The sequence below is a fragment of the Schistocerca piceifrons genome, chromosome 6 (assembly GCF_021461385.2).
Source record: "Schistocerca piceifrons isolate TAMUIC-IGC-003096 chromosome 6, iqSchPice1.1, whole genome shotgun sequence".
In the NCBI taxonomy this organism is placed as follows: domain Eukaryota; kingdom Metazoa; phylum Arthropoda; class Insecta; order Orthoptera; family Acrididae; genus Schistocerca; species Schistocerca piceifrons.
In genome coordinates this window covers 64,198,196-64,342,374 of record NC_060143.1, presented here as the reverse complement: position 1 = coordinate 64,342,374, position 144,179 = coordinate 64,198,196, and the positions used below count along the sequence as shown (strand labels likewise).

At 38.2% G+C, this 144,179-nt stretch overlaps 1 protein-coding gene across 6 annotated transcripts; it reads right to left on the bottom strand.

The window, feature by feature from the left end:
• Window positions 1-64,036: 64,036 nt before the first annotated feature.
• On the bottom strand, window positions 64,037-139,636 carry LOC124802437 (far upstream element-binding protein 1). Of its 6 annotated transcripts, none has more exons than XM_047263216.1 (17): window positions 139,497-139,636; window positions 129,462-129,534; window positions 128,796-129,038; window positions 126,072-126,201; window positions 123,608-123,713; window positions 123,155-123,325; window positions 122,837-122,884; window positions 122,589-122,702; window positions 121,600-121,809; window positions 119,835-120,051; window positions 110,451-110,608; window positions 105,844-105,923; window positions 105,649-105,749; window positions 90,018-90,355; window positions 71,405-71,567; window positions 65,481-65,596; window positions 64,037-65,116 (listed from the first exon to the last, which is right to left on the bottom strand). In XM_047263216.1, exons 1-16 carry the CDS (start codon window positions 139,578-139,580, stop codon window positions 65,493-65,495), a joined length of 2,340 nt encoding a protein of 779 aa, XP_047119172.1. In that variant the 5' UTR covers window positions 139,581-139,636; the 3' UTR covers window positions 64,037-65,116; window positions 65,481-65,492. The 6 variants fall into 6 exon arrangements, with proteins under 6 accessions (XP_047119172.1, XP_047119173.1, XP_047119174.1 ...); XM_047263217.1 differs by having other exon boundaries at window positions 105,649-105,734; window positions 139,497-139,595; XM_047263218.1 differs by having other exon boundaries at window positions 105,844-105,905; window positions 139,497-139,595.
• Between the last annotated feature and the right edge of the window lie 4,543 nt (window positions 139,637-144,179).

Below are 144,179 nucleotides of genomic sequence, written 5' to 3'. Positions count from 1 at the left end.
TAGGCTCTAAACCAGCTATCTTTTAGATTACATTTTAGTTCATTATTTTATATTTCGATTTTGTAATTATTTTAGGTTTTATATTAAGATTCTTGATTTTATTTGTAATGATGATAGAATTAGTTCATGTATCTGAATAAAAGTTTTATGTGGTGAACTTATTGTAAGGAGCTAGGCAAAATTGTTTTCTGCCTGTTTATCAAAAACATGTCCTCTTGAAATTATTTTGAGGTCTGGCCTGCACAATGAGCGAATTTTGAAAGAGCCGCAGTATTTTGACCATGCAAAGGTAGCATTATCATTAGCCTTTTAATTAGTGGCTGGAATGAATGGCTTGACGAGAAATCAACTGTCTCTTAATAATTTTTTTAATTTAACTTTTGAGTCAAAATCCTGAAATTTATCTTTAGGGTGAGAAGACCCTATAGAGCTTAAAAATTTACTTTAAAAAAATTTTTTTTGATCTTTCTATATTTGCTGATAATGTTCTGTTGGGGTGAAATGAAGAATAAATAAACACTTCGTTACTATATCAATGATTTGTTTGTTTCGATCTATAATTTATGATCATAAGATTAAGTTACCTTAGGGATAACAGCATAATTGTTCTCGAGGGCTCATATCGACAAAGCAGATTGCGACCTCAATATTGGATTAAGAAAAATTTCGAGTGCAGGAGCCCAATGATTAGGTCTGTTCGACCTTTAAATTCTTACATGAACTGAGTTCAGACAAGCGTGACCCAGGTCAGTGTCTATCCTAAGACTATTAACCCATATTAGCATGTAAGGACCATAAGGTTACAATATTTTTTATTATACTGTTTAAATATTAATTAATTTACTATTTTGAGATTAATGTATTCAATTTAGAATTCATTTATAAATTTTCTTTTGTTGTTGATTTGTGATTTAATTAGATTCGCTTTTTTAACTTTGTTGGGCAAAAGGTTTTAGGTTATGTTCAGACTCGTTAAGGTCCAAATAAAATAGGATTTGTAGGGATTCTGCAGCCTTTTAGTGATGCTATTAAGTTGATTTGTAAGGAGCAGCCCATCCCAATTATATCTAATTATTTACTTTATTATTTTCTGCCATTTTAGTTCAATAATTTCATTGGCCATTTGAGTAATTTTTCCTTAGTTAACTCATGTGTTCTTTCTCCTTTGGTTTTTCGTTTTTTATGTTGTACTACATTAGGTGTTTATACTGTTATAATCTCTGGTTGACCTAATTCAAATTATTCTTTATTAGGTTTCCTGCATTCTGTTGCTCAGACAATTTCGTATGAAGTTAAATTAGCATTAATTTTTTATCTTTATTATTTTAATTGGTAATTTTAACATATTTGATTTTATCACCTACCTGCTTTATAGTTGATTTACCATTATTTCTTTTGCTTTGGCTTGTTTTGCTACTTGTTTGGCTGAGACTAATCTAACTCCTTTTGATGTTTCTGAATGTTAGTCTGAACTGGTTTCAGGGTTTAATATTTAATATAATGCAGGTGATTTTACTTTTTTTGGCTGAATATACTAGAATTGTTTATAATGAGAATGTTGTTGCCTTCAATTTTTTTAGGTGGTGATTTTTATTTATTTATATTTTTCATTAAGCTTTGTATTCTATGTTTTGGGTTTACTTGAATTCGAGGTAGTTTATCATAGTTTCATTATGATAATTTAACACATTTGGCATGAAAGAGCTTTTTACCTTTGTTATTGAAGTTTTTTATTTTCTTTGTTGGTTTACAGATTTTATTTATTTCATTTACTTAGAGAATATTTTTTAGAAAAGTTTAACTTCCAGTTTTACTTTTTCAAAACGTATGCTTTTCCTAATCTAATTAACTAATTTATTTTATTCCTTAACTAGTTCATCTCACACATTTGCAACATCAACATTAATTAAGAAGTATGTAAAGTACATAATTGTTAAGATTCGTCCTGTTATAATATATGGTTCTTCAACTGGTCGATTACCAATTCGTCTTAATAAGCATAGTTACTAACTTAATTTACAATATAATTTGATTAATATGGTAGAATTGAATACCTCAGAATGGTGTTTTGTTGTAAAATTATTAGGATTCTAATTCATAGAAATAATGCAGCAGCACCTCCTAATTTATTAGGAATTGATCGTAGAACTGAGTAAGCAAATAGGAAATATCATTTGGGTTGAATGTCGACTGGTGTTACTAATGGTTTGGCAGGTACAAAATTACCTGGGTCTCCTAGTAGATAAGTATTAATTAGGCATAATATCACTAATAATGATGTTGTTAATACTAATGTGATAGAATCCTTGAAAGTAAAGTATGGGTGGAATGGAATTTTTTCAATATCTCCGTTTAGTCCTAAAGGGTTACTAGACACTGTTTGATGAAGATAGAATAAGCTGATTGCTGCTATAGCTGCAATAATAAATAGTAATACAAAATGAAATGTAAAGAATCAATTGAATGTTGTGTTGTCTGCAACAGCAAACCACCCCCCCCCCCTCATACTTATGTCTGTCCTAAGTATGGAATTGCTGATAATAAATTAGTAGTTACTCATGCACCTCAGAATATTTGACCTCAAGGTAAAACATATCCTATAAATGCAGTTGCTGTAACTAGGAATAGAATTACTGCACCAATTATTCAGGTGTGTATATACATTTAAGATCCATAATAGATTCCTCATCCTACAAGTAAGTAAATGCAGTTAAAGAATATAGATGCTCCATTTGTGTATAAAGTTCGAATGATTCAACTTATTTACACCCAGCAGATGTGTACTACACTACTGAATGCTATTTCAATATTAGATGAATAGTGATTAGCTACAAATAGTCCAGTTACGATTTGAATTACTAAACACACCCCTAATAGTGACCTATAATTTCATCAAAATGAAATCTTTGTTGGTGTAGGTAAATCAACTAAGGAATTGTTAACAATTTTAATTCAAGATTGTCTTAATTGTAAGGGTTTGTTCATTAGTGAAATTATCTTATTTTACAAATAAGTCCCTGGTTAATATTAGTAATATTAGCTACTGCCAATAGTGCTAAAAATGAATTATCTTCATTATTGTAATGATAAATGTTGGTCTATTATACACTCTTTCTAAAGATATTGTTATTTCTTGATAATTTATTCAGTTATCAACATTTTTAGTTTCGGTATTTTTGAAGAAGTTTATGAATATTATCATGCCTAAAATAATTAATGTTCATATGATAAAGGCCCATATTTATAGCACTTTATTTAGGTAGAAATTTTTCATTTGATGCAATTCTTGTGATCGAAATAAATAGGACTAATATGCCACCCAGAAATTTTAAGAATGAAATATGACAATCAATAGCCTTCCATTATTGCTCCTGTTGTTAATCTAACAAGGACAGTTTGAAAAAGAATGAAGGGTATTAATGATATTGGGTGTCTTAGTGTAATAAAATTAATATTCATTACATTTGATAGTGATACAATTATTATTTCACTCATTACAGGGTTTAGTTTATTTTTAAAATATCAGTTTTGGGGACCAATGATGGAAGATTTTTGAACCTCTATAGATTTAAAAGTGGGGGCGAGACTTATTTCTGGTTTACAAGACTTGTCTCTTTTTTTTAAAAAAATATTAAAACTAATGTTTATATTCTGTTTTTGCTTCGTAATTGGTATATTTTGCTGGTGTTTGTTTTTTCTTCTAAATGTAAGCTTTTATTAATTGCTCTTTTGAGATTGGAATACATTGTTCTTTCCTTTATATTATTGTTTTTATTATTGAATTTGATGATTATTCCTGATATTTTTTAGTTTTTTCTGTTTGTAAAGGGGCTTTATGTCTATTTTGGTTTCAATAATTCGATCTCATGGTAATGATTTCTTTAATGCTTTTGATTTGTCTTTCTGTTAAAGATTTTATTTATAACTTTTTTATCCCTCTGTTAAATAATTGTTGATGGTTGGTTCAGTCTATAATGTCCGTGTCAAGTTTTGTTTTTATAATTTGTGTATATTTATATATTGATTTCAATGTAATTAGATATTTTTTGATATTGACTATTTTTCAATTAGTTTAATTTTGCTGAGTTTTTGGATTTGTTCATTAATAATTACTGCTGTTTATGTAAGTTCTTATTCTAATTTATTTTGTTTTAATGGTTTTGATTTTAATAATTAAACTACATTGTTCATTTTCTTGACTGAGCCTTAATATATATACAGGGTGCCGCACCTAACTCTGCCAACTCAAATATCTCTTGAACAATAGATATTCGAAAACAGTTTTCACCAGCATTAACGTACATCAGGGGCTTAGGAAACCAAATACTATGCGAAATTTTTTAAACGTAAAGACATACTGTTTTCAACACAAACTTGTAATTTTTAAATGGACACCTATTATTTCGTATATCATGACAAATCACAAAAATAATGGCGTTGGTTGCACACAATACATCAATTATATCCTGAGAAATTGTGAAGCAAAGTTAACACTCGAAAGAAATGTTTTATTGATGTGTGTTTCATTTGGTCTGAATTTGTCATCCTATACCAGTACAATCATACGACCTGAAACTTCACTTGTCAAAGTAACTTATCCATGCGGGTGTTCCTTTTTTTCTGGCATTGTCCTACAGTTATTGTTGCTACAACTCCCTCATGATCACAGATTCATTGAAATCCTCAGAGGTCAGATCTACTTGTTGCCATTAAATGTAATGGATTTCCATAATGGAATGGCTTTTAAGGTACTTGTTCCACGTAATTCTCCAAGAAAACACTTTGTCTTTGGATCGTAGACACACTAGCACTACTCAACAATGGTTCACACTACCCTCCTATATGCAATCGCAACAGACGAACCACACTTCCCAAAATTCCATTTGCCTTCTCTACCAGTCCTCACTTACTTGTCCCAGTTCATATTGCTTTGGAACTTTACACCTACATACTGAATGTGTGACTGTGTCAAGCAGCACATTACTACTACTTTACATTTCTTTACATTTAGAACCATCTGCCATTCATCAAACCAACTAGAAATTTTACCTATGCCATCTCGTATCCTCCCTACATACACTCAAAGACAGTATCTTTCCATAAACCACAGCATTAGCAGCAAATCACCACTGATTGCTGCTTACCCTACCCACCAGATTATTTATTTAAATCGAAAATTACAGCAGTCATAATCACTCTGTCCTTGGCCACTCCTGAAGACATCTTTATCCATGATGAACATTTGCCATCGAGGACAACATAAGGCGTTCTGTTACTTAAGACTTTTCAGTCCACTCACTCAGCTGGGAACCCACACTGGGGTGATGAAGTCATGGTATAAAAGGGCAGTCCATTGCCAAGACTGTCTTTTGTACTCAGCTGATTCATGTGAAATAATGTCCAAAGTAATTACGGCAACATGATAAGAATTAAGTTATTCAACAAAGAACGATAGTCGGAGCTAGACACATGGGACATTCCACTTGGGAAATCATTAGGTAATTCAATATTTTGATGTCAAATGTGCCAAGTGTGTTCCAAGAACATCAAATTTCAGGCATTATACTCACCATGTGCATCGCAGTGGACGAAGATCTTCGCTTAACAACCGAGAGGAGCAACATTTGTGTAGAGGTGACAACACCAAAAGATTAATCAAACGGAGAAAAAGAAACAGGACTCATCTGCAATATAGTGCTATGAAAACCCATTCCCATATAACAAGTAAGTCTGCAAGGTGTAGAGGTGATGTTTTTGTAGCAAACCACAATTAAGTCCACGTACTGTACAGAAACCTCATGTTCTCAGCAATCAATGTAACATTTTACTTCGCTATCAACCAAAACAAATAGAAACACCTTTCGTATCAAACACAAACAGATCTTCCTCTGAAGATACATCACATTACATTATGGATGTGTAATTTGTGCAGCAGTACAAACAGAATCCAGGTTTGTTTGAACGCGTTATGCACATCTACATACATACTCTGCAATCCACCATACGGTGCGTGGCGGAGGGTACCTCGTACAACTAGCATCTTCTCCCCCTGTTCCACTCCCAAACAGAACGAGAGAAAAATGACTGCCTACATGCCTCCGTACGAGCCCTAATCTCTTTTATCTTTGTGGTCTTTCACGAAATATAAGCTAGCGGCAGTGAAACTGTACTGCAGTCAGTCTTAAATGCTGGTTCTCTAATCTCCAGCAGTAACGATTCACGAAAAGAACGGCTCCTTTCCTCCAGACTCCCACCCGAGTTTCTGAAGCATTTCCGTAACACTCGCGTGATGATCAAACCTACCCGTAACAAATCTAGCAGCCCGCCCCTGAATTGCTTCTATGTCCTCCCTCAATCCGATCTGATAGGGATCCCAAACGCTCGAGCAGTACTCAAGAATAGGTCTTATTAGTGTTTTATAAGCGGTCTCCTTTACAGATGAACCCCATCTTCCCAAAATTCTACCAATGAACCGAAGACGACTATCCGCCTTCCGCACAACTGCCATTACATGCTTGTCCCACCTCATATCGCTCTGCAATGTTATGCCAAAATATTTAATCTACGTGACTGTGTCAAGCACTATACTACTAATGGAGTATTCAAACATTACGGGATTTTTTTGCTATTCATCTGCATTAATTTACATTTATCTATATTTAGAGTTAGCTGCCATTCTTTACACCAATCACAAATCCTGTCCACGTCATCTTGTATCCCCCTACAGTCACTCAACGATAACACCTTCCCGTACACCACAGCATCATCAGCAAACAGCCGCACATTGCTATCCACTCTATCCAAAAGATCATTTATGTAGATAGAAAACAACAGCGGACCTACCACACTTCCCTGGGGCACTCAAGATGATACCCTCACCTCCGATGAACACTCACCATCGAGGACAACGTACTGGGTTCTATTACTTTAGAATTCTTCGAGTCACTCATTTGGGAACCAATCCCTTATGCTCGTACCTTAGTTAGGAGTCTGCAGTGGGGCACCGAGTATACGCTTTCCAGAAGTCTAGGAATATGGTATCCGTCTGATACCCTTCATCCACGGTTCGCAAGATATGTGAAAAAGGGCGAGTTGCGTTTCACAGAAGCGATGCTTTCTAGAGCCGTGCTGATGCATAGACATCAACTTCCCTGTCTCAAAGAAATTCATTATATTCGAACTGAGAATATCTTCGAGAATCTTGCAACAAACCGATGTTAAGGATATTGGTCTTTAATTTTGAGGATCCGTCCTTCTACCCTTCTTATATACAGGCATCACCTGCGCATTTTTCCAGTCGCTTGGGACTTTACATTGGACAAGAGATTCGCGATAAATGCAAGCTAAGTAAGAAGCCAATACAGTAGAGTACTCTTTGTAAAACCGAATTGGAATCCCATCAGGACCTGGCGATTTATTTATTTTCAACCCATTCAGCTGCTTCACAACCCCAGGGATGTCTATCACTATATCCTCCATACGGGAATCTGTACGAGACTCGAACGGCGGTATGTTTGCACGATCGTGAAAGATTTCTCAAATGCTAAATTTAAAACTTCAGGTTTCGTTTTGCTGTATTCCGTTTCCAGGCCAGACTGATCAGTAAGTGACTGGCTGGCTGGAAGCCTTCAACCCGCTTACCGATTTTACGTAAGACCAGAATTTCCTTGGGTTTTCAGCAAGATCTTTTGCGAAGGTATGATGGTGGTAGTGGTTGTATGCTTCGCGCATCGCTCTTTTTACAGCAGCAGGAATCTCTACTAACTTTTGCCTGTCCTCATTCTCCCGATCTTTCTTGTACCGCGAGTGCAACTGTCTTTGGTTCCTGAGCATTCTCCAAATTGCGCTGTTAAACCAAGATGGGTCTTTTCCGTCCGTAACCCAATTTTTCGGCACATACTTGTCCAATGCGTGATTTACAATGTGTTTAAAATTTGCCCATAATTCTTCCACGTCCATCACACCGGAAGTAAATGAAGTCGATTCATTTACTAAGTGGGATGCTAACAACTGCTTATCTGCTCTTTCTAGCAAGAATACTCTCCTAGCCTTCTTGACCGACTTTTTAACTTTCGTAACCATAGTCGTAATGACATCATCATGATCACTAATCCGTCTCAACTCTGACACCATCGATGAGGTCTGGTCTGTTCGTGGCTACCAGATCTGAAATATTTCCATTACGCGTTGGCTGTCGATTTAGCTGCTCAAGACAGTTTTCAGATAATGTGTTCAAAAGTAATTCACACGACGGCTTCTCCGTACCACCTGTAATGAATCCACAGACATCCCAGTCTATACTAGGTAGGTTGAAGTCGCCTCCGACTAATATAGCATGATCGGGGTACTTCTGCAATACAGAGTGTATACTCCCTTTGAATGATTCTTGAACTGTCATGGTGGAACCTGGTGGCTCGTAATAACACCCAACAATTAACCTTGTATATCCTAGCCCTGTTAAACGTGTCCAGATAACTTCACAATCAAACTCTACTTCGACCTCAGTAGACAATATTTTTGTCAACTGCAATGAAGACACTACCTCCTACTGTGTCTAATCTGTCTTTCCGATATACGTTCCAACCCTCACTAAATAATTCAGAACTCCCTATCTCAGGGTTCAGCCAGGTCTCAGTCCCGAGAATAATTTGCGCGTCACACGCTTCCTGGAGGGCAGTAAATTCAAGAACTTTATTCCGAACACACTGAAAATTTACTGCTAATATCTTGACAGCTTAAGCGTCTTTACACTGAGAGCGTCCTGATTTCCCTGCTTGCACGTCGACTGGTCACGTGTATCGTGTATCCGTACGCTTGCCCATTTCTGCACATCACTTCCTCATTAACTTGATTCTTCCCTTCAGTTGCGTCCCGCTTTTGCACAACGTGACTCTTTACAATATTTATTACGCACACTTTTTGTAACGTCCATTGATGGAAGTACTCCCTTTATTGTTAGTGTTCTATAATCACACGATGTCATTTTATGCCCTGAATATTCATTATATAGGTAATGTGAATTGAACATTAGCATGTCAGCTACATGGAAGAATGGTTTCTTTGGCCAGCGATAGTCTTTCGTTCACACAGATAATACATCATCTGGTGCTGCCTATCGGTTCCAGACATACAATTATTATATTTAATAATTCGCAGTGGTTTGGACACTATTTGCTGGCGTGCATTCGGCACATGTCCCATTGCATTAGGTATTCTGTGGAAATACAGGAGACAACCCGTCTAGCCTTCAATTTGCCTATCATTAGACCGTCCAATTATCAGCAATAGTGTCTCCTTTCCCCGGTTCTTCGCATACCACGTCTTCAGGGGTATTTCTCGTATTTACCCTCTGCTTCCCGGTGCAATGTGTTTTGCATTCAACAGCCTTTTAGCTAAAGCAAAGCTTTAGTAAAAATTGTCCATGTAAACGTGATGGTCAACGTTCAGCTTCTCTTCCAATAAATCTAATACTATCTTTTCAGCATCCCCCCCCCACCCACCCCTCACCACCACCACCACCACCACCGATCCCCAGGTGCACAACGCATTTATTTCGTTTGTTCTTCACAGACTGTCTACATTACAATCGTTCCCTCCAAAGGATCAATGATTCATCTGAAGATAGTTCCCTACGTGGGTAATACAGCTGATACATTCTGTTAAAATAATTCAATATAGGGCGTACCTTATACAGTCGATCACCTGGTTTCGGGTCCCCTCGCCAGATTTTTTGCAAAATGCAGTGAGCGTAAGATGAGCAAATATCTGTCTGCCTATACTCATCGCTATTCCTCTATTTTCGAACAGCGAGCCTTTCTTCCAGTAGTCTTGTAATCGGGCATATTTGACATTATCCATATGTAATGAAATACCCAGGAAGACTAGTATTTCTCCTATTGCTAATACTAGAGCCCTCTTATGCATTTTCGCTTGCAAATATATTGCACGCGTTACCTTTCGTTTTATCAACTACGAGCTGCAGTATGTCACCTGTAACCAGTAGCCTGAAGAAACCCATTGACATATTGCCCACAGGATTTATCTGCGAACAATCTGCTTCCGTAAACAGATGATCCTGCTTTCCATGTGGGTTCTTCATGCCAAGTCACACCTGGTTTGTTTACTTCTGCGATAGCGGGTTCTTTATCGTCGGCGGTTTCATCATCATCGTCAGATTCCGAACTGTCGCGAAACACATTCGACAGTTCTACTTCCACACTCATCACTATGGTATGTTTCTACAGTGTGCAAATTCCAGCCACCACCCTCTGGTGCGTCCCTTCTGAACTCATGATCATCTAACACACTCAGTAACTCATGGTCAGTATATTATTCACTCTTCCTACTCTTTACGGGTTAGAAGGCACTGGTGTCGATTGATTCTACACCACTGCAAACAAAGCACAACACAGACGACGAGAGACGAACACACACAACTGCGGACAAGAAAACGTTACGCTTATACCAACACGAGTGCACAGCCGAACAAACTAAACTGAGTACTCAGCTAACGAACGCGCCGCTTATAACCGTTAAGCCGACGGCACACGGGCCGTGCATCCGAACGTTGAGCGTGCCGAGTTTCTGACGTCATAGCAAGGAACAGCACGTCCGGGAGTCTTTCCGAAAGTGCAGAACATCTGGCATGTCAGATATTCTGAGAATGCGTCAGAGTGTTGACCAATGAGATGGCACGCCACCTACGTCACACGCACGCAGTCTCCCTTCATTGCACAGTTGTGGTGCGCCATACTGCCATTCATTTCAAGCCTATATGTACAGGGCTATTACAAATGATTGAAGCGATTTCATAAATTCACTGTAGCTCCATTCATTGACATATGGTCACGACACACTACAGATACGTAGAAAAACTCAAAGTTTTGTTCGGTTGAAGCCGCACTTCAGGTTTCTGCCGCCAGAGCGCAGTGAGACAAAATGGCGACAGGAGCTGAGAAAGCGTATGTCGTGCTTGAAATGCACTCACATCAGTCAGTCATAACAGTGCAACGACACTTCGGGACGAAGTTCAACAAAGATCCACCAACTGCTAACTCCATTCGGCGATGGTATGCTCAGTTTAAAGCTTCTGGATGCCTCTGTAAGGGGAAATCAACGGGTCGGCCTACAGTGAGCGAAGAAACGGTTGAACGCGTGCGGGCAAGTTTCACGCGTAGCCCGCGGAAGTCGACGAATAAAGCAAGCAGGGAGCTAAGCGTACCACAGCCAACGATTTGGAAAATCTTACGGAAAAGGCTAAAGCAGAAGCCTTACCGTTTACAATTGCTACAAGCCCTGACACCCGATGACAAAGTCAAACGCTTTGAATTTTCGGCGCGGTTGCAACAGGTCATGGAAGAGGATGCGTTCAGTGCGAAACCTGTTTTCAGTGATGAAGCAACATTTTTTCTTAATGGTGAAGTGAACAGACACAATGTGCGAATCTGGGCGGTAGAGAATCCTCACGCATTCGTGCAGCAAATTCGCAATTCACCAAAAGTTAACGTGTTTTGTGCAATCTCACGGTTTAAAGTTTACGGCCCCTTTTTCTTCTGCGAAAAAAACGTTACAGGACACGTGTATCTGGACATGCTGGAAAATTGGCTCATGCCACAATTGGAGACCGACAGCGCCGATTTCATCTTTCAACAGAATGGTGCTCCACTTCACTTCCATCATGATGTTCGACATTTCTTAAGCAGGAGATTGGAAAACCGATGGATCGTTCGTGGTGGAGATCATGATCAGCAATTCATGTCATGGCCTCCACGCTCTCCCGACTTAACCCCATGCGATTTCTTTCTGTGGGGTTATGTGAAAGATTGTTTAAACCTCCTCTACCAAGAAACGTGCCAGAACTGCGAGCTCGCATCAACGATGCTTTCGAACTCACTGATGGGGACATGCTGCGCCGAGTGTGGGAGGAACTTGATTATCGGCTTGATGTCTGCCGAGTCACTATTGGGGCACATATCGAACATTTGTGAATGCCTAAAAAAACTGAGTTTTTGTATGTGTGTGCAAAGCATTGTGAAAATATCTCAAATAATAAAGTTATTGTAGAGCTGTGAAATCGCTTCAATCATTTGTAATAACCCTTGTAGAGCTGTGAAATCGCTTCAATCATTTGTAATAACCCTGTATGTATGCCTTTTCTGAGCACCAGCAAATTGAGAATCACTGGAAAACCCGTTGTTACCTGTTAGTAATGAGAAAGATCACATTCGTGGCAAAAGAATTATTGTAACTGACGTATTATGAGAATATGCTATTTGAAGGCAGCGACACACTGAAGATCGACCAAAACGCATTGTTCTTGGTACAATTTGTTATAATCAAGTTCTAATTAGTAACACAATTATCTACGATTAACGTTTTTAGCATGGGGTAGTACAATATGGCTAAAAACATGGAGAGTGTTGTTGGTTTAGCGTAATGAGTAGCGTCTCTGTCCAGTTATGAGTTTTAGTTGGGGCGGTGGTTCGCGTCTTAACACATCGAAATTTTTTTTTCTGACATTCGCGTTTTTATTAAATTCTGATACTGTATTAGTTTAATATAAGTATATGTTATAACTGACATCTTAGAGTAGGTTCCTTGAAATGGCAGTGGGCTGGCCACGTTGCAAGAAGAAAAGACAACAGATGGACGAAGCTAGTACTGGAGTGGAGTCCGAGAGAGCACCGGAGGCCTAGAGGAAGACCACCAGACAGATGGGACAAAGACATCAAGAAGATCGCTGGTAACACCCTTTTTCTTTTACGCTTCGTAATTCACATGTTGCAAAGATTCTTCTACTGGGTAGGAACCGTGATGGAAGTAAGACTAACCTTGTGGTTTTACTAAAATGTGGAAATGATGAAATAATGTTTATCTTATGCGGAGTATTCCAAATTTGTACCGCACTGTTTGTAATGGAACTTTTATAAGCCTGTGTCCTTATTGACTGGACATGGTACTTTCCTTTTCGTGGGCGATGAAGGAAATGTGCATTTTTAATAGAGCTAACGTGGGAATTTTACGCGCGCCAGTTGAGTAAAGTGTGATTTACGAACTAGAAACATCCCTCAACTGCCGCTGGAGTGAGTTGCGATCGCGTATACCAGGTTGGGGCCCACGTACCGTAAGCACAAGTCGCATCGTTCCTGAGCGTTAGCAGCACGTTGAACTGGGCACGCTCAACGTTTACGTTCGACAGCACGGTCCGTGTGCCGACGGCTTTACCCGCACTGGTGTGTTGATCGCGGAAACGCTTATAAGCGTCAGCCGCAGCGAACGTGTTAACCGACAGTTCTCTCTCTAGTGCATTTACGAATGACTGAGCGAAGGTTTCCACAGCATAGCTGCGCGATTTGTCAGCCTTGCATGACTGGTGACAAGTCGACGTGTTTGGACCCGCATTTAGAACGAGGCTTCACTGTGGCCGCAGCCGTCCAGTTCTGTAGCTGCACACGAATGTCCATGGAATATCAGTTGCACAAGTACTTTCTATTAAAGAACTCAAGCTGGGTTCTGGGTTTGATGCTGCACTGCACCTAACATACACGCCTTTTTTAACAATCTATTTTTAGTCTACTGAACATGAAGCTATCATTAGAGTCAGTAGGGCATTATATCAACGTTCCTGTGGCTAGCTTATAAATTTGAAATAAAATTAGTTTTTTCCAGTTTTCAGGAATTGGGTGGTTACAAGACGGTTGCCTGTAGATGGATTTCCTTACTGAACATTGAGAAAGGAATACTGCCGTCACCCCTCATCCCGTATGGCGATTTTCTACATTCACAGGATTTCTATGTAGAAAATCTTCAGATAGGAGAGCAAGCAGTTTGTATGTTTGAACACTGACTGTGGTACATTAATGTCTACAAAGATGAATACCCGGAGTCTTAAATTTGTTATTTCATGCACTTGCTTATTAAACAAATTTGATTACTCTCAATGTGTTCGTTCACACACCTGACTGCAATGTACACTAGGGATGTAGTATTGCGTTCTGGTGCGGTAGGAATCATATAAAATTTTAATACAGACACATTTCTTCCTGTTGCAACTACACTTACCGCTTCACAAACATGCTGCCGATGCACACAGCGTTGTGTTACGCCGACCGAAAAGTGCAGCAGTATCGCTTTGCCTGTTACTATGGTTAAGAGAATGAAGTATGTTTTAAACACACGGGCACACTTATTGTTGTATTGGATGTAAAAGGACTGGGAATTTGACTCGCTCTTAAGTCTCTAACGAAACTGGAGAAATGATCTATAATTTCATAAAGCATCTTAAAATATAAATGTGCCGACCCCTCTTTATCAAGTATGGAAATCAACTTACTGTTTGAGGTTGTAGCTCTTCTGTCCCTGCTTGCTTACAGATTTGTTTTTGGAGAAGGCCCACCTTGAGCAAAATACAATTTTTTATTTACGTTATTGTTACCCCGACATGTTTCGCTTAAGTTTCAGCATCATCAGTGGTTTTATGACATTCTATAAAACAGGAAAAATGCTTTTCGCTACTGGTAAACATACAAACTTAAGGTTTTTTAGACATTTATACACCTGAAAAAAAAAAAAAAAGACAAAATTTTGTATATAATAGAGGGAAACATTCCACGTGGGAAGTATTATCATACGCCCTGGATTTCCTCAATTTTGTGTAATTTACTGCAGTTCTTTTGTTTCACAGTGTCATATGCTGCAAACATATAGCACTTAATGTAGAACAGTTATTTTATTCGTAAATTTACAACTGGTCACAGTGTTATGGCTACCATTAATTTGTATTTGCGTATTATTTATTTAATTTTTGTTTTACTTTGTGTGTGTAGGTGTGTGTGTGTGACAGCGTTTGGGCTGTTCACAGTCTGGTGTTGTCTGACACTAAACAGAAATCTACGGCAGGTAACTGTATGCACTCGTTTGTTTTTCTTCAATTATGGCTTTTTGTATTTGATAAGTTTTCTCCAATTAGTTTTTGTGGGGGGCTGTTGCTACATTTGAGAATTTTCAGATCAGTATTGATGTTTATTGGGCTGTGTTTCATGTCCATATGGTGTTGAGCAATGCAGAATGACAGCTGTACTTTTTAATGCTCTTCTGCGTATCTGGTATTAAAAGTGTCTGCTTTTCTGCCCTATATAAATTGATTTGCAGCCTTGGCATGTCGATTGCTAAATACCGAGTATGTTGCTTGTGTCTGTGCTGGTGTAAGTTGCTCTGACATTTCTCTGTATTGACTTGTCTGTCCTATAGGCTATTTTTAGTCCTTGTTTTTTTGAATATGTTGCCTATTATTCTATGGCCTGTTTTGTTGCAAGTGAGCATGCACCATCCGCTTCTTGTTGTGGGCATTACTTGTGTTTCTAAGTTGGTGACAGGTTGTTTGTTTCTTTCTGCTGAGTATCCCCTTTTTTGCGATTCAGTTTCTCTATAATGTTTGTGTCATGTCCATTTTCTGAAGCTATTTCATTATCACCTGTAATTCATTTTTGTAGTTTTCTTCACTGGAATTTTGTTCAGTCTGTGCAACATATAATGAAAACTGGCTAGTTTGTGTGCAATATGATGATTATGCACATTTATGTCTGCTGTGCTGGTGACTTTCCTGCTTATGAAGAATTGGTGTTGGTGGTTGCCTCTGTCTTGTGAGCTCAAAGATATTTAACATCGTCATTTTCGTTTCTACGGTGAATTTTATTTAAGGGCGAACTATGTGTATATTACTGTGGAGTCGTTAGATGTTTCAGTTGATGAGAAAAATAGCGAGTAGTTTGTTTAATAAATGATCATTTAGTTGGTACATGAGCCTTGCTGATACTCACCACACAGTGGCAACATATCCCACCAAGACAGGCTTGTGCATCAGAGAGCTGTTTACTACGGAAATTCTGACAGTTCTGGGGTAAGTTGTGCAACATATTATTTCTTCCCGTACATCTCACAAAATTACAATGGGAAAATTATAAAAAAATAGTGGGAAAGTTATTTAAAAAAATTACAGCTCTTACAAAGGTTTACCAACAACCAATCCGAATGAGCTAGTGGAGGAAAGATAACTGTACCAGAAGTACAGCTACAACATAACAATGACGTATGCTGAGTATTGCTGCAGATGCGAACCAAACAGTAGTAATGAGTTACAATTTAATGCAAGAAATACTGTCACTGTACATTAAAGTTCAAAAAAGTGCACTGAAGAGTTTGCATAGAACAGACTATTACAAAGGGAGGGGGGGGGGGGGGGGGGTATGCGCCTTCTTCATACACTTATAACGAGTTCCTACTTTCACGAGACAGAAGTATACAGCTGCTATCACAATGTGCCACCTAACAATTTACATTAGTTTTCCTTTACCTTTAACTTCTTATACTATGAAATAACTCACAGTGCCCTTTTCAATAAAACAGTGACATCAAAAAAACAGAAAGCGACTCTACAGGAAATAGTTATTTTTTTATATTCTGTCTACTACTCAGCATCAACTGATATTATTCAAGAGCAAATCACCTGTGACAAGCTAAAACAGTGACAGACTTGCAACACAGACTGTAGTTCAGTCAGCTCCACAGCATCACGTTTACACACCAAATCAATCCACAGTTTCCTCAAGGTATTAACACACAATGCATGAGCCATGGGTCTAGATAATTCTAAGGAGTCTGCCAATGATGAGTACAATCAACTTAAGAATTCAAACTCAGTAACAATAAATGGAACTAAAAAAAGTCTAAAATACAGAACACTGTGGAGGAGGAAAAAAATTGTGCAGCTAACTGAATGTGAATTCCCCATGTGGTGTCATTGATAACGCATATCTCATTACTAGAAACAATTTCTCAAGCCTTTGAGAGCTGCACCATCGACACTCTGGGCAGAAGGGGGAGGTTATCAGCTGAATGATCATTAGCTAAACATTGTTATCAACATGACTACCATATAACATTAACAGCTCTATACTTCCATTCACCTAACTAAGGAGATTATGAATGAAATCTTTGTAGATGTGATAAACAATATGTACTCAATCTTAGTCTCTTGTGCAAAAGGGAAGTGGGGCATGAGAGTCCGTAGTGTTTTACATTTTAACTTATTATATGAATGACACATGAAAACAACTTCTAAAAATAGCAAAGGATGAAGCATTATGTACACGGAAAAGACGGAACATTATGAACACCTGTGTAACAGCATTTTGGGTTGATTTTTGGAACAACACAGCAGCAATTCTGTAGGACATACAGTCATCAAGTCCTTGCTACGAGACACACTGTATATTTCAAACAGCCACTAACCTGGATGACAGCGTACCTCATATTGAACATCAACATGGCAAAACAAAAAATGATTTACCCGACCAGATGATATTTCCATGTATCTATGTCCCAAGCTCAAGGATGCCGGGGCCAATGCAATTGTAAATGACACATGACACAGTACCAACGAAGTTACGCAGGGGTATTCCACTGCAGAGCACAATGTTCAACAATGTGCACTGAACAGTTGCTCAGAAACTCAACCCTGCACCAGCAGTGCACTCGATCATTACCATCTGCAGAAGATCGCCACCTATCCTGCTTTCCAAAGCGGGCAAGCCTTTGACCACAACATTCACTGATTAGGTGCTTACATCCAACATATGACTAGTTCTGGTTTCACCGTCCTTGAACTACTTTCCACATATGCCACGACAACAGCATGCTTCAATTTCGAAGACACTCATTCCCAAGCAATGAGTCCTAACAATATGCCCTCTAGCCAAATTGCTGATGATGGTAGATTCCCCATTGTCACCTGTATTGCCACTAGGAAGATCCCCCACTCATCCCCATTCAGATGACATATTTGCTTTATCATGTCACATTCCCACAACTCTATCAGGCTGCATTCAGTCTAGGGGTAGACAATGTTTTGATTCATGTGCACAAGAGAAGAAACAGTCCGAACGGACTGAATTTTATAAGTCCCTGTTTCAATTTTTTTTAACTTGCATCCTCACTAAAGCTGTTTCAGATTACTGTCTTCGAAATATATAGGCAAGTACTACAGGTATTTTATTACGACTGCAAACCTGCACTGCTAATGCTGTTAACAAAATACACGCAGTATTGAAATATTCATATTATAATTAGGAATGCCTTGTAATCAAAGGAAAGGCAATTGTGTCCAAATATCAACGCATACACAGGAATGCGTTACAACAGCAGTGCTAGTGTCTATGAGCATCAGTAACCTGGCCTAAGAACAAATTTATCTAAAATTAATCACACGGACGTGTGAGGACTACTTATGTTTTAATGTGATTTTTATTTAATAACTCACCAGAGTATCGGTGCAACTAACCCACAAGGTCAACCCATAGTATGTGCAGGCTTTGGTGATGTCCAAGCCATTCACGGAGGTCCAGAAGATAATTACATTTATAGCTTCACAAGATAAAAACTACAATTTTAATATTCAGCAAATGATCAAGATCTTGAGAGGCCTTTCTGTTTAAGGAAGGTATTTATGGTACCTATTTTTGATTAAACTTCTGAATTCTATGAACCCGCTTAACTTGTCAAATACTGTGAAGAGCTAAATACAGACTTCTACAGAAATGGTACAGCAAAACTATTGACTCTTCAACCATGTTAACACTGAATTTATATGAACTTTAGTTTATTTTCAGGGTGTCATCAACATTGCTTGATTTGCGGGCATTGCGGAGAGAAGTGAACTAAATATTAACACTCATTAATTTTGCTTTCAAATTTGAATTAAGGATCTGTATACCATGCATCTTAACTGACTTCAGATTGGATACAAATAGTAAATTTACATTATTCTAACAATCACTGCAATTCACAATGCTGGCAATTTTGAATGTACTTTCAATTCTGCCGGATTCTTAAGAAATTTCAAAGAGGTATGTCTTTAAATATCTTTTCATAAACCACATAACAGATACAGTATTTAAAAGCTCCACAGTACATTCTTGTATTCTGTTATATGATCAGAGGTAACGCTTTTTCCTTCCATATTAGCACATGAAAATAAACAGTGTCACCAATTCGACAGACTTTCAACGATCTATATTTTCTATGGCTTTATGCAGACTTACTTATTAAGAATAATGCAAATTTGGTCATCCTCAAATGAATGATACCAGTAAATAAAGAGATATGACTATTTACTCCATGATTCAATATTCAAATCAGTAAGAAAATCTATCATGATGCCACCACATCTTTCATAATAACTGATATTCAGCAACTAACCCAAACCATAGTCAAAAAAACTGCAAATCTTTACAAGTAACATTTATTGGATTACCTGCTTTTAAATGAGGTTATTAACCTGATACACACCTTGCAAAAAAAAAAAGCTGCTGATCATCTGAATAATTAGTGCACCATGATCCCCTACTTTCATATTCTGTCGCCTGAACTGTTGTCTTGAAATAAACTAGTAAACACAGTACTGTCAATATATTGTGGCTTGTCATACGTTGAAGTTTGAAAACCATTAAATACAGATTAGTTTCTTATGCCACCCTTTCTATCAAAGTGAACACAACCAAATGCACAGCAAATGAGAATTCTCTCTGGTGTACACACAATATACATGAAGCTCAGTCATGCACATGTCTCATTTGCAGACGCTTATTTATGATTCACTAGTTGTCAGGGTTTGAGAGAACCATCATAAGTAGTTTGCATCCTCTTAGCTTCAGCACTAACTCCTATGTGAAGAAGAGCACTCGATTTGCCTCGGTATGCAGTTTTTCACACACAGAGCTTACTGAAAGTGATTTTTATGCTGATGGAGTGGATGGATGATAGCATACTTATTTTGATAGAGTATAGATCTCCAAAGGCCAGCCACTGTGGCCGAGTGGATCTAGGCGCTTCAGTCTAGAACTGCGCTGCTGCTAAGGTCGCAGGTTCGAATCCTGCCTCGGGCATGGATGTGTGTGATGTCCTTGGGTTAGTTAGGTTTAAGTGGTTCTAAGTCTAAGGGACTTATGACCTCCGATGTTAAGGCCCATAGTGCTTAGAGCCATTTGAACCATTTTGATCCCACAGGTGCTTGTGGCACCCTGGATATCTACAGCATAAAAAATATAAATAAATAATTTGCTTCGCAGGAAACTGACAAAGTGCAAAAAATGCCAATAGAAGACATAACCATCTTCTTTTAGGCAAGAACAGTGCAAAGAACCTACAACCTTGGGAATGGGTGCAATGTGATGGCAAAATTTCAAGTTGTTTGATTTCAAATTGCTGTCACTACCACTTGATAAATACGAAGTGAGGAAAAACAGATGTTCAGAGCTTAGTAAAGTCAGAAGCATGAAGTAATAGCTATTTGCAATTATTTAGTTTGAAGAGAGCTGTACTAAGTAAATACTCAGCTTAACAATATTTTCTCTGCCATTCGCCCCCTGCCCATTATACAATTTAAAATACTGTGCGAATTTATTTTTATTTCTGTAGGAAACAATCGTCAGGCATATAAAAGCAGTTTCAACTGCTCTTCTCAGGATGTCCTGTCTAGTGACAATACACACCTTTCTCATCAACACATCTGCATGAACTACACAACTGACGGATGTGGTTCACAATCAATATGGTTTCATTACCTCCTCATCCCCCCCCCCCTTTTTCCTTCTGATTTCCAGAATTAAATTTTCACTCTTCAATGGAGTGTGTACTGGTACTGAACTACCTGGCAGATTGAAACTGTACTAGACTGCGACTAGAAATCGGGACCTCTGCCTTTCGCGGGCAAGTGCTCTACCGTCTGAGCTACCCAAGCACAGTTCACGACCCGTCCTCACAGCTTTAATTTCACCAGTAACTTGTCTCCAGGAGGCATCTGCAAGAGAGCTTCTGCGAAGTTTCAAAGGTAGGAGATGAGATACTGGCTGAATTAAAGCTGTGAGGACGGGTTGCGAGTCATGCTTGGGTTTCTCACACAATAGATCACTTGTTCGCAAAGGTAAAGATTTTGAAATCTAGTCTCCGTCCAGCACACAGTCTGCCACAAAGTTTCGTACTTTTGATTTGTTTCATGTGATCACTATCAGAAAAATAAATATTATCAAAACAGATAACTTACATTAATGTAAAATAATAATATATGAAAGGCTCGTGCCATACATTCAAGGTATCCGAGTTACTGTCACAGTTTTGCCATTATTTTAGAAATTTAATTACAGAAACAGAACAAGTGAAAATAGTTTCGCTATAATAATAATGTGTCTTATTCAATAAAGAGTGAAGTACAAGATATGAAATAGTCTATACAGCTGATCTGTCATATTTTTACATTACATTGCTTATTTTTATTGATAGTTATTGCACCACATTTACTTCCTAATGACCAACAGTGTGCTTGTCATATTAAATAAACCAGGTTGTATGTTTCTGTTCTCCATCAAATTGTATGGAATATAAGTCGAGAAGCCAAAAAAAGCCCATATTGTACGCCTCCTCTTCTGCTCATTCAATTTAAATTCTTATTTATAGGTACATGTCAATGATGGTGTGCTCACGCAAATGCCTACATATTGCTTGCATTTGCTTTGGTGTACAGGAGGCTTTATACATTAGCATCTGAGTGTAATTCACGCAGGTATCATCCAACAACCATAAGAACACAATGTCCTTGCCAACAAGTGTGAAAGAAGCAGCACACTTGGATAAACTGGCATCAAATAAAATTTCTGCACTGAAGTACCTAATATCACACCTTTCTCAGTGAATCGTTTAAATCCATTACCACCCAGAAAAACTGGAAGCCATAATACAAACAACTTTGGATACTTTGAACCCAGAGTCATGCACATGATGATGTCACTGATAATTACAATCACAGACAATTGCTTCATCCACTGTGCAAGAGAAAAAAGAGTAACGAAGACACGAAAATAATTTTGTTAAAATGGAGAAGCAACATGCTAACACATACAAAGTCTACAGAGATACATACAAAAAGGAAACATCATTCACAATCCCTTACACAAGACTTGCAAAGTATGTGGCCTTGCAACAGTATGAAATTAGTAACTCTTTTGCAAGAATATCCACACGTATTCCCCCCACTAGAGTTGAGAGTCAGCACCAACTGCGTGTTCAGCAGTCAATACATGGGCATTTATTCAACTTCTACACAACTTCTGTCCAACTTGGTATCTCCAAATGACATTGCACAACTAGTTTATTTATATAAATATACTAGTTTAAATATTTAGACACATCCATAAACAAGTTGGTCAAACTAATTGACGTGTAAAAATGATCCCTTACAATTCATTGTAAAGACTATTTTTTATTTATTCAGGGACCTCTTATGGAACAGTCAGGCATGTCTGAATTTTCCATTCAACAAACCATCAATGTATGGAATATTGTAAAATCTCTACCCTGTCCAACTGGCAATCACATGTAAGTTTGATAGAGGTACATCCAAGTCATGTGTTTGATGGAGAGAGCTCTGTAGTCCAGTTATTTTTTACACACACACACACACACACACACACACACACACACACACACACACACACACACACACTGTTTGTGAACTTGAGTGTGGTTTTGTACCACCAGAGTGTCTGATGGAGCATGTTAAGAGGCAGTGCTATAAATTTCTTTAGGACACTGCAAAGAATTGTGTATCACTTCTGAGTGAGACACACACACCAGTCGCCCCATGTCTTCGAAAACGATTTACACTGTCATTCTCTGTGGATGGCACTGTTTTGCATTACTACTACTTTGCAAGCAAGATCCCAGTTCAGTCAACTTTCTAGTTCATTTAAATCTAAGGAAACGAATTCATCACATTTGCTAATTACATCCCTGCAACAAGTAGTTGGCTACACTTTCAGTGTCTGAATTCTGGTTGATCAGCTTCTGCTGGACCTAGCATGCCAGCTTCTTTGTATGGCCCAATTTATCAGGATCAATGATAATCACTGTCTCTAATTACATAAATCTTGTGATACACTTCATCAACAGTAACAATGTCAGCATAAACTATTCCACCACAGTACTGGATTCTAAGTAGTTACTGCGGCAATGGCAGGTCAGCAATTCCACTTTCCATCAGCAAACATCATTCACCCTCTAGTCACTTACTGAAGAAATTTGCACCTTTAACAATCAAGCATACTCTCACAGATCTTTGTACGTATGATGATATTAATTCCCATGTTAAAGACAATGAAAAAATAGAAACGTCTTGCTGCCATTTTATGCAACACACTGGTTTTTGTTAAGAGTAGTTAATACACATGTAACCAAATAAAATTTATTTCTTTATTACAATATTTTAGGAGATAAATTAAACAGCTCCTCGCAAATATTAGATACAGAGAAAACTGAACATATTGATGGCTCCAGAAGACACTCTTTTGGACATAAGTAGCTCAATAAACAGGCATATGAATTATGAATTTTGTCTAATGAGGCATGTGGTCAAAACGAATTTTCAATACTACTAATGAAAGTTTCACATGAATTGCTGACCAGTTCTTGGTGAAAACAGCATTGCTACTGTAACAGGAGCAGTTTCCTATATACAATGTGTCTTCCTACTAAATCACACAAATCTTCAGACATTGATGAAAGTCTGGGGACCACAACAGATCCCACATCCTAGTTATAGTACATCATTCTAACAAAACATACATCATTTGGTTCTACTGCTCTCACAGTGGCCACTTTAGCAGCCGACCATGTAACAACCATCGCTCATCGAAAGAGTCATTCCTCAAGACTGTTGTAATGTCTATTTGCTGTAGGCTTTCGGAACATATACTGCATTCAAACATTATGAATTACCTCGAAGAAAGAAAATTTGTTGACAGTCAGCGCAGATTCAGAAAATATCACTCTGGTGAAATGCAACTAGCTCCTTGCTCTTATGAAGTGAGAAGTACTAGCAACAGGAAACACTAAATTGATTCCATATTTTTAGATTTTCACTTTTGACACCATGCCTTGACTTCTAATCAAATTGTGTGCCTATGGAGCATCATCTCAATTGTGCAGCTCGATTCCTGGGTTCCTCTCAGAAAGGTCGAAAGTAATTGGGTAAAACATTAAGTACTTATGCCCTTTTCTGTTCTCCCCTCCCCTAGGCACCCTGTGTCAAACCTCCCAACTGCACCTTGCTGCCCTACACGCCCCCCCCCCTCCGGTGACCCTCCTGCGAACAGCACTTGACCATCCTCCACCCATACCTTGCTCCGCCTTCCCCACCCTCTCCTTGCTCCAGGCTGCCTCCTCACCACCACCGCGATTGATTCTCCTATCATGCTTAGTTGCTCGCAGTCTGACCGCAACAGCCAGAGACAGTGGTCTAATGCTGTGTGTGTGTGTGTGTGTGTGTGTGTGTGTGTGTGTGTGTGTGTGTGTGTGTACATTGTCTATTTCGGAAGACAGCCTTCTGGTCAAAAGCTTACGCATTTAGTTGTCTTGTCTGCAACTCAATGTCTCCATTATATGGTGAGCAGCAATCTATCCTTTTCATAATATTATCATTATTCCATCCTGAATTTTACACTGTTGGAAGTAATGTAAGGTGTTCCCCGAGTAAGTGTTTAGGCCCTCTGCTGTTCCTAATTATCATAAATGGCACAGGAGACAACATGAGCAGCCCCCTTAGCTTGTTTTCAGATGTTACTGTAATTTACTTCCTTGTAAAGTCATCAGATGATAAAAAATTACAATGATTTAAACAAGATACCTGCACATGCAAAAAGTGGCAACTGATCTTATAAATAACGAAAAGTGTGAAGTCCTCCACATGAGTACTCAAAGGAATCTGCTAAATTTCAGTTACAAGACGAATAGCTGAAGTGTAAAGGATGTATATTCAAATAAATACTTAGCGATTACAATTACTATTACTTTAAACTGGGATCTTTGCACAGATGTTGCGAGGAAAACAAACCGAAGACTGCAATTTACTGGCAGAACACAAAGTGTAACAGGGCAACTAAGGAGACTGCTTACACCATACTTTTCTACCCTTTCCTATAGAACCTGCACGGTGAGAGATCTGCTTCAGATGGGACGGACAGAGGACATCAAGAAAGTTCAAAGAAGGGCAGTTCATTCTGTCAACGTTCTCCTCCAACTGCGGAAAATATTCTGTTGGCACCCACCTGCATAGTGAAAAATGACCATGACAAAATATAAGAAATTAGAGTCTATGTAAGTGCTCGCTGTTCGAGAGTGGAACAGTAAAGAACTATCTTGAAAATGGTTTCATGAACACACTGCCAGGCATTTAATTGTGAATTGTAGAGTAATGATGTATGTGTAGATAAAGTGAATCAATCATCAATGGCACCAGCATGTGGGGAACAGAAGTGTTTTGTACTCTTTTGCTATATCAGCAGTTAACCACAATACTGGGTTGTCAACACAACTGACAATTATTTGAACCTGGAGGGAGAGATGCTGTCTTGCTTTCAGACATTCATATGGGTCAGTTCGTAAAATTATTTTCTTAGCTTATTTTTAATTCTCTGGCTAATACCCACTCGCCTAAATTGTGTCAGTATCCCAGCTGATGCGATTGCAGTTTGGGTTCCAATATTGGCAGCATACTGCTCTGCAAAGAAAATCCAGGTAGGCAAGAGTTGTTGCAACTGCAAGGCAAGATATTTCATTATTTTTAATTATATTGTTTCAATAAACAATGATATTAATGTTTTCTTATCAAAAGAGGTGTAACAACTACAACTGTACACCATTATTTGTATTTTATTTCTTTTCAAACCATGGTGGATATTGTAGACCAAATAACCACCACCACTATCATGGCTAGTATTTTGTTTAGATTTTATCATTCACCCACACAATCTAACAGTTATTAATTCTGAGCTAATACATATTAATTAATTAGAATTCATTTCATATTAAAAAGTATTTATTGTAATGGGATAGTACTGGTTTTGCTTTTACGATGCAAACTTGTCAATGCATTTCGTCCAAAAGTGAAATACTTTGTATTTTGAACGAAATGTTAGACGTCAGTAATTTGTCTCTAAGATGACAAAGCCAACGTTGATTGTTCACTACAATTGCCCAAGAGTGATGTAAAAGAAACCATATGAAGAAAGCAGTGGTGAAGAAAGTTGTCTTGCTGCATGTTCATGACATCAAGAACACCACTGCAGACCCACAAAATGGCTTCGCAGCCTTCTAAAATTGAGGATTACAGTGGAGTAGGTGGTTATAGGCAGAAGAATTTTGTAGAGAAGCGTTTTCTACTTTCTTGCGCTTCCAATACAGAGGTGAAGTACATGTTATTTTATTCTATGAATTATTTTAAATATTTTAGTGAATGTCATGCAGGAAATAAAATTTTTCTTTCAAATTCTAGTAATACTGAAAAGCACCTTGTAGTAGTGGTCTCAGTATTTCTCTTAAGACTTCTTTACCTCAGCATAAGAATTCACAAATATGTATTCAGTAGCAGAAAGTCTTAAATCACTGCTTGCATTTCATGTGAGATTAAACATTTCTTTGGTTCCAATTTAGTAATTAGCAAGATCCGAGAATCAGTACAGCTTGTTGATAATGGCAATGATGACAATATAGTTTTAGTACAATGGAAAGAAAGCAATCCGGTTGTAATAGCATCTACATATTCTGGAAATCACCCAGAATAGCTGGTGTAGTGTGGCTAAAATATATATAGACCTGGATGGGTGACCGACCGGTCTGTCGAGTGCTGTTGTCAAGCAGGTGTACTCAGCTCTTGTGAGGCCAAGGGCTACTTGATTGTGAAGTACCACTTCTGATAACAAAAACTTAACAGCTGGGATAGTGTTGTATTGACCATATGCCCCTCCATATCTGCATCCAGTGATGTTGAGGATGAAATAGTGGTTGGTCAGTACTGTTGGGCCTTCAAGGCCTGTTTTGATGGAGTATAACACCCCCCCCCCCCCCTCCACACACACATACACACACACACACACACACACACACACACACACACACACACAACAACAACAACAAGTCATATCTTACTGATCTGTTGAAAAATGCAAGTATGTCAAGCTTATCCTTATGCGGTGGTCCAGGGGCGGTTGTGTCCTGACATGTCCATGGTATCACTGTGAGTGCAGCTACTGGCTCAAGCATAATGCTGTTCATATTGATTGCTTGTTTTTCCTACTTTCCTAAGTTTACTATCACCAGCCTCTAGCTATCTCATCAAACACAATTACAAAATTATGATTATGTATCTACCTTAAAATAATTCTACGAAGCCCTTAAATCTTTCCTGTTGTTTCTCACATGCACTTTCTTTTCATGAACAGCCACCTCAAATTCTTCCAGCAGGTCGAATTTCCTCCCCCCTCTTTTCCATGTGTAATATTTCCCAGTATTCTCTGAAGGAGGTGGCCTGTTTCATATACATGACTTGCAACAGCTGATTTGTCAGTTACTTAATCTGAATGCAACTTAGTTTCTTTTTAACCCATGAGTTAAGTTTCACAAACTGATGATGAGAGCCTTGTCTCTCTAAACATGTTAAGTTGTACTGAGGACAGAGAGATGGTTGGATGCTACCAATTACTGTGTGCCTTGACACACATTGTTTCAAGCAGTTTCACAGATCGAGGTAACATGCTCTTAAGTCATGATTTTTCAATGACTGTTTCCCAATTACTTCAATGATTGTTTTCCATTACTTCAATTATTTATTTAAACTTAAATATTCTAGTTTACACATGAATTAATGAAAGTATTTTCTGCAGTTTCACACAAACAAGTAACACGTAAGTGTGCTACATTTCACTAATGATTTTTCAACGATTGTTAAGCTATGAATTACGTATTCACGTTTATATCCTAGGAGACACGTAAATAAAAAGTATGTAATTATAAATGGACAACATACAAATACACAGATCTTATGTCAACCACAATCTTATGTACTCGAGAAGCGTACAACATATAATTTTGAAATAAACCCTAATGTGCACCATCATGTACGTCTTTTTATTAAGGTACTGAAAAACAGTGTTTTTCTTACCTAACTGTAGACTATAACTAAAATGAACACTAGAAGTTAATAAAACTGAAACGGAAAAAAAGAGGGCTGAAAGGGATTTGCAATGATTGCCAGACTTGACACTAACTAGCTGCATGCCCGAGAATAAAATTCAGCATAACTTCACTTAGTCACTAGCAACAATATTCATTTGCTTGCTTTCTTCAGAGGGCATGGCATGGCATGGCATGCTCTCATTATCTTTGGTCTACATTAAAGCAGATCACTTTACCACGCTTAATTTCAGACAGCTTGTGGGTGTACTGCATCTTATTTCTGTTTACAGGTGTCACCAGAGATGTTTCGTATTGTCAACTTTTCATATGGACAGTGAGAAAGAGCTAAAATCATCTCCATCTTTTTGACATATCAAAGTTTTCTTCTAGTACTTACCGCTGACTATGTCAGTTGTCGAAACCAGTATTTCAACACACATGGACTATGTCACACTGACTGGTCATCATCTACCTAATGGCTCAATTTAAGGTAGTCTAACACTTTGAAATTGAAACAATTGAAACTTGTAAAAACACAGGTTTCCTTGTAACAAGTCAGAAACCAAGACCTTTACATCCCTCTATGACAAGGCCACTAAAGATTCCCTCAACAAGAGTCGAAGATACTTAATTGCTTGCATTAGTGTCTTCATTGGACGCACATAATTTCAAAAAATCGTATTTATGAGTGGATTCTAACAATCTGCAAATAATCAGCTGACAAATGCAAATGTTTAAGAATACTCTAGGTCAGAAGGAAAAAACTGATTTATTTTCTAACATATGAAAGCCAGAAACCATTTCTCTCTAAACCAATGGAAATAATACTACCGAGTGAACATGAATACATGAAAAACTGTATCATATGTGCAATATATACCTGAAGGACAATTGCCAAAATAGGCCTATCAATGTATGAATATGAATAACAATGAGTACAGATGAAAAGCATAGTGACATAATTAACAACAGGATCAGTTAAGTCCAAATAAATCATGCAACAGCTACAAGATCGAAAAGTTTTATTTCGAATAGCAATGCTATACATTTTCAACAGCCAAAAATTCAATACATCAAAAGACCGCAAACATTATAAATAAATTCGCTCCCCACAATCTTTGTGTATGACAAGCAGAACAGAAATGGTTAACATTTCCCCCCCCCCCCCCCCCCCCCACTGTGATCCTAACCCCAAGGAAAATGTAGCACTTTTATCTACGACACATTATAACTAAGAAGGTACCCCTTAGTTACAAATAAATACCAGAACTGTGGGATTATTTAAAAATATGACTTACGTGGTCACCGAAATGGTTGCTGATGAACATCTGATGGGTTGTGTCAGAAGAAACTGTTCATTTGGGTGCACAATGCTCCATTCAGTTCTTCATATTATGGAAAACCGATATTATTGGATACAGATAATGGTACTGTTCCTATCACATTCACTGAATTTCACACACTTTCACAAAACAATACTGAGTAACTGTAATTATTAAGTCCTGCCCATATGCAATTGATTATCTTGGCCAAGACACTGAAGTGCCTAACAGCCCATGTGTATTACTCCAATAAAAACCAGCCATGCACAGGCTTACAGGAACTGGTGGCAGCAAAAATTCCTCTGGAAACCTTTTACAATCAAAAATATAAAAGGATGTGAAAAAGCAATAACTCACCAACAGAAAATGAAAACAGTAAAATGGCGACAACAATAGTCAATTACTAAAAACTGAAAACAATGTTTAACAGAAAGAGAACTGTCATAGTTGACACTGCAACTGTCATAGTTGACACTGCAACTGTCATAGTTGACACTGCAACTGTCATTCACGGAACACTAAGATAAAAAATTTTAAATAAAAATTTTTAAAGCCCAACGAAACCATTGTTTTTCTACAGATAATTAACATTAGCAATGACAATTGCTTTCAGACTGAACAAAGAGCAATCTGTATCATATTACTGGTGCATCAAAAAGAATAGTGTGACAATTACCCCCAAATCCTAAAAATGTTTGTGGGCAACAAAATTATGAACTTTAAAGAATATTATACCAAGCAGTATAACACTTCACACTCCAGTGTCCCAAGATCATTAATGACAACTATATGGAAGTTTCATGCAACATCTGTGAACTGTATCGAATAGCCTGCTTTACTGCTGGCACTGTCAGCATTAGAACTTAATTCTGAGATATCCATGTATTTTTTTTTATTTTTTTGGAGATTATCTGGTCACAAATATGTATATCACAGTCATAATTTATGGTAACATTCACACATGGAACCTCCCCTCCCCACGCACGCACGCACGCACGCACGCACGCACACACGCACACGAAAACTTTCTGTACACAGAACTGCATTCTATTAGTACATTCACCTATTTCATACATGTACAACGAACTATGCTAGTTGCAACTACTTACTATTAACAGGCCATTTCAATCATTTATTTTCACTGACTTCCATCACTGAGTCTATCTTTTTTGTCCCCTGGAGATCCTAATGCAAACGTGACATCTTTTTCTGGCATTTAACTGTTACCTGTCATTTCTAGGTTAAAAAACACAAGAATAAGAAAGGACATGACAGCATGTATGCAAATAGTCATTTGTTGATTAATACGACTGGTAGCAGATGCATAGTTTCTTTCATTTCCATTACTTAGTGACAGGGAAGGGAAAGTCTTATGCCTTAAGTGTGTCTTCATTGTAACCATACTTTATCAGTTCCTACAGCTTGAACATAATACATACACAAACATACAGCAAGAAAGTGAGAAGGCTGTCAGCATCAAGAGATGAAGAATTTGTTAGACATCAGTGAGCATAGACATAAATTGAAATTCATTAATAGACAAATGCTCTACAAATTCTGTTAGCTGTTCTCTATAACCATAATATTGGAAAGGAAGCTAGAAAGTAATAACTAAATGCCAAAACAACAGAAGCATTTGACACAAATACTGGAAACAAATTTGTGCACAAAGTTTCTACATCTTAACTGCACATCACAGATTAAAAAGATTTTTCATAAAGTAGTCAAGAACAGCACTAATAAACAAAATTAAACCCATTAAAAAGCTGGTAACTAGTTAAAGATCACACAGAATCAAGTAACTATTAACTTATGTGTTTTCCAACCCAGCTAAGTAAAATGACTAAATTAGTAAGTCACAAATGTTGCAGAGATTCCTTAGTACCTAAACAATACAAGACATTGACATAACAAGAAAATTGACAGTTGTTTATGCATGCACTTTACTTTCTTTAGAAACTGTTAAATAAAAGCATCAGAAAATCATAGCCTCCCAAAGACTATTTCAATTACCCCAATGTACAGATTGTCAACAATAGCAGATAGCAAGACAATTATTTTTCTGCAACAAAAAGCTATGTTACACGAGACATCTATGGTGTAGTAAACGTAGCCTCCCTGACAAGGGTCAGTTTTTTCTGGCAACTGATGGCAACCCTGAAAGTATCTGTTGCTCCAAAGTGTCTTTTTTTAATTAATAATTGGTTATCAATATTGCTATCATTGTGTATCAACCTAAAGCAGGTCGAGAGCCAACCTTTTTTTATTTACCTAGGGCCCACTTTTGTATCTCTGTTAGCAGTAAATTTTCCAACAGCCAATTTGTTAAACAGCAAAATAAGGGAAGTAAATTTACTTTAACAATTTTATAAAGGAGAGTTACAACAAGTTAAACCATATAATAATTACTAACCAAATACTGTCAAACTTTCATGAGAACCCAATGAAAATGTTTTTGAAACCCCATCGCCCAATATGAAAGCTAGAATGCCCATTAGTGGGCATTAGGGGTCAGACTGACCACCACTGACAGTATTGTCAGAAAGCAGTACTCACAATGACAGTGTAGTACTCAGGTAGGATTAAACCTAGAAATTGTGTGCACAAGGAGAGAAAAGGAGGTGAGGGGTGGCAGCAGGATTATTTACCTGAGAATTTTACACACACACACACACACACACACACACACACACACACACACACACACACACACACAGAGAGAGAGAGAGAGAGAGAGAGAGAGAGAGAGAGAGAGAGAGAGAGAGACTGACTTCCAGCTACAACCAAAATCTTGTAGGGATTTACATTATATTAACTTTTAGATTTGGATGTTTGATGTTTAAGCTTAAGTATATCGTAATAAAATGAAGTGAAACTGTTACACTCAAGTGAACTCAAACTTCGCTAATGAACCATAAAACATTACTCCAAGAACAATCAGTTTTAGCTGGAAGTGCACTCACTTTGGGAGTTATGCACTCTTTTTCCCAGTTAAACAATTACTCCATCAAGACAAAAATGGTAAGCATTCCACAGCAAAATTTAAAACCTACCTTCTTCAAAGAAGTGAATATTTCTCCATGCTGTGGAAAGATAAAACACCACTACACCTTGTGCGCATAATTAAATGACCAGCCCTCTTAAATGATACAATTAAATTCCACATAGCTGGCAGCTCAAAGTGATCAAAACTTAAGGAAACATTGCATCAGAAAGCTTTTCTTGTCAATACTGCAGGACTAATAACAATTTTGCAATGGACACAACTGCCCAGAAAAATACTTACGGACAGACTATGTTTTCTGGGATAACTGGACACTGAACGTAAATACAGTGTGTGTAAAAAGTGTCAGAAGATTTAGGAATTCATTCTCAATAACAATCACTACAAAACGTTAATATGAATTTGGATTAGAAAATAATTCAATATGGAGTTATGAAAGAATTCCCTGTAATGGCTCTTGGTTGTGTAATTTACTTTAGATGTGCATTTTCACTCACTTTCTTCTTTATAGTGACCATGCCATTTTTTATTCTGTCTGATTGTAGTTTGTTCTGTTTTAGAGTAACTTCCATCATAACACATTACAAAAATGTACTAAACATCTGGTATGACGGAGATGCAGTACATGTGTGGACTATCTGATGGGAAAACAGATGCATCAAGTCAACTCTATACTGAAAGTTACCTTATGCAAGAATGTTGGTACAACTCGACCAACACTTGCAACAGACAACCTCATTTCAGAAGAAAATTGTAGATGGTGGGAATCCATGTGATGTATGAACACCTGAGCTTGAGGAAAGGGTTTTTCATACTTTGGATAATACAGGGAGTATTGCGAAAAGGGAAGACATTAATCACTCGACAGTCTCTAACATTCTGCACAAAAATCTAAAATCTTCAGCATTTTCATCGCCTTCAATGTGTTCAAGGATTAAGTGAGTGAGACATTTGTCTATCCATGTTAGGGTAGAGTCATGCCATGACTAACTATAAACAAGAAAGTGAGTAAAAATGCACATTTGACGTAGCTTATTCAACCAGGAGTCACTAAAGGTCTCTTTGTAACTCACTAGCGAAGGAGTTTTGAACCCACCCTCAAGCGAACTATTCACAAGTTTTGGCGTCGAGAATAAATCCCTACGGTTTCGTAAATGCTCTTATAAAGTGGTCAAAATTAAATTAAGGTCAGATTATCTACTATAAGCGTATGATAAAGCTCTACAAATTAGGCAAGAAAGAATTAAAAACTCAATTTTGTTAAGATTGCCAACAAGACACCTCTTTTATGCAATGTCTACACCTACAGGGGCTTCACACTTGCCCTTCAAAAGTCAAACACAAACAATATAGTATAGAATAGTGAGTATCATGTAGCGTAATATGGCCAATGTAGAAGCTAAATTAGGAGGTAGTATAAAACTTAGGCATTGTTAATGAAACACTGTACAACTGCAGAGCAATAAAGTAGTTTAAAAATCACTCATTTAACACAGAGAACCAATTACAAATACAAGCTATTTAGCACATTTATGGCCAGTGAATTTCAACTGTTTCATGTTGTACCTCCTTGCAGAACAGGTAATGACATATGCACAGGCAAACTTTCTGTATACAGTTACTAGCAAGCAGTGTCATGAAAGCAACAACATATGGAACCTAAACTACTATTACAAAATCTGTAGCCAAAGATGATAACTACTGATACTACAAAACAAAAACGACTTTGTGCACAAACAAGTGCATTAGAGAAAGCAGGAATTTAGAAATGTCTAAGAGTTACACACTGGGCAAAACTGGGTTGGTGGAATGTTATTAGACAGGAGGACAATAAGTGGAGAGTAGATCCAACTCGTACCGATTAAAAAAAATCAACTATAACAGACTGCATGGGTAAGTATCATTGACTCACAAAAGCTCATATGAATGCACTAAAGTTAGTTTGCACACCAACCCGTGTAGATTTGGAATAGCAAACATCTACCTACCTTTGACATAGCTTCATTTAACATATGTGTAATAATATGGGAAAGTCTTGAATATGCGTCACAACACGTCCAAACAAACTAAATACTTCAAAAGCAGAGCAACGCATTTAAAAATATCCGATTCTTATGAGGCAAGAATTTAACTCAGTTAAAACTCACAGAACTAAAATGTAGTAATGTTCAGAATTACTAACAGAACTGCATGACAAGGACACACAAAAAAGGGGGAGGGGGAAGAAGTAGATGAAGTAACACGTGATATTATATATTTAATGTAATAAATCTCAACTTAAGAGAAGTTCCTCTCTGCAAGTTTAGACTGGAGCACGAGTTTCTCGTATGTTGATTATCCCATCAGAGTTAAATAGCAATGCACTGCTTACAAAGTGGAAGAAGATCACAAAATCACAAAGCTACAAACCACATCTCTACATCTAAGACTACATCAATGCATGCAGGACAAAAAATATAAAAATAATGGAAGCACAAAAAGTATAACTTTTTGTATTATCTACAAAGGCTCATTTTTCCACTTCCAACTTAATTTATCAAACTTCAAGATTTATCTGACTCTTATATTTTGTAATGAGACCACCAACAAATTAAACTATAAACTAAAACATTTACTACAACTCTGGTAATATTTTTAAACCTTCTGAATTACAAAACATCAAGGTGGATATTAATTTAAGAGAGAATCTATACTTTCAAAATACAAATGGTTTATACTGAAGGAACAAACCATTTTGGGGCAAAATATAAGAAAGTGGTGATTTACGTTGTTTCAGAAATATACACAGTTATGAAACGAGTAACAGCAGTTTCAGTTTCAAAATAAAATATTCAAATTCAGACTGAAGAACACGATATACTATGAAACTTTACATGTAATAGGAAGAAATACTAACAATTTAAGGTTCCACTGAGATTACTAGACTGCAAGGACACTGCTCTTACTGACATGCGTAACCCTTCACAACATATTTTAACAATAGAATAATTTATCAAAATACGACTCAGAAATTTTTATCATTACAATGCTTGGAATAAAGCACTGTAACTATGCATTTGCACAAACTGAGGCACATATCCATTTTTATCTTAATTTTACTGAAGTTATAGTTCTGGTATGCAAAAGAGCTAATTTTGAAGCAAATAAACATATGTAACTACTTTTACAAGTCGAGCAACGAATATAATGGCTTGTGTACTGAATTATTTAAGTTAGTGATGATCTTCAGCCAATATTTATCAGAACTGTCATTATGCTGCAACACAAAAAGCACCAACGTAGAACCCTATTATCTGGTCAGTAAAAACGTATGTGACTGCCTATCAAATTAAATTGAAGTAAAGCATGCACTTCAAGCTCTGTCAGCATGAGAACACACACACACACACACACACACACACACACACACACAAAGTGAAGCACCAGGAACGGAAGGAGGGTACGAAATTACTGTTCGAACTGGTCCTTGACACTCTGGATACTGACACTGGGATGTATTTGACATCTGAGCTGGTCCCACACGTTGTATACGGGATAGATCGGGGAACTTGCTGCTCATGGAGTACCTCATATCACACGAGCTGTGTATGAAACAACATTATGCTGTTGGAAAATGGTACCACTTACTGCAGCAAGAGAGGTAACACATGAAGATGCAAAATGCTTGAAGTACCTTTGTGTCATCAGAGTTCTCTCAAGGACTACCTGCTGTAACCTTAAGACATGTCTGATGATTCCCAGACCATGAAGCTATGAGTAACACCGCTGTGCCTCTCCGAAACATTGGAAGAATGGGATATCTCTCACTATGCTGCCACCATACTCCACCAATGATGGTCATCTGGGGCATTGAAGAACTGCCATTCTTCACTGAATGCAATTCGATCCACGCTTCCCATTCGCAGCATCACTCCAAACAGCCGTTTCTGTTGGTGTGTTATCAGAAGCCTACACATGGAAAGTTACTTTGCTAGTTCAGCTGTTGTTAGTCTCCAACCAATAGAGTGAGTTGAAACTGAATGTTGCATGAATCTAGTACTTGTTCTTAGGCTGCAGGTACCCATATGACAGGGTTACCGTCTGCCTACTGTCGAACAACAGGCCGCTGTCATACCCCCGAATGCCCACAAACCTGGGTATATACAATTCAACTTGTCAGTCAAATGGCAACCCAGAATGAGGCCGCTTTCAAACTCTAAGGTGCTGATAATACTTTCTCATGTGAGTACACAGCACCTCCTGTGTCGTTCACAGTGACACCTTGTGCTCTTCACATCCCTTACATACCCAGGTCTGACAGCACTAAACACGAACAACATTGACATACTCTGGTAGCTGTTCTACCAGTCACAGAGAGCTGAAACTGTAATAATTTACATGCCTGTCGATGGCACATACGTTTATGAAGTTACGTCGACATCCGACCGCATCTTCTGAGCACTTCACTTTTTTGTCGGACTGTGTGTGTGTGTGTGTGTGTGTGTGTGTGTGTGTGTGTGTGTGTGTGTGTGTGTGTGTGTGTGTGTTTCTGCTGACATCCTAAACACAAGCAACGCAACAATTTAGCTGTAAAGTGTATCATTATAAATACATTTACTGAATAAATGCTTCTTCAGAATGCTACCTCACTGTGTGAGTATTTTTTTATATTTTTCGGCACGTACAATATTTCTCATTTTATTACAACCTTTTGTAAAATATTTATATTTGGTATTCTTAATTCTATAATAGAGAGTTAAATCACTACACGTATCACTAACAACTTGTACAAATGTTTTATGAGTTCAGTTACTGTCACTGGCTGCAACGGGTAACACTTTTCACATACAATCTTCATGGGCAACATCAGATACACCGTGATTTAACTTTTAGCTTTAGTATCTGAAGTTAAGGCACTATACTGTTGCCACCTGTTTTCCACCACTGTAGCATCTCTCTCTCTCTCTCTCTCTCTCTCTCTCTCTCTCTCTCTCTCTCTCTCTCTCTCTCTCTGTAACATGTTTAGACAGGGTATGAGTGGCCGCTCTCTTGCGCACTATTGGGTTTACTAACGCTTTTCCCACTTCACATAAAAACATTCTTTGGGAAATTCTCTCATTGTTTTACTTGCATATATGATGAAGGTGTTAATGATGTCAATCATTTGGAGAAACAGGCAAGTGGTTAGCATCTGGTTTTCCTTGACGTTGAATACATAGAGCACATTTCATCTGTTGTGTCTACTCATTTTCTGGTCTTATTGTGCCATGTTATAATTTCTGGTTTCTCCTCATCCATAGTATTAGTTTTCAATGACAATATCACAATGAAAGGTGGATAATTTTCTTCCCCTTTCTTCAGCACATACGAAACATGGTACTATCCTTTCTGGACCAAAAAATTCTACTTCTTAATTCACGACCTCTCATGTGAAGAAACTCGAGAAGTAGCTCCCTCTCAATTCTTTCTAGGAGCTTCTGCACGAGTTTATTTACTGTCTCTTTAGACGAGTTTAACAATGCGAAGTGATCCTTTTTTTCCCTCCAAAATAAGATTTCCATGGCCGAAGTATATAATGTACTCTTCAATTCCTATTTTGCAGACTTGCTTAGTACATACTGATGGAAACAGCACTTGCCTTGATGAGAGAGAATTTCACAACAGTCCATTTCCCCTCCATCAGAAAATTCGTCAAATGCCTCTTGCAGAAGCTTCCACACTCTTTCTTGTTCTACTTCATATGGATCCATTGCTGAATTAACTACACAAAGTGACAACAGACAAGCAGCTGATATGGGATACAACTGTAAGGTTTCTTAGTGCACAATGATGGGAAAGTGCCATGCAGAGTGTTGGCACCACCCCAAAGAATACTGCTGCATGTTTTCTTTGAACTCCGGTTTCCATTATAGATCCTATTTCTACTCAAGGCTCACACATTACTTCCTAGAAACAGTATCGAAGATCATGAAGACACATACCTATCCATTATGTAATAAACACACCAACAAGAATGACTAGTTTGTTCCGAACACCCCTTAAAGGTTTAATCCACAACTTGTGTCCCTATATACAACGAAAGAGATCAGAAGTCCTGAAAATTACAGGCCAGTATCACCTATTCCCACGATATCAATGCTGTATGAAAGAGCAACTATGCAACTACTGTGAGGACAATAAGTTGACCACTTCTTCACTGTGTGGCTTTAAGGTTGGCCTACCCACAACCAAAGCTGTTAGACCTCTCATTTCAGATGTTCTGCAATATTTTGAAAGCCATTCTTTTACCTGTGCTAGGCTCAATAATCTGAGAAAAGCATTTGACTCTCCATAATATGATATTCCAGTATAAAAATTTGTGAAGTGTGGTATCAAGGATAAATCTTTATCTGTTAGATAGGAGGCAAGTTGTCACCATAAGAAATCGCAGATCAAATGCCCCACCTGTTACTACAGCAGTGCCACAAGGTTTCGTGCTGGATCCCTTCTCTTTTTCTAAAATAGATGGAAGAACAATATAGTACTTTGCCCGAAAAGTCAACTATATATGCAGATGATGCAACCTTTGTAATGAGCAATTCCAATATAGACAAAGTGAAAAGAAAAACACTGACATTGACTGAAATTTCTGCACAGTGGCTACACAAAAATTAATAGTAAATAAAAGCTGCATTGAAACTTTTCCCCATAAACTAAATTACTGGTTAACAGTGATCTGTCACATTACTGGATACTCATTGGAGCCAAAATGGGATGCACACATATAGCGGCTATGCATTTAAGTATTACAAGTGATCTACTTACTACATAAATTAAAAACCTGTGTCAGTAAGGAACAGCTTCGATCTTCCTATTACACTTTCTTTAATTCTCACTTACACAAACATTCTATTTGCTGCAACAACTGTATTTATTTAGCAAGAAAGCAGTGAGAACAATTACAGGCATTTCAAGTGAAATGTCACATCTGTTACATCTCAAAGAATGAAAATTAACTGCATCTTTCCTCTTACTAAAGCTTGTTTCTTCTCAATGAAAGATCAGCCTGTGACTAACTTGCAGAAGATTACTTCTCTTTCATTCCAAACTGTAAAGCAGTTTTTTTACACCCTTGTTCAGCTTTAATGCCTTTCAAGATTGTTAAATGCACAAATGGATCCACTTTTCCTTTCGTTCATTTATGACAAACTGTAATTACCTGATTCCTTCCCACAAACAGCAATATATGCTCTGCATAGCATGAAAGATTAGGAAACTTGCATTTACATTAAACAATGAGCTAAAAATGATCTACACACTGTCAGTCTACCAATTGATGGATACCTTCCTCACCCATCTATCACTAAAAGCAAAATAACTATTTGATCACAAATTAGCCATCATATCAACTCTGCCACACATTAATAGTTATTTTGCAGAAGAGCAACACACATTTACACAAAATGAACATTGTTCAAGACTACCGTGTGATAATTTCAAGAGAGCACGAGACTAAACCAATCATGGCTCAAAGAAAAGTAAATTAGAAGAAAGCATGTTCTGTAATGTGGACAGATAAGGGAGATTATATACTTTGGGGGGAGGGGGGGTATGTGTGGATGCTATCCTCTCTTCCACTCACACTTATGCAGGGTGCCCGCAATGTCACTGGATTATCCATGTGCAGAAATTATATTCATTTAGAGAATTTAAATTTTGGGGAGCGGAGGGCGGCAAACGTCAATAAATCAACACTGATGCTAGTAACTTGTGATGGCCCATTTTTGAGACCTATAACATGACAGACACTGTGGGCTTGGGATGCTGATGGTTATAAATTAAAATCAATGCCATTTATTTGATGCTTCCTGTCGGGAGTGGAGTAGCTCTGTGGCTACCTCCACATATTTCTCACAAATACACAGATAGCATGACAGGTAACAAGTTTCATCTTTCATTTGCACTCGTTTCCATTATTTATACAGCACAGGTACTCATGAAACCTAAACACCTGAAGAAGAGAGGCTGTCTACATGAACACACTTCTCCTTACACGAATGAAGCACATTACTCGTTAATTTATTAAGATCTATATGTGAAACTGTCACAATAAAAGCCCCCCCCCCCCCCCCCAGGATGTAATTCAAAATGAAAGAACTGCTGCCACATCATGTATTTGCACAGGAAAATATGGTCATGGACTCCAAACTGGACACCCACACACTGCATCCTTCCCAGGAATTTTGTGCCCCACTGTAACTTCTTACCATTTTAAAACATTACAAACCAACAAGAAATTTAAATTAAACAGGCATTCTGAACATGTGAACAAAAGGAACTTCATTAAAAACATCACACAAACTTCAATCTCTTTAAATAACGCTCTCTGTACAGATGAGAAGAACAATTTCTTTAATATTAAAAGCATTATTCACCGCCCTTTTTGTTCATCCCACGTATCTAGTGTCAACCAACACAATTCTATCAGGTGACATCGAATTATCAACTAATTGCAGATGTAATAGAAATAAAATTTAAGTAATGCAAATATCAGTAATCACAATCTTCAACATACATTATTTCTTTCGAACTGGAAATTCATGTGTAAGTTTTGTGCCTACCTGCCACGTTAACTATCGCTGCCATACCTCCAGATCTACTAATCTTCTTTAGATACTTCAGTCTCTGAGCAGCTTCACTCAAAGTGAGTAATGTTGTGTTCAGTGCTGTTATCCAAACTGGAATTTAGTACAGACACTGCATTAAAACTGTATGCAAACAAAACCCTTTCTCTGCTTGATAAAAATCAATCTGCACATAAATTCTCACAATAAGGTACACATTACCAACTGAAGTTAACACACAACCTCAGCAAAACATTGTGTTTTGTATCAACTGAATCACAAACTATGTAATGAGAGCCAAAATGCAATACATGTTTCAAACATCTACCTTACAACATATTCAAATTGTCACTCCCACACACTACCTACTTGCACAGTATTGCAAATAATGATTATTTCATTCTGTGTAAGCATTTTTTTTCTGATTACCTTACAGATGATGCATTTGTGTATCTCATCTTAACTGGGAGCAGTTGCCATCTGATGCAGTATGGGAATGTGTGATCTTTGATGAGAAATTTGTCACATGTTGCTGAGGTGACTTCCGTAGAATTCTCAGGACTAACTGAAATTTACACATGAATGGAAAGCCACACACATCACTGTACTGATGACCAACCAATTATTCTAAATTGTCTCCAAGCTGCCTTAATTTTAAGTATTGGGCAACTTCATATATACTTAACATCATATTGCACTCTACTACTGTAACTCTCATACAGCAATAAACTTGTGAGCAATTTTTTGATGGTTTCCAACATTACTATCTCCAATATACTTTTCAATTAATGTTCAAAGTTTCCCATGGGAAAAAATAACTTCTTATATGCTCAATAAATACAGGGACTTAAGACAAAATGTCAAGTATAAAAAAACATGTTTTCTCTGTTCATTGCTGCTAACAGCCACAAATTTTAAGAGCATTTAAATACCAAAGTTTACAGCCATCTTAACAGTTGCTCAGAATTTCCCATGTCATTGGAAAAATGGGTACAAAATCAGAGAATTCACCTCTTTAGTGTGTGTCACATTTAAAGAACACCAAACACAGTGAAAGAGTTCTTGGCAAGAAATCATGTCACTACATACAACATTAGAACACTAGTGGACTCATCTCCAAATTTTTCACAACCCAAAATTACCTATCAACAATGTGAATCATAAAGGAATTATGTTTTATTGAAAGAGATTTTAGGGATACCTCCGAAGATTAAGAGTGGTAGTATATACTCACCATGCGGCGTGAACTGCTGGTGTTGGCAGTTGTGTGCATGAGATGTGCTTGCTTGTGTGTATGAATGGTGTGTGTTTCTCTTTTGCTGGTGAAGGCTGTGGCTGTAAGTTTTATGTTAGTGTTTTAATTGTGGTTGTCTGCAACATAACATGTCTTCCTATAGTAAGTAAGGATCTATCTTTTCTTACATTGTAGAGTGTAGTGTAAGCATCTGCAGTTTCAGAACATAATAAGATCTTCCAAGTACAGCAAGTTATTGATTATCTGGATGTGGATTACGCAGTTTGTGGCTTTTCCATATATAAAAAATTGTGTAATCTTTGAAAAATAAAAAACTAAGCCTTAGCATTTCGTTGCACCTACAACGAATGTTTTATTTAGAAAACCGTATTATTTCGATGACTCACATTTTATCCTGAGGATCCTGTAGGCAGGACAAAATTCATTTTGCTATGCCGAAGTTTTGATTCTCCAAAAAAATGAGAACCGGACAAAAAAGGACAATGAGAAACAGAAAAAAATCGCATAATCATTTCATTTCACCAAAAATGAACTGAAAGCAAAGATACAGAAGAAAGGTGTGTGTGTGTGTGTGTGTGTGTGTGTGTGTGTGTGTGTGTGTGTGTGTGTGTGTGTGTGTGTGTGTGTGTGTTTGGGCGGGCGGGCGCGCCAGTTGACAGTACATCAATACAAGTAATGCAGTGACCTTTTAAATGTAACATGTAGCATACAGAATGAGATTTTCATTCTGCAGTGGAGTGTGCGCTGTTATGAAACTTCCTGGCAGATTAAAACCGTGTGCCAGACCGAGACTCGAACTCGGGACCTTTGCCTTTCACGGGAAAGTGCTCTACCATTTCAGCTACCCAAGCACGGATCATGACCCGTCCTCACAGCTTCAATTTTGCCAGTACCTCGTCTCCTACCTCCCAAACTTCACAGAAGCTCTTCTTGGAAGGTAGGAGACAAGGTACTGGCAGAATTGAAGCTGTGAGGATGGGTCGTGAGTCATGCTTGGGTAGCTCAGATGGTAGAACACATGCCCGCGAAAGGCAAAGGTTCAGAGTTCAAGTCTCGGTCCGGTACACAGTTTTAATCTGCCAGGAAGTTTCTCAATATATAGCATGTCTCGTAATTACAGTAAATGGCAATTTCCAGTAAAAATATGTATTTAGGATTGCAGTTTCACATCCACATTGACAAAGAATCAGGATTCTGCTGTATAATGGTAGCCAATCAATACTGGAAATTAAATACACGTGAAACTAATCCATCTGAAAGGAACGTCTACAGACGTTAAAGTAACCTCTGGCGTGCCACAGGGGAGTGTTATGGGACCATTGCTTTTCACAATATATATAAATGACCTAGTAGATAGTGTCAGAAGTTCCATGCGGCTTTTCGCAGATGATGCTGTAGTATACAGAGAAGTTGCAGCATTAGAAAATTGTAGCGAAATGCAGGAAGATCTGCAGCGGATATGCACTTGGTGCAGGGAGTGGCAACTGACCCTTAACATAGACAAATGTAATGTATTGCGAATACATAGAAAGAAGGATCCTTTATTGTATGATTATATGATAGCGGAACAAACACTGGTAGCAGTTACTTCTGTAAAATATCTGGGAGTATGCGTGCGGAACGATTTGAAGTGGAATGATCATATAAAATTAATTGTTGGTAAGGCGGGTACCAGGTTGAGATTCATTGGGAGAGTCCTTAGAAAATGTAGTCCATCAACGAAGGAGGTGGCTTACAAAACACTTGTTCGACCTATACTTGAGTATTGCTCATCAGTGTGGGATCCGTACCAGATCGGGTTGACGGAGGAGATAGAGAAGATCCAAAGAAGAGCGGCGCGTTTCGTCACAGGGTTATTTGGTAACCGTGATAGCGTTACAGAGATGTTTAGCAAACTCAAGTGGCAGACTCTGCAAGAGAGGCACTTTGCATCACAGTGTAGCTTGCTCGCCAGGTTTCGAGAGGGTGCGTTTCTGGATGAGGTATTGAATATATTGCTTCCCCCTACTTATACCTCCCAAAGAGATCACGAATGTAAAATTAGAGAGATTCGAGCGCGTACAGAGGCTTTCAGACAGTCGTTCTTCCCGCAAACCATACGCGACTGGAACAGAAAAGGGAGGTAATGACCGTGGCACGTAAAGTGCCCTCCGCCACACACCATTGGGTGGCTTGAGAAGTATAAATGTAGATGTAGAACTAATCCAGCAAATCTTCCTTTGTTAAGGGAACTAAGGAGATCTTATTGAACATTCACAACCTGCCTATCTGTAAGTAAAACTGAGAAAACTGCGCCATAACACACTATTTGATCAGAAGTATCCAAACAACTACTAGTGGACACCTTTATGACAGCTTCCAACTCTACTGCAGACACTTTCAGCATAACCTTTCACACTGAGTTCTATTAAGGGGATCACACTGAAACGATGAGAAACACCTCCATGCCATAACACATCCTCCATACTTCACGAATGGCACTATACATGATGGCAGGTAACTACCTCTAGACATTCACCAAATCCTTTCATCAGATTGTCTCAGTGCATAGTGTGATTCATCACTCAACATAACTTGTTTCCAGGCATTCACTGTCCAATGATTATAATGGACCACCTCAAATGTTGCTTAGCACTTATAACAGAAACGTGTGGTTTATGAGGAACTGCTTGACCATTGTAGCCTATCTTTTAAATTCCTACGCACAATCTATGTGCTGGCTGTACCGATGGCAGCACATTACAGCTCAGGAGTAATTCTTTTCACTGATTTGCTTTTAATTTTTACACCCACCCTCCCCAATACTCTACTGTCACTCGTCAGTACAGATCTCTACCTGATCTTTGTTTAGCTGTGGTGGTTCCTTCGCATTTTCACTTCACAATCACATCAAAAGTTAGCTTTGGCAGCTTTTCAAGCATTGAAATGTACCTCATCACTGTTACGCAGTTGAAATCCAATGAGTCGTCCACATCTGAAGTTACTGAGCTCTCCTCACCAACCCATCATGCTGTTACTGCTTTCTACTGACAACGAAATACTCTTCACCTCCTTTTATACTGTCTAGTCTGCCTCTCAACAGGTAGTCGTAAATTTACCATTACATAGGATTGTCCAGATACTTTTGATCAGAATGTAGTCTGATAGTTCAAAATTGAACACCAATCGCTACACTAAATGACAGCCCTTTTTTTTGCATTTAATATGATCTCGCCTTTTTAACATTTCAATGTGTGAAAAACCAACCTGAATAAATAGGAGGATACATCACACATTATAATCCACAGTACATTAGAACTGGGAGTTCTCGTATGCAAGTGCATAACACCGCCAATAGAATCTTATGTGATGAAGCCTGTAGCACTGAAAACCAATTACATTAATGGCAATTTTGCAGAAAATTTCTGATAGCAAATTTATGAGGAATGGTTGAATGTTCACCTCAATGAGGGGAAAAATGAAGCAGTATTATGGTTAACAGCATCCTGAAAGTTGACATAGGAACTCATTTCTGACAACTTTTGCAATGCAATTACATTAACAGGATTGCTGACGGTCTTCTATAAATTAAGCCATTTTTCCCTTCTGACTTGCGATGTTTATACAGGTAATCTCAGAGTTTCAACAATGAAAGCCACTATCTAGCACTTACTAGAGGCAGGAGTTTTGGTCAGTAAGACAATTTCCATTAAACAATCACTCATGAGCTAATGACAGCCATAGCGAACACACAAGACAGGTGAAGCTGCTACAATTTTTGCTGGATTGCAGAGGGTATAAGAATTTGTCAATGTTTCTCAAATCTGTAGTGTTTTAAACTATCAGAAGTGTGGAAGTATTGTGTAATGAAGCACAGTTTGCAAAGAAATAAAATTTCAGCTAATAAAAAAAGTAATAAACTAGTTATTTAATAGAGAACACACACACACACACACACACACACACACACACACACACACACACAACTTTGAAAATTATTGGAGAAACCTGTACATGGATAACAATATCACTCATGATTATGTTATCAAATCCCACATCTGGAACAAACATTTACTGCAATGCAATGGCTACATATATAACACCACCAAGTCTTAAACTAATGTAACTGTATTCCTGCCTCACATGTTTGCCTATGAAAAGCAAAATAAAGACTATTTTAACAGTTTATTGCACACAAAAAAGAATATCTGCAGGACAACATACTGAAGTGCAGTTGCTTGGGGCAAAAGGCAAGTACTACTTACAATTTGCAGGTAAATTCTCTCTCCAAGTCTCATCATTCTGCAGTAAAAACAATCCCAAAGGAGAGGTGGTACAGATTCATGATCACAAGCATTCATGCAAAACGAGACTGAAGGAAAATTTTACTAACATAATAACAAAGCACACAAAAACGATTTATTAAGTGATTAAACGAGAATCTGTACATGGCCAAATCTGTCATTTGCAGATATATTTTGTTTCAGTTCAAATATGCCTGAACATAAACTACCAAATATTACACGAACAATTGCAACAGAGAAATCAATTATGATTAAAATAGTAAGATAATGAAAAATTACTATAACAGGAAGAAAAATTAACAAAAGCATACAGATCTCATAACACCGAGTGCAAGTAACACTAAAGTTACTTAATCTTGGATTAAGCTTTTCCTTAAAATGATAATACAATGGCATATAAGGAACGAACGAAGGTCAAAACTGAGGTTATACCCATATCATCTATGCTTGTTTCATGACATTAATTCAGTGTTTCTGAGTTATCCATTGTACTGCATTTATACTAACCAACAAGTGCAGTGATAGATCAGGTAATGCACTCAACACTTGGTAGCTGGCAGGCCTATGGATGAGCCCTACAAACTTAGCTCTGCCATAACTTTCAATTCTTGGAAAAAGACGTGTTTTCAAGGAAGCATGAAATATATAACAAAGTATGAGTATACATTAACAAGAATATTTATAAGCATCCCTAAACAGTGTTCCAAAATAACAAAAAGAACCTTAGCACTCTGCAATGTCTCCATACATTTGCACCATTTACATGCTTGCTGCCATGTAGCTGCTCGCAGCCACAGCAAGCCTCATGGCAGTCAGCAACATTTTAAAATAAGACCTAATAGGTAAGCAACTCTTCAAGCACACGTTATTCCCTCACCCTAGGCATATGACACTTGCTTGAAAGAAACTGGCATTTATCTGTTAGTTTCTAACAGAAAAGTACTGAACACTAGTAACACCTAATAAGCACACTTACATATGTAAGTGCCACAGAACATATGTTCTATGTCAGCATCTTTTCTTCCGGTTCCTGAACTATTCATGCAAACTAATGTAGTTAACCCCAGCACCATAAATACGTGACCATCCCAAAATATTTAGTTACGTAAGATGACCAGAAAACATAGATGTCTCAAATGAGAAGTAAAAATTGCCAGAAAGACAGGAGACCTAATTCCTGTAAGGCATGTAACAGAAAAAAGATCATACATTTGGTGAAGAAATGCAAATGCATAACTACAATCATCAACATGGGGTCAACCTTTCTCATTGATGCCTAGCAAACTTGCATGCATAATAATAATAAAATAATAATAAGTTCAAGTCAATGTGTTATGGTAATCTAATCTCATTCTTCCAACATTAGATAGCAAAACTACTTGCCTATTAACACACAAAAAATAATTCACCTACAACTGAAAATTTTATCTCACACACGGGCATAGTCCTTTCCGAGGCCCATTCTATTTACACGGGGAGAAATGGAAGAGACTTTGGGCAAGATGAAGGGAGAGAAGTCACCAGGTCTGGATGAGCTAAGTGTAGAGATGGTGAGAGCAGCAGGAGAGGTGGGGATACAATGGCTATATCGAGTAATGAAAATTGTGCGGAGACAGAAGATGATCCAAAAAGACTGGAAGAAGGGAATAACTGCCCTGAACTTTAAGAAGGGAAACAGAAAAGAGTGCAAGAACTATCAGGGGATGACACTGATGAGTCATTGTGCAAAACTTTAACTGCAGGAACAGCACTATGGAATAGATCTACTAATGACCTTCCCAAAACATTGAAAAAGCATATGATAGTGCACGTAGAAGCAAAGTGTGGAAAGCCCTGGAGAACAGAGGAGATTATTTGGTAGATAAGGGAAATGCACCGTGAGTGTGAGCTGTGTGAAAGTGGGAGGAGACAGATCAGCTTAGATTGAACAGAGGAATAGCTTGAGGCATGGAAGTGCACTTTCACCATTACTCTTCATCGTAGTGACGGATGATATAATGAGTACAGTAGCACAAGCGATTGGCGGAAGGACAATGAAAGTTATGGTGTTTGTAGATCTGATTATCTGGGGGAATAAGGAGGAGGAAGTAAAAGAGCAGTTGGATGTACGAGAATGAACAGTACAAGAATATGGGATGAAATTTAGTATAAGTAAGAGTGAGATGATTATCACAACAAGAAAGGAGAGAGGAACAATGGGAATAACAATTGGCGGGAAACGACTGAGAAGAGTGGAGAGTGAAGTACCTAGGAAGCCTGATAAAGCAAGATGGAAAAATGACAGAGAAATAAATGAGCAGAGGAGAAAAGCAGAAGCATTTCAGAAGAGTGTCAGAAGCCTGAAATGGAGCAATGAAGTACCCCAAAACAGTAAAAAGGTTATATACGTCATACTGTGTTCCGACCCTGACATATGCATCAGAAACCTAGGTTATGAAAGGAAGAGAGAAAAGCAAAGTACAAGCTAGTGAGATGAAATTCTCGAGAAACAGTATTGGAGTGACAAAGATAGACAGGTTAAGCAGTGAGAGGATCAGAGAGTTAATATAGGTGGAAACATTACAGGAGGGGAGAGAGAAATCAAGGCCGATATGGTATGGACACATTAAGAGAATGTAAGAGAAGAGGATACCCAGCAAGATACACGTGATGAAACTGGAAGAAAAGAAACCAAGAGGAAGACCGAGAGACAGATGGCTGAAAGGAGTAGAGAAACATGTCCAGAAGAAAGGAGAAGACTGGACCAAGGTGAATACAGGGAGATAGTGGCAAGACAGAAGACCATGGAGAGGCCTACGTTCCATAGAGACCCGGTCAGAGGCTGGTAACTGTCCAAGAAGAAGAAGAATATGGTGGTGATGATGATGGGCATAGTAAAGCAATCTTCACAATACTTTCACGAGAAGATCTCTTTCACAGCAAAAACTAGCAAACTTTGTCTTCGCAAAACTTCTCTCTGCCAAAAAGAGAAAAACCTCCACAAACTCTGAATTGGAGAAATGCATGGAAAACCAGGCACCTACCTAACATTTAATTTGCAAGTCTGCCAGCAAAATTCAAATCTAGATTCAACGTGCACTCCTCTTTGTATTTAAAATAATACTTCAAAGCCTTGTCTAGTGTTTAAGTAAATGGAGCTGTATTAAATGTGTGTGTATAGCCAACAATACCATGTTTCACTGGAATCACACAGCAATTACATTGAAATGAACTTGTGCCATCACTCAGCTTTCCTGTAGCTTTCTTACACATTATGAACCAAATGTGTTCCTCCTATTTTACTCTTGTCCAGCTGATTTATGGTTCAAATGGCATCAATAGAACAGTCATCATGAGTGCATGATTGTGTGTTATATTTACCACACAATTTTTTACATTTACTACCCTCAATTCAATTGAAAATACTAATGGCAACAATTCCACCATTAAAACTATCATCCAGGTGTACTTTCAATTAAAATCACATCTTGTGCTCTAGAGCACTGCCTTCACATCACTGTGCCTTGATCTGTTACCACTATAGTCAGTATCCACTTTAGCACTGTCCTCCGTTCATATCAAAGTTTTCTCCAGAATTATGTTGTCTGCCACCTACATCTACTTGCTTCAAACATGAATGAAAAATCCATACAGCTAACAGATTCAACATTTCCAGATCTTTCCTTTTATTTCCCTTATGTTACAAGAGTAACAGTGGTTCCTCTCTCCAAACAGTCACTGTAGTAAGTGTTCCTCTGAACTATCGCCTCAAATATTCAGCATACTTGGATGTTTCCTTTTAATACTTTGACCTGTCAATCCTCACTAATCCAGAATTTTTCTCCTTATTACCTGCTAACTTAGTACATTCAAGGGGATGGGCTTACTACTGCCAATTATTCTTCATTCAGACACATCTAAACAGTTTTTCCTCCTGTTTCTGCACTGTACATGACTTACTGCATCACAATTCTGAATGCAATGAGCTGAAGTAGCTGTACCTTCTCAATACTGTAAAACCTAGCAAGCCCTAGACATTTCTCAGGTGTCACCTATACCATAATTTCACACATATTTTTGCTGTCATCTTTCTGTTAGTGTAAAATAATGATGTAATGACTTGTTTGCTGCAATAGTTCCTTGCCAAACAACTTTACTACTGAAAAGCAATTAAGCACTGTCAAGCACAATATGCGATACAATGCATTGCAAAAACAGTCTGACATGACGCCTATCAGTGCTACACTTGTGTTCCCAATGAGATGACAATATGTGATATGATCCATGGTACAACTCGTGATAGAACAATTAACCCGAGTATCTGGATGACATTTCTGATTCAGTTGCAATCATAATCTCTTCTTAACAAGGCACTATTAGGCTATTTAAAGCTAACAAAGAGAAGTACTGGATACACACACACACACACACACACACACACACACACACACACACACACACACACACACACACCTGATCATTATAGTAAGACAAATTACTGGAAGTATATAAATGAAGTTAAAATGTAACCAAGAAAAATTTACTTTTTCATAGGACCACCTTACACCTGTAAATAATAGTTACAAATAGTAATAAAGTATTTCTACAGCTGTTCAATTTCACCAAGCTAGAGGAGAATTCAAAAGAAACATTGCTAGATTTGAAGAGAGATCTGCCACCTTCTATGGTGTAGCAGAGGGTGGCAAACTCTGCATTGGGATGGAGAGTGAGTTTGAAGAAATGAATGGAAGAAGCCTCTGATAAGGAAAACCCTGATTTCTTTTTTGGCATTGTGTCCAGCTCCTCATATAAAGAAACAACAGGAATTTAGCTATCAATTTTTTTTTATGTCTATCACAAAGTTTCCCGAGATCACAGAGCACAAACAAACATCCAGTCAGTATTATCGGCTAAGAACTCAGATTGTATCAGCAGCATATGAAAAAGTGAAACATTAGGTAGCTTCCCACAGCAGGCAGCAATGAAGTAACATGTGAGATGTAGCTGCCAAACTCGACAGTAGAAATAAGTATCACCCTCTTTCCATAGTTAAAACAGTCTCTACATGTTGCTATATTTTGCACACAGCAATGTATGACTAAAATGCACCACACAAACTGGCCAACAACTACCTTCTCCACTGAACACTTTTGACTAAATATGCCCAGTGTGAATTATCACGCTAACTATGGACACCAGTGAAGATTTGAAGGGGGAAAAACCTTTTACCAAACAATCTCTTTAGAATCAAATGAAAGTCTGCATACCACAGAACACATTCAAATCTAAAAACCATGATTTTTGATTTTTAATTTTTATGCAAAAAGTGGAAGCTTTAAAAAGAAACTAAGAGATATTTGTAGTTTCACTTACTTAAAACTACTTTTTGTGAGGTACATCTGATAACTAAATACTATAAGAAAATTGTCAATCTCATTCCCAAACCTTTTGTAACCAACTAGAAAATTTATTTACCATTAAAGCACTTGTAATGATGAGAGTACTTAAGGCACTTGCCTGGTCTAGGAATCTCAAAGTGATTGAAACAATGGAACATCCATGAAGGCCATGGCAGCCGGAGACAGTACTCCTACAGGAGTCACATTTGCGAAAGCTTACTTGTTTAGCAGTCTTTCTGTTCTGCCTGTCTGCAACTCAACATTTCCACTATATGCTGAGTAGCAACCTATACTTTCCATAATATTGTCAATAAGTGAATGACAATTCAACGGCAACAATAGAAACCAGTGCAGAAAATTATCACAATTTCTATTCACATACTGGAAAACAATCATTTGTAATTAAACATACACTACCACAGAAAAAATTGTACATCTGGAAAGAAACCAGTTTTGATCCAATGACAGCATATACCACCTGGCGAACAGTAGATGTACTGATAATGATTTCAATATCATCTGTCAACAGATAGCATACTGGAATTGCACCATCTATCTCTCCACTTTAATAGGGAATGCTCACAGCCAGAAGACTCAATGTGGTGAAAAAGTATGAAGCAAGCAGGCAACTATGCCATGCAGAGAGAGTCTTGCTTCCTACAGCCAAAAGAGTTTCAAAGGGATCAAATTTTAGTCTTCTGTGAGGCAGGATGATCCTTTTGGAGAAATATCACAGAAGTTGGACGTATTGCATCAGTTGTACAGCGATGCTGGTATCAGTGGTCACGTGAATATTCTCACATATGTAGACGAGATTCTGGATGTCCACAAAGACAACTACTACAGCACAGAAGGGGGCTTGTGGCCCAAAGTGTCTTTACCTTTGGTGTTTCTGGAGGGAGCACTAACCTGTGCTCGGTACATGCAGAATGTTGTTAGACCAGTTCTTTTGTCATTCTTACAACCAGAATGTGAGGTGTTGTTGCAACAGGATAATGTTGGTCCGTACATTGACCACGAAACAATGTGCTCTGTAAGGGTTGCAAGAACTCCCCTGGCCAGCACAATCTCCAGACTTGTCTCCAATTGAGCATGTGAGAGATATTATGGGATGAAAAGTGACGTGTCAACCAATAACTCTTACAGAGCCATGTGAACAGGTCAAGCAGGTATGGCTTAACGTGTCACAGGACAGTACTTGCCATCTGTATGATTGACTGGATACCAGTCAGTTCTTGTATTACCGCCAATGGAGGCTACACCATGTATTAATATCGGTGTTTCAGCATGGCACAACAACTAGTACCTCAGAACCACATACACTATTTATCTTTAAATGTAATAATTTTATGTACTCCATATGCACTGTTGCAACAACAGATCTTGAGGGAACTGGAATTAATTTTCTTCCATCAGTAAATAACAGATTTTATCACTGCCAAAGACTGTGTGTGTGTGTGTGTGTGTGTGTGTGTGTGTGTGTGTGTGTGTGTGTGTGTGTGTGTGTGTGCTGAAAAGACTGCTGTGCTGCACCTAGGACCACTTTATCAAGCATGGAAAGTGAGTTTACTATTCCAAGTGGTCACATGTAGACCAGAGAATACATCAGCACTACTTTATCTGCTAGTTGAACACATTAGAATCTTACAGTACACTTTGTTTTAAGAAAAGGATGCCACACTGGTTCAGTATCCCCTTTACCTCAACCCTTCACAAAGAATTATGTTGTTTGAAACAAATGAAAATTCAATGAGAAGAATTCTTTAGGTGTTAAATGGCACCAGCCACCAGTGACACTACTTCTCTTTCCCCATTTGTAACAGTGGTTACAGCTTAAGATGTTTCCCCTCCGCAAGCACCATATTATAAGCTGCTTTCTTTCTTAGCGATCCTTTCATTTGAAAAGTTTTATTGTGGTCGCAGTTATGGGATAACCAATATGTACATTTCCACTTTCAAAAAACTTGTAGGACAGAAAATTTATAAATGTGTCACTGACTGTTAATAATCATACACAATAAAGCCATATAACATGATTCATGTCACAAAATATGCTTCACATTGTGCATAATTATTAAAATTGCGTGTTTTATGTAATAAGAACTACTGAAACTTTTAGCTATAATTTAAAACTTTTACATCTGCTCTCCACTGTTCTTCCATAGAGAAACATTGGTGAAGCAACACTCACAATTCACTGAACTACGAATGAGCCCACAATACTAAAAAAAACATTACCTTCAATAAAATAACTTTAAATTGCTGCCAAACTGGAATATTAATCGCTCAAAGAAATATCCTTACAGCACAGATTCAAATACAGTTACGATCCATAATATACTTGACACCAATCCTTTGAGCTAATGCAAATTACTACATACCAGCATACAATGAATGCATGTATATATGAAAATAACGTACAAGTGACAGTTCAACTAATAATACTGAAATGCTGTACACACAAGCAAATTAACAACCAAATCCAGACTTCGCATTTGAAATAGTGGAGACATGTTCGTATCAGCAAAAACAGTGAATGAAAACCAGCAAAAGTTTACAATATTGCATTAGCAATAGTCAAAAATAGCTATACTAAACAAATTATAAGCATATGTGAAACATGATTATCTACATTAAATCATTTCATTAGAAGTTAACATTTAATGAATACTCACTGAAAGTAAGCTGATCAAGATGTTCCCATTTTTGCTTCATTATTATTTGTTTGAAGACCTGTAGTGGTACAACATTAAGATCCTTGTCATATAAAGAAGAGTTAGTCTGATGTGAATTTGTTGACTACAAAATTTTGTCATACACATCCAATGGCTTTCGAAAACCAAAGAAAACCCAAAAACAATTAGGAGTATAGCATTTCTTTGTTGTACAAGCATGCTTGACAAACTTTTGAGAGAACCTCAGTACCTAACTGCATCATGGGCCGAGATCAGAATGTACTTCATTCCATTACTACAAGGCTCAATGAGAAAGTGTTTCAGATTTACTTGGTTTGTAACAAAATGCTACAGTAGATGTTACTGTGAAATCTAGCACCAGCAAGTAAAACTCAAGAATATTGAAACAATTTAGTTTCACTACCCTAAATGAAACAGACTAAAAAAACCTGGAACAGATGACATTTCACCTGGCCTTTTAGTGTATCAGCTACATTCCTGTTGCAGTTATTGTCATTAGAGACCACCCTGCCAGGGTACACCTTTTGTATAATCAATGCTGGTTCTTGAAATTGCCCACTTAGCATCAAATTGCAGTCAATGATGAATAATGATGTTGAGTTTGATACCAAACTTTGGTTTTTGAAGTGATGAAAAATGGCATTACATTGTCAGACAATATAACCAATACAAGTACTGAATCACATGAATGCAACATTTGTACAATATTTAAGGAAGTTGAGTTCTCAGCATCATGATAAATTCTTTGTACGAGCACTACCAAATGTCCACATCCTTCTGCCATTGATCTCGGGCCCGAGATGTATGTAGGAGTGTCCTCATAGAGGACCATCATAAGATGGGAATAAGTCGGCTTGCTGAAATGGGACACAATCTAATTTATGTTACATAGTTGGTTAACCATGAGCACGAAAACCTAAGCCCATTCAAAGAGCAACAGTTCATTATGTGATTAACTAATAACTGGTAGTGGCATGTGATAGATGCAGCTGCTGTATAACAGCCAGCCCCTCTGAGATTTCTGTTTATGTAAATCCTGCAAGTCATTAACAGAATAACTTGTGGGCAATCGCAAGCACTACTACAATGAGTTTACAGGCGACAACTGACCACTGTCAATTGTAACCGTCCATCCGTGTGTGCGAGGTTTAAGGTTTGTTACCAGTACCTCCATTTGACATAATTCTGTGGCATGAATACTACTTGACAGTTTAATAATACTTGCGTAAGAGTTATTTTCTGCAAGTCATTCAAATGTAAAAAAGCATTGACAATTTGATGATTAAGTATTTCACTGTACGCAGTCAAATAACAAATGGTTATGACACTGGTTGTATCTCTATATTAGAAAATTAATCCTGATCATTGCTGTTTACATTCCTTCAAAGCAATGTGAAGAAGCCAATGTGAAATATATTGAACAGAATCACGAATGATACAATCAATTCTCCAAAAGATTAATATTCAGACAATATAGCCACATATTGCATGCAATTTGATTCAGTATTATTGGTTTCACTCGTCAGATGAAAGCACTATCAGATTATCACTGCTCTGGAGGTAACACAGTAAGGGGTTAAAAGCAACACTTGGTGCCACAGGCAAATACAAATGGTGGTCGCGAGATTGTGTGTCTGCAGCAATAATTATCTGGTGAGCAAAACTGATAGTGAATCCAACTGTGTTAGATCTATGGGTGCTTTATCTGAATACTAATTCTGTGTGTCACTAAGCTTCAACAGGCAATGCTTGTGTTTTCTATGCTTCCAAAAGATTGTCAAGTTTTCCCAGATTTTTTATACTAAAATATTCCTTGCTTACGACAGTTCTGCAAGTGCTCCCGTAAACTTGACTAGCCAAAAATAACAAATGTCTCACATTTTGCAGCAGATAAGCAAAATATAAACAAGTTTATGAATGATTCTCAACCAAAAAAGATAATAAGTACAATATCTACAACCGAAGAATGTATTATTTGAATTCTTGATGTTCATGGCTTAGTAGTTTTAAGATTGGCACGTGAGGCTGATATCAAATAAGCAGAAGAAAGAATGAATCTGCTCTCTGTTTAAAGAAATGTCATGTATGTGTGTGGACAACCAGAAGGAGACATGAATGTTAGTTGCAAGGAACAGAAAAAAGGTGAAGTCATTGCCTTTCAAGAGGGAGAATAAAATTGCAATTAACTAGAAAGGTAAGAGATATTTGCACATCTTTACTACTATCCACAACTACTAACCAAAAGTTCGAGCATAAAATGTTGACATTTTTACATGCAACATACAAATTAGAACAGTACTTAATAGTAGACTTGGTGCCACTGAAAATAGAAATAATTATTAGAAGAATAATATTGTTAAGCATTGTTGAATTTTATCGGTGGAAGACTTAATATAAATGGTTAGAAAAAGGATCTGCTTGAATTCTAAATAGCTACTCGAGAACATTTTGAAGGAACCAAAATGACTGATGTGTGTCAAAACAAACACACCACTTGCCTCCAAATACCAAGCTCAGAGAACTTATCAGTAGAAATCTAGAGACTTGTTCCACCTATTACAGAGACCTGGAGATTAAAGACGAGTTCCAAGATTCATCAACATAGATGGACAAAAACTGTGCCTTAACATTGTTTAGTATACACACTTTCATGCATATTACACCTTCTAACACTTCAACATACCGTTAAATACATCACCTTTCTAATTTAGTAATGACACACATGAAAAGAGGAAATTCTAGGTAATCTTTCTGTTCCCTAAGCACATGTAAATACTAATTTTAGAAAAACTAATTTATAAATTATATCAATATTACCTTAGGTTTAATCATTTTTCATAAAAATATCTTCATTAAACATCTCTGTAACTGATATAATTACTTGTGAAATATAATTTGCAAATATCAAGATACTGCAATAAAATGGTCACCTATGCTGATGACTACGTCATGCTATGCTCCCTATTTTGCCATTAATGAACCAGATGAAGATACGAACACAGTCTCACTGCTGATCTTTTATGCCAAATAAAACCTAACGAAAACATTGAAGTACGCAGAAGGACAAATATCTTTTCCAACAGTACTGACTGTGTTAGGTTTCTAAGAAATTACATTGTACAAACAGAATCCAACCTCATACATTAATCCTACAAAAATAACAGAAGTACTTGCCAAGGGATTTTAAGATCAGCGCAAGCATGTCATTTCTGGTTTGTAGAATTTTAACATCAGTTGATCTAGAAAGAGTTAATTTATTGGAGTAACAAGTTTTGACAGTTTTTTTCCCCTTTTTTTGTTAACTCTGTTCATAACCAGGAATGTCAGATTGGAGAAATTACCTAAAATATGTACTGCTCATATTCCATGATTAATTGTTGACCGTTAATTCCACTTTATTTTACCTTTGCTCAACTACCAGTCTTAAAATGTATGCAGCACAATAGCAATAGGAGTGCTCAAATGGAATATAAAATAGCCAAGAAGAAATGGTTACTACCACTTGTTCACATTTTCTTTAGCTCTTCCAGAGTCTGCAGGTAGTAGAGTGACCTCTGGCCTATCACACGATGGAGACAAAAGCAGTAATTTTCATGTGATCCATCTTATGAACCTAAGGAAAAAGTCGAATCTTTCATTTATTCAGCACACAACAAACAATAAATCAATGTTAACACACCTCTAGTTTGAAGAACGAAGCTCTTCACCATATGGCTGTCTTCAACCTAATTAATTTTAACAAGCTACGTAACAGCAATAAAATACAGGCGCTTGAAAATGTCATTTTACTATAAAATTTCCAACTTTGCACCCTTTGTTCTGGCATATACTACCTCTTATTGATCAGTGTGCCTCATTTTCTTCAGTAAAGCCCCCAACCATGTCCTTTTGTCACACTCACTGATTTTTAACACCACAGTTTCTCCAGTTGACAAATGCAAAAAGTCACATTATTACAACTGTTTCTTCCTTTTAAAAAGATTAATATTTACATTAATTATCTGACCATTTTAATTCGTGGTTTGTGTTACATAATGATAAAGGTCAAAGGAACTTCTGAAATGCAATCTGGCTCTATCTCATTCATACATTATTAAATCTGTCCCGGTGAACTGATATTTTGCTTCAAGATCAGTTTCCTTCACTTCTCCAAATGCAAAACCCCTAAATCTTCAATTTTTTTTCATGTCTTATGAGCAACTGGCTACAGTTTCTTTTCCGCAATGACCCACTTTGCTCTTTTTTTCTTACTGAGAATGTTCTCTAATTGTTTGCCTTACAGTATATTTTATAATCACACTTGTTCCAACTTTGTAAACCCAATGTTTCAAGTTGTATTCTAAAATACTTTTGTATGGTACGTGAATTTTGCACTAGATGGTTCAAGAAAATTTGCCAATTTCTCTGAATTGTTTTTTTTTCCTTTCTTTTTCCAGTGTGAGATGACTATCCTCCCTTTATCCTTAGCTTATTTCAACTACTCCTTTAACTCAGCCCCCTGTGCCCACTAATGCATTTGCTGTCCTGTCCACCAAACTTTGAAACATTACTTTTTTACTAGATCATGTGAGTTTTGTGAAGACAAAGGTGTGCAAATTACTATTAAGCATTCTTACAGTGGTCTAAAAACTGAAGAATTATCAAATTCAAGCTTTATGCTGAAAATTCTCTAATGAAAACATTCAATTTGCTGACAATTCTATTTAAGTGCCACAACAGAAGGTGTCATCAACATGGCATTTATAATGAACAAAAAATGTATTCAAGAGAAACGATATTCGAAACATTCTTTTCTGAACTGATAACAAAAACATTTTCCATTATAGTATAGTGGAACAAAACCAAAGAGACGAGAGATGGAAATTTTATGTAAGATAATGACTAGGGACCTGAAAAATTCACATTTTGCGATAAATGCGAACTCTGCCTCAAATTTGAAAACACGAAATTACTTTAGACTGTTTGACAGTGAACTGTATGCAGATAAACCATTTTATTACAGATAGTTTCAAACAGTATTATTTTCTGCATATAAATATTTTTGGTCACTGGTATTGTACATATGGTGAAGCCCAATTTCAGAAGTAAGATGCTTAAGAATATGCCCAAATTAAAAAATGCAAGAACACATCATTGCACTCGATGCTCTAGTGTCATTACGAATATGTGTGGTTTGCTGGTCTGTATACGATATATGCCACATAATCCAACATAGTACTCAGCTGAGGGACCTAGCATCTTAGAACCTTTAGGGAAGTGTACATCTGTTTGTTAGATGCAATTCAGAAATTGGTATGATGCACACGCATGACAGTTTTAGATGGCAGGTATTTAGAACTGTGGTTGCATCAAATACCACTCCACACTGGGCCCAAGCTATTTTGTTAACAACAGTCTGTGAATGTCAAAAAGCAATTATGAGGTAGCCATTCCTAAATGCTTTGTACTGTGTGTTGATCGTTTTCCTGTTCCGAAATGAGGAAAGAGACTAATCACAGATTTCCATTACGATCTTCAACACCAAAACGGATCAGCAATCCCTCCAACAATGTGTCAAGTCTATCACAGAACATGGGTGCAGGCTGCTGCACTGTGAGAGGGAGGCAAGGCCTTTCCTCCCCTCCCCCCCCCCCCCCAGTGCTCCTCTACCCTCTGGTCATCAAGATACCACTTTCTTTATGCCCACAACCATCTGCAAGTATATGGTGTTCCCACTCTGCACTGTAATGACTGCAAAACAAAACCAGTCACATATTTCAACTGTGCCAAAATTCTGCCCCTAACGTTTCAATAGTAATTTCCAGAAAAAAAAAGAGGCTGAAAATAATATTTTGTAGATTGTGAAGTCATTGAATTGAGAGATAAAAGAAAAATGTGGAGAAACACCTTAAATCAGACACACGTTAAGCTCACTGGCTACAAATGATTATGTTTCTCAAACAGATGAATCATTTGCTGAAAAGTTTACATACAGCTGAAAGAAGAAAACAGAATTTCGGAAAAACTGCCGAAGTTTATGTGAAAACAAACATTCGATTCAAGAAGTTCACCAATATGCACTTCTCTGTGTCACTTTTTCAAGACACTAAGACTGTCTTCACCACTCATGACAACCTTTTAGATTTGTGCAGCTAATCTCCTCCCCCCCCCCCCCCCCCCCCCCAATAACCCACCACACACAGTGCATAGCAGTGTGTAACATTGCCTTATTGTGAGCCAACTCATTCACTCAGCACTGTTACTTTAATGCTAACTGTTGTACTTTGCACCAAGCAACTACTAGTTTAAAATTTGCCGACAGATGTCACAAGTACTTTAAATGATTATGTATGTATACATTGCTGCAATATGTTTGTTGGCTATCAACATAATAAATGGAAAATATTGAGTACCATCCTGATAAATATGCCAACATAAAAATGAAATGTTCATTACATTCAATTACCATAGTTGAGAAATTCCACAGTCAGCAATATTGTCATAAGTGGAAAGAGTTAATAATTTTGTAAACTGCAGCTCTGGCAAGATTTGTGTAACCACTACAGCCTTCAGGCAGAACATTTTCACAAATAAGATTGACTAGTCCAGATATAGAAACCAAGTGCCTGCTTTCCCAATATGTTTCAGATCCACAATGAAATGTAACCACTCAGTATATGAGGTACACTTTAACAACATTTTTGACTGGAGACCACATTAGTGTGTTTAAACGCACTTGTCAAAACCTTTTATGTCTAATCTTTCTAGGTCTCATGCTAATTGGAGGAAAGGAAAGAACTACTTTTTCTAGAACTATCCAAAAAGTACAATAGTTCACTGAAAATGATGTGTAACAATGGTTATCTGTTTCCCTGTTTCAACGCAGGTGTTTCATGAAGACAAAAAAAGGCATTTTAAGTTAATTTTGTATCAGAAAGCAACTACTTAGAGGGATCATCAGAGTAATGTGTTTTGAAGCTGAAAACGTACTTCTTACTGGGAGTTCATACACATTCTTGCACAATGTTCTTAAGCTCTTCATAGATGATAGTTTTCAGTACCCCCCAAGGCAGTTTACTCTATCAACTGCCTAATTACAACACTCCATTAACCAATCTTACACTGTATGCTTATCTATTTTCTTGTGCCCTTTTATGAAATGTGTGGAAGTAAGTTCGCAAACTTCTTGGAATGTATGCTCCATCAACATTAATAATAAACCTCTTCATGATGCACAGCACTTCTTGTACTGTATGCCACGTAAGCATTTAACTTTTCCATAATGACCTCACACTTGCGAAACCACTGTCTGTATACATGCCACTTTTTAGTTGGGTCTGCTGGACCTACAATTAAAGATGCTAAGAGTCCCAGACAGATGAGCAATAAGTCACCCCGATGGAATGTGCATTTCTTAAGGCACTTCTTTGTTTCTTTAAGACTCTCATTCCATTTTAAGTTTCTCAGAGCAGTTCCTCCTAAGTACATTACAACTCTTACCGTTTCCACCAATTTATAGCCAACCACATATACAAATTAATGGTTTTCTTCGTCTGTATCCAATATATTACTGGGAAAAGCAGTTTTTACTCAATGAAGCATTTGACTACCACTGATGTCTGCTCTGTGGTTGGTTATATTTGGGCGGACCAGCAACTGTCAACTCATTTCACTCAACACTGAAAATTGTTTCTTCAACAGGCTGGCAAAATCCAAACTACATATACTGCCTGAAGAATCCAGACTATTACTGCAAGTTCAGAGCTAAAGAAAAAGTGAACAAATCTTACTTCACACCAGAAGTGAAAAATGGGACTCAAGAAAAGGTACCATGCACATAGGAGACACCAACAATCCTTCGAAACTAGTAATATAAACATCTGAACTGAAATTGGTTTAGTGCAATATTTGTGAAAGTACCTAATTTCTGGCAGGAAATGAGAAAGCTCTATTCTACTTACAAGTATGAAGATCAGTATTTCCAACATGAAGTAGGGCAAGAGCAACAATTCAATAGCAAATTCTTTATTGTAATTCCGTCACAGCTGCGACTAGTTTCTAACTAACAAGTTCATTTTCGAGCCAGGTCTAGCTCGAAAATGAACGTGGTAGTTTGAAACTATTCACCAGTTTAATAAATCATAACTGTGACAGAATTGTAATAAGAAAGTATAAACTTATTTCAAGCTAGACTTTAATCAAAAAATGGAGCTGGACTTCCTGCACCAAACCCTCAGCTAAATAAAAAAAAAGGTTATGATCTCAAAATGTTATTCCAATATCAACCTGCACATGAACATTATAGAAGATTCTGGAAGTAAGCTGCACCAATCCACCCTCTCACAGCAGGAAAAAGAATGTTCATTGAGTCACTCGTCCGCCCTTCAGTAAAAACCTATCCAAACCTATCCCCGAGTAATGCGACATGTTCAAAAATCAACAGAGTCAACATGACGTACAAAAATATTTTCCGAAAATCCTTTCTAAACTGTCCTCTACTCCTGCATTACCACACCTAATGCACAAAAAACTCTGATCAAATCCTTGTATTAAAATCTTAATGATACATGAGAGTAAAACCATCTTATTGGGATAGCTGCTTGAGTGAAGTGCTTAAAAATGTACATGCACATTTGAGACAACACTGCAATAAAACCAAAAAATTCATGGTGCATCATGCCTGCAAACACTATGTTACACAATTTTCAAATTTTATAGCACATCACAATTTTCTCCTCTTGTTAGAAATTACATGTTGCAGACATTCATTTCCACAAAATCTCTGCATATATGATTCTTTATATTTAACGACGATTTCGTTGTACGGTACAAACCATCACTTATAAAGAGCCGCCTTAATACCAACCTTTTACAGATTTGTGTATCTTTACCTCCACTCGTAGTATACATCACTGGTCACTGGGTATCCTTTCTCAGAGACTGAAGCAGTTTTATACTATGTTCTTTGATTAAATACCTGGAGATCACCGGAGATTGTATAATTTCTGAAATCCCAACATTTTATATATGTCAAGCAAACAAGAATCAGGTAAGAAGAGCTACCAGAGGTACATCTGGATCACTTTAGTGAAGACATTCTGCTCTGTAACGACAGACTCTCAGCAAACCACGAAAATTGGTCAATTTTATTTATTATTTTCTTTTACGTATGAAGCTCCTTATGTGACTGGATATTTTGTAGTTCTACATGTATTTTTTCTCTAAATACAGTGATAATCATCTTGTTAAAAGCTGCATTTCTTTAAATACATCATTATCAGGACAAATACAGATGGATGGGATCTATACCACCAACAGCTTTCTGCACATGATGGAAGGATTAAAACACACATTCAATTCAACCCTTTTTTGAATACAGAAACATTCTTATTTTCTACACTTTCATTTACACATTTTGTACTTGTAAACATTTGCATCATGACAGGAAAAAGTAAGTCAAAGAAAACATCACATGCACATATACTCATCAAGTGACAAATGTTTAATTTTCTCTTTTATATAAAATGTTAACAAGTTACACTAAACAGAAATTGGAAAGAGTAATGTCAACAATTTTTTAAGGATGAACATCACTTCAGAAGATGTCTGTTAAGAGTTACAATTCATTGCTAGTACGTACCAGCTTCTTGTCGAATTCCCATCTACAAACAGCACATCTTTAGCAGTTTATCAGCTTTGGAACAAGATTTACTCAAACAATAAAAATATTGACAATATGCAGGCTTATACTGGCAGTATAAACCAAAGTGCACTTACATATAAATTCAACAGAAAGTGATACTTCGTAAGAAATAATTTATGTAATGTTAAATGAAGAAGCTGGCACATGTGTGCTTATACTACACTATTATCTATTTTACCTTCTAACTATCTGTTGACAATATTATTCGATCCATTTGTCATTGAAGATAGGTCACTAAAATGGAATACTGTGGCTAAAGATTCTCTTGACAGCCACATATGTGAACAGCCATACAGTGCAGGAGGGCTCTCCAGATTCTGTGCCATGGTCACCTTTCATCCGCAGGAGACTGCTGAAGTGCCTCTTGAAGATCTTGGCATACCCCAAAATAAAAGCAGAAAGTCCCCCCCTCCCACAAATGCCTCCTCAACGAATCACACAAAAGCAAATACACATTAAGCAAGTGTGATAAGTAAGGTACTCTATCAATGGGTATCTGAGTAACAAATGTCAAAATCAACACACTTTCAGTACAAAAATTATAATCAACTCAAACATGTCGCAGGAGCTAGGGAATAATTTCAATCTTACACTATGCACAAACATAAAATGCTGAGAACTATCAGACAAAATGGCATAATTTTTCACAGTTACATCAATGCTTATGCTAAAATATAGGGAACCGGACTTAAAATTCGATAGCCATCAAACTGATCTTGCCATCTGAGAAACAGGACACAAGGCGAAATGGAAACTCAGAAACCCTTGCACAATACCAAACACTTAAAAAATTCACGAATCCAAAGTTTTTGCCAATTTTCTCGGATTATTTTTCTATGAACCACATCGAAGAATAATCTGAAAGGAAACGTAAAACACACAACATATATATCCAATATTCACAAGAAGTTCAGGTACCTGGAAAGAAAATTCGATTATGCTTACTTAACAACTCTTCCACTAGACACTATCCTTTGGTGACAATGTTTGACACCAAAGAAATTACTTCCAACTTCAGTGATTACACCAAAATTTACTGGCAGACAATTATGAACATTATTTATCAATATTGCCACTGGGCAAGAATTAAGAACTGATAAGTATCTGCTGCCATGACTACATATGGCAATATATCTGTACTAACACATGAATTCCTTATGATTAAAGCCAAACAAAAAATGGAACACACGTCAAAAGACATGAAATGCAAACATTTACTTACAGTCCCAATCCATTACTGGCTCTCAGGTGCACCAGGCTGTGCACCATAACCTCCGTAGTTAGGGTAAGTATATGGAGGTTGTCCTGGACCAGGTTGCTGAGCAGGTTGTGGTGCAACTGCAAAATATCTTAAGTAAATATCACAGGAATATCTTCAACAAAAATAATTGCAACAGTGTAGATGAATGGAGGGAAAATTTAACGTAAAATTGCAAATGTGAAATTTCCTTAGGTTCAATCTTAATCCACATGGATTTTGAAAGCCTTTGTAAGATTCAGGAATTAGGTATGTGTGTACCCATACACACAAATTCATAAAAGCACAAATTTCACATACATGGCCACTACCACTTCCTTGCACTACAGCCTAACTCAAGCCTTAGCATTCAGATAAAACAAGTGGGCAGTTGCAGGTTTCACTTTGTGAATATTTGAGTTTTTCACATCTGATGAAGGGCTTAGCCCAAAACCTGGATATATGCTGCATCCTTTTTCCCTGTGTCTAGTAATCAATATTTAATCTGAAGGCACATTCACACAAGCCACAGAAATTTTTTGTTACCAAAAGTGGACTGGTAAGGTAATGAATGAGTTCTGCACAGAATTGGAGAGGAAAGGAATATGTGAAAACACTGGCAATTAGAAGGGACAGGATGCAAGGACATGAGGAAATGACTTCAGAGAAAGAAGAGGTTGGAATATATGCAGCAAATAATTGAGGATGTAGATTTCAAATGCTACTCTGACACACATCAAACTAGGCAGAAGACTTATGATCCCTCCCAAATAATAATAATAATAATAATAATAATAATAATAATAATAATAATAATAATAATAATAATAATAATAATTTACAGGCAGTATATCACGACAATGTTTGGCAGCATTGCAGCCCCATGTACGGCGCCATTACCAGCCACTGTTGCCCAACACTGTTTGCAGCAATGCAATTTCTGGGTCAGAAGTGTTTACACAAGGCCACACTATTGCCATAAGATGGACAAACCCACACTAGTGGATGCGAGTGTGGTACACACGCCATTGCATTACAATAGGAATAACATTAGAAAGAACAAGAGATTGGAATTTATGGGTGTATTCTTTATTAACCAACAGCATGTTTTAGAAATTATAATTTGTTAACTAATGCTGGATATGCACTTCTCCTACTATTTTACCAGTATCTCAAAACATGATTTCAAATATCTTAGAAGCAACTGATTAAAGAGCCACTAAAACCAATACAAATATGAGAGAGGGTATAGCAGTTACAACTCTAATGGGTATCATCTTTCCCTTTTTAAATACTGGTGATTTGTAGGGAAACTTAATGTACCTCTTTAAAGTGCTTTATACAATAATAAGCCTCTTTGAACCATAAGTATGTAATGTTTTGGTAAGACTGAAGACTCACTGTATCACTATATACTGAAAAAGAACACCGTATACCACTCAACAATTGTCTCCTTTCAATTTGTAAATTAAATAATATCCTAATAAACCCAACCAAGTCCCTATATTTTCAGCAACAGTTTATACGTAGTTCACATTAATACCTACAAAAGGTTCTATCATAGCTCTTGTTTATGGATGCCAAGTTTCCATTCATTCATTCATTCATTCAGACAGCCCAATAACACTTCCTTCACAAACTGGCAACATTCTACACAATATAATTGTCATGGTGCCAGTGTTAAAGGCGACAAGATCTACACGGACCAAATGCTTCTACCAATTCAGAACAGGGCTCAAGAAACATTTTGTTAATTACACATCCCCTCCCCCACCTGTGAATGCTGTTTCATTACATGGAGAGGGTGGAAAATTTTGTAATTATGTTAGTAACATTGTGAACATGAGAAATTTGAATGGGCAGATAAAAAGAATGGAAACAGCTACATAAACTGTTACCACAGTTACTCCATAATTACAATACCCTAAGAATGTATCCCATACAGAATCTGCAAGTTTAATGGAGAAAACACTTTACCACACACCATGTGATGACTAAGACAATGTAAAACTACAGCAACCACTACAAACTTCTTTAAGATAAGTGGACTGCAGGGAAAAATGGAAATAATACCAACAAATAAAATGAAAAAGTAAAACCTACGGAATGGCAAAATCTGTAACACAGAATGAATAAAGTTCAGAATGAATAAAGTTCAGAATGAATAAAGTTCAGAATGAATAAAGTTCAGAATGAATAAAGTTCAGAATGAATAAAGTTCAGAATGAATAAAGTTCAGAATGAATAAAGTTCAGAATGAATAAAGTTCAGAATGAATAAAGTTCAGAATGAATAAAGTTCAGAATGAATAAAGTTCAGAATGAATAAAGTTCAGAATGAATAAAGTTCAGAATGAATAAAGTTCAGAATGAATAAAGTTCAGAATGAATAAAGTTCAGAATGAATAAAGTTCAGAATGAATAAAGTTCAGAATGAATAAAGTTCAGAATGAATAAAGTTCAGAATGAATAAAGTTCAGAATGAATAAAGTTCAGAATGAATAAAGTTCAGAATGAATAAAGTTCAGAATGAATAAAGTTCAGAATGAATAAAGTTCAGAATGAATAAAGTTCAGAATGAATAAAGTTCAGAATGAATAAAGTTCAGAATGAATAAAGTTCAGAATGAATAAAGTTCAGTTACTACTGCAACAACAGTAGTATTATCACTTAACCTAACGACACATTTAACAAATCTGCCGGCATATTTATGACTACAGTCCTATCCCACAATCACACTACTTCAACAACACAGTAAAAATTGTATCTATATCTATGCACAAGCAAACAAATCCAGCATTTCTTTGTCTTCAACTCACTTTGTGAACACACGATCATACCTGCACGGCTTGTGAAAGTAAGCACAGGAATTTCAAAACCCAAAGTGCATTTAATCTACAGTCAAAACAAAAAGCTAATGCAAATGTAATTTCTTGTGTGGTGATTAGAGTGCATGTAATACTGTCAGCCAAATGTTACCCAGCTTTTGTACACAATGTCATCATCTGTGGGGGAAAAACACTTCAATGTGAGCAAATTGTAATGCCCTCCAATAAAGTTGGTACCATTCATGGTCTTCAGTCCTGAGACGGGTTTGATGCAGCTCTCCATGCTACTCTATCCTGTGCAAGCTTCTTTATCTCCCAGTACTTACTGCAACCTACATCCTATTGAATCTGCTTAGTGTATTCATCTCTTGGTCTCCCTCTACGATTTTTACACTCCGCACTGCCCTCCAATGCTAAATTTGTGATCCCTTGATGAGTCAGAACACGTCCTACTAACTGGTCCTTTCTTCTTGTCAAGTTGTGCCACAAACTCTTCTTTCCCCAATTCTATTCAATACCTCCTCATTAGTTATGTGCTCTACCCATCTAATCTTCAACATTCTTCTGTAGCACCACATTTCGAAAGCTTCTATTTTCTTCTTGTCTAAACTATTTATCGTCCACGTTTCACTTCCATACATTGCCACACTCCATACAAATACTTCCAGAAACGACTTCCTGACACCTAAATCTATACTCCATGTTAACAAATTTCTCTTCTTCAGAAACGCTTTCCTTGCCATTGCCAGTCTACATTTTAAATCCTCCCTACTTCGACCATCATCAGTTATTTTGTTCCCCAAATAGCAAAACTCCTTTACTACTTAAAGTGTCTCATTTCCTAATCTAATTCCCTCAGCATCACCCGATTTAATTTGACTACATTCCATTATCCTCATTTTGCTTTTGTTCATGTTCATCTTATACCCTCCTTTCAAGACACTGTCCATTCCGTTCAACTGCTCTTCCAAGTCCTTTGCTGTCTCTGACAGAATTACAATGTCATTGGCGAACCTCAAAGTTTTTATTTCTTCTCCATGGATTTTAATACCTACTCCGAATTTTTCTTTTGTTTCCGTCACTGCTTGTTCAATACACAGATTGAATAACATCAGGGATAGGCTACAACCCTGTCTCACTCCCTTCCCAACCGCTGCTTCCCTTCCATGCCCCTCGACTCTTGTAACTGCCATCTGGTTTCTGTACAAATTGTAAATAGCCTTTCGCTCCCTGTATTTAACCCCTGCCACCCTCAGAATTTGAAAGAGAGTATTCCAGTCAACATTGTCAAAAGCTGTCTCTAAGTCTACAAATGCTAGAAATGTAGGTTTGTGTTTCCTTAATATAGTTTCTAAGAAATCGTAGGGTCAGTATTGCCTCACGTGTTCTAACATTTCTACGGAATCCCATCTGATCTTCCCCGAGGTCGGCTTCTACCAGTTTTTCCATTCGTCTGTAAAGAATTCGCGTTAGTATTTTGCAGCTGTGACTTATTAAACTGATATTTCGGTAATTTTCACATCTGTCAACACCCGCTTTCTTTGGGATTTGAATTATTATACTCTTCTTGAAGTCTGAGGGTATTTCGCCTGTCTCATACATCTTGTTCACCAGATTGTACAGTTTTGTCAGGACTGGCTCCCCCAAGGCTGTCAGTAGTTCTAATGGAATGTTGTCGACTCCCGGGGCCTTGTTTCGACTCAGGTCTTTCAGTGCTCTGTCAAACTCTTCACGCAATATCGTATCTCCCATTTCATCTTCACCTACATCCTCTTCCATTTCTATAATATTGTCCTCAAGAATATCGCCCTTGTATAGACCCTCTATATACTCCTTCCACCTTTCTGCTTTCCCTTCTTTGCTTAGCACTGGGTTCCCATCTGAGCTCTTGATATTCATGCGTGGTTCTCTTTTCTCCAAAGGTCTCTTTAATTTTCCTGTAGGCAGTATCTATCTTACCCCTAGTGAGATAAGCCTCTACATCCATACATTTGTCCTCTAGCCATCCCTGCTTATACATTTTACACTCCCTGTCGATCTCATTTTTTAGACGTTTGTATTCCTTTTTGCCTCCTCCTTTTACTGCATTTTTATATTTTCTCCTTGCATCAATTAAATTAAATATTACTTCTCTTACCCAAGGATTTCTACTAGCCCTCGTCTTCTATCTACTTGACCCTCTGCTGCCTTCACGACTTCATCCCTCAGAGCTACACATTCTTCTTCTACTGTATTTCTTTCCCTCATTCCTGTCAACTGTAGGTGCCACCACCTTAAAATTCCCACCTTTCTGCCGTTTCATCAGTTTTAATCTACAGTTCATAACCAATAGATTGTGGTCAGAATCCACATCTGCCCCTGGAAATGATACACAATGGACAGGAATATAGCCTTGTTTCTTCCTGATACTTTCAGCATGGGACAGTCATTGCAGTTTTCTACATGTGTGGAGAAAGTATATAGTAAAGCTTGATTATAGAGGTACTTAAGTACCACTTCGTTTGACTACTGAGGAGATCGAAACCACCTGACAATAATCAAAATCAGCGTTTTTTGAAGACCTGAAACTGATGATTTAAAAGGAAGGAGCTAAGACTCATGAGCAACATCACGCTTTTTCAGTCAAGAAATGAGACATCCTCCATATTTTAATAAGCTTTCACACAGTATACATTAGTGTAACAAGTACACCACCAAAGGCCCAATCAAGCTAATCTACAGATGTAAACGGCAAAAATCAAACAAAGGGGGGGGGGGGGGGGGGCTCTCACAGTTTGAGCAGATTTTTAAAGTAATATTTCATAAGTTATAAGTATTTATGTTCAGCTTCTCTACCAGAGGGAAAACTGCTGACCTTTTCATACAATCAATTTTATAGTTTACCTGAAGTTTTACTATGTAATTCGTACTTATTACACCGTAAAGACCAATAATTTTATGAGATTCTATAGGACAAATATCCTGATCTTTTGAATTGTGAAGGCTGACTGACATCATGAAGTCTGTAAGTTATCTATCTATAAGGGCAGACTCTTATCGTTATCTGAATACTGAGTGGAGGGAGGTATACAAGGACACCTACCTGGCGCTCCTCCGTAGTATCCAGCAGCCTGATACGCATATGGCTGGCCGTATGGTGGCTGTGGTTGGGCAGGCTGGGTCGGCTGTGGTGCTGCACCAGGTTGCTGTGGAGCCTGTGGCTGAGGTTGACCTGGCTGTGGTCCTCCAGGACCAGCTTGCCCAACCTAAAGTGAATACAGAAAACAATTAGCACATCCATACACACTTATCCTACATTAAAATATCGTGACAGTTCAAAATATGGTCATTTCCAAAGGGTGTTCAACAAAGGCTCTTAGACGGTAAGGTTTAAAAAATGTAAAAGCTATTAACAGCTTTAGTTCATTTCTCACTGCAGTTTCTGAAATGAAGTATTAATTACATCAGGCTTAATGGAATTGTATTTAAATGCACGCAAAACATGCAAATTGTGAACTTAATTCTTCTCATAGTGGCAAAATTGCATCTTTAGGTTGTGTGTGTGTGTGTGTGTGTGTGTGTGTGTGTGTGTGTGTGTGTGTGTGTGTGTGTGTGCGTGTGTTTTTTTAAAAATCACGAACGGAGAATGAAATGTAAGCCAACACAATTATGCATTATTAGTTTTTTTTTTAAATATTTTCTTCAGAATGCTTCACAGAAAAGGATTAGCCTGGTGGCAACTGTTTGATCAAAAAAATTTCACAATAATTTAGAGGTTGAGATTCATACAATTTTTGCTGTAGAAAAGAGCAGGTTTTCTAGGGGCCAACTTTTTTGGTTTGCAATGTCCTGTATTGTTACTGTTTAACTGGCACCAAAATCAAGATTTACACAAAACTAATTTTCAATTGTTATAGAAATACTACTAATCTTAAGGTTTTTGCAACAGTTCCTATAGTTAAATTTTAAATAGAAATTCCATCAACACAGTCATCTGTGAGACAACCAGGCATGTAAGAGGAGGAGGAGGAGGAGATTAGTGTTTAACGTCCCGTTGACAACGAGGTCATTAGAGATGGAGCATAAGCTCGAACTAGGGAAGGAAATTGGCCATACCCCTTCAAAGGTACCATCCCAGCATTTGCCTGAAACAATTTAGGGAAATCATGGAAAACATAAATCAGGATGGCCAGACACTGGTTTGAACAGAGGTCCTCCCGAATGAGAGTCCAGTGTGTTAAGCAATGCACCACCTTGCTCCAGTAGATGTGTAAGAAATCCTCAAGTGAGCATGCTTCAACCTGATGTCAATGGAGCATGGCATCAAACATCAATACCAACACACATTACAAGCAGAAGAACTTTAGCGAAGTATTACTTCAAACTATCTGACTGATTAAACGCCTTTGGGTAATATTGTGAAAATAATAACTATGTAATAATGCCCTGTGTTTTGAATTGTACTGCTGACATTGGTAGAATAAGAGTATCTTGCTCTTTCATAGGTCCCAAAAACAATCACAAACAATGAGTGATGCAACATAATTCATCGAACTGTACTACCATCATACTTCAATTTAATATTAACCAAAATGTATTTCTACTAATGTTCAAGCTTTCATGTGTTCACAGTTACAGAAACAAGTTAATATGTTCATTCATAATGATAGCAGGAGAAAATACGAGGGCCGTTCAGAAAGTAACCTCCGGTTGATTTAAAGAAATACACCAAGTTAAATAAAAATATTTTAATATACACATCTTACAACTACATCTTTGCACTATTTTTCTACATAGTCTCCATAGCGATTGAGGCACTTATCGTATCTCTTCACAAGCTTTGAAATTCCTTCTGCATAAAAATCACCCGCTTGTGCCTGGAGCCAGCCTGTGACCGCATCTTTGAGCTCTTCGTCGTCATCAAACCGCGCTGTGACCCGAGCCATTTCTTCAAATGCATGAAGAGGTGATAATCACTTGGCACCAGGTCTGGGCTGTAAGGTGGATGGTTGATAACGTCCCACTTGAAGGACTCAAGAAGGGCCGTAGTTCTGCGAGCAGAGTGAGAACGGGCGTTATCGTGCAAAAAAACGATACCGGAAGTCAGCATACCACGGCGTTTGTTCTGTATAGCCCGTCGTAACTTTTTTATTGTTTCACAGTACACGTCTTGATTAATGGTCGTACCACGTTCCATGAATTCAACCAAGAACACCCCTTTGGCATCCCAAAACACCGTTGTCATCAGTTTTCTGGCACAAAAATCTTGCGAGGCTTTTCTTGGTTTGGTAGGCGAATTTGAATGTGCCCACATCTTTGATTGTTCTTTTGTCTCAGGGTTCACGTACTTAATCCAGGTTTCGTCACCGGTCACGATTCTGTTTAACAATGGTTCTCCCTCGTCCTCATAACGTGACAGAAAGTCTAATGCAGAGGCCATTCTTTGAGTTTTGTGGTGGTCGGTAAGAATTTTGGGCACCCATCGTGCACAGAACTTACGGTAACCCAATCTTGCTGTCACTATCTCGTACAAGAGAGTCTTAGAAATCTGTGGAAAACCAGTAGACAACTCCGACATTGAGAAACGTCGATTTTCACGAACTTTTGCATCAACTGTCTGAACGAGTTCGTCAGTCACCAATGATGGTCTACCACTCCTCTCTTCATCATGAACGTTTTCTCGTCCACTTTTAAATAAACGTACCCATTCACGGACAACTCCTTCACTCATAACTCTTGGTCCGTACACGGCACAAAGCTCACGATGAATAGCTGCTGCAGAATATCCTTTGGCTGTAAAAAACCTTATGACAGCACGCACTTCACATTTGGCGGGGTTTTCTATTGCAGCACACATTTCAAACTGCCACAAAAACTAAACTAGCGCAGGTACGACGTTCATTCGACCACAGCTTGATGCCGACTGACCTGTTGAGTGCGTGAACGCACAGATGGCGTCGCTACTCCCCCCACAACCCGCACTGTGACCAATCGGAGGTTACTTTCTGAACCGCCCTCGTATAAACAAATCTAATTTTCTGATAATCACACCAAATAAGTAAGTTCTGCCCACATCACAAAATTCTATTTTTAATTTCATCTCTCAATATATGGTACAAATTCTCTATTAACTCGTTTTGCAGAAGTAAAGAAAAAAGTAATTGAATTGTTGAACTGAACAACTCATTTCACTACCAATACATAAAAATTACAGTGACCTTTGTATTAAAAAACATGTACCTGCAAATTAGTATTTTGCCACCCAAACTGTCAACTGAATGTAAAACTTTGCATTACAATTAAAAGCATTTGTAACAATTAACCCACTGTAGTGTTTACAACGAACAGCGGCAGATTTTTGTAGCCAGCAGGCCAGTCTTCTGTCAGATTCTGAGATGGAATATGTTCGTGATCAAACCTAACAATGTGATAATAAAGAGTATTATTTAAAATGGTCCATCTGTAAACTTTATTATTATACATATCACACATGAAAGTCTGTAGATCAGAAGAATTTCAGGTTATCGATGAGAATCAACTGTTGCAGCAAAGAAAAACAGTATTTTTACTTCATTTAATTACCCCCCCCCCCCCCCAATCTGATAAACTATTCCCAATATTAGCAGTTGTTACAAATAGAAACAAATTCCTTTACATTTCAGCAGGTTTTGAAACAGCGTAACTACAGTATTCGCATATTTTAAAAAAATAAAAATGAGCAACTCAGCTTGAAAGATTCACAGTTATGTGACAAATTTTGAAATGTTATGCTCCCTGCACATTCGTATTTCCTTATGCAAATTCCGAACAAATTGTTTCCATTGTAAGACCTCACAGTAGTCTGCAAGAGAATGACTTCACACATTTCTTTGTGTTGGAAGTAAGTTTATCTTATTGTTGGTATTTCCCTGTCTTTTTATGTAAATTTTATTTCCCTGTTAATTCCTCATTTCCAGGCAAGTCACCATGCTGGTTAGAACTTTTGGATAATACATCTGATTAAATGCACAATCTGCTGCTCACAAGGGAACCTCCCCATCGCACCCCCCTCAGATTTAGTTATAAGTTAGCACAGTGGATAGGCCTTGAAAAACTGAACACAGATCAATCGAGAAAACAGGTAGTAGTTGTGTGGAACTATCAAAAAAATAAGTAAAATATACAAACTGAGTAGTCCATGCGCAACATATCCATCATCATGGATAATGCGATATCAGGAGCGTCGTGGCCCCGTGGTTAGCATGAGCAGCTGCCGAACTAGAGGTCCTTGGTTCAAGTCTTCCCTCGAGTGAAAAGATTAATTTATTATTTTCGAAAAGTTACGATCTGCCCGTTCGTTCATTGATGTCTCTGTTCACTGAAATAAGTTTAGTGTCTGTGTTTTGCGACCGCACCGCAAAACCGTGCGATTAGTAGATGAAAGGACGTGCCTCTCCAATGGGAACCGAAAACATTTAATCGCAAGGTCTTACGATTCCTCCACAGGAAAACAAGTCTGATATATCCTATACGACACTGGTGACGGCATGTGCGTCACATGACAGGAATATGTTATCGACCCACCTAACTTGTACACTTGGCGAATGGGTAAAAAGGTTCTTCTACCTTGCCCAATTTCACTCCCAAAAAAGTGATGAAAACATAAGTGTTTGTCACATAAACTGCAACAAATGAATGCAACAGTTTCACAGTCACACAGTTTTCACTGTGCTCTGTCACAACATATGTTTTTAACGTTTTCAAATTTTTCCGTGTGTAGACCGTCAAATCCTGCATATGTCCAAGCAAATCTGAACATGTCCTGGAATTTTGGAAAGCGAAGTTGATTATGTGTAAGTGCCTGAACTTTCATAATTGTCTGAAAATAAAAAATTAAAATTTTCACTCAAGGGAAGACTTGAACCAAGGATCTCTCAATCCACAGCTGCTCACGCTAACCACGCTAACCACGGGACCACTGCGCTCTTCAGCTCACGTTATCCTTGATGTTGGATATCCTACACATGGATTACTCAGTTTGTATATTTTGCTTATTTTTTTCATAGTTCCACAGAACTTCTTCCTGTTTTCTCGATTGATCTGTGTTCAGTGTTTTAAGGCCTATCCAATGTGCCAACTTCTAACTAAATCTGAGGGGGGTGCGATGGGGAGGTTCCCTTGTTAGTACTTTCTTTTTTCATGTAATTGCTCTTCTGGAAGCTTTTACTGAGATGACTTGGCCTTAGTTTTAATATCATATCCCTACATCCTTACTTCATAGGCGCACATGTTCAATTTGAATGGTTTTAGACATAATGAACATACGTTAGCTATTTCTGTGCAAATTCGTTTGATACAGTTTTATATACAACAATCAATTTGGGAACAAATTTTGCTGCCATAGGCTTCATTCCTGAAATGTTCCAGTCACAAACCCCCTCAGATTGACTCAGCAATTAGCGATAATTTTCTTGCTTTTTTTTTCGTTTGTACTGGGACATACCTCCATGAACCTTTCAGAGGTAGGTGGCTTGCACAGGTAGGTACCATATGCCCAGATCAGAATAACAAACTGATTGACATCTAGCCGTTTGCGTGGCTGCTACCATAGCAACAGCCAATCAGAGAATGCCCTTGGCTGCACCACCTGTTCCATTTACTGTTGTCAATCTCTCTGCTACAGCAGCGAGCAGCTACTTTACTGTAGCCAGTTGCAGACGACACTCATGGCCAGTAACTTAAACAGTTGTCCGTTTCATTATATGCTTTGTTTCTCCGTGTGGTGAATTTATTTTGTGCTACAAAATGTCTGAAGCTTGTAGTGGAAGTGGGCAATGAAGTAAGGATGCAAAACAAAGTTGAGCAATCTGCTCACGTTTTGCACAGTCAGACACGAGTTTGTGTGCCTGGTGCAGGAATCTTATGGGAAAGAGACAGGCAATGGTGCAACTCTATTGCCTCTAATGAAGATGGTTGAGAGAACTGCAGACGCTTCAAAGATATATCAAAATACTGTGATCAACCATTGTAAGGAAAAATACTGTGCAGATGGGGAAGAGCCTGGATCATCCAAACTGTGGACATCCAGTAAAAATAATACAAAAACACTAGTAACAAACTTGCACTCTCTTCAACAAGATGCTGTTTGTTGTCACAGATATAGATATTACAAGGGAAAAGAACACCACGACCACAGACGCAGACATCTCACCAACCACTGACGGAGGGGCGCAGACCGCGGAAAGAATGCTTCGCACAGGGAGGGGATTTAAGATAGCCACCCACCCCCAGTAGCTCAGTTTGTCAGTGCACCTGACAATGGCGACATGTCTGATCGCCGAAATATTGTGCCTGTTGGACACTATGGACCAGCAGTACACCCATGGACTGTTCCAAGCATTACAAAACTAAACTCTTTTAGTTATATACAACAATAAATAATATTTTTAGATACGTTAAAAATTATGAACTTGGTTTTTAAACTTTTTAAAGATTGCAATATGTTTTTCACCAAGAAGCTACTGAACATAATGACCTGATTTTGCTTCCTTCTGTTGATATATGTAATTGCATACACCCCAAATAATTTAAAAGCTTCATGTTATTTACTTTTTGAGTTATGAGGGAAAAGAACCAACTGAGATGAAGTGCAGGAAATGAGTGAAACATTGCTAACGTGTTTATCAGAACTTTTTGGTTGTTTTAATGTAAATCAAAAGCCGCCAACACAGTAGATCGTCCCATCAAATGATGACTGATTATCCATCTTTAGTCTGAGCTTTCTCCTTCTGCTTCTTCTTGTTTCTCGATTTCTTTTCTCTGCTGATTATTCACACTGTATCCACTGGGTCCAATTTAATTTCACAGAAAGTTCCATACTTAATTACTTTTGTTGAATTACTTTTGTTTATCTTTCATGCCTTCATTGAATGTAATTACAGCATCATTAGTTGTAATTTTAATAATAATAATTTCCCCACAAAATCCTGTTTCCAAATTTTGCTGTTCAGTGACTCATTAACATATTTTGTATTAGCTCCAACATCTTTTTACGAGCTCTCTGGCAAATAAATTTAGCACAGGCTTAATAGCTTCCATCACTGCAGGTGGTGAAGTATTTTTGTGCCTAATGCTGTGAACAGTTCCTTCATACACTGTACATCGATACAGACACCATGCCTCTTTGCCCTTGGGACAAACATAATGCATTTGGTTGGAATTAGAAGAGCATTTGCAGTATCATACAGCACACAAAGGCTTTCATGTTAAAAATGGAATCATAATTATCTCTCATTGCAATCCCACAAAAATGAGGTTATCGTATTTATTGCAGCATCTGTCAGTCTACATCTACATGACTACTCTGCAACTCGCACATAAGTGCCTGGCAGACAGTTCTTCAAACCACCTTCAGGGGGCCGACAGTTCCTCAAACCACCTTCAGACTATTTCCCTGCCATTCCACACTCTTAATAGTGTGCAGGGAAAATGAATACTTAAATCCTTCTGCATGGACTATTTTATCACAATGATCATTTCTCCCTATGTAGGCTGGAGACAACAAAATATTTTCACATTCAGAGGAGAAAGTTGGCGATTGATATTTCACGAAAGATCTCACTCTCAACAAAAAAACTATTTTAATGATGGCCATCCCCACTCTCCCACACTTCGTGACAATACAAAATGAGCTTCTGCTCTTTGAATTTTTCTGGTCCTCTGTCTATCCTATCTGGTACAAATCCCAAGCAACATTATCAGAGGATAAATAAGTGTAGTATAGGTAGTCTTTAGTACATCTGCTTCATCTTCAAAGTGTACTGTCAGTAAAACAGTATTTGGATTGCCTTCCCCACAAAAGTATCTAGGTGGCCATTGTAAAAGCTACTCCTAACTGCAATTCTAAATTTACTGGATTTTTTCGTTACTCATGTGGATGTCCTCTCTTTTCTTTATTCAGAGACTGTCACTTTTCGTACCAATCAAGTACTGCATCTAAGTCATTTTGCAATTGTTTTGATCTTCCAATGACTTCATTAGACAGTAAGTGACAGCATCATCTGCAAACAATCTAAAAGGACTGCTGGTGTAATCTCCTCAATAATTTATGTAGATGAAGAACAGAAGAGGACCTCCTTACCACATGCATATTTTCTATCGGAAATCTTTTTACCCTTATATTTTAACTGTATTTTTTGCAACTCCGCAATCATCCTCTTTTGGACAACATATTCCAGTTTAGTGATAAGGTTACTAGGCCCATTAAGACTAATTCTGAATGTCTTGACGGACTTGGTATCATCATTATCTATTGTAATTAATATACTGTGCATCACATTTGATCTCTGATTGAAGAAAAAATTTCTCGATTCCCTTCAGTTACGTAGCACATGCTATACCCGTATGGATAACTGAACAATTCCACATAAGCCATAGTATTTTTACCATCTTTCCAACCTTTGCGACCCTTGCAAGAAGTAGTGACCACTTTGGCATTCATAACTTTTCCAGATTTACTTCCTATTATAGACCATACTCCTCAATGTAATGATGTCCCCTTGTACACCATTCACTATCACACAAAACTTGTAACTTGTTTTGTGCTCTTTTTTAGTCTAATTTCTTCTGTTGCAACGTTACTGACACATAACTACTTCATACCCTGAATCAATATTAATTTTACTGTTGATGAAGGTGTTTTATACAACAAAATATTGAGACTTGTTGGACCCTGTCCTGAACGTATCCTTCCATACACTGGTCTTCAATTAATAGTGTAGACTTTCTTTTTCTCTGACTAGGGTAGTTATGAAATGAGCCTACCATTGCATAGTTAACGTGTTATGGCAACTTTTGCAATTGAACACTGATATATCGTTTATATTAAAATTTATATTTCCAACACATATGTAGCAGAGCCATATTAAATTCAGCAAACAGTACATTTATGTCCACAATAACACAGCCTGTAGCATCAGTAATGCCTGAAGCATGTTTGTTTTCAATAGTTATCCTGTTTCATAAATTTTTCATTTCTAAGCACATACATTGTTATTTCCACAGATATCTTTGACTTAATGTAAAAATGGAAATTCTAGGTTGGAATATCACCAATATTATATATTAGGAAAGGAACAGATTGCTACTCACCGAAAAGATGACGTGCTGAGTTGCAGAGAGGCACGTTGAAAAGGCTGTTACATATAAGCTCTCTGCCAAAGTCTTCCTTCAGAAAATAAAAGGACGCTCTGGCCAAAAGTTTATACATAACAGTCTTTTCATCATGCCTGTCCGTGTAGCTATCTGCCCTTTTCATAATACTGTTTGGCTGAATATATGTTCTTATACCGATTGCCACAGAAAGACTAATCATCATATAGGATACTTCCTTCTTCCACATGATCAATCATAAAACATTTAAACTAAACACAGGAGCTGTTCAAATATCATATGCAAATGTTTACAATTTACTTCACACAACATGGCTGCAAGTATGAGACATTTAGCTTTCAAACTGATGACTATAAGTAGAAGTTCTAGTTTCGACATTTTATGTGATGACAAATTTCATTAAACACAAAATTAGACTCCAGGAAAATTAAAAGCTGATCTCAGGACATCGGGTGGTGGTGGTGAAGGGGAGCTCTTGAGGCACGTCAGAGAACACTGTTTAAAATAAGCTGTAACGCTGAAATATTAGAAGATACTGCACTTAATATTTTCACCAAAATGTTCCTAGACAGTTGGAGCATAAGGAAAGTAATTTTGGAACTACTTTTTGGCGACCTCAACCCTCAAATGGTACGGTGCGGGTCAGATCCAACCCAGCTGTTCAATTTTCCCCTACACTGTTCTAGCCGCTTAGTGCAGGAAGTGAGTCGACCAAGAGCCCTACTAGCCAGTCGTGCTCTGCTTATTGGACTGACTGCAGTTATCGTGTAAGTAATCTTGGCTCACCATGTGTGTTCCGGGTCGTATCTGACCCGACCTTACCTGTTAAGTTACTAATTTTACTGTGCATCTTTTTCGCAGTTGTTATACGAACATGGCTTGGAAACAACAATTACAGGCACCTGAGGCAGTTCTGAGTATTGTTACGCCCCGCCAGGAGGATCCTTCAGACCAAGAGGTACATATGACAAACAGGTTATAGGTGTTGCCTGTGGCTGACGTTGCCCCTGAGCCAGATATAGCTGGTTGGTTGGTTGTTTGCTTGCTTGGTTTAAAAGAGGAGGAAGGGACCAAACTGTGAGGTCATCAGTCCCTTGTTCCCAGTAAAATAATTACACAATGGAAAAAAGAAAAGAAAGGAGATTTATAGCACAACAGGGGAAAGAAAGAACCAGAAGAACAACAGGGGAAAGGAAGAACCAGAAGAACAGGAGGACAACCAACACCATTACGTACAAAACAGAAAAAGAAAACCACAGAGAGAAGCAAGAAACAGGTAGAAGGGGTAAAAAGATAGAGCAGATGACTGTGGCTGGCCAACCACAAGAATAAAAAGGAAAAGCCAGCCACTCTGCGACACATTAAAACATCCACCCTAAGAGCATTAGAGCGCAGAACACAAAGGGACAAAGGACATGCGCTAGAACTTATATAGAACGATAAAACCCACCGACACAAATAAAAGGTAAAACTAAATTAGTCAATGAGGTGGTGTCAGCTAAAACCTGGTAACTGAAGAGCCCATCGCAGGGCAGCCAAAGGAGGACAGCTCACCAAGATATCGGCCAGTCAGCGGAGCTGGCAAAGAACCACAGGGGTCCCCATGAGAGGCCCACATGCAGGACTGCCACATGTTCATAGTCTCCTAAATGGCACGCTGTTTGTTGTGCATGGCTGAGGTTATGCCATTTCACCACCAAATGCCGCAAAACCTTGCAGCGTAATACCGAATGCAGGTCAGTTGCAGAGAAGCCCATCTCTGTAAGTGTTTTCCACATAGCCTGTCGGCAAGCTTGTTGCCTGGGATTCCGACTTGACTTGGGGTCCATACAAACACCACTGAACTACTGGACCATTCCAGGGCATAGATGGACTCCTGGATGGTCGTTACCAAATGACGACGAGGGTAGCACTGGTCGATAGCTTGCAGGCTGCTCAAGGAGTCAGTACACAGAAGAAACAACTCCCCAGGGCACGAACACAGATGTGCTCAAGAGCATGACATATAGCCACCAGCTCTGCCATGGAAACACTGCAGCCATCGGGCAATGAATACTGTTCAATATGTCCTCCATGGACATACGTTAAGCTGACGTATCAGTCATCGAGCCGTTGGTGTAAACCAACAGCAGAGCTGCGGGGTAGGGGGGGTGGGTCTTTGGGCCGTGTGGAAGGTCCAGGCGAAGCTGTGGCCTAGGCGTACACCACGGAGATGTACGTGAATTGCCCTCAAATATAGGTCGTAAAGGCAAGGACTCCAGTTTGGAAAGAAGGGATTGGACATGAAGTGTAATTGGAAGCCCTAACCTGGGTCGCTGAACTGCCATGGGTGGGAGAAGCAGACGGTGATTCGAATGTGCAGGAGAACTACGAATGTGCGCAATGTAACTGGCCAGCAGTTGTGCACACGTAACCTGCAATGGAGGGAGCCCAGCTTCCATAATGACTGGTCACCGGACTCATCACAAAAGCTCCTGTCACTAGGCGAATGCCACAGGGGTGCACTGGGTCGAGTAAACCCAACTCAGAGCACCGCTAAACCTTAAACCGGACACCCACAGTCAACGAGGGATTGAACAAGAACACTGTAGAGCTGTGAAAGCATAGAGTTATCTGCACCCCAGATGGTGTTGCTCAGGCAGTGGAGGACATTGAGGTGCTGCCAGCAATTCTACTTAAGCTGACGAAGGTAAGGAAGCCAAGTAATCAAGGGTCAAAAACCAGTCCTAAGAATTGATATGTCTCCACTGTGAATGGATCATCATTAAGGTAAAGCTCTGGTCCTGGATGAACGGTATGACACCAACGGAAGTGCATAACACACGACTTTGTAGCCGAAAACTGAAAACTGTGGGCTAGAGCCCATGACTGCCCCTTGTGGATGGCTCCCTGTAGGTGCCACTCAGCAACACCAGTACTGGTGAAGCAGTACGAAATGCAGAAGTTGTCTGCATACACAGAGGGTGAGATGGACAGCCCTACAGCTGCTGCTACACCATTAATGGCCACTAAAAATAGAGAGACACTTAATACACAGCCCTGCGGGACCCCGTTCTCCTGGATATTGGGAAGAGGGGGGGGGGGGAGGGGGGGCACTATGGGAGGCATCAACATGGACAAGGAGAGTAGTACGAACAGACAGGAAAATTTGGATAAAAATTAAGAGCGGGCCTCGGAGACCCTATTCATATAATGTGGTAAGGATATGATGTCGCCAGGGGGTGTCATACGCTTTTCATACATAAAAAAAAAAGACAGCAACCAGGTGTTTGCACCTGGAAAAGGCTGTTCGGATGGCAAACTTTAAGGACACAAGATTATCAGTGGTAGAGCGACCCTGGCAAAAGCTGCCCTGCCATGGAGCCAGTAGGCCACGTGACTCCAGGACCCAACCCACCCACCGACAAGACAAACCATACATTCCAGCAGCTTACAAAGAACGATGGTGAGGCTGATGGACCGATAGCTATCCACATCAATCGAGTTTTTACCGGGTTTGAGCACTGGAATGATGTTCTTTCCCACCACTGCAATGGAAAGATGTCATCGCACCAGATCCAGTTAAAGATGAGGAGATGTTGCTTTTAGTCAGATGAGAGATGTTTAATCATCTGACTGTAGATCCGATCTAGCCCAGGAGCCGTGCTGGGGCAATGTGCAAGGGCACTGAGGAGCTCCTACTCTGTACATGGGGCATTATAGGATGCACTGTGGCGTGTAGTAAACAAGAGGACTTTTCCTTACAGCTGCCGTTTGAGAGTGTGAAAAAGAGGGGGGGGGGGGGGGTAACACACCATTTATGTTAACACTGAGAACACCTGTTTGGGTCTGGTACCCGAAAACAAGTTTGATCTTTGGCCAGACTTGGGAAGGTGATGTATGCCACCCAATGGTCGAGAATTCTCTCTCCCCAACACTCCTGCTCCCGTTGTTTGATAAGTTGGAAAACGTGGGCACAGAGCCCTTTAAAGGCTACGAGGTGCTCCAGGGAAGGGTGCCACTTATGCCGCTGTAAAGCTCACAAACATTCCTTAATTGCTTCAACAACTTGCAGTGATCACCAAAGGACTGCCTTTCGCTGGGGCACCCGAAAGAGTGAGGGATCATGTTTTCTGCCACACAAACTATTATTGTATTCACCTGCTCAACCATCACATCGATGTTACTGTGTGGAGGAGATTCAACAGTTGCAGCAGAGGTGAAAGTTTCCCAGTCCACCTTGTCTAAACCCTGTCTGGTCAGTCGTCCATGGGCCTGACACAGAGGAGTGATAGGAAGATCAAGTGGTCACTACCACACAGGTCGTCATGTGCTCTTCAGTGGATAGATGGGATATGTCCTGGACTGCAAACTGATAAATCAATGGTCGAGTAGCTACCATGAGCCATACCGAAATGTGTGGCAGCTCCAGTCTTTAAGAGGCAGAGGTCGAACTGAGACAGTGAAGTTTCGACATCTCTGCCTCGGCCAGTAAGCACGGTGCCACCCCACAAAGGATCATGGGTGTTTAAATCTCCCAAAAGTAGGAAAGGTTTCGGAAGTTGATCAATCAGTGCAGTTAACACATTCAGGGATATTGCACCATTTGGAGGAAGATACACACTGTTGACAGTTATTTCCTGTGTCGTGCTTATTCTGATAGCCACAGCTTCAGGAGGGGTTTGAAGGGGCACAGTTTCACTACAGACTGATTTTAGGACAAATGCAAACTCCACCTGACACTCCATAATAGTTACTACAGTTCCTGTAGTATCCTTTACAGCTACGGAGAGCAGGAGTCTGCATTGCTGGGAACCATGTTTCCTGGAGGGCAATGCAGAAAGCAGGTGTAAAGCTTAACAGCCGCCATAAGCTCAGCCAGGTGGTGGAAAAACCACCGCAATTCCATTGGAAGATGACATCGTCGTGAGACTGGGAAGGCATGGGACATTCAATGAGGCAATTTATGCCTCAGGGTCACCTACTGCCAGTGACTTTTTGCCTGAGCAGTCTATATCCATTGCGTCTGAGGGTCCAGCGAGATCTAGGTCCTCAGCGGACACCAGAATCTCCACCTCATCCGCAGACGCAGAGCTTGTGGGTAGCAGTGGTGTGGGTACCACCACAATTCCCTTGGTCTTGGGGACCTTCTTTTTGGATTTCTCTCATTGATCCTTGGGTTTCCCTGGCTGGGAGGACTTCACTGATTCAGTCTCCTCAGGGACTGAGGATGAGGGTGAAGCCCTACGGCCAGCTGCTTGTGGGCTGTTCAGCCACTGGCAGGTGTCATCTTTCCCACTAGCAGAAACCTGGGAAGGGAGTCACCCAAGGGACCCCTTCCTAGCGAGAGAAGCCGAAGAAGACTTATGCTTCTCTGGCTCAGAAGTGGGTACTGAAATCTCTGATGGTTGGGGGGGGGGGGGGGGGGGGGGTGTAGTGCCTGAAGAATGTGGTGCGGGAGGAACAGGGAAGGAAGTGTCCCCAACATCAAGTGGGCAGGTGTAGTCTACTGGTTCTGAGAGGTGACAGGAACATGAATTGATGGGGCGACAACTGTTCTCATAGCGGAGGCATAAGACGTGGTCATTGCCACAGGATGTAAGCACTCAACTTTCCTCTTAGCCTCAGTGTAGATTAGTCGGTCCAGTGTCATATTCCATGATTTTCCTCTCTTTCTGTAAAATCCTGCAGTCTGGTGAACAAGGTGAATGATGCTCTCCGAAGTTGACACAGATGGGAAACAGGGCACATGGAGTATTGGGATGTAATGGACGTCCACAATCTCGACACGTGATGCTGGAAGTACAGTGGGAAGACATATGGCCGAACTTCCAGCACTTAAAGCACCACATCAGGGTAGGGATATATGGCTTGACGGCACAGCAGTAGACCATCACCTTGACCTTTTCGGGCAATGTGTCACACTCCAAGGCCAAGATGAAGACACCGATGGCAACCTGATTATCCCTCAGACCTCGTTGGACACTGCACATGTAATGAACACCTCTCTGCTCTAAATTGGCGCGCAGCTCGTCATCAGACTGCAAAAGAAGGTCCCTGTGGAATATAATACCCTGGATGATATTTAAGCTCTTATGGGGCATGATAGTAACAGAAAGATCCCCCAACTTGTCACAACTGAGTAATGCCCATGACTGTGCAGAGGATGCTGTTATTATAAAGACTTTTCCTCCAAACGCTCCACAAAAAACAGACTTCATGAACATATGTAAGATTCCCCATCAACTCTCGTACATATGAGGTACCGTGTTGAATACCCTGGTGTTCCTCCCATGGTGTGGCCAGGGAGGGGAATGATTTGGGGTCGTATTTCTTAGCATTGAAGTTAGACTTCCCCCGTTTAGAGACTGCTGGTGGCGGACCACCAGCAAGACATGACGTACTATCCTTCATGGTGTGTTATCCACCCTGATGTCACCCACTCTGACCAGGGGGCCTCACCACGAACGCCACCCAGCCACAGCAAGGGCCACCTGGAAGGATGGTCATTGCCCAATTGGCTCGCTCTTAAGGAAAATTTTGAAAAATGGAAATCAAACCCAATACCTCGGGCCTATTCTAACCCCCAGGCATGCACAGGGGCCAGACACAGTCACTTGTCCTTTGTCCTTCACCAGTGGAAATCTCTCAGCCTGCAAGATCCGTGCAATCACGGAGTGTGGTTATTGGTAGCTGGAATTTCCAATGTTAGGTGTGGTATGGGGACCATTAGGGACATGGCTGTCATGCAGAGGAAGAAAACCAATGTGCACTCTCAGTGAACACAAGGTGGTGTCATACCAAACGTGGAACGGGGTCCTTCCAGATGCCATGAAAAGCATAGTCCTTTGTCCTTCACCAGTGGAAATCTCTCAGCCTGCAAGATCCGTGCAATCACAGAGTGTGGTTATTGGTAGCTGGAATTTCCAATGTTAGGTGTGGTATGGGGACCATTAGGGACATGGCTGTCATGCAGAGGAAGAAAACCAATGTGCACTCTCAGTAAACACAAGGTGGTGTCATACCAAACGTGGAACGGGGTCCTTCCAGATGCCATGAAGAGCACAGGGTACAGCCAACTGGGGGTGGTGAATGTGTGTGATTTTGGATTGGAAGAGATTGTCACTGGTTTAGAGCACCCATCAGAAGCTTGCAGGAGGAAAACACGAGCTCACCATTTACAGCATAGTTGTTCATCATCATCATCATCATCATCATCATCATCATCATCATGTGTTCTGCCAAAATGCAGGTTCTCACATGGTAGTTCTTCAAGCTGTCCAATCATCTGCCACCCTCTTCAGGTTTGCGTTATTTTCTCTTCCCTTTATGCCGTCTATCATCTTGTACCTCCTTCTTCCTCTCAGAGTGTCTGACAGACATCGAACAAACGCATCTGCCATAATTTCACAAGGAGCCCGCAAAAATTCATTCGCCATGCAGCTCAACATGCCCCCGATGTCCATCTGGCATGTGGTGCATCAACATTTACACATGTTACTAAACAGAATTCAGCTACTGCAAGCTCGTCGTGAAGGTGACAGAAATTGTGTGGAGTTCTATAGTTCAATCCCTGGCAAGTTGGAGGACGACAGTTTTTCCACTCTTAGTGTGTAGTGCTGAGGCAACATCCATTTAAATGGAAAGGTGAACCATCAATGTGAGAATATGGAATACATGAAGTTTTACAACATGAGAGGGCCTGTCCAAAACAATGTGTTTTGTGCAGTTTCACGGGAAAAGGTGTATGACAAGATGGAATGGTCGCACTGGTCCAAATGATTCAGCCTTACATGGTGGAAGCTGTAACTCCAGACATGCTCACTGTATTGTGGCAACAATCTGAATACAGCAATGACATATCGTGCATCTCAAGGGGGGCATATTTAACACCTATGAAAAGGTATGGGAAAAAAGAGAGATTTCATTGATTATTCTTTTTCGTACACCCTCCCTGTCTAATGGGAATCTACTGTTTGAGATGGGCCGGGCAGTACCGACGTTATTATAATTAATTCACAAACCCATTTTCACCCTTAAATCCGGGAAAAAATATGCACACATTTTTCATGTACATACAGTATTTATTCCATGTACCGGCAGCATTTCATAGAGAATCTGAGCAACTTAGATGAAATGCTCATGTGAACCGCACTGCACCATGACTTTGTAGTATGTTCTTATCTACAGCACAATTTCAAACACTGATGAACCAGCACCTCATACCTATGTGCACAGGAAGCCCAGAACAAGTACTCTCTCCGTTCTAACGAAGTGCCACTCTTGTGTAATAGTCATACTGCAAGATGACATGTGCAACAAGTTCCCTTGTAGTAGTCGAGTTTGCTAATCGCGTAGCAAAGTTGAGTTAGGATGGCCAAATAGGATATCAAATGCAGACTTGCAATATGAAAAAACTTTTCTGAGAAAGAAAAATTTGTGAACAAAAATCTGTTTTTAAGTCTTGGGGAGGTATCTGTATGAAAAGCAGAGATTGAAGTGAAATATGGATGAAACCCCTCAGGCAAAACAAGAATGGAAGCTTTTTAAATGTGGTGTTCCAGAAGAATTCTTGAGTGAGATGGTTTGATCAAATTATTAATGAGAGGTAATAAAAAAGTGGGGAAAAGAAATTTATGGCATAGCCCAACAAAAAGAAGGGGTAGTTATTTTGAGACAGAGATCTGTGTTAAGTCGGCCTAGACTAAAGACAATGACAAGTGGGACATCCGAAGCACTTACATCTTCATGGTCTTTTGAAGTGTTAGTTAAATGCTTTTTATTAACATATTTGCCAAAAACAATACATTGATATTCAACATCAACGAAGTGCTGCACTTCATTCCATTCATAATGGTAAACTTATATTCAACATCTTTGTGCCATTTTACTATTGAAGTAACAATACCAGAACACTGTTACTCTTTTTGAAAGTCAATATTAAGTAAGCATTCAATATTGATGCTAAACTAAAAAAATATGGAAAAGGGGAATATTCCTGAAATGGAAAATTGTTAGTATTGGACTACACAACCCGCAACATTAAATTCCATGGAACTTTAGTAATTTTTCAAAATGAATGAAATACAAGCTGGTAGCTAATAGATCATCCTTTTCCACTGTAGTAAAATTAGTAAATCATTCTTGGCAAACACTATCAACCATTGCTTAGGCTACTCGTCTGGTCATATCTTCTTTCCTACTACATATCTGATCATAATTTGAGTTTGATCTGCTGCCTACGTTAAAGTTTTGTGTATCTTTCTTCTTCACAAAAGCTTGAAGCCTAAGTTTAAGTTAAGTTATTGATGTGTCTGCATTTACTACTTTTGACTAATCAATTTCTATTTACTACTTATTACTATTATAAGCTATGTGATATGAAAGTTAAATTTGTAAACTTAGTAGAACTAACTTGTTCTATTGGACAACTCTGAACTACTGTTTTGTATTCCAGGACAAAAATTAGAAAGCTACTGGCATTTAACAAGTGGCATGAACGTCTAAATGATTTAAAACTTCAGTTTTTATTTCAGCAAAACATCTGACAATAACAGCTCTTACGAAGTTTCCCTCTACATACTCACCTTCCCAGCTTTCATCTGCGCCTCAATTGCTTCTGCTTCCTTAATCTTGCCAATGGACCGGTAGTATTCTGCCCACTGCGCACTGTAATCTGGCTGACCATTCTGAGTGGTAGCAGCTTGAGGACCAGGGCCAGCAGGCTGCTGTTGAGGACCAGGCTGTGGCCCAGCACCCTGTTGCTGCTGACCAGGGCCAGCCAGCCCCTTGCTCGCCTTCGCTTGCTGTTCAATCATTTCCGCCTCTCTATGCATACCCAGAGAGCGGTAATACTCAGCCCACTGAATGCTGTAGTCAGGTTGGCCAGTAGCTGGATTAACCTGAACTTGTCCAGCCCCAGCACCTGTAAGGGAACAGTTTCATAATTCTATAATGTTACAAAGAAACTCAAGTACACATACAATAAATTACAACAGCTGTTGTAAAGACACAATCAGCTCTCTTAATGTGTGGCCTTCATCTCTGAATATAGTGAGTACTATAATCAAGCTGCTGTAAGAATGTCTGTGGCAGCTGACTGTGTTACTAATTCTGCTATGCATTTTGTTTATTGTTGCACCAAGTGTCATCCATCGGTAAACCATGCTTGCCCTCGAGTTGTAAAGGTGGAAATATGGGACTATCAATACTGCGACTTTTACCAATTCCAGAACTGTCACCAGTGCGTCCCCTCCACAGAATGTGCTCCATGTGCATGAAATTTAAGTTCTTCCAGCTGCCTGATTTCTACACTCATTCTGTGAGTAGTGACACAAATGTGTAATGTTGTACTAAGTTATAACCATGTTAATAGCACAATGGTTTGATTAAACCTTATATTCAGATAATGTCGAAGAAACACACCCATCCCTTGCAGAATGGGAAACAGCCTTTCACACCACACTACCAATATACCCCCCCCCCCCACTCTCTCTCTCTCTCTCTCTCTCTCTCTCTCTCTGCACGCGCATGCAAGACTAACTTGAAAAGGGATTACTCAAAAAGCAAGTTTTGTTTGCGCCTATTGACAACTCGACATTCCGCTTTTCAGTGATGGCCTATTTCATCCAAAAAGTGTATAATTCCACCCTAACATTCCTACAACAAACACAAGTTTGCATCTTAAAGACCTTAAATTTGATCCAAAGGAAGACAAGATTATTATTCTAATGGATTTTGCTGAAAATTATTATTTTATCCTTTTGGATGCAGTGCAAGGTTTCCACAGGAAAAGCAGAAGCATCAATCTGTCCATTTGTCACTTTTTCCAAAATCAGAAGGTGGGATCAATGAGTTTCTCACATTATCACTGACTGACTGTAACACAGCAGAACAACAATTCATGTTTTCATCAAGGAGCTGATCAAATAGATAAGAAACAGCTTGCTTACATTTTCCACATCCATTATTTCAATGGTGTTCCAGCACACACAGTACAGAACTTTCAAAAACTTGAGAGTTTGGAATTGAAAATATATATTTTTGCTAAAAGTTACAGAAAGTCATCTCATGATGGGATTGAAGGGACAGCGAAGTAATTAGCATGAAGCATGAAGAAGATTGCAAGGCCCTGTTAGTAAGCCAATTCTTCCACCTATAGGTCTGTTTGGTAGTGCACCAGAAGCATTAATGGCATTAAATTTGTTTCCATCAGCAAAAAAGAAACTGAAAATTAAGCACCACAACAAGATAGGTTTAAACATGAGCACCCTTTAACAGGAAGTACCAGAAAGTTTTTTTCCAACTTATGAAAACTCCAGGTCAACAGAAGACATGATGCCTTTTATTTTCTGGCCAAAATAATGAGACTTAAGAAAATTATTAACATCAGACTTTCATCAGCTGCATGAGCAACAGCATCTGGCTGACAGTATTGTTTTCCTCGTGATATCCAACAGCAAATTAATGAAGTACATAAATAATTCATGTAGCTTGGATTAAATGTAAGCTTAAAATCATAAAAGAAACCTCTTTAGCTTTGGCCTACAACTCAAAGAAATGAATTATGAGGCTCGAGAGCCTGTGGGAACAAACCCTTATCAGGCCAGGGATTCTGTCGAGAAGAAACCCACCCATATCTGCTGTTACACAGATTCAGGCCGGTCTCCAAGAGTTGCAGAGATGCTGGTTTTCTCACTTCAAAATAAACAAGCAACAGTTGCTGTACCATGGATTACACAAACACATAAATACAATTTCCATCGCGCAAAATATGCTATACTGTAGACCAGAATTAAGTTAGCACATCAATAGCATCAGAAAATAAATTTGAAATTCCCATTATACACGTTCTTTTCCCAAAAAATGTAAGGCAGATTGCTATGAAGTTCACCAAAATTTACACACAGAACAATGATGCAAAACTTTAAGGCAAAAAACATGCATTTCAGTTCTGCAACACTTCCACTACCATAATTTCCAGCACCCTTGCAACACACGGTTAACTTCTGAAGTTCACAGCTAGTGTTATTCTGTAGTTACCACAGTACAAAAAGTATGTCATGGTGAGTCAATACAAAAATCATTTTTTGTACTTTGAGTTGTAACAACTAGCTCACTTTATTCACGGGGAATTTTGGTATTACCCATTTCATAACACGAGCAGGTCCACGGCACAGCACTTCATACAAATGTAAAGAATGGCTGTCTATGTTACCAAGCTAAATATGTATGAGCAAAAACAGTTTAACTAAATGACAATAAGACAAACTTACAGAACAAGCTAAAGTGCCAATCATTTAAGAAACATATCACTGTTGCCTTGGACAGGAGTTACCCTGCAGTTATGACTCCTCAAAGCATTCTACAATGCAGTTGCATCAGATCCCAGCCAAACACTTATTCAATTACTAATTATCTCATTACAACAGCCTCATCATGGAACAGTGTTCCTACCTCATAACTGTTTAGCACGTATCTTAAATTTCTCGCCTAGCTCACTGTTTATTTTATACTGCTGTTGCTCACTTGCATGTATGACGACACGCCATCACTGTGTTAGTTGAACCAATAATGAAGGAATGGGTATGGGCTCGCAACTGTGAAACAATAGAACAGTGCCAAGAAATTTTATTTGTGGTTGGTGCACTTTATTCATAGGCACACCCACTCTAGGTTTAAACTGTAAAACATGACAAATGTCATATCAATATGGGTGTATTGTCACTGCACCTTCACATCGCCACTTCTGGAGACTTATTTGCTGGCATTGTAAAAACGTATCTTACTTATTACATAGTTTAACATTATTTTTCTAATGAAAATGGTTTTAAAAATTTTGCAGGAAATACTGTTTTGGGAAAGTAGTTTGAAAATACTAGTTTTTGCATTTTTCCAAAAACTGTCAACTTTGCCCTCAATTTATGAACTACTGGAAAACAGTAAGAGAAATTTTAAATTTTTAACATACATTACCTCAAACCACCTATACGAAAATTGGTGTTGAAATATTTTTCCACTCAAGAGAATGCATAAAATTCTAAAATATGGCCTCATTTTGTTTCTTCCAAGAAAATATTGCCAAAGTATTGGTGATCGTGAAACTTTACCAATGTTCATTGGGAACTGTGTACACTAAAAAATTTCATCAAAATACATGGTCATGTGGGAACCTCTAGACCACCTGGCATGGAATGACACTATAGGCAATGTGTCAAACTACTTCAATAGGAATTCATAAAACTGTTTCCAGTTTGAGCTGCATTAAAAGTGCGAAATGTGCACATTTATCCACTCTGCAAGAAATTGCAATCAGAGGGATGAATGTGGATTAGCCTGACTGGAAGGGAAGATGGTAATGTCAAAAAGCTTTCATCATATTTTACAGAAATTTACTTACTAGTGCAGCAGGTCATTTTGTGATCTACATTAGTCATGCTGTAAGACAACATATCTTACTGATATGGTCTTATGCAACTGCAGTTATCAATGTTTCCCTTGTGTCCAAAGATAATGAGATCAAGCACTGATAATCTTTTTTCAGTTGTTCACTTGTCTGTCTGTTAGTCTGGTGTGTACATTTTGTGGGCTGTTGGCTTTGGAATGTTTAAATGGATTATACAGTAACCAGAAACTGACTGAACATATTTGCGTCATCTGCAGTTCACAAGAAATGCGAAAAACTGTACGGGGCCTGGTTTCACAAAGAAGAATTAAAATTTTAAATGCAACTTGTCAAGAGGAAGGTAACAGGTGGATATGTAATTAAGATGATGCGGAGAACCCGATCAACTTTGGGGCGTGTTTCTTCCCCATAGTGTAGTTTTTTGTGAGAATGTTTTATGTCCTTACTGGCGTGTATGAATAAAAAAGAGAACATTTTGCAGAGAAGGTTCTCAGAGGAAAAGAACATTCTCTGAGAAAGTTCTCAAATTCATGTGAATATAAAATTTGAAGTGTAGTCTCAACGACACAGTTTTTTTCTCTGAAGCTCCCATCCTCCTCGAGATGGTTCTTGACGTGTCATCGGCTGTGTCAAGCACAGAACATACGCATAATCTTACATTTTATTCAACTCACTCAAACAGGCAAACTATTCAATGTACAAATATGGAACTGGCATCAATGTATACTGGAAGAATTGCACTATGTTTGTATTTTACTTCTATGTGAGGCAACAAATTATTTAGACAATTACAATTTACAAAAATGTATTTTCTTACAATCTAACTGAATTTTCACACAAGGTAAACTACTTTTGCCACTGAAATTAGCTGAACAAATTATGCACACAAAATTTGAAAAATACAAGACATTTTTATCTACTCTATAATGAGATAATTTTGGTTAAATATAACACATAATTGCTCGTGTGTGTAGCACTTTAGCTGTTGCCCGTGCCGTTTCATTAGGAGAAACAGATCGCTAGGTTTGTAATAAACCATTTAATTTTCCTCATCTGCCAACTTATTTCCAAATCTGTCTGCACACAGACCATGCTTTCGAACGTCAATGGTGATTGTGTAGAGTCCAATGTGCTGCTGAATGTTCAGAAACGATGTAACTTGTGCATACAATACATGTCCCCAACATGGTATTCGTGACTGCAATGCACTCCAATGGCAGTTGTCAGTATTTGGCTCATAAATAACTCTGTTTATGAAATCTATGAGTGTAAAATTTCTATATTAGCTCTATTAAAACAAACATTTCCTAGCTTGCCAATATGCTAGTCAGGTTGTTATGTCTGTAGTATACATAAATAAAGACTTCAATGTCCATGAAAATCTTATAAGGCAAAAAGAAAGTACCATGTCCAGTCAATGAAGACTTCAGTTTAACAGAAACAGTGCAAGAACTTTACAATAGCTCTTCACAAGAGCTAAATATTATTTCATCATTCTCACTTCTTAGTAAAACCATAAGATCGTTCTTACTTTATCACTATTCCTATTCAGCATCAGAATCTTTGCAACGCATGAAATACAAAACTTAAAAGGAGAAAGGGAAAATATGTTACTGCGAGTAGTGCGAGCAGTCCTGTAGATTAAGCCAATCAAATAAACCCACTCCTCAAAAAAAAAAGAGTGCACTTACATTTACGTAACATTGAATCGTGTAGTACAGATAAATATTAAACTAACAAGAAAGTATCAGAACCTATAAAAACATGAAGGTTAGTAAAGAAAAACTGGATATACTGAGGCAAGAACCACCAATACATCACACTTTTGCTTATGGATCTGTGAGGCTACCTATTGCTCTAAAGCAACAACCAAAAGTTTGACAAGTATACCTAGCATGTTACAGCTCCTGAATGCTTTAATCGTAGCTATGTTACTAACTGGAATTTAATTATGGCAAATTAGACCAAAAACAATGCATTTTTGATGGCTCATAATTTGCCGTTGCCTTTAAATGGTATAATCTCATAATACACAAGTTACAATAATTATTTAACCACGAATTTGATGGTTCTCATAATTTTATTTTAAAAAAATCATAATTAACAGCGTGTTTTCAGCTCTGTACTGAGGGGCAACAGCATGGACGTGACAGATTATGTTCTGCAATCTCATTGATCAACATTTCTGACAAGCTAGATACTGCTTCACACAATGGCAAGACTCCCCAACACGCTAGTTCACACTATGCTGCCAGAGAATCGGCATGCTCAACATTCAAATACACAGTCATTTGGTAACAGACTAACAGAACAAAATGTAAGATTTATACTGTGAGAAAACATGATGAATTTCTGAAAATGTCGGTGACGCAGTTGTCTGATGTGTACCCACTAGGTCTTCTGTACATCAGTCTGAAAAGTTGTGTCTGCTAAATAGCACAAAAGTGTTCTCATTTTTGCTTCTTTTGAAAGCTCATCCCCTCCTCTCATGATTTTTGGGAAGGAAGTTCACCAACCAAATAACGTTTATACGGTTTAACTTCTATAGCTTCTCTCTTCGGTATTTCTTGGGGCTACCTTCATCCTTTTTGCTCCCAAGGAACATGAATTCTATCATTTTTACTAAAAAGGAAAGGAAAAATAAATATCAGAACTCAACCTCAACACAACTTACTCAGCACTAAGTACGCTACACAGCTCGCTTCAAGAAACAGGATTTCATATGAAATCTGAGTGTTGTTCTTGTTGACAAAATTCATCTATCCTTTTACTCAAGCTGAGAACGTTCTCGGGTGAAGTATATTCTCAGTCTTACTTTAAGTCGTGCAAACCTGGAATATTTTCCAAAATTAAGAGAATGAAGTACATTTCTGTTTTCCTCATACAACCCATTATTTCATTCCTCATACAACCCACATTTCATTCCTCATACAACCCACATTTCACAACTTAGCTACTTCCTGTCAAACTTGAAATGAGTCAAATGAAAGAAAATTGTCACCATTCATTATATGAAGGGGATTTTTATTTTTTGTACGTTGTGTCCTGCTGCTTGCTATCACAGGACTGAAAAAGTTGGGTTGCAAACATGCACTGACCAAAATAGATTAATCTAAGCTTAGGGGAAGGGTATTAGGCACAGGATACCCAGTTTTTAGGCTAAGAGATTGTGGGACATGATTCATTTGTGGGATGGAATGCAAATTAAGGAAGTGCTGCTAAAACCATCTAATGAAGTATTACCCATGTACCAATGCTTACCTACAACTGCCTTCCGTCACAGGTCTCTCCCTTAAAGACTGTAAGCATCTCAAGCATCTGTGTGAACACTTGTTAAATTTGGAAATTTCAAGGCAGGACATTGTATGCTGCAAAGCACTCTCTCCACTGCACACAAATTCAGTTCCCCCTTATTTGAGTATGTATGGAGGAGGTGGCAATACAGAATGAGTTGTCAGTGCACTGAATTCTTTTTTGGCAATTTACAACATGGCATTATCTCTTCCCACATATTCTTCAAATTCTATTTTGTGTTTTCTTAAATATAAGTTTTATATTATCTTGACAAGTTTCCTTTTAGTTTAGCGTGCTACTTTGGTATTTGTGACCATTATTACTAGGCTTATTCCGTACATTGTAATACATCATGTCAATGAACTGATGTAGCATACCATCATGAAGAGAACTTAGCAATACTTGCCACAATTTGACTTTTGACTGATAACATCTGCTGTGTGACTGATCTCCTGCATAGACCAAGAGCTAGATTACACTGGAAAGTGATTTGGGTTGGCAAAGCAAACAAACGCATCATGATAAACCACTTAGTTCCTTACGTACTGTACTAATTAACTTGTGACTTAACACTGACTCAGTGGTGGGACGTGACACCATTTTTCAGTTATCACCAATGATGTGCATATTTAGCCTCTAACATCATTAACCAGTTATTATCCTGTCAAAACAGTAGTAAGTGCTAGGTAGCCTACATTGTTTCGTATTCCTCTGCTCCCATTGCGAAGTGCTGCGTTTTGTAAAGTGTGTTTAACTGTTCAGTTTTCAGCAGCTGTTGCTGTGAAGTAGCTTTACTGTATTCGCACTGTTCAGTAACAATGTTATCTCTGTGAAGACGACATTTGCCACAAAGTAAGTCACCTAACAACACGTAGCCCAACTTCGAAGTTATAGACAGTTGGAAGGTGAATTCCAGTCTGCAGATAAGATTGCAATTGTTTGTACTCTACAAGGTGAGTACTTTGAACTGGACTGCAATAGTGTGGATCCAATTTTAGACGTTTTAAGGAAAAGATTATTATATTTGGTTTGATTGGCACTCAACTGCATGGTTATCAGTATCCATACAAATTCTCAATCTTTTCACAGTCCAGTGATGATGAAATGACGAGGACAAAACACAAACACCCAGTCCCCAAGTAGAGTAAATCTCCCATCCGGCCAGGAATTGAACCTCGGACCCTGCAATTCAGAGGATGCATCCTATTCGGAAATAATACAAAGATATCCACATGGTTCTTATCAGCACAAGGATTACACTACATTAAAGATAGTTCATTTAAACTGAAAAAGGCAGTGTTGTTTAACAGATGGAAGGTGTTTCTTCAAAATTTTCTTCCAAAGCTTTGTTTCCAACACAAATGATTTTTATCTTTATGATGGAAGTGAGATAGTTGCCTGGAGATGCCAGTTCCCATACACTATGAGGAGCATATTGTTTGACAAAATTTAAGTTAATGCTGCTGAGAAGTCTGGACACATTGCACAGGCAAAGGAGCCGAGAAGCGCACACAGGAAGGTAGCAAGGTAGCAGAACGACTGTCCTTCATGCTGGTTTGTCTCATGGCTTCCTCTGAAACATTCTTTCTATTCCATTCCAAAGAGCAGGATTACACCATGAAGAAATGAACACCACTGTTTTGCTGAATGGTTTTCTAACTTGTTGCTATGAAGTATTCCCCGAAATTCAACAATAGTAGTAATGGACGATACACCATACTACTATGTTATGTTAATGATGCTCCAATAATGCAAAGGAAGAAAACACTCTCCTCTGGCAAAAATTTAACCTCGCATGGGCAAGGCAGAATCAATGGAACTTTTACAGCTGTACTAGTCAAAATATGCACACACCATATCGACAAACAAATACAATAACAAAGCTTCCTCTATGCCATACTCATTTCAGTCTTACTACATTTCCATGACCAGGTGAAAAGTTACTTCACAAGAAACAATAAGAATTTTAACCTCTGTGAGGTGAAATGTTGACAAAAGAAGCCATTAACAGACACTGCCCCACCAGGCTGATCTCCATTTATGAGCCATACCAAGAAGATAGAGAAACAATCAAGGATTACTGGAAGAACAAATCAGAGAGATCATTTCTGTCAGCTCCAACACTAGTTCTGGGTCAAAGAAATAGGGCAGTGTGACTCATTGCTTACATGATTATCACAGATACATACAGAATATTTGTGGACGTTAAGTAATCAGTCCAGTATTGCTATTTGTTTATTAATTACTATAGCTGACTGCCTGTTAAAAATTATGCAGTGGAAGTAGGTATGTCACCATTGGTCTGCACTGCTAACAGTGGTCTTCTCGTCAAAAGTTGCGACTTATTGCCATTGCACCAAAACAGCTCAAAAACTCCTACTGAGAACAGGATTCCTTCCCGTTAGCTTCAACAGCACGAGTCATGTCCATTAAGTATATACCACTTTGGACAAAAACATTTTTCTAGAAAGAGCATTTCTAAAACCTTTTCCCATATGGTTGCCGTCGTCGTTCAGCCATTTGTCACAGCGAGAAACCACCTTTTCTCTGCCCTCTTCTTAGTAGAGTGATGCCACTAGTGAATATGGCCACTACTGAACACCTTTTTGCATAATCACTATTAAAGCACCTTTCCCCAAAAAATCACATTTCTAGTTCAAGAACAAATGGTAAAAAAATGTGTAAGATTGATACTGTACAGAGGTGATCCAACTGCTCCCAACCGAACTGCTGAATGAGGTTTCGAGTGACATCAGCAGAATGGGGACGTGCACTGTCATGAAGCAACACAATGCCTTGAGTAAGCATTGCATACCTTTTGCTTTAAATTGCACACTTTAGTTTTTGAGGGATAGTGAGTGCCTCCACTCCACTGGCTTGTCTCGATTCTAAAGTGACAAGACAAACCAAAGTCATCACCACTCACAATTCTGATTGAGAATTCATCGACCTCATCACTGCATTGGATAAGAAATGTCAAAGCACTGCCAAGTCAATTCATTTTGTGTACATCCAGAAGCATTTTCGGAATCCATCAAGAACATCTTGTAAAAATTTTGGCAATTTGTGATGCATGCAAGACAGTTTTTGAAATTTGTGGAAATTCATCAAGAAGAACTATTTTTGTGAATTGTCTGTTTTTTAAAATTTTCTCATTAACTTTCTCTACTAAGTCATCATTGACAATAGAAGGCCAAACACTCCATGCACCATGAACATTGGCTTGTTGGCCACTGAAATGTCTCACCCCCTCCTCCTCCTTCCAGCAGTCAGACCACCATAAATCTCTACACGTTTACAATTAATCTCGGCTGGCTTAGCATTCTTTGCTTTAAAAAAAAAAAAACCATATAACAGAATGCACTTCACAGTTGACAGACTCAAGAGACTATCAAAGACTGAACAATCACTAACAAATGCAAACAGCACAATCCTGCTGTAATGGCATCAGCTGAAAAGACAACAAACAAAAGAGATGAGGGTGAAGGTGGAGGAGGAGAACTGTGACACTAGTGCTGCAGTTGGCGATAGAACGAAATGGTACTTACTTCCTGGATAGACCTCATACTTTTTGCTTCTATTCATGTACTTTTATTCGTTAAATTGCACATTTCATGAAATTTTGTGACTTTTGTTTCCATTACCATAACAATAACATCCTGGCAACAATCATATGTTTTTTACCGATGGCTCACTGAGACTGCATGCTCAGTCTAAACTATCCCCCCCTGCTGCTCAGTCTAAACTATCTCAGGATTTATATTTTTTACTAGCAAATAAAAGAATTTCATGAAGTATATAAACCACATTTCAGTCTCTTATTCTTTGGACCTGTGTTTTCATCAGAATTTGTAAAATCACTTTCTGTAAGTAACTGCAGAGAAACAGGTCTTCCTGAAGAACCAACAATAATGCTTGTAGTTTTCCCACTATGAAAACCAAATAGACATTAAAAAATTTTTCATGAAATTCTATCACACTTCCATCTGCACTGTACATATGGCATAGTATGTCCAGGCCCACAAAATACTTACTACAGAAGTAAGGGGCAAAAGCTAATTGTCAATGAATAAGTCAACACATACAATTTGTAATATTTATTCTGAGAGACAGGGTGGCCTTACCAAAACATTGATGCAGCAACAATCATTTCTTGGCTGGAGATAAAGAACTGTCAAAGATCAGTGAATTGTAAAAACCTATTGAGCTTGCACTGTGAACTAGCCCAACATGCCCAAGGACACGATTTTCAGAAATGAAGTTCATAGAGAAATATAATGTAATATGGAATAAAGAAACTCTACAAGCTACCCATTCACACTCGCATAAGAATTATTATGTCAAAAATTTCCTCACAGCATGCCAAAATAAACTAGTACTGAAAGGCCAGACAACTTAAAATACTGCATTTTATGAGAAATCTTCTAATTTGGCATGAATGAAAACACATGACACCTGCATCTTCCTCATCAAAAAGCAGGCAAAGCGGTCGGCTATCCACAAGGTACCCCTATTTTAATATGTTGGCCTTGTTAGGCCATAGGAACACAGCCCCTTTTAGGCAGCTTGGTTTGGGAAATTTTTTGAACATCTTTTCATTAAAATACCTACTAATTTATTTTGTTGTTACCACTGAACTGTGCAGATCTGTTAATTTTGAGATAAGGATTTAAATTATCTAGCACACAATTTTTAGTTGCACCATTGGAAACGAAATTAAAAATGACTGATTTACAAAATTGCACTCTGCTGACTTACAGGTATTACAACGGCATGGATTTATTATGATGCACATGCAAATTTTTCCACTGAAATGCAACAAACATCAAATTGTATGCATTTTACACAGTAACTTTCCACCTGCAAGCCTAGAGCTCATAAGAATATCTTTTGGTAAGTGACTCTGGAAAGGTAAACCCTATTGTTTGACAAGGGAGTAGGTGAAAGTGCTTGTTGTTTGGAGCAGTAAAGAAATGTATATGTGTTATGTTTCTGTCTTATTTCACATGAAGATTGTATCTAGACAAATTTGGTAACAATGCAACTGTATCAAAATCATATAAAGTGTCAAACCTTTAAGCACTAACAACCACGTGTGTGCTACTGACTAATCTGAATGGCCAGGATGCAGTATGACCAGCACAAGTGTATATGTGAGCAATATGCTGCCTATTGACTACTTACAAAGCCCAGGGGGCAAAATTTTATGTGCTGGCACTACAGCTGTAAGACACAAGTTAAACAATCATTAGGGAGGAACACTGTATCCCGATACTTATCTTTGAGGAGCAGAAAGTGGCCTCTAACATTATTGTTGAATTTATATAGTCAAATCAAGACCTTCTGAACAACAGATGCAACAAAACATGACAGTCATGGCTGCACAGGGAGCTCCATCAAATTCTCTTGACAGAAATTTTAAATGTATGTGCATTAAATTGAAGTCGACCCTCAATTTTTTTTTTGAACATACAGCAACAGCACGTAAAAAATTTGTGTATCAATAGACTTCGACAAACCATTCTTGAAGCAAATGTTGAAAAATGTTTAAGGCTGAAATTTTAACAACCGAATTCTCAGTTTTTGGCACCCAGTAATCCACCATATATTTAATTCTGTGGGACTTAATAGCTCTTAAAGCAACTATTTACCTATTTCACATTAGTAGATTCTTTTACTTGAAACAAAAGAGTATACACAATGCTTCAAGACATTTCAACATGTTCAACTACCAGTGAGAAACAGTTCTCACAATGTCACTTTTTAGATGTCTTCTAATCACTGTATCACCACTATTGTGCAAGTATGGCAGTATGGCATGCAGAGGAATGGATATGGCAAAAAACGAAACATTGTAATTGAATCAAACATTTTGAATGGAGATTTTGTTGAAAAAATGCAACACTGAATTATATACCTATTGCTGTTCACTGACAGAATTCATCAGCATATCACAACATAGTGGCTTTGAACACACTGCAAGTCCTTTGAACAGACCAGAAATCAACTATTTAGGAAACAGAATTACTTAACAACTACTCAGGAAATGGACAATTTGCCAATACACTTCAGTTTGTAGGGAGGATTCTGACAGACCAACCTCACATTGTGGAAGGAAATCAGTAATGCTTTTCAAAAGAACAACACTGGTATTCATAACCTTAACCAATTTAGATAACACACCGAACAAAATTCTGGATTGTGGGAAAAAGGTTCTAACTGACACTACCCACCCAGTGTGAATGTCCCACCAGTCCACCACACCCCTCCTAAGTGGAAGCCCTCAGACATGGCCAACTGATTCAGCTCACTTGCAGGTTGCTTGTGCACAACCTACATTGTAAGACTCGATATTTTAGCTCAACACCTTCCATTTTTTGCAAAAAGCACCTCTAAAGCTCAGCACACACAACTGAATCAACGTGATCAATAAATAATTGAAATCTGAACATTTATCATAATATACAGGGTCCAAAAACTTCATAGAAATTAAAAAAGAAAATGTTATGACTGCTGCTTATGTATCCATAAGCCCAAGCTGGTGAGCAGAAGGATTGCTAGCATAGTGACCAAGGTATTTGGCCAGGAATGGAAAAAACAATTCGTTTTCAAAATTAATTCTGCCATTTTCTTAACTATATTTCTTCCATATCAAATTTTGTGGGAATAGGATGATTTATATGGCAAGTAAAACAGTAATGAATAATGAGAAAGTATGCAAATAAATTTCTGAAATGACTGGCTGGTAAAGAACTAAAATTTTATCCTGGTGACCTTTACAACTTTTTTCACTCCATGTTCCATATCTCCATTTTCCTTTGAACAACTGCATGGATGTATCTGGCCATGAACACTCAAAGCAAATTTACTCAAGGCATCAAGAACATCTAAAATACAATCTTTGAGCAATTATGCTGTTTCATCTGAAGAACCAACAAGTAACTTTGGTAACGTTTCAAATATTTGTTTTTCGAGAAGTAATTTTGACAATTGCCAGACACATTAACATTGCCTGAAAAATTAGTGCTAACAGTCCAGCATTAATTATGTTATGAGTCTTGACTGCATCCACGTGATTGGCCAATTCCGACTGGGTTTAAGGGCATTGCAATTTTGAAGCCTCAGAATAAAATTCTGCACCACACTTGACTGTAAAGAAGCTCACACAGCTGTGGTGCCTCATTATTAAATTTGCACCAGTCTTACTCGATATGGTTTTCATACCATGAGGCTTCAACATTTAATTCTTTAATAATCAAAGCCGTTAGAGAAATTTACTTGCCTACCTTATTTCTTATTTGTTTGCTTAACTTATGAACCCTACTATTCCTAAAAATAAATGTGCAAAAAGTACAAATGAACTGCATAATTTGTTGTGGAATCTAACACAGGTTTCCTGCTCCCCAGCCTAATGCATCTGTCACTATGCCAACATGCCAGCGATGCTTTCATTACTCTGTGCATGCAAACTGGGGCAGCTGTGTAACAAGTTTCTTTACACTGGTCATAGGAGAATAGAGGACTGCACACCCTATATGTGATGAAAATGCTCAATTTTTAATCATCTATCAACCTCGCCAATTTTGAGGAGATTGTGCATCACGAAATTTGAGGATGGTTTTCTACTTTGCGTCTCATTTTAGGTTGTACACAAGCAAATTACCAAATAGAAGTCAAATCAGTTGAGGTTCTCCCCATATCAGTAAGATGTTAGTTGCATTTAATAACATTAAAATATGTAACTCTACAACACAGAAAAATTTAAAGACAAACCTCCAATGGAAAATCCAGAATGGAATGTCATTATGAAAAGGCTAGATTGCTACTCACCATATAGTGGAGATGCAGAGTCAAAAACATGCGACAAAGACTGTCTCCGCCGAAAGTCCTAAATTACACACACACACACACACACACACACACACACACACACACACACACACACACAGAATGACAAGTGTCTCTGGCTGCTAAACCTTCTAGTGATAACCACCTAACGAATGTGCAGCACATCCCTGGGTTCATACTTAATATTATTTTTTAAAACCAGTGTGTGTATACCATTCAGTATTCAATACAACTAACTTGCATACAATCCAATAAAGTAAACCACTTTTATTCTCTTATTCTATGCACACAAGAATTTTCACTGGTATCATCAACTTAGCCAACTAATTGACCTCAAACCACAGAAATAAATATTACCATGTTAGCGACTGCAAATTTCAGCTTAACTAAATTATTCAACATTTAGACTCGTCATGTAGCTTATGGAAAAGCTGAACCATTTTCATATCATCCTACTTTGCCCAATACATAATGAAATTTTTCTACAAAATTCTATATCCAAGGAAATACAAGTACCAGTCCTGTCCACTGCTCAATTTTATGTCATGAACATAATCTATATATTTTTAAATGTCAAATTCTTCCAAAGCAATATACAAATTAAAATTCAGCCATTTGTCATTTTGCAATGACAAATATGTAATGTAGATTGTAACATACGTTTCACTTACTTGGATCAGTGGGATGTTGCTGATTCTGCCATGGCTGATAGCCTCCGCCCCATCCTTGCGGGGCGAAGTGTTGGGGAGGGCCTTGCCTGGAATAATACATCCTACCAATAGTTCTTTTTAGGCTTAAATCACCACCTTATTAGATTAAAGATATTGTAAGTACATAACTATGCTCTTTATATTTTCATAACTTACCCTCCAGGTGGGCCTTGACCAATGGGGTACTGCGTTGGGGGCGCACCGCCAGGACCAGGTGGCTGAAACAAATAAATCGGCTGTCTCGAAATAGTTTAATGTTGTCGTGCAAGACTTTACAGTATACAAGCAAAATAAAAAAACAAATAACATTATTCATTTTAAATTTCTAACACTACAGCAAAGGTTCTAGAATACACTCAACTGTGTAAGTAATATAAATGAATAGAATGAGGACACTTTATGGTCAGTCCATACCAAACAAAGGTTTTAATCTAACTTCCAAACTGCTGACAATAGGAATCGAATTTGGAAGAAGCTATAGTTAGATATGTAATGTATTAATGCTGCCACATCTGTTTAAATTACCTACAATCTAAATGATTAATAAAAACCTATTGTTAATCTAATACTAAATAACTTGCAAAATATCTGCATAACTTGAAGATATCTACAATATAAACTCTAGCAGAATAATTATTTTAATAACTACCTGCATTTTAGTTTTGGGCAGGCTTTCTGAACAGAAAGGACAAAAACAAAATAAAAAGGCTGCACAACTCTAAGTATGTTATGTGATGATTTGTACGATATAATGATGATCACATCCAAGGTTAATGGGTAGACTTCCTGTACGCTCCTCGCGCTTAACCTTTCCTTGCATAGAATTAACTGTCAGGTCTTGAATTTCAGTAAAAAAACATGTTTACCATGTGCTGTGACCAAATAGTGATATTCTCAATCTTGTGAAAACATGTTATGAGGTTTTTCTGTTTTTATACTGCACAGCAAGGCCATAATTACAGTAATCTATATATGTTACAGAATTTTTCCTTTAATATTGGATCAGCTCTGAAAAACTAATTGCTACTGAAGGCATAATTCAAATGTTTATGAGCATCATCCTCATTGTATCGCATAAAAAAGGCTACAGTGTGACCGCTAGAGGTCCAGTGGGAGGACTGAGAATCTTTAAGCACAAAGAGATGCCGAAGTACCTAAACAAATTAACTCATACGAGAGGTTTAGTTCCTCAGATACTTTAAACTATGGAAGTATGGAGAAACTATCAAACAGAATCAAAGCCACAACAAAAACTCCCAACTTTTAGACTATCCATCTGTTTCTTGCAAAATGATCTAACAAGGGAAGGGTCAAACTCAACACATAAAAAGTCCCGTGGAAAAATACAGCACAAGGAAAGCAGTCAAAATTTTACAACTGTTAAGAAGAACTGCATTAAAAGAGTTCAAAAATGCCAAATGCGAAGACCACCAGGTGAATGGAGAAATGTACAACACTACCATGGCTTACTTTTGAATGCATTACGGGAACAGCAGTGATCAATGTCTTATAAATAATTACTATTAAAAACAGTCTTGATCACGATTTATTTAACAAGGTGACCGGTTTCGACCACTACTGTGGTCATCTTCAGACCATTGAGTAGGAACCTCTTTCTGTTGGAGAATCACTACTGAAAGAGGTTCCTACTCAATGGTCTGAAGATGACCACAGTAGTGGTCGAAACCGGTCACCTTGTTAAATAAATCGTGATCAAGACTGTTTTTAATAGTAATTACTACCATGGCTGTAGCGCACTGTGCGTGTGCAACACAGCAGACACACACAGCCTCGGTCAACAGCACATCGATAAACAGATAACATGACAATCTTAATTTCTAACGGGAATTTAAGTTTTTGTTCATTGTGCCCAAACATCTGTTAGTGAAATTATTTGCCAGAGTTTATATCTCATTTAATGTTGATAATCACTAATAACATCTACCCTTGTGCAGTTTCTGGAGTTTCACTGTAATTTGGAATCCAAATAAGATTCTCAATCTTGCAAAGCTTAATACCAAAAACAAAGTATCCAGGAAACATCGCCTACTTCTGCTGATTAACCGTATAAATTATTTGCTAGTTAATTCCTTGGACATTCATTTGAATGATGACATTTCACCTGACTGTGGAAGAAATAGGAAATAATTCTGATGATTCATGAATTGTGGTTCGATCAAAGGTAGTTGTGCCAATTTGAGCCTGGAAAAAGAACACCCTGCTAGCCTAAACAAAACATTTATTGCAGTAACTTTCAGTGACAAAAAACTGAGCTTTTTGTTGAACAAACATGGGAGAAAATGCTTTGGATTAAGCTGTGTCTTAGTGTGGTTCTGTTCTGTAAAATGTGAACGGGAATTGCATAAATTCAAGGAATTTGTAACATGAAATGCATGTCAAAATGAAACCAATGGTAAAAAGGAAAAAAAGAATTTGAAAGATTTGGAATTGTTCATGAGAGAATGCACCATTACTGATGGATATCTAGGAGACTGGCCCCACCAAATTGCAAGAGAAGAGAATTTCTTATTTCTAGGCTGCTCTAGCCTTGAACAGGTTTAGGCGATCATACAGAACAGTACGTAATAAAATTACAAGTTTACTTCAAGTAAACATGTAAAGGATACACTATAATATGCAATATTATGCACAAAGAAATTCATTTGAAGACAAAGCTCGCTGTTATTCCCACAGCTGCTGTGTGTAATACTAGTAAGTTAGTTTTCCTGGCAGAACTGCATGCAAATTGTGATTTGTCTTTGGGGCAAAAAAAAAAAAAAAAAAAAAAAAAAAAAAAAAAAAAAAAAAAAAAAAAAAAAAAAAAAGTCACTTGTGCAATCAATGAATGCTGTGATGTACATGGTAATGTCAGTGGCATATATGTGTGGATTACTGTTCCTCTATCTTTGTATTTGTCTTCAGCAACTTCAAGGTCAATTAACACCAAAATAAAAAAAACTGCAAAAATCTGGGAAAGAACATAAAAAAAAATCAGGAAAAATAGGAAAGAATTTTCAACATTTCATTCTTAATGTCTTCCCATCTGTTACAGAAAATAATTCATTGTTTTTGTTGAACTCTTGGCCTGGCCATAATGCTGCCTCGTTTTTGTGGACAGTGAAAAGGCTGTTGACAGATTCCATCCAGAATAACTACAGTAATTCCATCCAAACAACTACTGTAATTCAGTTCCCAATTTTTTTTTCAGTCAGTGTAACTTCCAATAGCTCTTGTAATTTCAGGTCAACAGAGCAGTATCCTTAAACTTCTGTTTGTGTGTATCAGTTTACCCTGCCATTTTTTTGAAATTTGGTGCAGTAAACCTGGTATGTAGCACAATATGCTGAACAATGTCCAGGACCATTTTTACTGTCTAAATAAAAGCAGTAATTACTGTGAGGTGCTTCAATGCATTAATGTTTTGTCAGCTGTGACTGGTGTAAGAAATACATTTACTGCATTCAACGTACACTGCATTTTTGTGATAACAATGGAGAATGAACAAGGATCCATTTCACAGTTTGCAAAATGTGCAGTTTTCACCAGTTATAAGAACTGTGTTACAAGAATTTTAATAAAATCACATATGCATAAGAAATCTCACTTCAACAGATTGAAGTCCCAATTGGTGCAAGTCTCTGAAGTTACAAACACTGGCACAATTTTATTTCCTCTGCCAGTCTTCTTTGTAAGAATTACGTCTCCAACAGTTAAGCTGTCTATAAGAACTACAAGCTATTCAAAAAGCTAATGTGAAATTTTTTGTGTGGTTTATGTGCATAAAATTCCCGTGTGTGCACTACAAATCTATGCACTACACTCAACAAATATTGCTTCGTTGTTACCAATCTGCACACTAGGCAGGAAGGGCTGCACGCACAATTAATTTAAATGACGACCTTTTTGGCCAAAAGCTTACTTGTTAGACAGTCTTTGTCGTGCCTGTCTGTGACTTAGTATCTCCACTATATGGTGAGTAGTATTCCATCCTGTTCACAATATTGACGTTCTATTATGCCTTTTCCATTGATTCACAATAATTAGTGCGGTAAGTATCTCACCATCCACATTGGCGTAACTCCTTGCAGTCACATGTATTTCCTAAAGAAAGCTTTTTAAGTAAGAGGACATTTCATTGTTCTACCATGCTGCTGGTGCAGAACATTTCTGATATTCTGAAAATTATAATTTTCTTCTCTGCCAGACACTTGATGCAGCACCAATCACTGCTTTGATTACTGTTTCTAACATTAAAAGAAAGCCACATTTCATTCACTATAGATTGTGGCACAATATCAGAAATTAATTCTTGCATTTTCTCCAAAATAGCTATCATTAAGTACTTCATCCCTGTGTGTCAAAAGCTCGTCACACTTCAAATACGTACTCCAGCACTTTCTCAAAGTTTCCATCAATTGATGCTCATTTTTTCACAAGGGTAATTGTTAAAGTAAATGTATACTGAAGTTAGTCTCATTTGGTAACAGTATCTGCACACATCAAGCAAGCACCATTTCTATTAATTTGTTCGTAAATCTTAATGGCACACTAGTTTTTCTTTATCTGAACAAAACACTCAATTCAATTTGTACCATGTGTACAAAACTAACTATTCCACGTTTCAAGCTGGCAAGCAACTTATTTTACTTCACAGTGTCTAGCAACACAAAAGATCACATTTCCTTAGCCAACACTCAGTGCCTGGATAATAATTCTATATCTTATTTTTATACGAAACTAAATGTTATGAAAGTAGATCTTACCATTCCAATCTTTTCACTAATGATTCTCTTCGCCTGTTCTATTTGGTCTGGCGTCCCACGTATCACAAACACTTTTTCAGCAGGATTAGGGGGCGGTCGCCTGTCCAACTCACAATGTGCCCCCGACTGCTGGTTTATTTGTTTGATTGTCTCACCACCTGAAAAATTCAGCTGTCTGAACAAATCTTAACTTCTGACATAGAGTTCAGTAAATTGATAACTAAACCCAGTGAAAATAAAGGAACTAAATAGGCCTACTTCCAAACAAGTTTATAGACAAAAGCAGCATTTAAATGTACTTGCATTATAACCTAATATTCAAAAACAAGCATTTATTTCTGGCAATAAAGTTATGTTATTTATTTCCAACTCATTATTACCAAAACATTCAAAGAAGCTGACAAAAAATTATAAAGGCTTTCAGATTTAAATGCACTAATTCTGGAAACAACTACTGATCCTGCAATCATTTTAACTACTTGAGACATATTTCTGATGTCCTCTTGTAAAGAATTTGGCGACGTGGATTGTCGAGAAATAAACAATGGAAGAATACACGAGAACTATGCTTGTATATGTCTAAATAAAATTCCTCACTGGAACCAACACTACTAATCTCATTCCTACACGCAATCAATCAGTTAAAAGTCTCCAATTTTCCATGGAGCTCAGTCCTGTCTAATTACTACAGATGTTCAGGTCAATGAGACAAGATGTTACCTTCCCAATACTGACTGCAACTATAATAACTATCATATCAGTGGTTCATCCCTTGTACTTACAAAAGTAACTATCCTGTCAGTAGTAGTTTCAAATATAGTCAATTTAACTTTCAGTTTTCACTTTGGTTAATATACAATTATGCAAACAAGAGTTCAATGCAACTGGAGCACTGGATGGCACTATATTGTCATCAGACAGTTTTACACTCCATTTGACAACTGCAGCTACCACACACCACTAATTACTAAACAATGCTTATTGCATAGTTCAGAACACTAAGTTAAAATTATTAACATAGTTACAACAAAAATCGGAAGTGTGTTTTTGTACATTATCTTTAATTAAACCTTTCCTCTCATTTTTGTTTTCAATTCCTGCTCAAAAGAAAGGGGGTTTAAGATGGAAGTACATCAACTATTTTACTGTGCAGTATTCTCAAGCCATGAAAAATGGCATGTAATACAAAAATTGGAGTTCAAGGTATGCTGGAGGATTGAGCAACAATTCTGAAACACCTGTACATGCCGCAGAATTTCCCACACTAGTTTCTTATACCCAGTTTTTGCTTCATACAAACTACAACATTAATTATCAACTTTCATTGCATTTTGCACCAATCAAATCTGCTGTGTGTGCACACACACACACACACACACACACACACACACACACACACACACACACACACACACACACACACACCACAAAGATGATCAATGGCAAAGTTTGTTTTCCTCTAATTCTTTACACATGCACCTTACGTTCAAGTGTGTCACAACACGACATTTCAGTAACTCATAGTTAAGCTTTACTTTTATTTACAAACATACTACATCCTGACTCAGTTTATCTTCTGACAAATTGGCGACACGAATAGTCACAACTTCTCAAAACTAACAACTTAATACATGTTAGCAACACCAAAGTTTTTACTCACTAAGTATGAAGAATTGTAAGCTTAGCAACACCAAAGTTTTTACTCACTAAGTATGAAGAATTGTAAGCTCGATGTCCAGCAATATATGTTATTGACGAACTCAATCAAATAAGGCAAATCCTGGGTTGTAATTAAATAATCAATAATACAGTCAAATGACTGTTCATTAAAAAAATGTCTAACTACAGGACATCACAGTTCAGTGCATCTAACTTGCCTTCTCTCCAGTTCCAAAAGAAAAAGATTATTGTTTAACACCTTGTCAATGACAAGGGTATTAGAAACAAAACAATGTGGAAGGAAGTTCAGCTAGTCATTTTTCAAACCAATCCTCCCAGAATCCGTTTTAAGTTATTTAGGAAACCATGGTCCTCCGATCAGGATGGTCCGACAGTAATCTGAATTCATCACCCCCGGGTACATGTCCGGCCTTTCCTTGTATCAAAGTCCTTCATAAGCAATGACACAGGCATGTAAGCACAAAGATATTAGGAACTACACAGGGGCTAATTACTGATGACTGATATCCTCAAGGATTCATATGATGTTCCATTTGTCACATGCTAATCACAAGCAGTGAATCACAGAAGTGTTTCCTCCCACAATAATTACTAATTGATTGTAAATATTCAGATTACTAAAATCCTTGCAGCCAAACTAAGTGATCGTTACAACAGAAAAAATAGTTAATACTGACAAGGGAAAATGAAGATTTATGACAAACAGGTGGTGTTACTAGTGTTTGTTCTACATAAATAATTTATGAGTAAAGGTGACCACTCACTCACTGAGTCATCATGAGGTGCGCACACGCACAAGGAAGAAAACTTGCTAACTTATTTTGGCAGGTGGAGTAGAGCTGGGATGGGCAGAGGGGAAAGGGGGAAGGCAGAGGGGTTGGGAATGAATAGCCGGTGGGTTGGAGGAATGTAGCCGGTTTGCTGCCTTGGAATGCAGCAAGGGAGGGGGAATACATCGGTCTGTGAGCAGGTGGGGTGTGGCACACAATGAAGGTGACGTGGAAGCATGAACTGGAAGGAGCTGACAGAACAGAGCAAGGGGAAACTGTTGGGTACAGCTTGTGGGGACAGTGAATTAATGTAGACTGAGGCCAGGAGGGTTATGAGTGAAGGATGTGTTGCAAGGATGACCCACCTGTCTAATTCAGAAAAGCTGATGATGAAGGGGAGGACTGAAAGGTCTAGTGTTAAGCAGCCATTGAACTCCAGCATGTTGTGACAATGGATGGTCAACTTTGCTCTTTACCAGTCTGGCAGTGGCCATTCATTCTGGCTGACAGTTTATTGTCATATCAACATAGAAAGCTGTACAGTGATTGTGGCAGAGTTGGTATGCCGTGGCTCATTTCATAGGTGGCCCTGCCTAATGTAATAGGATACTCCTGTGACAGAATGGAATAGGAAGTGATGGGTGAGTGTGAGGTTTTGTACCTGGGTCTTCCCCTGGTATAAGATACCAGTAGCAAGGGGTTGGGAGTGACACAGAAGATGGACTACAATGTGCAGATCAGGTATGCGACAGAATGCGGGTTGGGAGGTATCTTGGGCAGTATGTACATTGCCAGGCATGATAAAGGATTTATTCTGAAAGCTAGCAAGTTTTCTTTCTCTAATGTGTGGCCAACAACTGAATTATTCTGCTATTCAGGGAATGTCCTTTTTACTGGTATGCCGTTTAGAGAAAACTGAGGTAAAGTACACAGCAAACAGAAAAGCAATTAAAAAAGGAAAAACTATGCAACATTTAGGAGCATGGTAATTTGCTGCTTTTTGGGAACTGTTAAGTTACTGCAAAACAGAATATTAAATCAAATGCAAACGTGAAATCACTGAATATCCCTCTCCAATGGTATCAGCATTTACTCATGTTCCAATTTAATAATACATCATTAGGAGATATGTGCTCAGCAACTCGTTCCCTAACCAGCATCTTATGTCTAATGCACAGGATGAAGTTGTAATTTGTTACTACTAGAGACACACTAATCAATGGCAAAGAGCTTAGTTTCATTTATGTAAGGTCAATGGTTGAGACTCAGTGCACCCATCAAACACTGATGAGAGGCCAATGAACTTATCTGCATACCATTCTTGTACAAATACACGCCACACTTTTTTCCTGGATTTTGGTTTGAAAAATGGTGATGCAGCCTACAATCAAGATTTTCTGCACTCAGGTCAATCGTCACTTTCAAAATTAAATGTACACGTATCTTGTAGGTTGAAAAACCTAAAACAGTAGCTGTCCTTAAAGAGAACTGACTGCTTCGCAAAACTGTGTCAGCTTGTTTGCACCACTTGGTCACTTTCTTAAAAGCCATGGGACGGCACCTAATGCAAGTTGATGTTTCGATATAAATCAAATGGTCTCAGTCTGTACCAACAGCTGTTTCACTGCAGCCAACAGCCAACCATAGGTGGCAGACGGCAGTGTGTTCAATATGTGCTTGTAAACAGAAGCAGACACATAACAAAATTCCATAACAACACACAAGTGTTAAATACATTTGAATTTTTTGTGGTTTAAATCTGATATGTGTTCAACAATTCTACTCTTTCCTACAAAATATGTAGTAGTTACTGTGTAAGTCAAATTTAATATTAAAGGTATTTGGAAGTCTTTTCCTATTTCTAAAGATGTGTATCTTCTACTTCAAGTACTCAATTTTATCAAATTGCAAACATTGTCAGTTGTGGCATTTTTGTCCTATTTCCACTTACATCTGGAGATGTCATACACTTTCTCATTTTTAGCAGTTGCAAATATGTATTTCAACTGCCCACAAGAAGCATGAAGCATTTCCACACATTGTGACTACACCAACTAAGAATTGTAATCAAATCTAATTTACAAAGATTGGAGTCAAAATTCAAGTAACATTGAATAGATTACCAGTAACAAACCTTATTGTTTTTGCCAAAAATATAGAACTACAAGCACATTAAATCAGAAGACATTGAAACATTACATAGTGCATCCAATTTACTGGAGTATAGTGCATCCAGTTTACTCGAGTATCAGTTTTACCCAAATTAAGCACAATCACTTATCAGCACCAAGAGCACCTGAATCTTCACCCTTGCTAGATGATCCAGAATGCTGCTCAGAGTCAATCATAAATAAGGACATCCCCAGCCCCAACAAAATGATTAGAGATTTCGGTTTTTTAGAACTTAACACAAAGTTCTTCCAATACTGACTATCAAGCAGCCAAAATCCAATGGCACACTTCTCAACAAGCACGTTGCAAATAGGCTAAGTCAGTTTCCTTCTTTCAGATTCAGTTTCACTCAATCACCAGTGTGCCCATGAAAATTCTCCAACATAAGCAGGGATTTTGAGCAAAGAAGAGCCTACCCCACTTATTCCAAACAGCTGAAATTCTGCCTAAGACCAGTTCCTTTGCCATCCATCACAAGCTCTTATTGTGATAACAGGTGGGAAGCTTTCTCCCTTGGGGAGGGTGTTCCAATTAAAACCATATGCAGTGGCAATTTTCATCCATCAGCCATAATGTTTAACGTAACTATGCACTGTTGCTTTTCAGCAATGTTCGTATTTGCACACTATGTACCACAGTGCTAGTTGGCATATCAAAATAGACCAGCAATTTGGTCTACATTCCTTATGTGGGAGAGTAAATTATAATTTTCACATCTTAGTCTGATTACGTACCACTGAAAAAATAATAAACTGTTTTCCACACAAAACTTTAAATTCTACAGGCAATGTTTCTACTACGTGCTATTTTGCAGCCTTCAATTTGAATCATTTCAATCATAACAGTTTATCCACATTTCCTACTTTGAAGTAAAAAGTCAAGGAAGTCCTCTGGATATTTGCACTTTTTGCCTCAAAATGCACACCAACCTTTCGAAGTACTTATGAATTTCAGCTCAGCTGCACACCACCGACAAAAGTATTTTTCAACAACATCGTATCTGGGTCCATCTTTCCACTTTCCATATTCCTCTGTATGGCTGATAAATCTGAAATTTTTCCACATAACTAATATGCTCCTTTCCCACTGTCACTTAACTTTTCACTCATCTTCAACTTGCGTAACACTATTTCTTGAATTAGTCATCACCACACCTCCCAATAAATCCAGTAGTATCACAACACACGTGTCGAGTTTAGACAGCCTGCCATCTAGCAGCAGAGCAGATGAAGCTATAATTTAGCATACCTTTCTATTCTGCCAACTTAATAGTTACACTAGTTATGCTAGCATTGAAAAAGGACAACAAGAGAGAATTCAAAAATACTGTCTAATTGAAGTTATTTTTGAATTAAGTAGTGGGGCCTATATTTAAGATTTACTTTTCTACTGTAATATTGTGTCAGAAGTTCAGCTGCATCCACTATTTGCATGTGGCCTATATTTGCACAAAGGCAGTAAATCTATGGGCTGATCTCTCAATCTAAATACCGATAACTTTGAAGTAATGTGTTTAAGCTGTTATTAGAAGAATTCTCCGTTCCTAAGTGTACAGGATGTGCAATATCAGGTCCTCAATAGAAGTATTACAATTACTAATGTACAAACACACTGCTTGAGAGGAAAATCAGAGACTTCATAAAAGGACGTTCTTTGCTCCGTTGTCAAAAACTGATGATCAGCTGATCATGGTTAGCTAGTATACAGCGTAACTGAAGAAAAATGACATCATTCCATAAGAACTTTTACATGCTTGAAAGACTCTCTTCTCACAGTTAAATGCAAAAATAAACAGTATATCTTTGTTAACTGTCATGGTCCAATCAATGATGACATAAGAAAAATCCAAGTAAAGTGGAAGCATTCTGGTAACTTCTAGAAGAAGAAATATCAAAATTTCCAAAATCAAATGATGTTATACTAATAGGGGATTTTAATGCACAAATAGGGAGGGAAAAATCATTTCAAAAAATAGGATATTATCCAGCCCATAAAAGAACAAACAAAAATGGCACAAGACTAATGAGTCTTTGTAGAACATTTCAGTTGAAGGTAATGTCAACCTCCTTCAAAAAATTACAAAAAAGACAAAAACATGGATCTCTCCAAATCCAACACTAGAGAAGTTTCAGTTAGATCACGTGGCTATTTTTAAATGCAATTTTAAAGAAATCATGAATGTAAAAATAGCAAGAAACAAGGAATTTGATTCTGATCATTACCTGACTAAGATTAAACAATCTTTTCTCCAATAAAAACCAAGAGACAGCAAAAATTCAATATAATACAGGCAGGCTCAACATCACCAAATAGGTAATAAATTTTCAGGAAGAAATTAAAGGAGGGAAATGGGAAGAAATATCTAAAGAAATCAAAAGGGCAGCAAAAAATGTATTTGGAACAACAAAATGAAGAAGAAAGTCTGGTGGAATGAAATCTGTGAAGAAGCAGTTACAGAAAGAACAAAGCAGTGGAAGAAATGGAAATGTTCTGGGAAGCCTGAACACCTTGATTCATTTAGAATGCAAAGGAAAGAAACAGCAAGAATAATAAAAAGACTGCTAAAAGATCTTTTGAGCAATTACAACTTCTTGACATACAAAACAATTTTGTAAAAAATAACTTCCAGAATTTCTATAAGATGTTTAAAAGTCATCTAAAGGGCTACCAAGCTCCAAGCATTTGCTTCACAGATGAAAATGGTAAAGTAGGTCTATGCAACAGCCAGAATTGTGAAATACTAAGAAAGTACTTTGAAAAATTATTGTACTGTGAAGAACCAAACTATAAACTAGAATTTTCAGATCCCCGTCTAAATACAGAAGCAGATCCACCACCTACAGCTGAAGAAATGAAAAAAGCAGTAAGTACCCTAAAAAACAAGCAAGCCAGTGGAGAACACTCAATTACAGCTGAACTTATTAAATGGTCTCAACCAAAACTTATAGCTAACCTTCAGCTCATGTTTGAAGAAATATGGGAAACTGAAAAGATACCAGAAGACTGGAAAGTGGCTCTCATCCACCCCTTGCACAAGAAAGGTGATAAGCAAAATGTAAATAACTACAGAGGTATATCTTTGTTGCCAGTGGGTTATAAAATATTTTCAACAATACTACTGAACAAGGTAGAAACACCACTTGATAGCCAATTGGGAGAGTATCAGAGTGGATTTAGAAAGGGCAAATCTTGCTCCGAACAAATTTTCAACCTAAGTCTATAATTCGCCAAAGACTTACAAACTCCAAAGATATAGTTGTAACATCTATAGATTTTAAAAAGCCATTTGAGTCAGTTGATAGGGTAACACTAGATGAAGTGATCAGAGAATTTGGCATCAAATCTAAATTAGCACAAACCTTATTCGTGAAACACTCACAGACACCAAATCAAAAGTGAAGTTACAGGGTGAAATATCGAAGGCATTGAACATAAAAACAGGTGTAAGACAAGGTGATGGCCTGTCTCCACTCCTCTCTAACTGTGCACTACAGAAAATAGTAGAGAATGGAAACAAAAACTAAAAGAAGACAAGCTATCACCAATCAAACTGGGAACTAAAAACAAAGGTATTGAAATTCACTGTTTAGCATCTGCAGATTTTGCCATTCTTTCTGAAAATCTAACAAATGCTGGAATACAAATCAATCTCTTAGAAGAAACAGCCAACAAAGCAGGTTTAAGAATATCTGTAGAAAAAAAAAAAATGACAAATATAAAAAATGCTCCAGAATCCATAGCAACAGATATTGGCCAGATAAAGAGGGTAAACAAATTTAAATATTTGGGAGAAATTATCCAAGAAAATGGCTTAGAAAAATTCACTATAGAAGAAAGAGTATAGAACATGGAGGAAGCTTATGGAATAACTAGGAATGTCTACAACAAAAGGTGTCTGTCTGAAAATTTGAAGATACAGCCCTACAACACAGTAGTAAAACCAGAATATCTTTATGCAAGTGAATGTGTAATTTGTAGTTCAGTACTAAACAATCTTCAAGTCCTAGGAAGAAACATCATTTGAAAAATATTTGGACCAACAAAAACAGCGATTCTCTTCCCAAAGTTACCTAATCTGCATGTGAAAATCATTCCTCTTGCAATAGAAGGAGAAACTGACCTGAGAAAATGTTCATGTTTGTAACAAGACGACTTGCCAGTATCTCCAGCAGGTGAAATTTTAAGTAGACATACATGCAACCACAAAGAACAGTTTTAACTCTCATAATTACTTAAGTAACGAGGAGAGACAGGAAGGGGTTAAGGACACGCAGATCACTCAGACTTAGGGGTGTGAGACAGCAATATAAAGGACTAAGGGACAGAGGTCAGAGGCAGCACTGGTCCAGCTTCAATCTGGAGATGATAGGGCTTACCGACAATTTTTGTCTACGTGTGCACGCATATGTTGTGCGCGCGAGATGGCTGTACTTTGAATCCACCTTCTTAAACCAATTACTGGCAAGTCATTTTGCCTCCTGATAAGCATTCTCTTTGATACTGAAATACGTATCATTGTTCATAAGTGCAAATGTTAACTATTACTGACTAGACGACAACCAAAAAGCTGAATGTCAAGTTCACTGCACACTGTTTTACAGTTTCATTTCCCACATCCTGTTGCTTCCATTCCTTATGCTTAACAAGTTAAACAGTTATTTCTTGTATGACTTGCAAACACAGTCTAGTATTTCAAATTACACCAGTACCCTAAAAAAACTAAAATTTAAGACAAACCAATTTCTTATAGGTATTCACTCACCTCTACCTATCACAATACCACACTTTGCAGCAGGTATACTGAATGTAGCCTCTTGTTTATCCATTTGTCCTTGCTGCATCCCACCAGGTCTTCGATCCCAGCCACCACCACTGTTGAAATCACCCCCCCCTCGCATGCCCATTCTGTCATAAGGTGGTCCGCCCCCACCACCTGGACCACCTCGGCCCCGCCCGCGACCCATCTCATTGTCACGACGCTGTAATCACACATATTTTGTCAATATGATGCTAAAAGTGGATTTGTAAACTCAAAAGAAAAGCTATGGCTCCTGTTGTGGCAGATATACATACCTAAATTAGCATAACCACAGGCATTACGCCAACATTTTAACTGAACTCTTCACAGAGATTTGGATTATCTTATTGAATTTTGCACTTTAAAAACGATATAGCACATGCTGTTTTAACAGTAAGAAATTGCTCTCTAAGATGAGTATACCGACACTGTCATTGCCAAAATAGGCATATATATATATATATATATATAAAAGCATTTAATGAGCTTCCACGTCTGTTCTTACATTAATGCAGACTAATTAGCACCGCACATTATTCCCTATGTTGATGAGAAACTTCTTACATTACCACTTATTTATAGCAATAAACTAACTTTATTATACTAAGAACCGTTTATTAAAAATTAAAACACACAGAAGAAATAAACTGTTTGTGAGCATTGAATGTTATTCGCATCCTACAAGGAAATTATCCAACTATGCCCTGCCAAGGATTAGATCAACAGCACCTCAAATCTATACCACCCTTTTGTATTTGAAATAAGGCTGCCAAAAAAAGCTCCACAACCACAGCTCACAAGTACTGCAATGCAAAGGAACTACCAACTAGAAAAGCATGAAGGAACCAGTAAAGACATGACTGAGGAAGGATATTGGCTGTTTTCGGTATTAAAAGAGCAATTTTAGTTTGTATCTATCTCTCCAAATGTTTACCTGCATCAAGACAGCTAAGTGTTATATTCTGAATAAACCGTCAATTCATTATTTTAAATGTTAAACCTCTATGTCATACATATTCAAGAACTGCGATCTGAAGGGAAAACTACCAAAACCTAATTTTTATCAGATCCAGCTGCATTGCTACTAATCCAAGGACAGACATCACATCAGCTACTTTTCATGGACTTTCCCCACTAAGGTAAATAGAGAAGACAAAACAGAAGCAATAACTAAGAACAGTTATGTCAAGAGAGAGAGAAAGAGAGAGAGAGAGAGAGAGAGAGAGAAACCTCAATTGTCTGAAGCTGTCTGTGCTTTTCATTTTCATCACATGCGCAATTTCAAAAATTCGTTCCATCAACAGAAACTACTGCGTTAAGTAGGAATTTGCCTCTGCCCAATATTAATAGCCCATTAAGAATTTCATGAATTAGTGCATTACAGTAATTTATGTAGAACATTGTGCCAACTGTAATTCATGGAACAGAAGTCCTATGTTACAAAGCTGAAATTTACTTTATCATTTCTCTAAAGAACTAGACGCATGTAGCAGCGATTTAGAGCCCTATATGTTGAAACTGTAGATGGATATCTTATGTATTAATTTAGGTTAAGACAATAAGTAAATCCCAAGAAAATGGGGAAGAGAGCAACATGCAGAGCCAAATATGAATATATGTCCCTAAAGGGTGGCATAGGTGCAGTGGTAGCATAGTGGTAAGCCACAGTACTAATATGCAAATCAGCCTATATTGACAGACACGACAGGAGCGGAAGGAAACTTCTCACCATGACACTCTCAATGAGATCCTCTATCCTTCTACGAGCTTGTTCCACCTGGTGAGGTTTGCCTGTTAATAGGCACTTTCTCTCTCCAGGGTTTTCGTCACGGCCCTGATGCTGAAACTGCACACGAGCCCCCGTTTCATTCTGGATCTTCTTGATCATATCTCCCCCCTTCCCAATAACAACACCTACTGCTGCCTTTGGCACTGCAACCTGAAAATAGACATCAACAAACCTTCAATACAGAACTACTTGAATGCTTTAAATTCACTAATCAAAAGAGTTAGTTCAATCCAACCATGCAGATTTCATTATAAATTCCCAAGTATCCAAGTACATGCAGCAGGTGATTTAATGATTCAGGACTATTTATTCTTCGAAATTAAAGAATATTTGTGTCTGGAAACAACGCAAAAATCACTACCAAGCTGCTCAGTCCTCAAGAAGCATTTCATCAGTTGGTTTGGATAGTCAAAGTAAAGAAAACATCCAGGTCTGATGTAATTCAAGTTACAATAATGTACTGATGCAATGTGTTGCACATGCTGGGGAACTTCAATAAGTAAACTTTTGCACACCATTTAAATGTCACAAAATTTAGCACCGACACAAATACTGACGCTTGGGGATAGCATATTGAATTGTGCTTAAACCAACTGATGCATGCTTCCAAGAGACTGTCTTAATGAGTGTCCTTTAAATATCTCCTGAATCTTATCACCCAAAATTACAATACAATTTTAAAGAATAATGGAAAATTAAGAATTAGGAGGCCTCTTCACATTCAAAACCATGTCCAGCAACAAGCACCACTTGTAACCATGTGAACATTATTAAAATGAGGTCTCCAAATAAATGCAGAACAAGGAACAAATTTAGGTCTCCTATGATGCTGGTAACACCAATTTGAAAAGAGGCACATATCCACAGGTTGTGAAAAGGCCTTCTAAGTAAGGACACTAAGGGTTCGACAAAGTGAAGGCAAAACTAACCTCAGCTGTGTCTCCGCCTGCTTCACCACCCCCACCAGCTCCACCATATTCATCGTAGTTGTGGTTGCCCCCCTGACCCCCACGCTGCCCTCCGCCCCCGCGGCTGAATGCCTGCTGACATGTCAATCACTTGCAAGTCACTCAGTGCTTCACAAACAATTTATTTCTTACGACATTTCTCAGTGATTCCAGTAGAAAAACTACTGATATATCAAACACTGTCCGAATCTGCAACTTGACATGCTTACCTGCATCTCTTTCTCAGCAATCAAGTCATACACCAACTGCTTCGCATACTGAAATGAAACCAATTCATGTAACACCGAGTCTTCAAAATTCAGCTGTATTTTGAATCTTATTTTTTAAAGAATTCTAATCATGATTTGAAGTAATAAAATCCAGCAGTGATTAAATTCAAGCACTCCATGCTCTGCAGTATGGAACATCATTCTGATAGTTCTTATACATAAAAATAAAAGCAACAATTTGAAGATAATAATACACATCTCACAGCAGTGAACATCACACCAACTATTTTTAAACAAGTCAACTCTTGCAATGCTCACCTCCACCTTCTGAGGATCTCCACTGATTCGCAGTGGTTTTTCCTGCTCCTGAGCAGGGCCATCTTGGATGACCACCATCTTAGCACCAGATTTTTCTTGTAGCTGCTTGATTGTTTCACCGCCTTTCCCAATAATCAGTCCTACTTTTGGACCAGGTACCATGATCTCCACCTGTACAACATGATAGTCTTCCCCAGTTTCTACTACCCTACCCTCTCTCACTCTCTCAAAATATTTCTACAAGCTTGTTTCTTCAAATGAAAATTTAAATTTTGCTCACAATTAATAGAGTAAGTTTACTTTATATGAATGGTGAAAGTAAGTTTGGCATAAAATTAAAGAGACCTCAAAAATGTTCCTCTTGTTTCAGCAAAGTGCAGAAAGTATGAAATTATAAATCTATGTTTCCTGGTTACAAGTGGTGTTTTGTTTTAAATTTGATTTATCACTTACATGTGCATGGTTTGATGAGCCCATGTTCATATCACCCATACCAGAACCAGTTCCTTCAGTTCTACTGCGTTGTTGGACAATATTCATGATCAGCTCCTTCGCACGACTATAGGAAAGAAAATAGGAAATTACTAGGACACAACAAGTGGGGAACTTAAAATGGATATTTTTAATGTTAATTCTAATTACGACTGGAAGAATACAGCACAATTAAGCACCATTGACAAACATTTTGCAAATGACATTACAGCACATCCTGCAATAGTTAACAATTTAAGTGCCATTTAAGCTGCAATGAACTTAAGAAATATTTCTGACACAAAGTAAAATGCCCTCCAACTGCCTTCACGATATTTTTAAGTAATGGGAGCCAACTTAGACAAGTAAGTAGCAAAACAAAATCCAATTCTGAAGTACTAGAGTGTTGGGCTGTTCATTAACAAAAATATTAGGTCAAATTACTAACAATCAATAGCAATTGTTAATTCATCATCAATTTCTTGGCCCAGATGTGAAGTCAGCAATAAATCAATGTCTCTAGTTACGAATTTTTCTTTCTTCACTGCACACTTGCTGAACAACACTGTTTTCATAGACAACATGCTAGCCACAAAAAATACCATTCACAGGCAGCAATTAGGAATGTTTCACTGTTGACATAAGTTGTCATTTAAATCTGATATGTATAGCAGTAGTTCATTTGCAAATGTTTGAAAACACTGACATGTCCATAAAAGTTATGCTAATAACTTTGAAACTGATGCACTGAATGTAACTTCACTGAACAATAAAGGCCATGCCTAGTGATTGTGTGAACTGTAACAATGCAGCCTCCTTTACGCACTAGAATATTTTTTTGTAAACTGATCACCAATTTCATTGTTATAATGGCAGTTTCCCTAGCAATTTAGAAATATGTACTTCCACTAATACAAATGTTTACTTCACTGGACACTGCATGATTCTTACGTCAGCCCTACACATCATACTTCAGCTGCTAGTCTTACACATCATGCTTCAGCTGCTGTCACATGAAACCAGCAACGGTGAGGTAGACATCGCACGAGTACTTCTTTTGTCCCCCCCCCCCCCCCCCACACACACACACACACACACACACACACACACACACACACACACACACACACACACAGAGAGAGAGAGAGAGAGAGAGAGAGAGAGAGAGAGAGAACACTAAATGTCTTGCTCCTTTGTGTAACACTTTACACTTCCTTTTTACCATTAATGATGAGTACTATAAGAAAAGTATAGTGTACAGTAGCAAGTAACTTTTGCAACCACATCCTGAAATGTTAAAGAACAAAAACTTGCTGAAGCTCACTTCTTCAAGTTCTTTTGCCAAATTAATTTCAGGAACTCACTGCACATACTTGCAGAAGTGTATCTGCTGAAGTTATCGTTGGCAAAGAAAATTATGAAGAACATAATTAGGAAAAAATGAAATGTTTGGGTGAAAATGCATACAGAGGCATACCTATTTCAGCTTCAATAACTAAATGAAATAAAATCCGTGGACTTCACACCGATTAGAAATTTTCTGAGGATGTCATGTCCAGTTTTGGACATCTCTTCTATTATACCATCAAGTATTCAAAAACTGGAGCCAAACGTGAGGCATGCTATATAACCAATATATCACAAAACATTCTATTTTCGCAAACAGTATTTATTACTTTCATTACGATTGTAATACACTGATATTTCTGCCAACCTTAAAAATTCAGCTCAAATTTAGAGATGTCTGTACTGCCATTCTATTTTCCCTTCTGGTAAAACAAATGGTAAATTCATTTTAGCTTCGATAGCTGCATTGGCCAACTAGAAATGTTTAAGGGTTGCATCAATGCATTTATCTCAGCACTGCTTTTGCCCCATTCTTTTCGACATTTTCGTAACAGTACTGAATACACAAAACTACTGCAAGTTTGAGAAGAACTTCCAGCACCTTGCAACTACTTGCAGCAAGGTGAGATACTCTTTTCCACTAACTTGCAGAAGCTACTTCTGCAGTGGCACAATAATTTGGTTTGTGCTATGACCAATGCGATGAAGTTTAGAGGGGGGGGGAAAAAAAACACCCTCACTGCTCAAATAGTCGAGTTTAATAAACAAAAAGTTTATAACAATTATATCTGACCAATCAACCTCAACAATACTTACAAATACTTTAAAAATACATCTCATTGAAGCACTTCAATAAAAACTTGTTAGACAAAAAGTGGGACAGGCCTCAAAACTGAAGAAAATAGGCCCTGAACAAGGTACCTGAATGAACAATTCTTTAAAAAGACTAGTGTGTGATGAATCGGGCTACAGGTGTAATGAACAATTGGTTCACACCTGAGAAATTTCATCTCTTATTATTTGCCCAATAGAAAACTGATAAGCACATACTATGCTTCCAGTCAAGCAAAGGGCACCAAAATAGTACTGAAGTACTTACTTAATGGCCTCCCGTGTTCCTGTGAGAGTGCATGTTCTGTCTGGCATACCAGCGCTATCAGGAGCCATTTGTATCTTACAACCCGATTCATTCTGTAATCTGCTGATCTGCTCACCACCTCTTCCAATAACTGTAAATTAATAGTACAAGTTATATTAGATTACCAGGTTATTATAGTTATAGAACTGAAAGCAAACTACGAAAATTTATTCTTGGATCCAAGTCTACTTTAAATCCCACAATCATCGCAACCAATGACATTAGAGAACTGGCGTTTCTTATAGATAAGACTGGATAGATTAGACATAAGAACTATTCTGCTGATTTAAAGAAATATCTGAATGGAAAAATGTATTGAGAACAATTACTACCTATTTTCAGTATCAACAACCTTCAGAATTCTTTCTTAACAGTAACTTCTGATCAAATTTCTTTTCTTTCTCCCTCAATACTTTCTAGCAATATTCAAAACATAAAAACCGAAAGAAAAAGAGAGGCACTAAAGATTGGCATGGAAGTGAGGGATCTTTAATTAACAAAGAAGTTCATGAATTTATAATCCCCTACAAGAGCTTCTAAATGCATTAACGTTTCTGAACACTTCTTGTTAATGGTTTGTAATACAAATATTCACAAACAATGACAATCCACAAACTAAAGAATGCTACAGAATCAAAATGTGATGTTAATAATGCAAAACTTCAATTAAATGTATGTTTCATGATGGTGTACTGTTACATCATCGAACTTTTTGATCAAAAAACAAAATGATAAAATTTTTGCAGTAAAATGTTAACAAGATTACACTACAATGTATTATATAACAGCATACTAAAATTGAATGAAGATAATCACCACAATATTGATATTGTTAGTTAAAACCCCTACTAAAACACACTGGCTTTCAGACCACACAGCTGTAAAACTAGTTCCTTTACCTCATCCTGAATGCCTATCTCCAATCAATTTGAGAAAAGATACTAAGGCCCTCCAAACAAGGAGTCATTCAGAAGCAACACTGTCCACATAAGCTGGCAGTGAATCTTTACCCCTGTAATTTAATGCACCTTTACAGACAGCATGACTGGAGTGACTTCAGCCAATCACTTCCAACCTGTTGCGAATCAGTTCCCAGCGATTCGGTGCCCTTGTTACCACGAGATTTGAGTTGTGTCATGTCTCTAATAAAGCTGTGTGCCAGTTTAATTTGAAGAGGTTCAAATATGTGTGAATTTCTAAGGAAGTAAACTGCTGAGGTCATCAGTCCCTAGACTTACACACTACTTTAACTTATGCCAAGGACTGACCCCCCCCCCCCCACACACACACACACACACACACACACACACACACACACACACACACACACGCTCCCGAATGCGTGAGGGAGGGAGCACTCAAACTCCTGGCGGGTGGGGCCGCACAATTCGTGACATGGCGCCTCAAACTTGCAGCATTTCAAGATGAACAAGCAGGCTGTGAACGTTAGGTGTGTACAGAAGTCTAAAATCATCCCATTTTATGCAATTACAAACTCCTATGCTACTGCAGGAGTCATCTGACAGACAAAGCAGGGTGTGAAATGGAAAAAGGAATTTATAATATTAAATATGTAGTGTACCAAACATTCACTATTTAAAGTAAAATTACCCATATGTCACTGGAAGCAAATGTGCAAAAGAATTATAAATCATACTGATAGTGTTCTCTTATGTGACTAAATACCCTTTATCATTCTGCAAAATTACACTGTCAAGCAGAAACTAACAGTGCAAAGACAAATCACCGACAAATGTAAATACGATGGTGTTCACATTAACTGACTTGACAAGCACAAACCACCAGCACCACATTTCCATGTATATAAATCTCTCAATATTTGGGCTATAAAACCACCATTGTGTCACAGCACAAGAAATCAACTGCACCAAATCACAGTAGCACTGTTTAGTTGTTCCACAAAGAGCTAGAAATTTCTAATCTGTTACATCTCCTTGGCTGCTACATATAGCCTGAAGTTTACATTTCTTTGGATGAATCAATGAATCCAGAATGTTGATCATTTCCTTATTAGTTTGCAACAAGGAACAACATCTTCCTCCGAGCCTGAACCTATCCTCTACATGACGAGTGTAAAAGGAACATCCTTGGGTGCAACAAGCAATACTCCGCTGCCCCGTGTGCAGAGCAGTATTGCCAGCTGGTCAGCAACCCATTGCCAATGCAGACCAACTGCCCATTGAGCTGCTTTTCAATTGCTCCACCCTGCACACAGCCTTTTTCTGCTATTATCCAAAACCATCTCCCCTTCTACAGAAAATAGTGTTTGTCTTTTGTCTTTAACATTACGGTTTGAGGGAGATTAGGAAGCAATCCTTACAGTTCATTTTTATACCTCAGCATTCATTACCTTTATTAAGTGAACAATTAACACTGTAATAAAAAATTGTGTCATTCAAACCGAAATTGGTTCTACGGTATATCACATTACGGAAAAACTGTAAATAACCATTTCATATTCTCAAATTACAGTAACTTTAGATTCATAACGAACTCAGCAAATAAGTTTGCCATTTATCATGTATCTATCTTTAAAAATTTAATATCCACATCCATTTCATGTAATTTAACTATTAGGAAAGTTCTGTTCTGTCAAAAAAACTATCAAGTGTCCTACAGATTTTACAAAATAAATAAGTAGCAACTGCTTAACACTGTACTTACTCAGGCCAACCATTTTGTCAGGCACTCTGATGTCTTCATTTTGAACAGCTCCTAGGCCTGGGACACCAACGCCCCCCAGGCCTGGGAGTCCAGCTGCTGCAGCCGCCGCCACCCTGGCTGCCACGGCAGCCGCCTGAACAGCTGCCGCTGCGTTGTTCACTGGTTGTGAAGTAGTCTGCTGTGCCCGAAGTGCCGCTATCTGCGGATCACTAGTTGTGGCCGCTTTCTTGGCCTCGGGCTCCCCTGCAATTGTTTTCCCCATTCAACTTGTTCCACAGGGTCACACAACAGAATTAAGTCTCTCTCTCTCTCTCTCTCTCTCTCTCTCTCTCTCTCTCTCTCACACACACACACACACACACACACACACACACACACACACACACACACACACAGTGTACAGCTTTCCTTTCCTGCTGTACCATTTATTCGCCCAAGCACCAAACACACTGCAAATTTAGTTCTGCTAACACACTTCTGCTGATGAAAATGTAAAAGTAAATGTACTATGCAGAGGTGATTAGATAAAGTAATAGGAAAGAGTTTCCATTCAACAAAACTTGCTATAGTGGAACAATACACATATATTACACATGAATGAAACGGTATGTTTCAGTCTTAATTTATAGTTGACAAGTTTGATATTACACTCTTGGAAAGGCTCACCTGTCCCCTCTTCCAAAGGCCGTTTTTGACCAGTGCTCTCACTTGAGCCACCAGGATTGATCTTGGCTGCAATCTGTAAACAGAGATTTATTTTACAGATAAATTAACATACCATTGCCATTTACAACAACACCCTACATGCTCTAGTTTGAGAGCTTACAACAAGATAAAACAACATCTAAATATCCTGCCAAGCCCGCTTGATTACAGGAGGCACGCACATCCCCACGCATGCGCGCTCACACACACACACACACACACAGCAGGTCACTTCAGAAATGCAGTTAATGTGTAACACAGAGCACTGGTGGAAGCAGCCATCACAAGGGATGACGAAAATGGAAGATGCTCTGTCGATAGCTGATTTTTGGTGATCAATGACTGAACTACGGCAGACAGATTTTGTAGATCTGAATTTAAACTCTTGTTCCAAACTAACCACAGCCTCACGATGTGCAATTTATCCAAGAAAATGGCAATCAACAATCTGCAGCAGAATTAAAATCAAGCTCACTTTGTTCACGGAATTTAAAGCTAACCCTACAAACAATTTCAAGACAAAAACTTCAATGTCTGACTATGAACACAATATGTTTGTTTGCATAGCCACCTTCTGCAGCAGAATTTCAGTTTTAGCAATAAATACTAACTAATTTCCCGCTGTCACTGGTTACATGAAACTGTTCTCACATTGGCTACATGGAATTCCACATCACCAACCAATAAGCAGTTCATGTGGTCACTTGATTGTTGTTTATAGGCAACACAAGTAGATTCCAAACAAAAAAGACCGACAAAATGAAAAAGAAGAGCAACTAAAAAACCAGTACTACGATGGAAATGATGCAGCACAGTATTTGACAAGATTTGAACCTTTGACCTTCTACTCTTAATGTTTATACTTTAAGCACTACACTACACCACTATACAGAAAAAGGCTCCGTATTCATGACTGGTGTCCCAGTCACAATTGACAGCCTTAAAAAAGTTGCTTCAGGCAATGTCACGCGAAGCTTATCAACATAAGCCGATCACTGAGTTTATTAACTGCATAAATGAAGCTGACTCAATTCTTGACCAGAAGGATACAATAGTGTGATTAGTGCTGTGTATGAAATGTGAGTACTTTGGCAGCAATGTGCGTGCATGTGTGGGGGGAGGGGGTTGTTTATGAGGTGATAAAGTGCTTTCAAACAAAGATTTCAGCAATGTACTCAAATTTAGGAATATGCACTATTCAATCACTGGAAACACACACAGACACGCTAGGTGGTATCAAAAACCATCTGTGAGTGAAGGACATACAGGAAGAGGAAAGCATTGGCAATGAAAATTTTGAACTACGACAGCTATCAAAGAACCATACATTAAACACCACTAACCTTTAAGTTCACAGACTACACACAGGTTGTATCAATATGAATAAATTACGTAAGGTCAAGTGCTGACTGTCATGACACACACAGGAAGAATGTCAATGATGTTCTGGAATGTAATGACAAGGATGTGGATCCATGGCGCATGCAGCATGATTGAGTTGGTTCAACAGATTCTTGACTGGGTTTCAATCCGGGGAGCATGGTAAACTCATCCCGGTGCTATTTGAACAACACAAGTACAATTCGAACAGTGAGCTATGGTGCACTGTCCTGCTGGCAGATGCCATCATGCCAAAGGAAAACGAACTGCCTGTTTGGGTGGACATGGGTCCCAAGGATAGATGCGCACTTATGTTGATCCACTGCATGGTGCGATCACGCACAGAATGCCACGAAAACATTCCCCAGACCATAAAATTCCCACCCCCAAGTCTGGCCCCTTCCGACGATTGTTGCAAGGCATTTACTTTTAGGCATTTCACGCTGTACATGCCAACAGCAATCTGTCCATCGATCAAAAAACTTGATTCACCTAAAAAGGCCAACTGCAGAATTGCTGTGCCAATTCCACCCTTGTCACCAATGAACATCAGTCAACAGGGGTGCATGAAACTAGCACCTGCTCTGGCTGGGCACTCAGTTACTCAAGAATTTAACAACCACTTGCAAATACAGATTGCCATCTTTTTCACCTGTCATCTAAAGCCCATAGTGCACCACACTTGCCTCAGCACAAGTTTCGGATAGCTCCATTTTGCCGGGCACAGTATACTTTGCCCAAAATGGCATGCGAACAGTTTACAAACTTTGCCATTTCAGATATGCTTCCACCTCTGGTGTGAAAGCCAATGTTCATGCCCTTTAGAATGTCAGACAGATCACTCCATTTCCACATTACGACAATTGCATTTTTTCCCCCACATCCCCTCATTCTTATACCCTCCACAGCTTGTGCTGACACCTGCGGTCTTGTTAGTGGTTATTGCACACCGATTTCTAACAAAGATGGTCATCACATTATTGTGACAGGACAGTGTAGTCCATGTGTATGACTCTACTGGAAACTTACAGGAAGTGAATGATTTGTGAATAGCAAATTGCTGAAAATGCAAGGAAGGCCACAGAAATACAGCTACATTAAATTCAGATAATTCAGATACAAGGCAATGAATGCCTAAAAAACTTGTGTGTGACAACATTAGTAACAACAAACATGGTTTACATCATTTGGTGTAAATAGTGTGAATTACTAACATGACACCTAACTTGCTAAATGTTACCATTGTGGAAACATATCAGTATAAAAGAAATCCTCGCACAATGACAAATTTATGTTTACATAATACCTTTCCTTCAAATGAACTTTCCATTACCACATCTAACACCATTTAGTTTAACAATTTCATACGCTCAAACTGACCAAACACAGCTTAGTGATACTTACTCAAAAGTAAATTCTTCCAACATCCACATAAAAACTACGAGACAGCAAGAATCAATACTTTTAATGACGGCTACAAAATGAGAAAAAGGACTTGTTATCAGGCTAAATGCAATGCTGACCTACTCCACTACGAATGGAGTAAGACATGAAAACTGGCAACTGAACATTTCATACAAACTGGAAAGTATTTGCCGCAACTCAATGAAATGTCAATTTGCTGAATATTGTAACTAGAAATGGTAATCACATGGCAGGCTAACCACATGTACACTGTTTCCAAAATATTGATACTGGAAAACATTAGTCCACATGTATACAATTCGCATAGCAGTGTCACTTGAAAACTTGGTTGTAGCAGAAGACTGGTATTTAAACCTTCACTGGAGAAACATTCAACTTAACAGTTCACACAACATCAAGTTACAATGGCTATACTGGAATAGTGATGTTACAACTGCAGCCTCTATACACATAGCAGACAATACAGTTTTTTGTCCCATTTATACTCGTGCTCATAACCTAAGGATAATGCTGACACATAGTGAAACAACGCTCTGGTAGGCAGTTTGCAGGTTCAAATCACCTCGCAGTATGACCATGTGGTGCATTTGACCTGCGGTCGTCATATGCTGGCAGCAGACCACATGCGAAGAGGTGTGCTAGTGCATGTCAGAGTACAGTGAAGCAAGCAAGTCTGGATGTCCAGTGTACAACACCACAAGAAGACCGATATCTCACCATCAATGCCCACAGACAGCCACGGAGTACAGCAGGTAGCCTTGGACCTTAACGCAGCCACTGGAACAGTTGTCTCCAGACACACAGTCTCCAGACGACTGAACAGACATGGTTTATTCGCCCAGAAACCTGCAATATGCATTCCACTGACCCTGGTCACAGGAGAGCACCTAAAGCCTGGTGTCAAGAACACAGTACACGGTCATTGGAACAGTGGTCCCAGTTATGTTCACGGACGAGTCCAGGTATAGTCTGAACAGTGATTCTTGCCGGGTTTTCATCTAACGTGAACCAGGAACTAAATACCCACCCCTTAATGTCTTTGAAATGGACATGTATGGAGGTCGTCGTTTGATAGTGTGGGGTGGGATTATTATTGGTGCTCGACCACCTGATCCAGAGTATGCCAACCCGTTGTGTGGCCTGCATACATGTGCATGATGATCATATCCCATATTGATGTCTGAGTACATGTGCAGGAAACAGCGGCATTTTTTGTTTTGTGACTGTTTTCTCAACTTATCACCAATACCATGGACTTACAGACCTGTCGTGTGTGTTCCCTATGTGCCTATGCTATTGACGCCAGTTTTTTTTAGTGCCACATTGTGTGGCGCCACATTCTGCGATTATCCTTAATTTATGAGTACCAAAATGACAGCAAATGAACAACTGCATAACAATGCAGAAATATTCGTAATACAGCACACGGTTTCGATAACTGCATAAAGAAACAGAAAATATACATTTAACTATGACTGATACCTTGAAAAATACACAGTACATAGTTTACAAAATAAATAATAACCGAGATGCTAATATCTCACTACATTTTATAATGGCAACGATGGAATAAATAACCGATATTCATAGATTTCCGTTCACCATTTTATGGTGACAATAGTGCAATTCTATCCAGCTCCTCATCGTCACTGTAGTCTGAATCAGCACCAAAACTGTATTCATGGTCATTAAAAACAAAAATTTACTTAATGTTTTTGGCCACAATTTTGTGCAAAAATATGGTTCAAGGTGTAACAATATGTGCCATTTCTAACAGGACTTTGCATTTGTTTAGTACTTTGTTACAGAAGCCAGTACTTTACTGAACAATTTTCAGTAACTTTTCACCCCTGAAAAGTTCACTTTCTTTTAATGATACTAGTTAACTTTGCTACTGTAGGATACTCTTTCATGTTGTAGTAAGCATAAATATGCCTGCAAACTGCATCAGCCTTGCAAGAATCTGTGCCTGTGATAGGGCGAGGCTGCCTTTCCTACTTTCCAGGGCTCGCTAAAAATATATTATCTGATCAGGACGGCTCTGAATCATTACAGCTCACATCTACATATTTTTTACTTTTACAATAACATTCCCTTGCTTATTACTGTTTTTGCACTAATTTCAAGATCTTTTGATGTTTGTTCCACAACTTTGTCAGCAGGAACTGATAGCTGTCCATGAATACTTGCATATTCTTCCTCCTGCTCTTACAGCTCACAAGTTCTCTGTAGCAACTACGGTGCTGCGCTGTATAGCAGCACACCTTGACGCAAAGGATTGTCACTGGGCCAACTAATTTTTTTCAGTGTCATTTTCTAAATCACAGTACAACGCAAGAACACTGTAGAAACCACACACAATGCACATCGTTTATATTCACAGCAAAGGAGGCCGGCAAACATGCGAGCTTTGACATCACGACCGCCAGAGATAACCACACTGTGCTTGGTTCATGACCCCTCCCCCCATCCAACACCTCGTGCTTCTTGTACTTCACTTATTAACCTGTTACGCTACCAACTTTAAACACATATGTCAAGTGTAACATTTTAATGGCCTGGGCACAGCATTGCCCCTGCAATCTGTACATGAAAAGGTGCCATGACAGTTAAAAATTAATTTGGCATAGCTGCTTCTTGCATCTCCAATCATGTAAAGCAACTTCATTGTTGCTGTAGCTTTACAGATGCCTTGTTTTCAGTCACATACCTCTGGTACCACCAACAGCATTATGTACTTTGCAATTTAAAGAAAGCAACAATGCTGTTCACTGTAACAGCACTTCTATCAATGTATAGCATATAGGTTAAAAATGTAATATTTTTTTCTTCGCCCCATGTTTGACAATTATAAATAAAGCACAACGTAAATTCAGAACTGTATTACATAATGAACAAATCTCCAAGTATTTTGATGCATGTTTGTTAATCTTCTATGGATTCCTATACCATGCACCTAATTATAACGGCTTCTTTGGGAGTAAGAATCACCTACCATCACTGTACTTGTGGAAGTTAAATTGCTCCAGTTCTTGAGTTAAGCAATCAAATTTTGTATATACTTGATTCAATATTTGAATAATTATTTCTGTAAATATATTTTGAGGGTAATATATCCCAACCATCCCACAGCACGATGGCGAGGGTGGGACGACATGATATGAAAAAATATTTGATAATTGAAGATATCAATGCCAAATTATACTTTCAGGTTCACTAAACATTTTACTGCCAACTGCCTGGCCACAGTGGTTAACACCAGCTCCCTCCAGATCAGGTAAGTGCTGTCAGGCTTGGCTGGCACTTGGATGGGTGACAGCCTGGATGTGGTGAGCAGCAAGCAGGGTGCACTTCGTCCTTGTGAGGCCAACTGAGGAGCTACTTCAGTGAAAAGTGGTGGCTCCAGTCACAAAAAATGAAAACAGGAGTGTGGTAGACTAACCACATGCCCCTGCATACCCTCATCCAGTGACAGATGTATCAGCCGAGTGTGACACTGCAGTCTGTCAGCACTGGTGAGACTACAGAGGCTTGTTCAGATGGGAAAAGGAATGGAGACTGGGTTTGATGTCCCATCGACAGCTTGGTCACTAGAGACGGTGCACAGGCTTGAATTGTGTTAAGGGTGGGGAAGGAAACTGGCTGTGCACTTTCAAAGGAACCATTCTGTTTGCCTGGAACTATTTAGAGAAATTGCAGAGAACTAACTGTTGTCCTCCCAAATGCGAGTAGTGTGCTAAAACAGGCACTCCTAACGCTGAGGGTCTGCAGTGAAAAGACATGACTAAAGTATAACTGGAACACCTGGAGCAATTAAAAAAAAAATAGTGTAAATGTGACTCATTATTTGCATACAAATACTGTGGGAGCTCTATTACCACTGGGTATGAGTGATGAGAAGTAGTAACACATATAAACATCCAAAAACAATCTCATTGTTTCTTTCCTGTGCTCAGTTAGCTGAATACTTTAAAGAGTATTAAGCACAATCTGCCTCCCTAACGATGTTCAATGTGTCAACCACACATTTTCAGGTCAAAGACCATGGGTATACAGGCAAAGCCATCAAAAATCTTGTCACCACGTAATTTGTATGTAAGGCATAGCATAAATACAGACATACATGGCACAGTCAAACATTCTAAAAATCAAATTACTTGGAACCTAGGATGTTAACACCTTTAAACATTAAAATTTGAAAATATCAGGTCACATTTTGAAACTATGGGTTTCCATCACATATAGTAACAACTACACAATGTGCAATGTACACAAATCATCACATTAAACAAAATGTCCCCTTCCACGGTAACAAGATACCTGACTACACTACATACCACCACCACAAACTTCTTAAAAAAAAAGTGCCAACAGCATCATCCGTGGTCAAGCCACTATGGCAGTATCGCAAACTTCACGAAGCCTTTCAATTCCCCTCAAATAATTTGCACCCTGTCATATGCTTACCACAGTTTGAAAGTCATTCACTTCAAATGTAAAATTATTAAAATCAGTTGGTAGAGTGTAATATTGCAACCCCCCCCCCCCCCCAAATCTTGGTTGTGTTGGCAGACTAATTTGAACAGCAGCCCAAGGTCTAGGTCAGATTGGAAGGTGGTAAACTGCGAGTTGGCGAAGCCAACAAATGCAAATACCAAATAAAGGTTCTAATGAAGTTACCTGTAACGCAGCATAAACTCCAGGTTTGCAGCACACTTAAATGCACTTTGTAAATTCAGAAAAATTCTTTACCCTTTGGCTCCTGCAAACATGCTTGCTACAGTAGCAGCTGAGAACTGTGACAATCACCTAATAGGCTATTTCAGACAGCATAGGAGCCTGTGTATATTTTTCTACCCAGGCTGTTGTTATCCAAGAGCCCTCCCTCATGTTTTGCACTAGAGTGCTTTCCACAAAGTCTCTTCACAGATATGCCACCACTGAGGCAAACAATTTCTGAGTTCAAAGCTAAGCTGCAAATTGACAATTGTTACAAATGCACAGATGTAAAGATGGCTTTTCCTTCAATAAATTAAACAAAATTTGGTGTTCCATTCTAAAAGTTATATCAGTTTTTGAGTCTTCACATTCACAAGAATTATTAATTACACTTGTTGAAACTTGAGAGAGGAGTGCTACACCACACCTGCTGATGCAGGCAATTTAGGATTGCAGCTTTCAGAACCTATGGATGAGTTACCACTCATGTCAACATCAAATAATACATACAGACTGTCACACTCGTTCGTATATCCATGATCTGTTCATGTGTAACCATGATGCCTAATTTTCTTTATAGAAAATGAAAAACAGACAAATCCTGAGTAACAAACAGATGTAAATCAAAACTTAATGACGCAACACACGATCACAACAATAAACCGACCAAAACACAACTAGTGGTCAGAACTACTGAGATATGGTGCAGGCACTGTGAGCTTGAGCTCATCACAGCACTGAAGTATCCGAGTGGTGAAGTTCAAGGATCAGCAAGGACACCCAAGGTAACTCAGCATTAGCACTGAAGGGAAACAAGAGCAGACACTACCTCAAACAGCATCTGTAGAGTGGCGGAGCATGAAAATTTCACTACCTACAGCAGTCAAAGATTTCACAATTACACTACCATCCTCAATATTATATACTGTTAAACAGTTTCTTAAGACACAATGCTTACTGACGATTTCTGTCGTCAGGATCAACCTGTGTGTTGATAACTTTCAAACCATTCATTTCCATGCAAACCTTTAACCAATGCAAACTAGTTTGTTACATTGTGTAAATAGTAGTCAATAATATAAGTAAACTGCAAAAAGACGCTCTGCAGAGAGGAAAATGTCTACATTCAGTTATCCACGTCTTAACTAACACCAGAACACTTCTACACTTCAGAGCATACACGAAACAACTGCTTAAACAGCCACCTACAACTGAGCATCCAAATAAGAAACTAAGAAAAATAGACATCTTACAACAAAAATATACAAAATATAACAAATGTGAAAGCACATCCGCTCTCCAGGACCATAATAAAAGTAGGTTGAAAACTAACAACTTATAAACATCAAAACAAAACAACTGGGTATCTGACATGTTTACATCTAAAAATGATGCAGCCTGGTTAATCTCTTAATAAATTATTAAGCTAATCACTCTCCTAACTAAAGAAACGACTTTAGGGACTGGAATCATTTAATTCAACTGTAGCATTTGGAGATAGCATGCAGATTTCAATCTGTCATTCAGCACATATAATAAAAAGTGCAATACCATAGCTCATTGTTACACATTCAAATACACGAAGATTACCATGCCTAGTTACACATGCTCAAATGTGAAAACAACTAATACAAATCACCAGGAACACACAAATGACTATGTAGTCTATGAAAACTTCACATTACTTTCAGGTAAATTTTAGTAAGCTGATTGGGTGCAGACTTGCAACGCCCCCTATCAGCCATTCCCTGTAGTATTAGTTATTTGTAACAATTAGAAACTACGCGTCAACACCAACCTAAGCAAGTAATATACCTGAAGAGCATTTTCCATTGTGAGCCGGAATTTAGTGAAAGTCCTCCACAAGTCAAAGGCACAGCTTACATTTATCTTCAGTGTAACGGAAGTACATGAATATCCGAACAAGTCTTAAAAATGCTATTTATCACAGTGAAATTTGTCAGTGTACATTAACACACTATTCAGCGTCGTGTACTGCAGGGCCATGGCTCTGCTGTATTCGCGCCGCGGTAAGGACTACGCAAAAAATATCGATTTTGCTCGAGTAGACCTGAAAGATGGCCGGTGACGGCCGAAATACATAGAAGTGATACACTTGCAAACTGTGAACCCTACTTACAATCCGAACCACTACTCCTTACATCACATTCGACAAATTACTCTCATCCTTAAGGTGGCTGTCCTCCATTACAAATTCCAAGGCCGGCCATTCCAGCTGAAGCGACACGAATAAGTATTAATGTAATTATTACTGCACGTCACTCCTAGACGTTTATGGCAAAAGACGATTTAAAACACAGAAAAACATAATTACGATAACACTCAAGCAAACAATGCAACACAAAAGCATGGCGCTCAGCCACACTTGGTACCCATTTTAAACGACAAGATCGAACGAAAAACATAGTTATTATAATTCATTTATTGCTTATTTTTATATTGAATTCGTACCTGTCTCGCACGTTGAAGGGCGGCAGCAAAAGCTGAACTTTGACTGAAATTTGATGGCGGCGCAACCGCTGAATAATCACTCATGTTGAACCATGAAGCAGAATAGGGAAAATGGCGCCTTCCTCAATGACCGATCTAGGCTGTTTGCCGCCAGGGGCGCTAACATGACGCCAACATCACCTCACGTGATCAGCCGCCATTCCAGTTGCCGCCCATTTCAAATTCCGACATGATGCGATGCATTTCATGCTGATGGACTCACGTAGCGAGAACTAATTAGTTGTGTTATCTTTCTGTGTAATACCGTTTAAGACTTTTTCCGCTTGTGAGTCACAATTATCGAATTGCTTAACAGTGTTTCCATGCTTTATTGGCACTGCGAAGTTGTGGAGATTACTCTAACAGTGGCATAAACACTCCAGTACGGTGACAATTCATTTAAGGTGACATATTACAATGCATTTACTTTAAAAAACATTTCAGAGTTCCTCTTTTCATAAGCTGCCATTACGCTGTATTTCGCATTGATTTTGGAACCCGCAGAATATATATGTTGCCTACGGATGTCATTCTGTGCAGAGATAATAGTCACACATCGATTATAAAAATACTTAGGTCGATTCACATTGGCATTTCCACACGTAAGGATCTATCTCTACCGGAATCTGTGCATGCAATAAATCATCGCGAATCTTGTTCGACCAAACGGCAAAGTGCAAATCTACTGCTGGCCTGCCATTTGTTGGTGCAGGAAAAAACTTTCAGTGGCTACCGTCTAACAAAGGACATCCAGGAGTTAAAGCCCGGACCACACATGCAACTAATGTGGCGCCATAGTTTGTGGCTCTCTGTAGTGGCATCGTCAGCTGCCTTTCACACAGGACGCCACAAATTCTACGTAGTTACACAGCTTTCAATATGGTGTCACCTGAAATCATATGAGCGTGTGAAGGTTATGGTATTAGACAAGAGATACGAATAAAGAAGACGAAAACCAAACGTTGGATCCGAAAATAGATTCTGCACCCAGAGAAATCAGGGGCCACAAACACATTTATAAAAGAAATAACACTCGGAGCCGAAACTGCTGTCTGCATTGCAAACTAACCAACAGCTGCCGAGTAAATATCATCTGCAGGCACGCCACTCTTCCAAGACTTTAAAATTTTATTGTATTCGTTGATATAGGCATTTCGAATGACTAATTTTTAGTTTAAGAGCTGCTACATCACACTCAGGAGCTATATCCTGCATATAATCCACAATTCATTCAACGATTGGTGTCACAAAGTTGATACTACTCACCTTTTTGGTTATATGTATTATGATTATTTATTTCACATACACACTCATATACAGCTGCAGAAAATGAAACATAGATTACTGTTCTTGTCTTTCCAAAAGTTGCGAAAGTGTACCTGTCCAACATTTTTTATTCTTTTCAGTGATAAAATGAAAACATGCTGAAGTCGAATGGAGTACAACAGCAATTACTCCAAGGTACCGTGGCAGGATGCTCGTGTTCCGAAATACTGCCACCAGGGAGCAGCAATGGAAGGAAAGTGGCCCAACAAAGTACAACAAAGTTGAACTTTTTATGGTATGACATAAATTCCATCTCTTAAGCTGCGCCATTAATAACTGGTAGTCCACACCTGCAACTGCAGTTGCCACTAGCTGTGCTGATACTTTTATTGCATGTATGTGAATCCGGCTCAACTCATAATGCAGGTAATTCTGCTGTTTTCACAACTATACTTAAGAAATGCTAACAGTGTATCGGAAGAGGAAAGAATGGTTTAAATGAACGGCAGTATACATACATTAATTTACTTCAAGAGTTACACAGCGAACCTGATGACTGGCGAAATTATTTCCAAATGGACATGGATTATTATAGTTGTCTTTTGAGACCTGTAATTCCTCATATAACACCGCAAAATACTTGTATGAGGAGAGTAATTTCACTACATGAACGACTGATAACGATATTCCGACTCCTGACAAAAGGAAGAAGTTAAAAGGCTTCGCAGTTTTCGACACTGATGCTGATGTCCAAAGGAGTACCTAGCTAAATAATAACAGTCACAAGCTAAGCGATGTTTACTGTCCTGGAGAAGGATTTCATGAAGACATCTAAAATATTTCAATTATGTAATATGTTAATTGTGCAAAGTTATAGATAATATTTTAAAAGTTTTACATTTGTTTTGAAATCGATATACAATAACAAGTAATAGGAGTGGCCAAGAAGGTTTCTTTTACTTTACTGCTGAGTGTCTGGGGATTTTAAATTCCCATTTATTCAATTTACACTGAATTCTGAATGGGGATTCATAGTCTACAACACTCCGTCTGCAGGCCACAAGTGGCCCATCGGGACCATCCAACCGCCGTGTCATCCTCAGCAGAGGATGCAGATAGGAGGGGCGTGTGGTCAGCACACCGCTCTCCCAGTGGTTCTGATGGTTTTTTTTTCTTTGACCGGAGCCGCTACTATTCGGTCGAGTAGCTGCTAAGATGGCATCACCAGGCTGAGTGCACCTCGAAAAATGGCAACAGCTCATGGTGGCCTGGATGGTCGCCCTCCCAAGTGCCGGCCACGCCCGACAGCGCTTAACTTCGGTGATCTGATGTGAATCGGTGTATCCACTGCGGAAAGGCCATGGCCATAGTCTTCAGGGTGTTAGGAAATTTCTGCTACAAACTTCTACGACATGCAGAGGGCAGTGAGTACATAATATTTTGAATAGGAACCGATGTCTGGAAATGTGGTAAATTCTGCGTGTCCGATTCCACTCGTCAGATCTGAGCAGTGACATCATACATAAGGCAAAGATACTGCGTATAGGCAATTAATGAAAGCAATGTATCATACTGTAATTAAATGAATGTAGCATATGATAAAATTACAATCACATTCGCTCAGTTATTTACTTAGTCATGATTTATATCGAAGCGAAAGGAAGATACCGAAAATAATTAAGAACAAAAATTGAAAACAAATTTTCATGTCTGGCAAGAAGTATTCTCGTAATTATTCTCGACTAGAAAAGCACAGAGAACCTCTAAACTGCATTACAGTAAAACACATGGTGAAGTCATACCGTTACACCATAGTGTTAATTTTACTATTAATTATTGAATCCAACAGGAGAAGCGCAGGAAAGTTGCGGTTTTGGGTGGAGAGAAACTAAAATGTATCAGAAAAACAGGAAAATGAAACGAATGACAACAAATACTTCATTGCACACAAGTGATGAAAAAAATCATTGAATGGCTGCAGTCGATAACTAGAATTGACCTCCTATATATGTCAATTCTAGTTACCAATTCCAGCCATTCGATTTGAATTGACAAATATAGGAGGTCAATACTAATTACTGACACGAACTATTCGATGGTCCATAATTTTGGACATTTTTGCATTAAATCTGTTTTTGTAGGATTTCTAGATTTCTTATCGATCTCAAAACTACTAAAAAAACTAATAAATATTGTAGGTACAGCTTCCAAATTTTTCTCTTTTTCATAGCAATGAAGAGGGCAATACTGTATGCAGAAATCCTGTAAGACTTTATTGCACACACTCGATGTTAAAACGACCTCAATAACAAACAGTGAAATGGTTGGAATCGGTAACTAGAATTAACCTATATAGGTCAGTTATGGTTATCGATTCCAGTATTTGTTAGACTCTACTTTTTGTCAGTGTTTGTTAGTTGCTTATTGGTCCTGTTAGATTTAACAATTAGTATTACAAGTTATGACTTCATCATGTGCTATACTGTACTGGATTTAAAAATTGTTTGTGCTTTTCTTACTCGCATAAATTACGATATTACGTTATTTCAGACATGTATACTTCTCTTTCTCTGTTCTTATTTATTTTCGTTACCTTTAATTCTTGTTGGTGTAATTTGTGGCTAAGTAATTAATCACGTGAACCTTGTTTGTAATTTTATCTAATGCTACATTCGTTTGTTTATGAATATGACCAGTTGCTTTCAAAGATTGCCCCTATGTATCGTCTCCACCTTAGATATGACATCATCACTCAAAGCTGATGAGTGGAATCGGACACTAGAATTAACCCTTGGAAACATACTATTTCCATTATATGACAGTTTCAATTCAGATGTATAACTCATCCACTTCTGTTGAGGAATTGAGTTAGGAGTGATCCAGTACAATTATTAGGTAACAATTCGAAAGAAAACATTCATTTATCACTTAGCCACATAATCATTACGCATTAACATTAACCCAAAGCAAAAAAGAACCCAGCACACAGTACATACACATCAGTACTGATGCATTACAATGGCACCTTGATGTGGCGACCACCAACGTTGTTACAGACATTGTATGTACGAAGCATGTTCCAGCACACACTCTCTATTCCACCTGCTGTCTCTTAGTTTCTAGTGCACAGCTGGATCTCATACCTGCAGCTCTTCCTCTGTCTCTATAGGAGTCTTGTAACAAGGCTGATGTTAAGTGATATCAGGTGACCATCAGATGTAGTACACGTCATCCCGTCAGGCCTATATATAAACAAAAAACAGAATTAATCTACTTTCTGCAAGTAGACTGAATATTCCGAACGCCCGAGTTTTTAATCATGGACTTTCAGGAACTGTCCTTCAACTAGAGTGTGGTAGATGTTAGGTAGTTGTTTCA

What these genes read in the sequence shown, in the direction of transcription:
- LOC124802437 (XM_047263216.1), bottom strand. Translation starts at nt 139,580, where the DNA reads ATGAGTGATTATTCAGCGGTTGCGCCGCCATCAAATTTCAGTCAAAGT. An exon ending in GCCTTTGGAAGAGGGGACAG is followed by an intron (nt 129,039 to 129,461) that starts GTGAGCCTTTCC and finishes AAACAATTGCAG; the next exon opens with GGGAGCCCGAGGCCAAGAAA. An exon ending in ATCTCATTGAGAGTGTCATG is followed by an intron (nt 120,052 to 121,599) that starts GTGAGAAGTTTC and finishes GTGTGATTACAG; the next exon opens with CGTCGTGACAATGAGATGGG.